Source organism: Protomyctophum bolini (genome assembly GCF_963924005.1).
Source record: "Protomyctophum bolini genome assembly, chromosome: 14".
In the NCBI taxonomy this organism is placed as follows: Eukaryota; Metazoa; Chordata; class Actinopteri; order Myctophiformes; family Myctophidae; genus Protomyctophum; species Protomyctophum bolini.
Window position 1 is genome coordinate 24,232,074 of NC_137875.1, and position 111,836 is coordinate 24,343,909.

Here is a 111,836-nt window from a genome sequence, read left to right on the forward strand (position 1 = left end):
TTGGGTGGGATATGGGCTAAGATTAGTGCTTTTGTAACACTTGCTATACATCCCATGTGTATAGACACGTTCAGAAACAGGTCCCCTGGTCGCAGCTAACATATTTCCTGTAGGCGGAGACGACATATCTGCAGAAGGTCTTCTACTACATTGAATGGTAGAGTGACTGATGTTAGTCTGCTCAAACGTTACTCTTTTACCTGCTTTTTACTAACACTAACTTTACAAAGATGCCCAGAACATCAGGATGAACCTGTGTAGTTTATAGCAGAGGCAACATTCAACTTTCGAGAGAAACGGAATGTCAAAAAATACACCACAGTGGCTGAGACCAGAGCCATAGAGTAATGGTTGAGACGAAGCAGTGAAAGGTCCTGAAAGATACATAACATCAGTCTTACCCAATACCCAATCTTTCTGTTGTATGAACACAAGGCTGCTGTACTTTATACCTCATACTAATCATTTAAAGTATGAGATATAAAGTACAGCAGCCTTGTCTTCGTCTCAACCATTACTCTATAGCCAAATTCAAATACCCAAAATCTCGGCCACTCGCTCACTCACACTCGGTCACTCCAGCAAATTATGGTGAAATTAAATTGGTGACCTGCCAAAATATGTGACAATCTTGTGAACTTCACACAACTTACATGGTCTTTAAGTTTAAATACATCTAAATACAGTTATCTGCTAATGAACAAACTGCAACAATTTACATTAGGACACTAACATTATGTGATTTACACGATTGTCACATATTTCAGCAGGTCACCAATACAGTACACTTATATTAAGTATGTTTGTTTGTGTGGAGAAAACAATGTTGCACATTAAGCAAATCATCTGGGGACCCCCCTCCAAAGTCCCTTAATTGTCCCCCTGACCCACAGGTTGAGAATCTCTGGTCTAATAGCAAAAGAAAAAGCGGCGATATCAATTCCAATGTTCATTTACTCCATGCCTCTCAAGCCTGATGTATGCTTCCGTGTGCAACATGTCACACAGCCTTCAGTCTACCATTGTTGATGCCTCTGGAAATGGAAATGCTTTGGTCGTGTCTCGCGACAACCCCCCCCCCCCCCCCCCCTCCCCCTGCTACAATAACCTTAATAGTAGCAAAAATACATAATGATTATATTCTGGTTTCAGTATTTATTTATGATGTTACCCCCCCCCCCCCCAGGGGGTCACGACCCACGGGTTGAGAACCCCTGCCCTATGGCCCCAGAAAGCCAGTGAGTAACGCCGTGTTTGGATAGCGGCTGGCCAGTAGACACGCCTTTAAAACACAAACAGTATTGCTCTGTCCTCCAAAGGCATGCTTTGTGTGACACGTTGCGTTCCAGTGCATGCACAAGATACTGCAGGCAGAGACACTGCATGCACAGCTTCTATAGTCCATGCTATACTAGGTGGAAAGGCACGTCTATTTGTATAGCACATTTCAGCAAGGCAATTCAAAGTGCTTTACATTTAGAGCTATATCTTGCGCCACCCCTTAACCCTTATCCCAAAAATATTGCAATTTTTTACTATTTAAAAAAACCTTTTAAAATGTTTCAAATAGCCGATCTACAAGCTCACAACGTCTCGATGTAGATCGGTTAGTTGAACTATTTACTTGCGCAAGCAGAGCGTGCAAGTAATGTTATTAGTCAGGTGCTACGATGCATATGTCCCTTAGCAGCATATGATATGACGTCATATGCTGGTATGGGACATACGGAAGCAGACCGGGCAGGTATGTTTTCCGTCATGCTACGAAGCGTATGTCCCATCATGTGATGAAGATATGTACCAATGCCAGGGTATAATTGGTTTAATATGTGCATTGGTGACGTAATGATGATATGTTTCAGTGTCGGGTGGATTAAAGGGACATATGCATCAAACCACCCGAGTAACCACAGTATACCACTAATCAACTCAGAAATTACATATACGTATATATATGGACCTGACATGTCTCTGTACTTGGATTACTTTCTTCTGTCTCAAGCTAATGTTCTGTGAGGTCATAGTGACCGTGACCTTTGAAAAATGACACGTTATGAAATTCCCTTAATCACGTTCACACAAGGTTGAAAATGGACTGACAGACAATTCGAAAACATAATGCCTCCGGGCTGGCCATGGCTGTCCCTCGGGGAGGCATAAACAAATCAGTGTATGATTGGCATGGTCAATAGTGAAAGGCTGTTTTTGTCAGTGTCATGCAGTCTCTCATGAGACCATGAGACACATTTGGTATAAACACAAAGATGAGCACCAGTAAGGTTTGATAGAGGAGGAAGCCCTGGGTTCCTCTGGCAGGATGTACAGAGGAAAGCCTTGACCTACTGTACATATTGTACAGTATTGACCTGTGCTTTTGTTTTAAATGTAAGAAGTTTAAAACAATTAAGAGGGTTGCGCACATCCGCCCCTAGCGACTTTTTTGCGTCCCTAGCGACTTTTAGGCGCCCCTAGCAACGAAAATATGTAGCCAGCCCAGAAAAACATTTGTCATTTATGTGCACTTAGTTTGTATCATCTCTTCATTTGATAACACATCGTTTAAACTCATTGTAATATAAAAAAAAACATACCTCAATTCAACTAATGTTTAGAACGCTATTTTGTTCCGATCCATACAGGAATTAGAAGGTTAATACTTTATGCATCCGAGTGTGTATTTTATTTTTACTAGCAGACTATAAACTGAGCTGCCAGTGCTTCCTCCTTTCTTGCTCTGTCGAGCTCGAGGGGCGCGTTCGGAAATACCGCACCGGAGCGCACTCGCCTAGGCAGAGCAAGAAAGGAGGAAGCACTGGTACAGACAGTCTGTGCAGTGTGCACATATAATAACCGAGCCGAGGAAGCCACTGAGCCTGCTGTGACCTGTGAGCCAGACCAGACGCGCCGACCACTTTTAGTTTTGCCAATTTAGCGGAGTTGAGGCTGAGAAAAAAAAAATGATTTTATCTCTGGCGCATATCTGGCGCCTGTCAACACGATTTGTCCCCAATTCACCAGGGGAAAAAAGCTAGATTTCTCGCCAGAAGCTTTTCACTAATTCAGTCGCTAGGGGGGTCTGGAAAGAAGCTAAATATGACGACAAATCCGCTAAGTTGGCAACACTGGATCAGAGGCAGGAACGTAGCCGGCACAAGCCAACCCCGCAGCGGGAGGCGGTACAATAAACGGTAAATAAACAAGAAGAATCAAAGCAACCAAATCGGTCAAACAAAGATTAAAAATACTTAACGGCTTCCGCGACACAAGAGAATTCGCAGCGGTATGTATAGGTACTTATAGTTGACACATTCTGAATAACTCAATCGAAAATTTTGGAAATAACTCTTCCTACTTCCGGGCCTCTTCCAACTTCCTTCACAGGTGTGACTGATGATACTAATTAAGGCTCTGTTCTGGTCAAACAGAGTCAGGCCAGGGTGATGCTTTTGTGCATGTTGGGCAGCAAACCCCCTTCCTCCTGCATGCCCAGTTTACCTTTGAGAATACACATGGCCAGTTCACATGGGTGTTATTTTTATTTAATTATAATCTCCAGTCTACCTTTGAGAATACATGTTGTTCTGATGTTGTGAAGCTGCGCCAGACCTAACAGTGTCTATATTCCTTTATCGCCAGTGAATAAATGGCTGCTGCTGAACTTGTTGAAGACGTGGGTGAATTGTGTCATACACACAACACAGGCAAGGTTCACACCGCTATATTGGCTCACTGGAAACACTCTTCTACACCAGCTGTGGGTCGCAAAGTGTCCTTGATGAGTGGGTTTCAAATACAGGTGAGTAACTCTTACGGGTCCCTTTGTACACTCAGAGTTAAGTTTGAGAACCACATACATACACTAAATGGAACAGAGCCTTGATTAGTATTACATCATCAGTGAAGGAAGTTGGAAAAGAGTCAAGACCCGGAAGTAGGAATAAGAGTCTCCGTTATTTCCAAAATGGTGTATATGCATAGAGCCTCACAGCTGTCATATCATACTACGTATCCTAGCCTTAATTCGTCCTACTCCTCCCACCCAACACTCCCTGCTGACAGGTGCCGCCCAGGAACAAATTAGCCATTGGGGCCGTGGCCCAGGGGCCCTTGTGGGGGTTAATCCGTCCCTGGTGCCGCCCCAGCCCGTATACATACCAATTATCACCTATCAAAGATAGCTGGACGTTATGTGCTGTGAGTGTGAGCTTGTATCTGCCATTTTTGAATAACCAATTTAAGTAAAACGTTTATTGCATAAATAGCTGCTATATGCTTGCTATTTGTTAAATGGTTAATCCTTTTAACCATGCTCCCGTTGTTAAAAAGGTGAAGATTATTGTAGTCCCTTCAACCAGCTCATGACGAAACTAGACCTGTGCGCGTCGGCCACCGGCTTACTTGGGAACGATGAAGGTTGGGAACCTAGTATGCAATACCCGTTGTCATAGCACCCGATTTAACCGTCTGTGTCCCTTTTGTGCCCATTTATGGAGATCTCTGTATCCGTCTGTGTGCCTGTGTCTGAACTCTGAAGAGTGCCAACTGACTGAAAAGTGGATTGGTTAAGTAATCAAATGGCCATGGCAATCAATTGGCTGAGGCAGAGGCTGGGAATTCTACAGGTGAGCACTGCACTCTGTGTGGTGGTGTGGAACGCGTGTGTCAAATTTGAGCAAAGCATGTCCACAACACACTGATCTGACCAGTAGCCACATGTCTTATTACTTGGCCCTTGCATTTTATTAAGGCATATGGGTTCTAGAGAATGGATAAAATAGCTGCGCTATAGCTGGTGAAAAATAATGTTTATATTTGAAAATGAATGAATGAATTTCAATTCATTTTATGGTTACAGTATAACTTTAAAAAAATCGTATCGTAATGTATACAGTCGGACGGCAGCAGGCCTAGCTATTCTCGTTTTCAATCACTTATTGCACTTATTGCCCACTTGAGGGGGATCCAGGTGGTCACCAGCTACATGATGGAGAGTTGGTAACCTAATGGACTCTTAGATCTTTACCTCTTACGGGTCCATTTAGTTTCATTTTACGCTCTCAAAGAGTTAAAATATCGTTAAACATCGGCATTATTAAATTTACAAGAAGTCTGCACATTTAGAGAATATTAGAAGAATTGTTATTTTGATCAACGTTTTGTTATCTCCTACTTCATCAATGGAATTGTGGAAAAAAATCATATCCAACTATATCAAAATATTGAAAATATATGACAGGCTAATTGTCATCAAATGGTGGTATGTGACTCAAATTCAGAATACATAATGGGGCTTGATATGACAAAGGTTGAAAACCACTGCCTTATTGGCATGGTCACTGAGATAGTGCTGTATTCATGTAATAATAAATAGGCTGCACAAAAATACATGCAAAACTATAATGGTTGAAGAGAAACACTGCAATGTTTTTCCCCAATATTTCTTTCCAGTACATTTTCTTTTAGTTTCTATATTATGCACATTTATGCTATATTCCAAATATAATTTCTCAGTTAATTTGAAAAGCTACAGTATACTGTAAATTCTTCATGATGAAGCACAACAGGGGAATGTTTCCTTGACAATGACACCTCTTACACCATGGTGTAAAAGAAAATATAAAGGAAAAGCAACACTTTAGCACAAATGCTTTTATTGTAAAAATACATTGTATTAAATAGTTTTCCAAATTAATATAATTAATATAGTGAAATAGGGCATAATGCGATTGTGGGGAAAGGTGCATTTCTCAATTAACATGACTCGAACCACTTTTAAAAATATTGTACAGTATGTGTTGGTAACAACAGGTCTGACATACGTGTCAATAATAATGATAATGTGTCATAAATTCAGTATTCAAGTGCCTGAGTTCGACCATTGCGCTTTTCTGGAAACAAACATATTTCTGATAGAGGGTTAAAACATGAGAACTGGACACCAAGCTATACTAATGTATGTCCAAAAGGCACCCTATTTGCATAATGACTCTAGTACGTATATAAAGAACGAATTGATACCTCACATTAATATCAGATTCTTGCATCATGCATTTTACTGCACTACATTAATTAGCATTTCTCTAAACTGTATGATATGAATTACTGGATAAAGATAATGTTATCAGTAAATAGTATTGCTGCAGTGCTATGGGCTTAGTCTTATTTCATGTATTTTAAATGTAATTATTTTAAATTAGTTTTATGCAATAAATACACTGTCACATGATGAGAAATGGCTTGATAATTGATTAATTCATTGAACAGTCCTCACAAAACTCCCATCTTAGTTCTAAACCAGCATTTCTTCAGCTAGTGTAGAGACTCACCTCAAGTCAGTCTGTGGTCCCTAGCTCTACACGTCACAAGACTGACTGGACCCCAAAACAAAACTAAACATTGCTAGTGTTGAGGATGAGGATTTCACTGTGTAACTACATAGATGTGAGCATAAATAATATATGAACCAGGTCAGGCAAGATGGACACATCTTGATACAATATGCAGACTAAGTTTGCATATTAAAAGAATATGATTAAGCACTTATATGTTATTCTCATCAATTTTTTTGTAGCTCAAAACATGGTCCCATAGCATGATGGGACCTGTAGTTTTACCAGCTCACTGAAGCTTAGATCTTTGGACTTTCTGTGCAGATTTTGAGTGAATCTTCTACTAGGGCCAAAGGTCATGTAGCATGTGATTAACCATACAACATTATTCCTGCCCCTATATCAAAGCACATTTTGATTAAAATACCATGACTGGTAATGTGTGCAAAATAACGCAGTCTGTAGATATACCGAATGAAGCTACGTATGGCTCTCTTTTTTGGCCCAAGTGAAATATTCTAGAGGCTATTCTAAGTCATGTCTTGTATAATAAGATACATTTCACTCCTAGCAGCATTACAGTATAGCTATTCTACAATAAGAAGAATTTGGCAAGGTTTTTCATCTGTCAATCCACCCTCAGTTTCCTTTGTTCATTGTTTTCCACCGCTGATTTACCATTTGCATGTCCATTTACTGACGCAAAAGAGCCATTCTGATGCTTCTTAAGAGACGTGCTGTGTTTCTTGTAGGTCTGTGGTGGGGGAGAGGAGAGGGACGTTGATGCTTTTTATGTGGTTTCTTTTCGATATTCGATTATCGAAACGAAAGGAGAAAAGAAGAAACACAAATTGAAATGTTAACAAATGTTTGCCAACTCACCTGAATGTAGAAGTTAGAGAAAAGGATAATGAGTGTGACCATGTAACCTATTTGGAAATACAGCCAGCCCCTGGGGAAACTACACACTGGCCATATTACTGCACACAGTGTCTGTGACATAGTTAGGAAGAACTGAATCTGTGGGAGAGAGAGAGAGAGAGCGAGAGAGAGAAAAAATGCATGGTTAAGTACGATTGATCAGTGCCTAAAATATGGAAGGTATAAATATTGCTTTTCTCCAGGTTTGCTGTGGCTAAAAGGTACTGTATAAAAGGATGGTGCAGGAAAATAGCTAGTCCAAGAGCACTTGAATATTAAAACAGCAAAACCAACACACAGGACAAAGACGTCTTTCATCCGTTACAATACTTTGTTTATCATGTATGGAATCATCCACACTGCACTTGCTCAACAAAGATACAATTTAATAATAGGTAATGTTTTGGTCAAGGACCATTACCTTAAGACATACACCTTGACCGAAATGTTGCATATTAAATTGAGCAAATGCAGAATATGTCATGTCATTGGTTCCTTGGATTATACACATTTGTATACTCCCAGAGTTACAGGTGGATAAATGAACACTCAAGATTGTACGAATCTGTCACAAAGGTGAACAAGAGACTTTTGATGACCCATTTTCATAAGTGTAAGATAATGAACCTAAACGGTCACAAGAGAAGCCACCCATAGTGTATAGTGTTTAATAGATAACTATAGAATAGGATCTGGACAGAGACAGCACAAAGAAAGGTAAAATATCTAAACTTGGAAAGTTGGTTCATGCTAAACTCTGAACAAAGACAGCACAGAGAAATACAGCAATCTACAGTTAGGAAGATAGGAAGTTTCATCGAGGCTCTCGCCTTACTTAGCAACTAGCTATCTCTAGGTATTGCCTTGAGAAGTGTGTCCTGGAGTCTCGTCTCCAAGTAGGGTATCTGAGTTATTCTCTACCGGTCTTATTTGAATTGTGTGGAAGTCATGACACTCTTAACCACCAAATTCTCTAGTTCACACAGGTTGTGCAATGTTGAAGGAGTAACTCACCAGCTGTAGCTGTGTGATGTACCTCTTCCACCAGAGGTATGGCCTTATGGCTGGGATGGCTGACAGGCCATAGTAGGAATACATGACCACATGTATGAAGCTGTTCAGGCAGGCACCAAAGTACGCTGTTGAAGTGAATAATACCAGTCAATGAAAATTAGCATTTTTTTTTAAGCAATGGAGAAGATAAAACAAAGTGTGTGTGTGTGTGTGTGTGTGTGTGTGTGTGTGTGTGTGTGTGTGTGTGTGTCAGTATATGCCCCTGATTGGCTAACCCGATCACTCGGCTTAAATGATTGGCCGAGCTTTGCATAACATTTGTGCCGCATAGCAGTATAAATGGAACAACTTACATTGTTCCTGACATTTATGCCCCAAATATGCAGATGTACTGTATATGGACTGGTCAATGTATTAACCACAGCAATGCCAGGCAGACTGATAACACATGCCGTGCTCATATGCCCTAATATGGATATGCTCAATGTCAAGCAAATCGGTACATCACATGGATGTGGTAGGCAAAAACCGACACAGACAGAAGGTTTCCTCTGTAAATAAGAATATATATTATACTGTGGTGTCTCCATCAACAATGGACACTTTGCACAGTAGACACTTAAATGAAATTCCTGTTATTACCCAAAGCTGTGATTACCCGTCAAAATGTCTGCCGTGAAAAGGGTCTATTAACTGAAATGCACACAAAAAGGCTGATAGTGTCTCTTTAAAGTAAATAGTTATATATCTGACCTCAGGAACATTGTGTAGTGACAGTGTACATATAGTTATATATCTGACCTCAGGAACATTGTGTAGTGTACATAGCAATTGTCAGTGTGTCCTAAAAGAAAGTTCACTTGAACCACATGAACCTCAGCATCCCTGTACATTTGGCGAAAATAGTCCACAAGCTCACAATGCATCACAATGTGGCGCGTTATGAGCTTGTAGATCAGCTATTTTAAGATATATAGTGTAGAGGGAAAAACATTAGGGGGGCATATCCGTGGGGAATCTGGTCAAATTATAGGGTTTAATAGAATTTGATATCAGCTTTCAATGTACGACAGGTCACAGCAGGCTTGTTAACTAACATTGCCATAGATAGTTAACTAACATTGCCATTGTCTAGATTACCAAACATTGTCGTGAATTCTGCGATGACTTCCTGCATGTCACCAATGTTTAGACAGTACTGACTTTTCCGTCAGAGCGGTCAGGCCATACACCTTGAGCTCAGTCAAAGGTTTCTGTTTTTGTCCGACATCAGTGCATGTTGTCCACCGATCGACCATCAGTACTCTGATATCATCAATATGATGTCATAGTCTGGCCTGGGCTCCATATTTGGGCATGGCTAGCAGGGAACTCCATATATGGGCATAAAAGAGACAACGGGCTGTGTTGTTGGCATAGAGTTATAAAGGATAGAGGGCGGACATCCCGATTCCCCGTCCCCTACTATTAATTTTGTTTGGAAGTTGCTCTGTAGTGTTCTGAAGCACCCGGAAGAACTACTACTACTATTACTTCCGCATTTTTCCAATCAATATTTGGTGTCCAGAATGCGGAAGTGCTCAATGTTAAACCCCAGCTGCACGGACAAACCCCAGTTTCCTCGTGCTAAATCCGCGGGCCCGCCTGCAGCTCCAGCTGCAGAGCACTTAAACGTTGGCCAGCCCTTTTGGGGGCTTGGTTAAACCCGAGCTGCAAGTCTGCCTGCATTCTTAGCTCTGACCAGTAGGGCTCAGCGCTGCAACGCTGGCCAGCCTTTCTGGGGCCTTGGTTGTTGGACAACGGTTTCTGTTTGTGCCTGACATCAGTGGCTGTTGTCTGCCGACCACCTGTGACGTCCGCACGGTCCACCAACCGACGCAACGCACTCTCTAGGCATGTGCAAGCCCCATCACATGCGCAAATCTGCGTTGTTAGGCAACAGTTTATGTTTCTATCTGACATCAGTGCATCTGCCCGCCAACCCAGTAGGCAATTTAACAATGACAATTGCATGTATCTACATCCTTAGGTCCTATAAAATCACTTTCAGCACTTTTTTGGGGGATGACATTACAGATTGTAAGATGGGTTATTGTTTTGGCTTTGTTGTATGACAAATTATATAGGGCTAAAGTGGTTAAGGCCCAATGACTTGTACTGTTAGTGGATCTAAATTATTTAGCTTACCGTGAGGCTAAATGGCACATGTGGATGTGGTTGAGTGATTTTAGTTACTGGAGGGTAAAGTAATGTTAAAGCACTCACAATGGCCACAGGGTACCCAGTTCATAACAAACCACCAGATGTTCAGCATGGTAGCATGGTGGTAGATGTGTAGAAACGTGATCTGGTGATTATTCTTTCGTAGTATGAAGAAAAATGTGTCCATGAACTCAATGAGTTTGGAGAAGTAATACCACCATAGAACATTGACAATCTAAAAGGGAAAAGCAGAACATTACAAATCAACATTTTGGAAAATGAATCAATGATAAACACTAAAGAACAAAAAGTGTATTGCTTGACACAATACAAAAAATGTGGGGAGAAAATCAGATGTCATAGCAGCAACAGCAGTGAGAATGAAACATGGGAGAGGTAGAGTAAGTGTAACAGTCAAGAACCGTGTGTGTGTGTGTGTGTGTGTGTGTGTGTGTGTGTGTGTGTGTTGTGTGTGTGTGTGCGCGTGTGCGCGTGCATGTGTGTGCGCGTGCGTGCGTGAAAAGACGAGTGAAAAGACGAGAAGAGCTGAATGGAGTTGAATGAGAAGTGTTGAAGTATGAGCTGGGTGATACATGATCAGCTCTGCAAGCTGATAAAACAGAATAAAAGTAGGCTAAATTCTGAGCTGCTGGGCCTCTGCATGAATGAGTGAATAAGTGGACATATTTCCTCCACGGTCTAACAGTAAATATAAATGTGCAGTGAATATATAAATGAATCACTATGAATTCACCGCCAATTAATATATGTAGAGTCTATCAGCAATGAGAGTCTGCGACTAAGTGGTTAATGAGCCCTTCTGGGAAGCCAGAGGCCCTGGGTATCCCAGGTAGAGGCCCTGGGTATCCCAGGTAGGACTCCAGACCATGACAGCAATGTGACGATGTGTGTCCCTGAGCAACTCTTAACCCTTAATTGCTCCCCGGGCCATAGAATGGCTGATCACTGCTCCTAGTAGTAGGATGGGTACATGCACACACTGATCAAACTTGTTTATCACTGCAACGCTGTGCACAATTCTACTAGATTTTCATTGTGATGACAATGCAGCACTTCTACAAGGATTTCAAGGTGCAGCAGACTCGCATAAATGAGACACAGATTTGAAAAGGGCTGATGAGAAAGAAGCTGTACTAGTACAAAAAATAACAACCACGCAGGTCATTTACAGAAGGAAGTGTTGTAATATGACATTAAGAAAGTAAAAGGAATGGAAAAATTGTCAAATTCTGTCATTCATTTGGTGTTTTAAAGATAAAACATGTCTTGTCTTGCCCTGTTATCTGCTTCTGGGTCACTGTGTGTATCCTGACAGTAGAAGTTGTAATCACCGTACCAAACTGCAGCTACAAGCTGGAGAAAGGATCACAAAGATAAATGGCTATCATAATAAATGACCTCACATGACACATCCACAACTATGCACACATCAATTCAATTGCATGACAATGTGGCTATTTACATGAATTCAATAAAGTAAACGAATATGCAGACAAATATGCAGACAAATAATAACCATGAGGAACTAGAAAGGTGCAAACCTTTTCAATTGTGGTCTCTATGGGCAGATGTGAAAGCGTTTTTGGAGGTGCACTCTATAGAGGCTCGTCAACGTAATCACATCAATGTAATTTTCATCAATGTAAATTCCAATTTGGCATTGTTTGGATGTTGTGTTAATACATTTGGTATCAATCAGATAGTTCATGTGTTTTGGACATTCTTTGTGAAATAGGCACAGAACAGAAAATATTGGATGCCAATTATAGCCATTCAAAATGGAATATAAACAATTGCTATGATACATGTTTATCACATAACACCAAAGACATCACATAACTCTTTGTAGAGATATGTGTACATCTTTCCAGCCTGGTAGAGATCAAATAAAAGATACAAATAAAATATAGTAGATGGTTAGATTGATTTGACACTATAGACATCTGCACTCAGTCTCTGAATGAATGTGTTAACATAATGTATTTATCAATAAATAGTATAATGTATAGTATATTAACAGTGAATATACATGATTATATCTATCTATCTATCCAAATAATATATCAATGGATATGTCAACACGCTATTAACAGTGAGTATCTGGATCATTGGATGAATACACAGTACTCGTACACTGTGTAGAGAGTATGTACAGCCTATCAACGATTAATATAGGACAGTTATCCTTAACAGGCATCTGTCAAAGTTCTGTAGTGTACATCCTAGTGGTCCATGTGCAAGTGTGCCAGAGTCAAAGCAGTAATCAAAGTAATCCGAAAAGAACAGAACAGACAGTGCAGGTCTAAGCTCTCATATGGGGATCATTATTATTTAGTGCTGGGGAGTGATGACCAGTCACATTCATTATAACTGGTATGGCTAGTTTCTGTAAACGGAAATCAAATTGTAAGTGAAAAGCCTATAACCTTGATACCTGGACACCTGGATACCTTGACAATCCAAGGTTTTAAAATACTTTTTTTTAAATTGCAAAAACAGATGATCTACAAGCTCACAATGCGTTGCTGCGACGTGTTGTTTTTCTTGATATTCATATGATGAAGTATAAATATCGCCTAGGGCTTAAGTGGTTAAAGAGCCAGAATACTTTCATCATCAATATTAATTAACATAGAATACACTGACTTTGTGACCATCATGTATACATTATACATTGGCAAGTCTGCACACACTGCAGCAAAAGAACAGCATGCGTTATCCTGTCGTAATGTAATTTTTATCACAGCATTAGAAGATTAAAAAAGCACTGTGATCTGGAAAGTTGACAAGAAAATAATTCTTTGATTGAACTCATTGAATGGCATTGGTTATAGTCTGCCAAAAGTTCAGCCGTCGATGGCTGGGTAAATGTCAGAGTACAAGGTTTAATGAATCACGCTGCATGAGCCAAGCTAGGCGTTTGAGGGCTTACGCAATGCAGAAAGAAAGACAGGGAGCTGGATAGAGAGGATTGCACAGAGGAGATCGTTTATATTTACAGGTGCATGAAAAACCTGCAACCTCATCTAACCTTATAACCACTTTCAGTCTGGCATCCCTATTTTGGGTCATGTCATTATGTCATTACATGACACTTGAGCATGTTGATCAGTTATTTTAGCTACTCGTCGCACAATGAAGTATACACTATAGGGCTTTAAGGGGTTAATTGGCAAATAGAACATACGGTATATTGTTCTATATTGTTCTCTACGGGTGGAGCCAATGGACTATCAAATTCCTACAATAAATAAACATCATTCCATTCAAACAATTTCACTGAAACAATGATCAATTACTCTAAGAGTAGAGTTTCATCACTGGATAGAGAACAATAAACAAGGTATTTTCATTTTTTTTTACTTCCTAAAGCGGGGTTTTTTGAGAAAACAAAAGAGGGCTGTGCTGATGTCTGTGAGAAAGTATGAGGGATCTGATTGTTGAAACAATGATCCCGTCACAGTCCAGCTGTGTCCCTCTCTAGCTCCCAAATAGCATTGTGTCTTATGCGTCTTTCAGTGCATGACGCCAGTAGCCACTGATAAGAATTAAATGTGTCACTCAATACAGAACAAAAACACATGCAGCAATGACTGCAACTTCCCATGTATATTTCCAGTGAATATGCAGCCATACAGGGACCTTTCTAATTATGTACTTCTGCAGTGTAGCATTGCAGTCCTAAACCAGAAGGACCCTTCACATGTAGCGTCCTTGGTCCCTGCTCTGGACACATCATAATAGGTGAATACAGTCAAAACAGCAGAGCTTGTAGATCTTCTATTTTTGTTGAAGAGAGTTGGTGTAGACTAGAGTGAAAGTTAAGGGAGTCAAGTACAGACCCACTCAACAACGCTTGGTGTTTTCATTAGGATGGCAGACAATTTTAAAGCAGCACACCTAGTGACCGCACGGTCCGCACCTTTGTACACCACGAATGATGGTACATCTATTAGGACAATTTGGTAGTGAATGTTGAAAACCAGGACATTTTAAGGTCTATTCATAGTCTGGATTTTCGGTGGTGAGGTGACCACCGCTCCGGTGGTGAGCTGACCACCGGAGCTGAAATAAAGTTGCGCGGTGGTGAGTAAAAACAGAGAGAAGGGCTGGAGCGCTGGCGGTGGTTTGCTCTTCACCGCGGCTCGTGACGTCATGTTGTAGTTCGGTGGTCACCCCACCACCGAAAATCCAGACTATGTATGAGCCTTTAGTGTTTTATTGATATTTGTCAGTTCTCAGGAGATAACGCTTTAAACATGGACAATCCCAGACAAGCCGGGACATAATATGGTCACCATATACTGTGCCTACCTCATAGAACATGTAGAAGGACAAGAGTGTGAGGCCCACGTTGTAGACCACCATGAGACCTCTGCAGGAGACTGGTTGTCTGTTTCTCATATACTTGGGCCCCATCCATACGATCAGAAGGTACATTACTGTCAGTGCAAAGGTTGGGGGATAGTTGTCTAGAAGGAGCCATCCCTTCACCCGTGTATCTGAAACAAGTGGAAACGGAAAAAAAACATTGGCTCTCGCTATATATTTACTGTTCTCTTGTGAAGGCACAAAGTTGAGAACAGGCACACAAGTACAACATACTGATGAATGTAGACAGAATTGGAAGTGAATAGTGAAACATATCAGTAAGTACCAGACCATGTTTGTTTAACATCTAGAAAGGTTACGTTAGCAATGGAAATCCTAGCAGCTTTCCTGTGCCAGACCATTCTCCATGTGAAGATGGACATTCTGATGCAGCCTTTCTTTCAATCGCACACAATAATTGATATAACGCAACATAATTTATGCTTTGTGAGGCTGAATATCCAAAGAGGGGCTGAATCAAAGATCGGAAGGCTAACAATCTTTCTAAACCACCTCCAAAGTTCTATCTTTTTTTCGTTAAACTAGTAAATTGTTGCAAATAACTGAAATGTTTCTATACTGTTGTTGTTATTAAGTATAATGCACCTGAGATAGATTCCTCATAGGCCTATGTGCACACAGACATGGCAATAGTTATAATTCTTATTCTGAATTATGAGACTTGCAAAGGCCTTACCTCTTGGACCCATCCATGATTCAATATAGGTGTTTAATTTGTAGTTAAAAGTCTCCATTTATCACCTAAAAGACAACAAATAAGGAATGGTGATGTGTGTCTATTCCAAAATGTGGATTATGTGACATAGATCATAAATAATGAGTATAATAATAAAATTATGATTTCTTAAAGCTTATTGATCCCTAATCAAGCCCCTCCATAGGGCAGTCAAAAGGAAAAGGACAAATAAGTCATAGCAGAGTTTCAAATTGCTTGAACTACCATCGCAAACAACACAACAACCTTACGTCAACACAATCCTGAGTCACTGGCACTATTCCACTGTACAGCCTCAGGTATTACAAGTATTTATTTGCATGTCAGAGATCTTTATTTCTCGCAACGTACTTCAGGCTGAATTAATTATATTCTATAAAATTACCCAAAGGCACAGTGGACCAATACACCACTTGGGGCCATATACAGCACTTCACTCTCTAGATCTGCAGTTATACTCAAATCCATTATGAAATGTAAACACATTATTTGACTTGTATATGCCGATATCTATGGTCGGCTATTCATCATGTTTATTGCATCACCTCCTTCGGTGTGTATGCACGCTGCACAGTCAAATTTCTGATCTCTCTTTTAAAACTGCTTTTATTAACTACTTTTGCCTTTTGCTCTACTTTATATCTCTCTCTGCTCTTATTTCAGTTTTTCTTTCTTCTTGTTTTACCCTGTGCTAATATCCACACATATTAAGACACATTTTGAACATTAGCAGACAGTCAATGATCTTGATTCTGACTTTGATACTGTATCTTGTTTAGACTGTAGACTAGAGAGTACTTTGTTTTTGTCCAAGCCAGGTTCAATGCATGTTTCTCTTAATGCATATCTTGATACAGGTCTATGACACTGAGGTTATGGCCCTGGAAGTCAGAAATGTGATAGATAATGTCTTGAACGATCACATTTTGCTTAAACAGCAAGAAAACATAAAAATATGATTGACACAATAATTGGATTGGCACATCAGAGACTATGTATATGGAATGTATATGTACCTATTAATTCGTCTTATTCTGATCAATAAAATTGATTATAGATAACTAATCTAAATACTATGCTAAGAGTACCATCTTCAGAGTAGCACTTGAACATACAGTGCTGACAAGTTTGTGACAGTAAGGTTGATGTGATTAATGCTTTACGCTATGGTGGAAACAATCGTGTAGGCCTAAGCATGGATTTAACCATTATGGTTTATGCTTCAAATTGCCTTTTTACTAATAGCTGTGTCAGCCATTGGCCATTAGTCTACACAGGAGGAAGTGAAGTGAGGCTTATTCTGATCATGTCACATGAACATCAATGGCTCGGTTATAACTGAAGCATGATGCTCAAACATCATAATCTGGGAGGCTGGGAGCCCTCATTAGTAGCAAGCCTATACAATGAGCCACAATCCAATAGCATGTTAACAGTGTAATTTCTGTTTAGCTGCACAGTGCATGTCCTGGAGCCAAAATGTGCTTAGCGAGAAATAGAAGCCTGCATCTCTCCAAAAGTGCAATGCATCAACTGTAGTTTGCGCTCTGCACAGAATGCAAGGGAAATAACAGGACTGCAATCTGCAATGGAGATAGATAAGTCATGTGACTTTATATCCTGATAAATTAGGTACAATATATATCTGTGCTGCCTGTGCATTGTATTTAATAAAATAGAATCAATAAATCACTGGCTACTCTGTAGTTTCTCATGAGTATCACTATCACATAAAATAGAATAGACTAACAATAACTTTATTGGCATTTGAATATGTTTTAATGTGTAATCAGTTAACCTGGTAGCAATAGGTATAGGTCCCTATCCATATACCTATACTGTAGCCTGCAAGATTCATCAGTCAGAAGACATTCAATAATTAATTCTGGAGAAACTTCGACCACAATCTCGAACTGCACCCAGTGAGAATACCATTAATAAAGTTATGGGGTAAGAAGAAAAAACTAGTTTGGGTGCAAAAGAGTCAAGACCGATCAGTAGAATATTATAAAGTAAATAAATAATAGGCTACTGCAATGGTACTGAAGATGGACGTGAGAAGATAACGTTGTATTGTCGCTTGACTTCGCATCTATCAGACTATGGTAGGCTACCTATATACTACGGTAGAGGTCAACGATTCACTAGGCAGCATCACTCCAACTATTTGCTTTGACGACGCTGCACAAAAAGCATAAACCCTTACGTCTATTTAGTAAAGGCGATCATTCATCCACAAAAAAAAATCCAATTCAATTAAAATCTTGGAATCCCAGCGCAGACTGAAAACGGTAACCTACCTTTGTGAGAATGACTGTGTAACCTTGGCTGGCCGGTCTCTCTCTGCACAATGTGCAGCCTTGTCGCTCAGTGGAAAATGTAGTACAGTAGTGGGAGGAACACGTCCCCTGGCCAGTTGCCTCTGGAAGCGCGTTAAACTCCGAAGTGACACACTGTGTTGCAACTGCAGATGAGACCAGCCCAGAATAGATGAGGACGATGCTTCCACCCAGCAAATATAGACCTATAGTTGTGAAATTTGAAGTATCTGTGATTGTGCGGACTGTCTGACATAGCCTACATTGTGTGTGTGTGTGTGTGTGTGTGTGTGTGTGTGTGTGTGCGCGTGCGCGTGCGTGTGTGCCACTGTGTGACTGTGTGAAATGACTTTATGATCATGTCAAGTAGGATACTTAAGCTTTTATGACATCAACACGTTTAGCCCCTGGCATGAGATAATTGATCCCCATGCATGCGATTTATCCGTGCAAAATATTTGGCGGCCGCCCAACGCAAAATATAACTAGCGGCGGCCGCCCGTAACCGCAACAACGTAGACCTATGTGTCAGAGTTTTTAAATAATTAATTTCAAACTTTTTTCCCTTAAAAATGACAACTACCCCTTAATCTGATCCGTTTAATTATGCTGTATTTAATCGGGGATCATATATAGCCTACATTTTATTTATATTCCTAAAATGCAACTTTTTATGAGGTAAGGGGATTGCAACTGATAATGACTCTCTTCACGAGTGACAAACTGACAAGTGACTGAAGTGAGGTAGGCCTAAGCCGCCTAATGCTTTGAACGATTGAACTAGACTCTAGTTCAATTAGGTCACTCTAGTTACTAGAGTAGCCTACCAGTAAGACGCGCAAACGCGGGAAGCGAACGCAGCTGAGACCCTGCAGATCATGGCTGTCTGTCTGTCTGTCTGCAGATCATGGCTGTCTGTCTGTCTGTCTGTCTGTCTGTGTGTCTGTCCCGCTGTTACTGTATGTGGACCTGGCCCCTTTTGTGCCCATATATGGAGCTGAGTGGACCTGGCCCCTTTTGTGCCCATATATGGAGCTGAGTGATTGCTGATGCAACACACTCCATATTTGGATAGCGGGACAGACACACAGACAGACAGACAGACAGACAGACACACACACACACACACACACACACACACACACACACACAGACAGACATGATCAGCTAGGTATCATAGTAAGTGCTCACAGCATTCGCAACTAGACAGTCAGCATGCAGTTCAGTAAAAATGTAGTTTTACTACCATCTAGTGGTGGCTTACGAAATAGCTATTTCAGATGCGCAGTGCTCCAAATCCAAGTAAAAGTAGTCTACTTCAAAATGTATATAGGTGTATGTAATGTGGACTCGTGGAGGTCTAAAGGAAATGTATCTGATGATTCATTAAACGTTCTCAGTACTTTGTTTTCAGATAGAGAATGTCCAAGAATAATAATGTGCCTTAATAGGCCTAAAAAAATAAGTTCAGTTATAACAGTTATTCTTGAATGCATTTTAACCACTTAAACCCCATATTGTTTGAGTCCATTGGGCTCTATGCTAGTGTATTTATTTTGTTAAATTAAATATTGGATCATGCTGGGAAGTGGGTAAATTCTCACAGTAGTGTGAAAGTGAAGTCACTATACTGAACTGGCTGACAGTATTGGATCACTTCTCTCATTCCACAATCCACACCCATTCAAATAATGAAAGTCTGCTGACTATGTGTAATATGTATTTATTGTATGTATAATTGTTTAGTGTATATTATAGACAATTCATTGGTGTTGCAATTAGGCCTATGTCAATATAATTAGGAAATTCCTCCCAATTCAACCAAAAATGTGTCTTGGAATAATAAGAATATATCTATTTTACTGATAAGATGATGGCTTGCCTTAGTTCACCCATTCTGGAATTTAAACCCTTTCAATTTGGGGTCCCATTTTGGTCATAAAACTAAATGTATACCACTTGAACCAGGTTGTTTTTGCTACTTGATTTACAAGAAGTAATCTTGTAAATCAAGTAGCAAAAACAACCAATGTGAGATTGTTGCGAATGCAGTGAGCACTTACTATGAGACCTAGCAGATCATGTCTGTGTGTGTGTCTGTCTGTCTGTCTGTCTGTCTGTCTGTCCCGCTATCCAAATATGGAGTGTGTTGCATCAGCAATCACTCAGCTCCATATATGGGCACAAAAGGGGCCAGGTCCACTCAGCTCCATATATGGGCACAAAAGGGGCCAGTGATTTGTTTGTTGTGGACCTGGCCCCTTTTGTGCCCATATATGGAGCTGAGTGCGTTCGCTTCCCGCGTTCGCGCGTCTTACTCGTAATCTACCTATATGCCCAGAGTTGTCTAGCCAGGAGGATTCATGTGGTTGTAACCATTATAATTTCATGACAATATTGTTACAGAAAATAGAGCTAGCCTGATTCAATGCTGTACATATTTATTTGAAGTAGTATAACAGTTCAAAACAAGTGATCACCACCATCTCCACTTCAATGAGATACTACTTTAATCTTCCTATTACAGTGTGTCAGCACAGCAAAGCAAACAATTATTTTTAACCACTAGAACCCTAGTGTCCCTATTCTGAGGCAATGTCCAGTAGCCAATAGTAGATCTACAAGCTTGTAGATCAGCTATTTTCTGCAAAGATATTTAATGTAGAGGATAAACAGGTGGGGCCTGGCATAGCCCCATGGGCCTTTCCAGACAACTATCCTGCATATAGGGTTTAAGTGGTTAATTTGCAAAGGAATTTCTACCAAGTGCTGGGAAAGCGCATAACCAGCAACAGAAATTCTCGTTAATGTTTAATGAGTGGAAGCACATTATTTACAGAACACAAGATTAAAAGCAAACTATTGTACAACCCTGCTACATCAAAGCCCAATGTATACTTCATCATGCGTTGCGTTTTTCTTTCTTTTTACTTTAAAATTAAGATATTTATGGTGATTTATTCATACGTCGTATGAATGATAAAGTTCGGGGGCGGCTGTGACTCAGGAGGTAGAGTGGCCATTTGGAAACCGGAAGATTTCTGGTTCATCCCCGGCCTTGAGCAAGACACTGAATCCCTAACTGCTCCCAATGCTGGTGGCACCTTGCATGGTTGCCACTGATGTGTGAATGTACTGCACGTTGAAATGCAGAGCATTTACGTATAAATTAGGCTGCATTCTCACACAGATAAGGCTTAAGTTTACCATAAACAGAAGAGAAATATGTACACATCTGAACGCTATGACACATCTTTCACCCTATTAAAATATTTTTGTTACCATAAAAATCTGATACAATATATACAACTTTGATTCAAGATGCACACCTAGCGTCCTGTAATATCTTAAACTGACACCTGTTTGGACCACTTTTACATCCCGCCACATCATTTGGTCATTCTTAGCATGCTTGTGTTTATGTGCGACAACACAATTCTCATTTGAATCGGTTGACAGGGTCTCCAATCAGTTCAGGGCATCTCTCTTCTCCCTTTGCAATCCTGTCACACCTCCTCAGAAAGTCATAGTTGATCTTGTCAGTTATAACACTGTCCTGCTTATACTGGGGATGCTCTGCAACAAATGCTCTCATCCACTTAGCCATGGTCATCAGTTGCCCTATTTGAAACGAGGAGAGAAAGAAGGTAAATGTAATGGACAATGGTACAGAAATATTAAAATGGATGGCTGAAGTGTCTGTCAACATACCGGAGGCACGTTTCTTGATGAGTTTCAGGTAATTCAGAATGGTGCACCTGGTATCAACATCCACTTCCATGTTTTCCAGGTAGCAGTTGAGGATTGGGATAAGCCCTTGAAATACTCCCTCCTAGTGGTAGAAAGTATGATTTGTTTGTTTAAACTGTCTATACTTACCCCCAGTGGGCCATACTTGGTCGTCCCCTCATTTTTCCCCTCTAAACCATAATTCTTCTTAGAAAATAGCCGATCTACAAGCTCACAATGAGTTGCCTTGTGAACTTGTAAATTGTCTGTTTTCACAGAATGTTTGCATATTTTGGCTGAACATTTGCCTCGAAATGCCCAAAATAGGGACGCTCTGTTTCATGTGGTAAAGAAATGCCAAAAAAATATTATAAATTATAAAAAAAAGAACAATTAAGAGCCATAATCACCTTTCCGTTGATGATTGTATCTATACTCATCAGTGTGTACTCCTCATTATCACCATCATTCTCCAGGCCGTTCTGGGCCGATGACGCGCCATCAAGGCCTGGGTTGCAGCAGCCTGTACGTTATCAAGGAAAATTAATCAGCTGATCACACCATGATATGGTATTTGAAGTTGTATTTACGCCTATATATATATATATATATATATATATATATATATATATATATATATATATATACATACATACATACATACATACATACATACATACATACACACACACACACACACACACACACATATATATCACCCACCTTTGAAGATGTCTTTCCTGAAGTAGAACATGCCCTCCTGCACAGCGTTTCTTTTCTGGGCAACCTTCATGTTTTCGTCAACCTAATGTAACAATGTATCTGCATATCAGACTATTGTTGGAAAAGTTGCTACAAAGACAATACTGCATAATCAATGCAATGCTTGTTTACACCTTAATATAGGATAACTGTATAGATATGTGCTAGAAAGGTGGGGATGCTTTCACCTTTGACAAGGGAATCAGGAAGTCCAGTTTGTAGGACAAGATCACTCTGGTTAGCAGGACGACAAACACCACATATGCAGCATTTTCAAAATCAGTTAGTTGAACCTGGGGGAAAAAAAGAAAGAATGAAAAATTGCCCGGACAGGCATGCATATATATATATCCCACACACGATGGCTGATTCTTCGCTTGCGAAGATCATATACGGTATACAGTATATATACACATTGCTTGACAATAAGGATTACATCTAAATATACACCCAAAGCCAATTTAAAGTTGTTTAGTAATCTTTTGCAGTTTTTGATTACCTCCATAGGGCGGAACTCAACTCTCCAGCCAATATCTGAATTTGGAGGTGGCGGTTTGAACCTCATCGTCTGCCAGTTGGTCGACTGTAGATTCTACAAGAAATGATAAGAGGCTGAGTCAATGTACACAAGGACAAAAGCCAGGCAAAAGCCTTCATAACTAGTGTAAGGAATTATTGAGAGTCTTACCTCAAAGTGATCAGACTCTTTTTCATCATCCAGGTTGATTTTCTCCTCAAAGAGCGAGAGGGGATCTCGGATGAAGAGGTGAGCTATGTGTTGGGCCAGTAGCTTGTCAATCCCTGTTAATGAACAGCTGAGTTGAGTATTTTATGGTTGATAATAAAGTTTAGATGAAACCTTTCACATACTTTGGTGATCATGGATGCCCATTCATGGTGTACTGTTTGTCCTTTTCGGCAGTCCATTTTGACTTTGAAATGTCGATCCAAATGTCGTACCTGCTCCTAGAAGTTGTTTGTTGATCTCCTCGTCTATTGTGAGATCAATGTCGTTGTACTTTTCACCACAGCTGGACAGGTAGCTGTCGATTGAATCATATCTTGACTTGAAGATTCGGTACTTGTTGTTTTGTAAAGGCTGCAAAATGAGAAGGGCATTATTATTAAACCCTAGCAATCCCATTCTGGGCATATCATAATAGGCGAACATTTAATGATAGCAGATCTGCTATTTTTGGTGAAAAAACCCACACCAGGTTTGTTTTGTGGCAAGGAGTTGCGAGTAGTTGCAAGGAATAACAGCTGGTGTGGTTTGGGCCTTAGGGACACCGTTGAACAAAGTATTATTAACCCATTAAAACCGAGAAAGTATCCATATATATGTTTTTCAGAAAACTCTTAGGATTTAGAACAGTGGTTCTCAAAAATATCTGAGTACACTTCAATTGGTCCAGAGACTACCTCCATGTGGTCCCGGGAACGGTTTGGTGATCCGCTCCCGGGAACGGTACGCAGCATTCACACTATCACATCTGCCAAGTGGTGCGCACCCAGGACCATAGTGTGAATCTGCCCTGAGAATTACTGATTTGGAAGGCACTTGTAGAAGCGACCTCAGGTCTTAATGGGATAAGTGGTTATGAGAGCAGGGGGAAGTGTAGGTGCACTGTTTGTTTATAGTTAGAGGCCAGATCCATAGATATATATAAGAAAGCATAGATGGCTCATCCACGCTGCTGGCCAATGGAGAACGACGTCGCTATGTGGTGGCCATCTTACTTCGGGGCAGCATAACATTGTGTCTATGGGGCATGTACTTTTTAAATAACCATAACATACTAAACTTTCAACTGATTTTCAAATGGTTTGGTTTGTTATAAACGTCTGCATACTTATATGCTTTTATATGACGTTCATATAAAAAAATAACATTAAGCAGATAAGCATCCTGAATCATAGCCACATTGATAACGTTTGTAACAAACCAACCCGTTTGTAAATCAGTCAAGATTTGAGCGAGTAGTATTTTTGTTTGAGCTGCCATAGAACATACTGTACTGTAGCCCCGAGGCAAGATGGCCGCTGGGTGAACTACGTCGGAAACTTTGCCTTGAGCCATCTAGCCTTTATGTACGTATATGGCCAGTTAACCTCACCTTCAGCCCCCTCTCTTCCTGTGTCCTGTCATCCACTGAGGCAGAAATAACTCCCCAGCGACAATCAATGTCTGACACATAACCTCTGTAGAAGGGAGAGGCAGCACTCAAAGCCATCTGTTAAAAACAGAATAGAGTATATTGTTTCAAAAGGAAAAGTCAAAGTTTCAAAACCAAGTTATTCTGAGCACATTTCATTTCAAGTGCGATGTGTCAATTTCATTACTGGTACCACAGCGTGGTACTGCGTTTTACGAGCATGACACCACTGGTAGTGATATTTGAATTAAGTGAAATCACTGAATATACTTTTAAACACACTAAAAACAACATTTTTGGTGAACTATACCTTTAAGATGAATATTTCACAATACATTTTTACACAGCAGGTTTCAGTGAAGTCCACAAACCTTTCACCCAAATTCTTGTCGTGTTTTACTGCTTTTAAGGTGTGTTTTTAGGTTGTCTATTGTTTTTATAATTCTTATGTTTTTTATGAAGTGGAGCATACCAGCATAACATTTTCCACATGCATGTACCTGAACAGTGCAAGTGACAAATATATATATCTGATTCAAAAAGTGTTAAACATAACATAAAATTCATAAAGATGACACCTTTAACTACTACTTACCACTATGGGGCAGAATGTTGCTAGTTGGTCATAAAGGTACCTTGCTTCTTCAATGCTGCAAGCTTGGAATGTCACCTGAAAACGGATGACATTCAGGATGTTTGCAAATAGGACTAGCATTCTTGCCTATAGAACTGGTTCTCAAAGTGGAGTCTATGTAATACATTTGCGGGTCCTTGACATGAAACTGTTGGAGAACCGATGATCCTAACCCGTCAGGCCGTCACAAAATGTATAGTGATGGCGTTTGGTTTTTAATACCTGAAGGCAGCAGTTGCCCATTCCAAAGCCCATAGCATCCATGTAGATGTGGTCTGGGAGCGCTGCCCTGGCTGCCTCCCCGTCATCTTCAGGAAACTTCTCAACAAATGGTGATGGGGTGTTCCTGTCCTTAAATACTGAAACATTGCAAAAATAATATCAATATAGAATTACGTTCATTCATCAAACCTAATGCATTTAGCTGTTAACACTGTCTACATCAACAGTGATGAGAGCTAACAGGGCATTATGTAAAATCATGCAACTAATGTTACAATACCATGTGCATGACACTGGCCATTACATTAGGAGAGTTCATTTTGGGACAATAATATTGAATCAAGAGGCGTAGAGGCCACACTCTAGCTACATGGAAAATAACCACCTTATTTGCAAAAACTTGACAACATTTCAACCTTCTAGGGATCTTCAGGTCAATTTTGACCTCAATGTTAAGGTCCCTGCACACGTTTTCAGATTTCTAGCTGCGTTTTTCCGTCGGTTTTCCGAAAAACGTGCCCAGTGTGCAACCACCTTTAGCGTTATTGGCCCAGCACCCATTTGATGTGCGTATATTAATTTATTTTAAAGTGAAAATGGTTTGGAATTGTCTTGGTTCTCATGTAACTTACTTGGCACGTTGATCACCACTTTCTCACCTCTTCTGTGACGTATATTTCTGGTAAGGTTACTGGAGAAAACAAATCATGTCAGTGCACGATACACATACGACATACATACCTACACCTATTAATATAAAAAATCTGAAGTGTTAGCTAAGAAATGTACAGGTGTATAATGTCACTAAAAACTAGTGAAATCCTCCAGATTCAAATTATTTCACCAGTCACTGTATAATAACATTTACTATGTTGCAAACAGTATAACTTTTGTCTCAAATGGAATTGTTAGTTTTTAATTTGGTGCAATTATTGAACAACCAAGTAGGTTAACAAAGTAGGTTAACTAGACACTAGGCATTCTATAAGCTCTGTAAATGAGGGCAAAGTTCTCTGAAAAGGCCTGCATGACGGACTACTGTAGACATGCAAAAACAACAGATTGTTCATGAATGGCTCATGATGACACAGACGTTTAAATTAACACATTTTTCACATACAGTAGTTTCACATAAAAACCTTGTCTTGAACAGCAAGATTAACAGTTCTTGCAACATTCTTGCAGCGTTCTTGTAGCAACTTAACCCATTAAGACCTGAGGCAGATTCTTGCAGTCTATGGGCAGATTCTACAAATGTAGTAGTTATCACACTTTCAAGATTAAAAAAGAATATATATATATATATAAAAATATATATAATTTTTTTAATAGCCAACGGAAAAATCTAAAATGACACTGATGCTTTAACGATTTTAATGGCTTAATAAAGCTTTATTCATTCAACTTGATTAAGACAAGAGAAACAAACCATTAATCAACTACATTTTCCAGTTTAGCCCGATGAGTTTAAGCTTTCCATGGCTGCATCCTGTTATGAACTCTTGTATTTTTCCATTGAGTTGTACCGTTGCTAGGGCCAATGGGATTTTGACAGATGACAATGAGGTTACCTAGAACAGCAAGTAAAAGCCTACCTGAATCTTGGGTGTTTGTTTATGGCTTCATCCGGGAAAAACAACGATTTGGACACACCCCTTTCAACTGGAGTTGGCCGGCATTCTGGCTTTGTGAAACCTGGGCAGCCCAGCCTGTTTTGAAAGAAATATTGTGCCATTTTGAATTTTCACTTTTGATATATGTGGGGCATCAGGAAGCTCACGCTGTGCCTGTGATACATATTGCGATACAAGAGTCACAATGTGATACACCAAATTCTAATATACAGTATGTTCGTGATACGGTGCTCGTGACGCCACAAGATCAAGTAAAATAAATCTTCCAAATATGGGCTTTGAGAGTGGTAGGGAGAAACTATAGTTTCAGTGCTGTGCATCTACCTTGGAAATGAGGTGATGGTGCAAAGTGTTTCATTGTCACTCAGTTCCGACGAAGCCTCTTGTCGTCTCTTTCCCATGTTATCTTCTACAGTGTTGAACTCCGACATGGTCCCTCCATATGGCTGTCCAGGGGTCCCTTCGATCATGTAGCTGCCATATTCCGGCCTCCAGAGGGTAGGATGGCTGCGATACAAACACACACACACACACACACACACAATGTTTAGAGGTCGATAAAAGATCAGGCTATGAAGAAAAGGCCCAAGTACAAATCCTCAGTGTTCATTTATCCGTTTGAAACTCTGAGAGTGTAAACACTTGTACATTTGTACACCCTCACAGTTAAATTAAGACTCTGGATTTACAGTGTATCAGGGCGTGGTATCACTTTGACCATTCAGATTAAGTAAACACACAGCCTCAATGTTTTGTATGCCTTTATCTTATGCCATTATAGCCACAGGCCAAAAATGAGTGGAAGGCATTTGTGCACTGGGGCATGCTCTTCAGTATGTGCGACAGAGAGGCAGTAATGTGGAATGCATGGGCTCTTCTATTCCCACTGACACTGGTATTTCCCCCGGGTTAAGTTGGCTCCACAGATTTGGTCCAACGTCATTTGCAGCTAGTAAGCATAACACTCATGGGTTTGTACAAACACATTCAGACAGTGGAAGAAAATCCTGTTAGATTAGAATTAGACACTTTTGTGCAAAAAAGAAAGTCTTTATAGCTTCTGCACAGGTTACATATTTGGTATTTATTTTCTCTAACCTCTTATTTATTATTTGTATATCACCATCTCCACAAGTATTCTATGTCATTCTGATCCATACATTTACTAACAAATTGTCCTCAAGTATTCTAAAACAAAACAAGTATTTTCTCCTCTCATATTAGTACTACTCACAAACAAACCTACACGCATATTGTAATGCCTTGGAAAATGTGGTCCACTCCTAATGCCATTGCTTTTGCAAATGTTCTGTATTACAATGTATTTTATTATATGCATTATACTACTATTGATTTACTAAAACAATGTTGTTTTTTGTTTTGGTTGGGTTTTTTTAAAGTTGTATTCAGCATTTCCCAGAGGGAGCTGGATGCACAGGGAACAGAGCTACACTGCTGGGATGTTTGCGTTCAGGCAGGTAGACATGTGACAATGTGTTTACCGCTTTTGCGTTTATGCACTGAGTGGGTTGTGCTTTACTCCACTTATAGCATACATATTATTTTTCAGCATCTAGCATCTCACATATGTGGCGTACTTAAATTCATATTTAATATTACATTTAATTCTTTAATGATCATTTGCACTGTCAATATCTACTTTAGTGATAATTCACACAGTCGATCTTTATGCAATCCACCTGAAAGGTCACCCAGTGTATAATTGTACTTAGCCACAGGTTAAGTACAAGTGTACAGTACGCATCTAACTACTAAGGGGGTAGGGATCGATAAGCCCAGGACGTGTAGGGACGTCTTAGGGTCTTTTTTTATTATATAAAAACGGATAGCTAAAATCTATTTTTGACAGGGGTTGCTAGACAACGCCTTGTGCAGCGCTCAGCATCATGCTTCGCACATGCACACAGCCGTTCACTTCCTTGTTTACGGCAAGGAAGCTTTGAGAAAGAAAGGAAATGGTCACGTGACTGAGCTGCGCCATGACATTTTCATGGACACTTTCATAGGAGCCAAACTCACACCGGAAGTTAAATGAATACATGGCAGTGAATGGAGCCGGCTGGACCAGCTCCAGCTCATAACAAATATTATATCTGAACAATTGAGACTTTTGTCATATAATCGGTTCAGGAATATAAATGAAGACATATCACAGGTTGTTTTCTAATCACTTGCTTTTTGATGTGCATAGTATATAATTTTATCAGAGGATATAAACAGCAGCAGGTATAGTTTCTGGCTCCGAGGTATCGCGTGATTTGGCTGCCAGACAGGAAACGGTGGGAAGTCTCGCGATACTTGGTACGTTCTCTTTAGATACCATACCTCTATAAAAGATGACAGTGTACACATCGAAAAGCAACACAGCAGACAATAATGTCTTCTGTTGTTTTCCAGAAGCGATTACTTTACAAAAGGTCTCAGTCATTCAGAAATAGTGTTTGTTCATGAGCTGGTCACTGAGCTCTCATCACTCCAGTGCATTCTGCCGGCTTCCGGGTGTCCTTTCCTTAAAAACTGTCGGGGCAACTGTCTTTTCTCTCTAAATCTACGTCGCTGTCCATGGTTTTGATCAGAACGGCAATGTTCTGTCCTCATTTCTGACTTAACCATCTCGTTTGGAATATAAACGCTTCTAGAGAGAGAGAGATCAGATGTGACAGCGCAAGATATTAATGGAAAATTATACCTCCCGGTTTGGGGGGGGGGGGGGGGGGGAAGGGAAGGCGGGGCTTTTCAGAGTAAAATCTGCCTCATCTGCTGGGCGCTCTAGTGACTTTATTTTGAAAAATTCCGGCACACTAGAAGTGTTAATATATGAATCAGTGAACTTAGATTTGTTGTATGAAAGTATCTTACTTGGGGTTTGCATTTTCCCCTTTATCTTGAAGCGTGTCCAAAACCTCTCCTCCATTCAGAACGAGATGAACTTTTTCATTCTTTTCGTCCATTTCAATCAGCATGTACTCCACCTTGAATAAAATACACCATAAAGCGTTACCATATCATTCACCAAAACTACTGTACAGACCTATTCCTATTAACACGCTGTAACATTTTAAGTATGACAATATTCCACAAAGAGAAACGACATCATTTGTTGAACCAATATGCTGCCAATAAATATTATATGACCATATTGTCAAGATGAAAATGTGATGCCAGCACATCAAATCCAATTCAATTAGTTTTCCTTGACTTTGACTCTTGGTAGCCTGTAATCCCCGGTCTGAAAGGGGGATTAATTCTATAACAACAACATTCCACGTTGTTTGAAATCAAAGCACTGTGTTGAGGCTGAAGCACACAAAGGCCTATATTTTACTCTCTAGCCTCTGTGGAAATGTACCGCCAAATATTTATAGACACCAGCATTTATGTGTTTACTATTAACTATTCAAACATTTAAAATACAAACTTCAATCTAACTATTTAACAATTTAACTGTCCAAATACTCCAGAAAGTTAGTTAGTTGTGCTTAATAAAATCAATACACTAATTAATATTGATTTAGTGATCAAATTAACTGGATGTAGTAATTAGGAGAATAAAAACTTTGTCTCAAGTCTCGAGGCATATCTATAAGACCTACCTGTTTTTAATAATTTTGAAAAGGGTTATTAACTTATTATTGCAACTTGGTGACTGGTGTACGCTCAGAATAACCAGAGGCTGTGTTTATTAATATTATACAGAGCGAACAGGACCTTTATTTATACAGACTAGAACACAGACAAGCTATGCAAATGAACGTTTTTTTAAATGCAATGTAAATACATTCACCAACACCACACACACATCCCCACACGATGGGTGAGTGTGAGCGACAGATCGTGTTGCATGATGAGTTACAAAAGGCAGCAACACGTACAGTAAGCACTAAGCAAGCAGCTGCAGGCAGCGTTCACAAAATGACAAAACTTCAACTATCATACAGTTTAAGCTTCTCCTTACCTCATCGCCCCATTTTAAAACGTCTTTCTGGCGTTCCTTGACTTTGTTGTAGATGTTGAGAAACTGAATGATGCCATGCTTCCTCACATGGTCAGCATACTTCTTGGTTTCTTCCCAGTTCAGCGGTGAGCCTTGAGACAGCAAGCCCATTGCACAAACGTGCCGTCAACTGACGCGTGGTGGTGGTGTGTCTGTCTGTTACTGGCAGGCTACAGCAGCACCTGGTTGTGTGTACTGTAGCTAGGTAGCAAGGTATAGTTTATCGTCCTCAAAACACAGCTAGCGTTCAATCTCGACCCAATAAGGGAAGAACGTATCCGATGTGATTGTGTTGAGCGCCTGTTTGCTGTCTTTAGATGACCGTCCAGGTTCCGAGCGAAGGCCCCTTGCTCATCACTTGCTAATATCTAGTTAGCTAACGTGATATAATACAACTAAATGAGTCCAGGGGAGGTGTTTGCAGTCCCCCTACAACTAAGGCTTTCTCGTTTAAAAAACTAAAACTACAAATTAAACAAACGCGGCAACCATGAACTGATATTCCAGATAATGGAATGGCGGAGAGAGAATGAAGAAGTGAGTTGATGTTTAGGTTCTGGTCCAGTTCAGTTCAGTCCCGTGTTGTAGTTGACCTGTGTGTGAAACCAGCAGCGAGTGAGTGACTGAACTCTCCACAGCTCCTACCTACCTAGTACTGCCAATAAACAGGCAGGCTTTCCGCAGTACCCGTGGAAAGCCTGGTTCCTATTCCTAATCAAACGGCGTAATCCGCTCTAGAGCTAGCCCTACTGTATCCGGTCGTTTGCCCGCACACATAACACATAACCAGAGCCCAGACCGGATCAGCAAAGCCACTGATCCGAATGGATCTCTGGGTTGACTGCTGCCAAACGCACGCGACGTCACGTCGTCAGGCGGAGTCACGTCATTGCTATGACTCAGCATTCTTTGTGACCCGTGCTCCTCCTTGAAAGCTGTCAAGTGTGGAAGTTATACACACAAGCAAAATCCTGTCTATCCGAGATAATGCACACAATGGAGCCAAATGGATCATTTGTGCACTCGGAGAGTTAAAACACGTTGAATTTGTACTGTGTACAGACTAGAGATACAGATTGTCGTCATGACTCATGTCACGATCGTGATGTCAATCAATATGATTTTGACAAAAGGAATTTCAGAGTAAGGATGACACTGCAAAACTCTACCGGCGGGTGGCTGGGCACTGGGTGGCTGGGTACTGGGCACAGTTGGAATGGCTACCAAGTACCAACTGTTCTCAAAGTGGGGTCCGGCGTCCGGGAACTCAGGGGTCCTTGGGGGGCTTCCAGGGGTCCCCATAAAAAATAGGCTATATATTTAGGCTATAGGCCTATAGAGATGATCAATAGATGATCACGATTTCACCTGGCTGATATACATTTTGGGGTCCTTGACAATTGACTCCGTTGCCTTCACAATACATTACATGCGCAAACACACAAACACACACGCACATTATTATTAACTATGGTGATTTCGGGTGTGCCAGTACAGTACAGTACAGTACAGTACAGTACAGTACAGTACAGTACAGTACAGTACAGTACAGTACAGTAGAGGGTGTACAGTAAGTAGAGGGACCCCCACACGGTAACTCTGTCATTTCTCAACCGTTTCGGACCCGGAGCGTCTCGCCGGAATCGGGCCGGCACCCTGGATGCGTTCCTGTGGGTCTGGTCCTTCCGAACTTGGAATAATGACAATAATAATAAGAACATGATGTTTATAATAATAATAATAATAATAATAATAATAATAATTATTATTATTATTATTATTATTATTATTACTTGCGCAAGCAGAGTGTGCAAGTAATGTTTTTTGTCCGGTGCTCCGATGTGTATGTCCCGTGGAAGCATATGACGTAATGAATTTGTGCTTGATATGGCATTGGTGTCAGATTACATACATACTGTATACATAGGGGCATTACCTTTAATCCACCCGACACTGAAACATATCATTATTACGTCACCATCGAGAGCCAGTTATACCCTGGCATTGGTACATATCTTCATCACGTCATATGCTGCTACGGGACTATACGCATCAAACGACCCAAGTAACCACAGTATACCGCTAATCAACTGACAATAACAAATTACATATACATATATACATAGAGGCATTTCCTTTAATCCACCCGACACTGATACTTGGGTCGTTTGATGCGTATAGTCCCGTAGCAGCATATGACGTGATGAAGATATGTACCAATGCCAGCCTTGCCAGGGTATAACTGGCTCTCGATGGTGACGTAATAATGATATGTTTCAGTGTCGGGTGGATTAAAGGTAATGCCCCTATGTATATGTATGTAATCTGACACCAATGCCTACTTGTGTGCAACACGTAAGTAGGCACTCGACAGTGGAGTTCTTTTTTTTTATTTTTATCCCACGATTTTGTAACCCATTTTTCAGGGCGATGTTTGATGTGTATGCGCCGTGCCAGCGTATGACGTAATGACTACTTGTGCTTGATATGGCAGTGGTGTCAGATTACATACATGTATACATAGGGGCATTACCTTTAATCCTCCCGACACTAAAACATATCGTCAGTACGTCACCATCGAAAACCAATTACACCCCGGCATTGGGTCCTTTAATCCACATCTTTATTACGTCATCATTGAGAGGTATAGTTATAGTTATACCCTGACGTCATATGCTGCTCCGATACATACGCATCAAACGGGCATACGCAAATTAACCACAGTATACCGCTAATCAACTTACAAATTACATATACACGATATACATAGAGGCATTTAATCCACCCGGCACTGATCGACATATACGTCACCACCATCGAAAGCCGTCTCTTACCATACTTAACAATACTAATACTATATAATACTAATATTTAAAACGTTCTTCCACAGAGATTTGACAGTTTGTAGCGGTCGACAGTACTTGCACGCTCTGCTTGCGCTCATGGCCTACTTGTGTGCAACAAGCAAGGCACTCGACAGAGTGCAGTTCTAGTTATTATTATTTTGACAGTCAGTCAGTGAACCCAATGGTTGAAAATGTCTTAATGTATTAAATGCAATTGACATTGAAGGGAAAACTTACGTGATCGTTATCATATCGTCACCATTAAAATAATTGCCTAAGTCATTTTTTCAAGGTTTTCAGGAAACACAAAAACTGTGCCAAATGTAGAATATATTTATATATTTATTAATTATTTCAATTCCAAAAAATATGAATAAATATGACTATTGACATACAAATAAAGGTGTATGTCAATCATGTAACATGTAAGGATAAAATGACTTAGGCCAATATCTGAACATGCCATTTTAACTTAGGCAATTATAAACGTTATTTAGGCCAAATTACTTCTGCAGTAAGTGACTTGGGCAAAATGTTTTATTCCAATTAGTTTTAATATATGGTTTAGGCCCGGTCAGCCACAGAGTGTTTAAAATAATATCAGAGCACAAAGACATTTGACACTGAAGGGGAGTGAATTTGGAGTGAATGGGAGTGAATTCGGAGTGAATGGGACAGAATGGGAGGTACTGTTACTATGGGACTGAATGGGAGTGCATGGGACTGAATGGGAGTGAATGGGAGGTACTGTTACTATGGGACTGATACTATGGGACTGAATGGGAGTGACAGTAACAGTACCTCCCATTCACTCCCATTCAGTCCCATTCACTCCCATAGTATCAGTCCCATAGTAACAGTACCTCCCATTCATTCCCATTCAGTCCCATGCACTCCCATAGTATCAGTCCCATAGTAACAGTACCTCCCATTCACTCCCATTCAGTCCCATGCACTCCCATAGTATCAGTCCCATAGTAACAGTACCTCCCTTTCACTCCCATTCAATCCCATTCACTCCCATTCTATCAGTCCCATAGTAACAGTACCTCCCATTCAGTCCCATTCACTCCCATTTTGAAAGGTGTGTCACATTTTATTATGACTTAGGCAAAATAATATGGCCTAAGTCTCCCTCTTGACATAGTGCCATTAGTTTAATAAGGTGACGATATGTAAAACGAGCAAATCGGCTAACCAATCACATGTTGGTGGGAGCTCTTGGCCAATAAGGGACCACCATATGTACCTTATAGGCAGCAATGTCAAATGTCCGCTAACATAAATTGATGTACGACGACAAGGTGTGATTTGAAGAAGATAAGAATAGGACAACTTATAAGTAAAATAAGAATAAAACCAATAAAAACATTATAAAGTTAAGTTAAAAACACATCAGCTATAGGGAATGCTATTCTGAACAGGTGAGTTTTCAGTGCGCTTTTGAGGTGGGGAGTGAGGGCATCTCGGATGTGATAGCATTTTATGTAGACATAGCACTATAGTGTTTTTCTACTGTTAGACAGATGCTAGGTTCTTAGCTTCCTTATGATACTTGATGACTATTTGATGTATTGCCATGCATGTGTTGTTCTTGCTTACTGTAAATCGCTCTGGATTAAGAGTGTCTGCTAAATTGTAAACTGTATTCCTTTCTTTAATTGGAGAATTGTTTTCCTTTTTCACTAACAATCGGCTTACTGATTTTTTTTTTTGTTAGGGGAGAGATTAGGGTTATGAATGATGTCACAAAAATGGTGTATTTTTCAATGGGCACTTTCACTCAAAGGCTTTCAGATTTCAGGAAGAAGCCAAGAATACCCAGGGGAGACATATTTGAAAATTCTAACCACACCTGGGGGTCTATTATAGAGTAATGTCAACTTCATAGACACATGTATACAAAACAGAAAAAGTTGGCACCCCATCTTTTAAACTTGAATACATTTTCTACAAGGAGCTGAGTTACAGTGTGCGAACTTCCCTTCCTTTCCTCCAGTTCAACAGAGGCAGATTTGTTGAGGTGGGTTTTGTTCTCTCTCCGAGACACTGACCCTAGTCATTATAGTGGCAAGTTAACCACGAAAACATATATGCTTGCTAGAGGAAAGGCCATGGAAATCAGTAGGGTTCATCCTACAGTACATCATGTATATCGTTACTTAGCCTGAGGGTGGCGCTACAGGCAAGGACAAAGTCTTCTTACCTAAGTGTTCCTCATAATTTGTTTGGCCATTTGGCTTCCTTCTGGTACAGCCAGATCAACCTCTCAAAGCTCAATGCTCTAACGATGTTAGTGTAGTGTAGGCCTACTTTAGGCCGTAGATCCATCCAGCCCCCATTAGCCTTGCAGTGGCCAGAACAGTGAACAGTGTGATTTGGTATGTTTACAAAAATGCTGTAGGTCTACTCCCCTCCAACTGTATACCCTATTTTCAACAGTTTTTATTGTATTTTGACACCTGCTCTGGCAATGTAAACGTATGTTTTCTCATGCCAATAAAGCTCAATTGAATTGCATTGAAAATTGAATTGAATTGCATTGAATTGAATTGAATTGAATTGAATTGAATTGAATTGAATTGAATTGAATTGAATTGAATTGAATTGAATTGAATTGAATTGAATTTAATTTAATTTAATTTAATTTAATTGAATTTAATTGAATTTGGCCAATAAACCAGGCTAAGCCCCCATACCACAGACCCATCCAATAAAAGATTAGATACCACAATGACCAAAACCAAGTGCCACTTCAATGTTTTGTTCAGTGTGTTGCAGTGGGGCTCACACTGCTCCTCACTGACTATACCACTACACTACCATTATTTATAGAAGGAAAAATAACAATTTGGATGAAATTGAAAGTAACGAATTGATTGGTACCTGATTGGTTGCACACTGGTTGAAGGAAGCTCTTAGCTCTGGGCACCTTCGGCTTCGTCATCATCCATACAGAACATATAAATACACACACCTGCTACTATAGGCCCATAGCACTTGCCCTAGCCCCTTAGATAGCACTTTATGTAGACTTAGATTTTAAACAGACTTATAGCATGTTACGTAGGCAGCACTAGAATTGCATTTTATGTAGTCATAGCACTTTATAGTACACATATAATATAGTATGTATAATTTACATATATAGTTTCATGATATAGATACTATGTGATGTATGCCATGCTTTTTGTTATTGCTTAATGTAAATCGCTCTGGATTAAGAGTCTGCTAAATGCCTAAATTGTAAACCTGTTTTTGCCACCAACAAGTGCAATATGGAATGTGCAATCATTCATATTTATTTGCCCATGTCCATATATATTTATTTACCCTTCTGTACGCCTATTGTCGGCCTATAGGTTTATAGATTTATATCCTTTACAGTTCCAATGCACCAACCTCACCAAGACAAATTACTTGTGCCTGCAAACATACCCAGTGAACTGAAATCTGATTCATTCATGCAAAACGATTCCGCTTTACATAGCCTACATTAGAACCAAAAACAGCTGACTACTCATTCAAGGCCAGTGAGTAGGCAGAGTAACTCATATCTGAAACTGTTGTCCAAAGAAACCACTAGAGGTGGCGATGAAGCTATTGTTTTTCTACAACATGGTTTGACAGAATGGGCACTGACTTTAAGCTGATAAAGGGAACTCAGTGTGTGAGTTAGGATATGTATTCCAAGGTGCTTTTTTAAATGGTTTTGGATAAATAATTATAGATTTATGGCATACACAAGTTTTTATTTTAAAAACAGACAAATACATTTAAAACACATGAGCTATCTAACCACTCTGGGGAAAGCTCAGGCTGATTGCTTTTATCCCAAATTCACATTCTCTTTTCTTTCTTAATTTATTTATTTTTTACAAAACAATGCCTGCCTTAACAGAAAACAAAGTCACATTTAAATGAATCCAGTCCTCAATGTTACAACATTTCCCCCAAATAACTTATTTTTTTTTAAACTGATGTTATGACAATCACGCAACACCTTCTGAATTCAAGCTTATTATACATGAGATGGCTGTGGGAATTGTAGCTCTACTATGTGTGTTAAAAAGAAGAACCTGCTCCTGGTAGGTGAGGTAATTTCAGTCTGACATTCTTTATTCCACCTCCATTGCCATTCCTTTTTTATTGTATTGTTAATGTTTCTATCTGAAACATGTGAATACTGTAGTGCTTTCAAGTACTTGGAAAAACCATACCTACTGCATCCACTATGACAACCACTTTAACAAATTATTCTGTAGTTGTCACCACCTTCACAGACCTGGATAATCAACATCTTAAGTCTTCATTTGCATGGATTTTGAATGTTTATCTTACAATAGTGGAGTATCTTACAAATATTGTGTATACTAAACATGGAGCTTGTAAAAATATCAAAACTGGATTGGCCCCAAAGGAGATGACAATAAAATTGGGTTGACACTATGCAGGGCCTATCGTCTCAGCAATAGACTGACATTCAAGACATATTCAACACAATACCGCTGTTCCCTTCATTATACTGTATCCACTGATATGAAACATCAAAGTGTCTGCATTTATGCCACTATTACAAATATTTACTTGTGTTAAGAAATGCATATCAATTTGATTAAACAATTTGACAGTTTTGGTGCATTTAATAAATAAATTGGTGCACTTTTCTGTTCATCTGAGAACATGGGCCTAAATGGTGAACAAGACATTCAGCCCTCAAAAGGAGACTAATGTCGTTTTTATAACCCATATTTACTGCAGCAGTACACAATGCTTATATGCTAACTGGTGCAGAGGAAACTGAACTGGCTCTAGACTCTCTAGCTATTTTCCGTGTCGGCATTGTAACAATACAGCATGAAATGCCGACAGTAGCTTCAGGCAATTCGTCATCCTCAGTCCATTCATTGAGATCGGGGTTGTAAACCTGAATGCATTTTTTGTACTTCTTCTCAATCTCATTCCAGCCTCCAAGGAGATAGATCTTGCTGTCCAAAAGGGCGACACCTGCAGTGCTTACTCCAGTGAGAAGTGGAGCACTGTAGCTCCACTGGCCGTTGTGAGGATTGAAACATTCAACTGCTAAGACGTCTACCCTCTCCCCACGACCTCCCAGCTGGCTCCCACCAAACACATAGGCACGGTCTCCCACAGTGGCAGCGCAGTGCCAGCCTCTTGGGGTGCTCAAGCTATTCTTATCCTGCCAGGTATCAGTGGAGGGATCATAGCTGCACACAGCCCTGGTGTAAGCGTTGTTGATGTAGCCACCTGTTACAAGAATCTTGCCGTCGATGACAGTGCTGCCGTGACAGCAGCGTGCCACCTCCATGGGAGCCTTCATCTGCCACTGGTTAGAAGAGGGTACGTAGCACTCCACTGAGGCTTGACATCCATCACCGTTACGACCTCCCACAGCAAACAAGAGGCCATTGAAGATGTTGAGACTGAAGTGGGTGCGTTTTTGGATCATGTTGTTCAGATGAATCCAAGCGTTGAACCGGGGATCATACCTAAATAACAAAGCATGTCATGTTATTTACAGTAATTATTATTATAATAATAATAATAATGAACTATCTGGTGTGGAATTGAATGTAAATAATTGATCCTTACCTGCAGAAGTTGCTAACAGCATGTTTAGCCTGATTCCTTGCGTCATTCTGGTCTTCGCCTCCTGCCACATACAGGAATCCATCCAACACTGCTACACACTGGTTGAAAGTCTTCGCTGGCATTTCAGTTAGCTTATTCCATACATTATCAGCATCTCTGTATAGAACTTCTTTGCTAAGAGACTTCTCTGTCAAGGCAGGACGTCCACCTACGGTGAGCATGACACGTTGCCCTCCACGTACCTTTGTTCTGCGTGACTGCAGGATATTCTGCTGGTATGGCAACAGATGGTAATTCATCGCATCAACTAAGAGGCGGTGGCACTCGGGGTCTTGCATCATTCTAGGCACATTCTGGACATGATTCACCAGGTCTTGAGCAGAGATGGTGCCGAAGCGGATGTGGGTCAGGAGATCTGCTGCATACTTCAACCGCTTCTCGTCAAAGTCCAACCACTTCATGGCGATCTGGAAGGCTGTGACCTCAGAGGGCAGGTGCAAGGAATCATCTGAAAGGAAATCACTGATCTGCTCATAGGTGAGCTTCAGGAACTGCTCCATCTCAGAAAACTCAATGAAGTTCTCTCGCATGAACTTCTGAGCAGCCCGCTTGGTTTCTTTGAGGTCATAGGTGTCAGCAATGTTGCCCACATACATGCAGTTTTCCACACTGAGTTCCTGCATGAGGAAGTCGCTGCACATCTTCACCAGGGTGTTTATCTGCAGCAACATGGCCGCTGCAATCGTGCTGCCGATGCTATACAGTGACAGGGTTAGCTTCCCAGAATATGCATATGTAATTGCTGTGGCAAGGCCTACAGGTGAGAGGTCATTAAGCTCAATCTTCTGAAGGGTAGACTCCTTCTTCAGGATATTCTGAATGTACTCACTGCAGGAGGCCATCACAACTTTGTGGACATCAAAAGACTTTGACTTGGTAGAAACTATTAGATCACACAAGAAGCTGTCATGCCTCATGTTGCTCAAACCCTCTAGGAGATTAGGCGCATATGCAGCATCTGTAACTTCTGTTGAGATGCAACTGAAGCCATTTCCTCCTTCCAGCAGGGTGTTCAGCCCATTGATCTTATTGACTGGGCTGTCCTCAACCATGATGGTCATTTCATTTATATCTCCCTTATTCTTTTTGGTCGTTTTGTTCTTTTTGGGAGCCATTTTGGGAGCCATGGCGGATGCTGTAGAACACGGCCCAGACCTTCTGAAAATGAAAAGAAATAAAATTGAAACACATCACAAGTTGGAAAACACAATTATAAATTATATGAATGAATCTGTAAAAAGAAAAGCACATTTAATTTAATGACAACCATGTACCTTACTATATATACACAGAAGAGTGTATAGCATAAATTACATCATGATTCATTCATTCATTCATTAGGACAACCCAGAATTGTGCAACCTATATTGTAGGTGGGGAGATAGCAGTGAAGAGAGTGAAACAATTATTTCTCATACATTCTCCCACTCCCATTAGATTAACATTTAGCCGGCAAAATAATAATGAAATTAAACTGTTCCTCATTTTGCTGGAACCCCCTCGATTACCCTTAGGATCCCTGAACCCTACTAAATCTTGTGGTATTCGTTTTTTTGATAAATAGTCTGACTACAATTGGCAGACATTTCAAATTGTGTCTATGCCATGTTAAAACCAGGGACTGCGTCAACATTCCTCTCTCCTTGCATCTGTCACTATTTATCAGTAGCATGTCCAGGAATAGCAGCACTGGATGGCTCTCCTATGACGTTCCTTTTATAGACTTTCAGAAATGAACTGAGGCCATCATGTCCTATGATTGTTTATAGTTTAGCAGGGTGGTTGTTCTATTCAAGTGAAACATCAGCACAATTAAAGTTAAAAACGTTTTCAATCAATAAATCAATTAAACAAACAAACAAACATTAAACACAATTAACAACTGAGGTAGTGAGTGTGATAGGCTATTCTATACCCAAACCTTTTGCACTATAGAGACTCTAACCTAGACCTAGCCCTAGGTCCTTAGCTTATATAAAAAAGACCAAAAAAAAGGATAAGCTACACATGTATGTCGTCTGATATTAAAGCAATGAACAGGTTTGGCCTATTGCTCAAATAAAGTCGAAATTTCTATAGGCCTACTATAAAACTGAGCACCAACAAGAAAATTATGAAAAACCTTGGCATATCCATGGGGTTATAGGGCAACTTACCTAAAATGTCAAGTTAAGGCCGGTAGAGAAAGCACTTGTGCCTCCAGGTAGTGAGCAGGAGAGAGAGACCAGCAGACACAGTGGGCAAAAGAGACGCGCATTTAACTCCTCCTCTCAACGAGTGCGTGTTAAAGTTCTTGCGCAATACGTGCAACAAAGGACGGACCCCATGTGCCCCCCACACCCCTATAGGCTACAAGTTACAATAATAAGGTGTTGCCAAGTCGTATTGATGCCAACATATGTTATTATGTCAGTAATACTAATGTCACTCATCGACCTGAGGCTATGAGGCCTTAGATGCATGACGTGTGTCATTACAAAATGCCATGTAGGCATAGCTACATTTCATGTCAGCAATGGCATTGCCGCATTAAGCTGTTTTGCTTTGCAGTATGCCTAGCTAAAATGAGAAGAGATAATAATAATAATAATAATAATAATAATAATAATAATAATAATAATAATAATAATAATAAACATAAACAATGACTACTCTGGTCCAGTCTGGATCTCTTTTTTTGTCAATGAATGAACTAAGTAGGGCCTACAAGTTACAACCTTAGAGTATATATACTCTAAGGTTACAACCCGCACGGTGCGCTCCCTCTACCCCCGCTCGCACGCACGCACGCACACACACACACACACACACACACACACACACAACACACACACACACACACACACGACACCCATAGGGTTCGCACTTCGCAGCTACGCCGCAGCCTGAGGTCTGACGTAGCTCTATAGCCTAGGCTACTACATGACATGACAGCTGTCTATCATGTTGTTTCAGGCCATGGCCGGCTGTTGCTGTTGGTTCCTCCTCCCATTATTATAATGATCATCATCAATGTCTGTGGGTTTCCGGGTGTGGGTGGTTGCACGTGAATGATCGTGATGGCCACTTCTGATGTGGTGAAGAGAGTGATGCGGTTGAAATTTCAACTCAGAGACTCGGCAGAATCAAAGACGGTACCCACTTTTAATTTTCACGTTTTGCACGCTGTGCACAACACACGTGGAAGTTGCACCGTCTAATTAAACATTCTCTTCACTGTTGATCCAACTGCAAAATGACCGAATCTCCTTTGCAGAGAATCGTGTTACCCATTGTAGCATAGCCTACATTGCATTTACTAACTCACCTGCACTGCATTTATTATGACAACTCTTTGTATTTCTTCAAAGCAGTACACTCCTATGTCTTAGACCTACATATTATTTATGCATATTAAAAATGTTATCAAATTGTGGAATTATGCCTAATTTGCTTTCACATTGCCTTTGAATTAATTAATTAAAGGTGCTATAGGTGCTGCCTGTGATGTTACATAACATAACATTATCAGACCTAAATGTAGGCCTACCCTTCAAACCTTATCCCAAAAATGAATGGCTATCGCAGGCTTTGTAGCAATTTGTAGAAATATGGGGCCTTAAATCGTGTGTGTGTGTGTGTGTGTGTGTGTGTGTGTGTGTGAATGCCCTTTACCCTCTTTAGAAAATGGAAAATTCATTTAAAAATGTGTGGTGTTTTTTCTTCTTTACTATTCATCAGTTTAAATTTCAGTTGTTTATCCTGTATCCTGTATGAATTCTCTCTCCTAATTGGATGAAATTGCCATCCTGACCTGAACATTTATTTTCACTAAAGAGAGTGCTAGGGTCTAGGGAGACCTTACTGGACAAACATTATAGCAATGATTACACTCGGAATTTCACATTTATTTGAACAAAATACATCACTCAGAGCATCTTTTAACGGAACATTAGTTTAGTGAAATATATTATAGAGATGAAAATATATAAATTAGTTAATTTCCCACAAATATAAGGAATTTTAGTTTTTCTTGTTGAGTTATGCCTTCATAGTTGCCTCACACCTATAATAATTAGAAAACGACTGTAGGCTGGTAAGAGTGTAATTTGACACAACACTTGTCATGGGGGGCAGGGTTTATGGGTGGGTGGTGCTTTCTCGCTAAAATTGGCAACACTTCCAGTTGTTCATCTGATGGCTGCTGTCCATCAACAGGATGTGCCATGCTGCAAGCTTACTACAGGGTATTTTGTGGGGGAAATTGATGCATTGACAAATAGTGCCTGCATGGGGTTTTGGAATATATTTCTTCAAGGCCAGTGCACATAACCTGCTCATCCAGTTAACATTGATAATAACGGGCCAACATTAGTATGTATAACCGTGGCTATTTATAGTTCATAGTAAAAGAGGAGCCTCAGTGGGTGCGGTTATGTTTCCATACATAGCACGTACTCTGAATGCACAGTCAGCAACTGTGACTCTAGTCTAGTGATCCAAAACAAGGACTGCCATATTTGGCATTTAACTACTTAAACCTCATATATTTCGTTGACTGGGATCCCCAGGGTTCTATGCTGGGTTTCCTACACCAGATCTCATATAAAATAGCACATCTACAAGCTCACAATGTGCTGCATTTGGACGTGTTGTGTGCTTGTAGATCGTCTATTTTCAACAAATGTTTGTCCCAGAATAGGCACACATGGGTTCATGTGGTTAAGGAGTAGCCAGTTCCAGTTATTTTGTAGCATGTTTCCTCTCTTTCTCTCTGTGTGTGCTCGCCCTTGAAGGTTCCCCTCTGATAACCTTGCTCGGGGACTGTTACTATTACACGTTCAAGCAGTGTCATGATTCACATACAGTAGCTGTGTGCTTGTAGGTTTTAAAATAGCAAGTGTGAAATGCGTAGAAGGAAGGCACTGGAGCAAACTTGGTCAATTAAAGCGTTTTTTATTTACAGGGTGCAGTCAAATAAAGCTATTAAAACATTTACTTCTGTCCTCCCAGATTCTAAAAACTTTGCAAAAACTGAAGGACCTGGATATGACATTAGAAGTCCTCATTGTAAGACTTTTAGACTTTTTAAAGAACACATTTACCAATGTATACATATGGATTTGTTCTTTAATGCCCACAGTCCAAAGTGTTATTTGATTGTGTTGATGGTAGACTAATCATGTGTCAACACATTTTCTTTAGGAAACTGGAATTGGAAAAACTGTTAACTCTTTTCGCAAACATAAGCAAGCTGGTGAATTGGCCAAGTCACTAGTTGCTTATTGGAAGAAATTGGTCCCGAAGGATTCCACAAGGTGCAGTACTTTACATGTTTTATTTTGTTTTCAATATTTAATATTAACGTTTTATGAGTTTTTGGGGGAAGGTTGTAATTTCTTTTTCATCTTTTAATCTTACATTGGTGTAGCCATACAGCAGAAGGGGAAAGCACACTGAGTTCAGATTTGAAAGCCAAAACACGTGATCAAAATTGTCAGGAGAATGGAAAACTCCCAAACGATGGCGTCTCCAACTGCAATGCAAACAGCCGAGATGGATCAAACAAGGTCATGATGATGACAGATGGTATTACAGATAGAGATACACCCTTAGAAGGAGAAGAGGAAGACGTGCTGGATGAAGATTTGAACAAGAAAACACAAGACGAGAAACGGAACGATACAGTTAAATCACAGAAAATAAATCACTGGAATAAGAATGTTGGCAATGGTCACATTGTGCCCAGAAACAAAAATGATGACGGGATTAAATCACGGGAAAATTCTAAAGGAAATTCTGACGCTGGAAAAATTGGAGCAAAAAGAGATTCAAAGCATAATTTGCAACATAGTAAATGTTCTACGTTAAAAGTGGAGGCTGAAGAATCCTCATCGAAGACTTGGTCTAAATGTATCAGTTCTGAAGATGATGGAGCTTCAGAAATGCCAAATGGTTCACAAGTATGTCATGGAAAAAACAGACATCCAGCGGAGGAAAATCAGGTCTTTCTTAAAAACAAATGCAAGTCTAAAAATGAAGAGAATCCAAACGCCAAAGCCAAAAAGCCTAAAATAAGGCATAAAGCCAAAATGAATGAAAATGACTTAGATGTGCCATCCAAGGAACTATCCGTGTCTTTTGAGTCTTTCTTGAGTTATGACTTGAATCCACGTAAAAAGGATCAGCATAGAAGTAGAAATCCACAAAAGAAATTCAAGCCTGTGAAAAAAGTTGAATCGTCAAAAGAACTTGACGATTCATCAGTCAAGTTACCCACAATGTCTGAAAATGACTTCACCTCTAAAAAGGTATTTTGACTACTACTGTATGAAAAATTAAGAGGTCTTGTACAAAATTGTATTTGATATAATTATAATGTGGTATGTCTTCAGCTCCATTTCAATAAGACCAAGGGATTTGAAATGGACTTGCTTCCATTGCCTGCACATCTGCCTGAATTATTTGATAAGCCCTCTACTGTTGTTGACTACGTTCAGAGGAAACGTGAGTATTTCAAAATGCACCTGTATATGTATACTAATGCAAGTATCATACTTGACATTGGATGACTTTGTTCTTGATATACAGTAGTTTGTCTATCTACAGAGAAGATCCAAGAGGAGGCAGAGGAGGCCACTGAGGACGCCTCAACCTCAATTGGTCAAAGGCTGAACAAGAGGATGCAGGTCTATTCTGGTGCTAAATCTAACTTTCTCCCAACCATGATGAGCTTGTACCAACAGTGTGTCCGCTCACTGCAGAACAACATCGAGAGTGAGTTAAAACCAAGGTACCATCTCAAATTCCTTGATATGCATTTTGTTGTCAAGTCTACTTTAAGACCAGTGTTTTTTTCACAGTGCTTTATGAAACTGGTGGGGTTCCATTTGAAATCATGGAGCCTGTGTTGGAGAGATGTACACCAAATCAGCTGCTACGTATTGAAGAATGCAACCCAGTAAGAATCAGATTTTTATTTGGAAGCTGCAGTACAGTGTAGTGTACGGGCCAACACTCTTCCAAGAAACCTTTGGAGACCCATTGCCTTTGTGTTCAACATTGTTTGTTTTAAGGTCTACATTGGAGAGACTGATCATTTATGGGAGAAACACTGTCAAAGAGAATTCCGTGACTCAAACCTTCTGGAGTATGAGTCATGGAAGGAGATGTACATCAGGCTATCGGATGAGAGGGAGAGGAAATTCAAGAGGTTGACAAAAAGCATCGCCTCATCACATTCTACCAAACCAAAAGGTGTGTATTGATGGAATGGTTCCTCCTGCTGCCTTTTACTTGTTGTATCAACAATGCTCTTAAACCAAATATTGATTGATTGAATATACTTTATTAGTCAAATGTAAATAGCATGGAACTACAGTAAAGCTTTTGGGCTGAAAGGATAACAAAAAAAGGTCCTGGGGGTTTATTTCCATTGTGGTCCTATGTATTCAATTAATCAACAAATCACATCGATTAGTATCAATGGCATCTATAATGACTTTGCCAAAGTTGTTACATAGACGGCGAGCGACGCATACATTTAATTGGCTGTCGCCTAGTCGCCCAAAAGATACATTATTTTCGGGTGACGTTCCTCCGGCCACTTTTCGACCATCCGCCTGCTATCGCCAGTAGTTACCGGGTCCCATTGACAAATAATGCACTTCCGGAAAATTCGTCTGACTGTCGCCAGCTGGATTGCCCTGTGAAACTTTACAGATTGGTGACAATTGCTTGCCACTTAGCTGTATCGTGTTAATGGAATAGTTTGACACACAGCTGTTGGAGTGAAACTAGCATTAGGACTCGGGTGTGCTTGTTTGAATAAACTCATGAAGTTGTGATAGATGTGACCTACCATATGGCCTTTGAAAAAGGTGAAGATGGTTTGTTCCATTAATGCTGTCTAGCTCTAGCATTAAGTGAAGGTCAGTTAAAAAGTAAATACAAATTTATTTGAGGGAGTTAAAGGGTAAGACCACTTTTGTAGAGGTTTGGGTTGTGTAGTTACCTTGCCATGATGTAACTCCAAATGTGGACAAGAAATCCCAAATAATTGCTCCAGTTATTAGAAATTGATAATTCAAAATATGCTCCTCATTGACTTGCATTGTACGATGAAACGGCTCTCAAAGTCACTCTTTTAGTACGTAAACAAACAAAGTCGATTCAGACAATAAATATAGACTAGATGATAATGTTCCTGTGGGCCTGGAACTTCCGGGGACGTCACCCCATACGGAGTTGCACCACTTACTTCACACGGGTGTGATTTTTGATTTCTTGTCCACATCATGGCAAGGTAACTACACAACCCAAACATCTACAAAGGTGGTCTTACCTTTTCCAAAAGCCTAAAATTACAGAAAACCCATTATGAAAGACTTGAGTGGTTCATGGTGGGGGAAAAATGAATAGTTCAACCATTCATTTAATGGGATGAATGGCATGAATGATCATTGTTGCCTACCTTTGACCTAAAGATCCAGGAACTAAAACGGAACTACAGTAGCAGTATTGGTTTTTGTTTACTTTAGACCATTTGGCTCCCCCCCCAGCCACCCTCCCCTGCTGGACTATACTGCCTGGTGTGCCTGCCACTCATACACCCTCTATCAGCCACTACACACCTCCAGGAATGTCTTGAGATGCTATGAATTGATGCCAACTGTTGTGAGAATGTGATAAGATAATTGTATCAGTGATCGGTTCTGACCAAAATCTGAAGTCGGATGCATCAGTTCAGCATGCTGATAATCTTTATTGCATTCTAGGGGTGTCCGGGTTGGGTGGCACAGGCTGGGGGTAAAGTTCCTGCACACACTGCAGACACTGGGGAAAAAGCTAAAATATTCATGAATTTGAATTTTTTTTTCCAGTAATTTATTGAAGAAATCAAACAAATTAAATTCCATAAATTAGAAAGCAAATGCTTAAAAAGTAGTGAAAATAGCCGATTTACAAGCTCGCAACGTGGCGTGAAGCAACGCGTTGTGAGCTTGCAGATCGGCTATTTTCACTAGTTTGGGTCCCGGGCAAACGTCTAACTTGGGAACCACTGATCTATATTGTAGCCTGTTATGGGTCTTGAGAAAGGTGCTTGTGACCAAAATGAACCTTGTGTTTTTAGTGTGGATGAAGCCCTTTTATTGGTCTTAACGGTTTCAGTAGTTTGTATTAGATTAAATGAGATGAGACATAAATACTGGTCATCCCTCGGCAGATCTGACCATCTGGTACAAAGCCACTTTAACTTTATTCATATTTATGTAGAAAAATAAACGTGAGAAACCCAGATTGACTTAAGTGACTGCGATCGTGTGAGCTAAATCTTTGTATGGCCGGAAGTATGGATGCAGATCTAGAACAGTTAGTTCTTGTTTGATATTCTATTCGTTAGTCCTTGTGAAAGTCCACATACATTGACAATTTCCTGGATTTTGTTTCTAGGACGACAGGTGAAGATGGCATTTATTCACACTGTTGCCAAGCCACCAAGAGATGTACGACTTCAGCAGGAGATTCATAGATCTAAGAGTGAATCACTAAATCCTAAAGTCAAGTCCAGGTGGCATTTTCTGTCTGTGTTGTTGATACATAATTTTGTTAATTTTAAATGCAATGTACTTTTATAATACAAATTAATAATAATTTGTTTACATTTTTGGTGATCTCTTGATAAAGAACTAATGCTAAAGTTATAGCAGCCATGGTGTAACATTGTTAATGTACATCTGAGCTGTTGTTTTTCTTCTAAAGGGAGTCGTTTGAGAGTAGCTTAGCAAGACATAACCTGTCAGAGATTGATGTGATAGTGCTGGGTGAAATGCCTAGTGTGAGAGTTTAGCTGAGCACTGGGACCAGAGCAAAGTGCTAGATGAACTAGTTTAATTCCAGTTATCTACTCTGTCCTATGTTGATTGTTGTCCCGTGAAGTACTATTTGTAGCCATGCATAGATGGATTACACACACATCACTGGCGTATAGTGTCAATACAACAAACCTTTTGAAAAGAGCAATCTGTATTTTCTCACAGGGTTAGACTTTTGAACAATAATACTCAAGTAGACATATTACCCTTAACCTTTTTATAGTATGGCATGATTAATGCCAGTATGTGCTTTAATGTGTGGTCATTTTGATTTGTTTATGCTTATGCCTCTGTTTTGTTTTTTTCAAGAATTTCTAGTGACAGTGTTCCAAAGAATGTTATGAACACTACAAAAGCGACAATTGAAAGAAGTTATGATGAACAATACAAGAATGAACAATACAAGAGTGGCACCTCCAGTTCAGGAACCAGCAATGCACAAGACCCTCGCAAAAAAACAAGTGAGTTGAAAAATGTTATTTTACTCTTTCGAAATACATTTGTATGGCCTTATGATTCACATGGGCTAATGGCAAACAGTTAGTTGCACAACAACATTGTATTTCAACTCTACTTGCTAAACTCTTTGAATTCAACATATAGGCCTACATTATTTCAAATTGGACTGTTTTCATCAAGCTTATTATTTTTGTTCATTACAAATAGAATTTGAGGCTTGAAGCACAATGCTGAAAGTTAAAAGCAAATTGTTTTTAAGAAATAAAAGCTATAATTCTCAATATTGCAATTTAACTCTGTTGGGTCACTCGGATTGCTTAAAGTTGTATTTTTTTTTCCATAAAGGAGTTGCACCGATGATGGCAAAGTCCTTAAAGGCCTTCAAGAAGCACCTGGGACGTAGATAAATCCACCCTTCCAATGACGACAAACCATTTAATAGAGCATTTGTGTTCATCTTTTTTCTTTCAATTGATTACAATAGTTATTAAATGAGCAGCAGCCTATAAAAGTAATTTTGTGTTTGGTTCTTCATGTTTCAGCTTATCAACATGAGTGAGTGTTGTTGGTCATTCAATAGGGTTTGGCTCTCTCTAGTGGACAAAGAAACAAAAGATAAAATGAGTACAAAAAAATATTAGTTTAGGTTTATGTAAATGTCTGTATATAATTTCAATTAATATTGGTAAACTTTTAGAAGTGATTTAACTTCTTCCACTGTGACATCCTATATTTTGACTTTTTACTGTGTGTGTGTGTGTGTGTGTGTGTGTGTGTGTGTGTGTGGGGGGGTGTGTGAATTATCTGTGTGCTTTCGAAACTCACTGCATGGCATTCCTGTCATATCTTGACACTCTTGTCCCAAAATATGCTTGTGGCATATCTTCTCATCTAATTATCTTGTATAATTATATGACAAATAGGAAGTGACTTAAGGCCCCAGGTTTGTAGTTGCCTACAGGTTCACCTGTGTGGTAAAACCATAGTTTTTGCCCCACTGCTGGCTTTGTTTAATTCAATTGTTTGAAGTGAGTGTTTCAGTTGCAAACTTACTGAGCTTGTGGCAGGAGAGCTGAAATTCCTAGTGATGCTTTGACTGTAGGCTACTGCAGTACTGCTATTTGAAAGCTGCAGAAGCAGCCTTCACATTCACAAAAGCTGCTCAAGAGATTTATTTATCATGTATTTATAGCCAAATTGTACACAATATATCAACTTAAGCTGATAATGCATTTTAACATTTCACATTGCAACCAAACCATAGTAAATCGAATGTGGGAACATATTAAGACCAGGGTTTGAACGATTATTTGATTTTAGTGCAGATATTATAGCATACATTAACCAAACTTAACAAAACATAAACAAAAAATGGATGCACAGAAACAAAAGGTCCGGAACAAATTAAAGTTGCAGACTTACTGTTTTTTGCAATCAGGATATCAAGGATACAAGTGAATAACACAACCCACCTGAAAATGTATTTTGTGTTCATTCAAGAACTGGAGGGACAACGGCTCCCAGAATATTTACATTGTAAAAATAACTGATGTATGTTATTTTTGGCAATGGTGGAAACTAGCAAGTAACTACATTTTATTGTAGTGGTACCTTTACCTGAGTATTTATATTTTGGGATATTTTATACTTATTCTGGTAAAAAAAAAAATATTTTAATTCAACAAAGGGGTGAAAGTGTTGTGGTACCAGCAAAAGAAAAATAAATAAACTTCCACCACGTCCACTACTAGATGGATGAATGTAATAGAGATGTAAAAGGATTTACAATGTATGAACGACACCGTCGTACGCCAGAGTGTACATTCGTTGGTTTTTCCATCATGGGCGGGGCCAAGAAAGGAGGGAGGAGCCACGTGGAATGATGACGTACGATTGGAATGAGGGAGTGAATGTTCCGGGTCACAAACTGGAGTGGAGAGGAAATTAACTCTGGAGGAGGAAAAAAAACACACACCGAAATGCTACCCTCTTCCAAAGCGACATGTAGCTGAGCGTTTTCGACCAAGAAAAGGACTCAACAGGTGTTTCCACAAGAAAGGAAGAAAAGCGGTCCAGTTTTGACGACGTGGCAAACAAAACAGGTGCCTGTTTGTTAGGGGAGAAAAAGAAAAAAAACCGAACCAAAGTGAAGAGAAGAACACGGCGAGGTTATTATCCCATGTTCGACCTGCTCCTGGCTGCTTTACGGAGCTTTATTTACGCTCAGTCGAGGAGAGGAAGGGAGACGAGGCTGTGTTTTCAATGCTAACTTGTTTTTGAGTTTATGATCGAGTCCTGCTTGACACGGTTTTTTTTAATTGTAGTTTAGTAGTTATCCCCTCAGGTACTGTCTGATAGCAATCTGTTGCATGATCTCTCCCACCCACACACGGACATTGAGGTTGCGTCCCAGACACTGACAGTCAGACGGAGCTGGGTGTTTTTTTTCTGCACATCACCACCATCACCATCCCGGGATGTTTCAGTGTATCCCCCTGTGGCGCTGCAGCCGTCACGTTGAGGTGATCGATAAACGCCACTGCTCTCTGCTCTATGTCCCCGATGAGATCTATCGATACTACCGCAGTTTGGAGGAGCTGCTACTGGACGCGAACCAGCTCCGCGACCTGCCCAAGGTAAGAGGAGAGAACTGAACAGCAGCAGCACCCCAGGGCTTTCACTTCCTATTGACATATCAACAAGTCTTGTAATTGTTGACGTTTGTGAAACGTTTTGTTGTGTGCCACAGTTAAGTACTTCAGCAGTACAGCAGTGCTGATCTGCATCCCGTGAGAAGTGAGAACCTGGTGGTGGGAACTGTGGTGGGGACAATAATTACGCAAGATCAGCAAACCACTCACCCCTGTCAGTGTGTGGCACAAACAGTTATGGCTGGGAATTGTTCCTTTTTTGACACCTGCCATTCCTGATTATTTGGGCTAATTCAATTGCATTAAAGTTTCACAATTTGTGTTGTAATACAAAAAGAAAAGGAAATTAAGCACTTCAGGTTAGGTTAGTTGGCATTCATTGTCATTCATTTCAAAGCCTTTGTTTTGAAATGTTGAAAGTCCACTCTACAAACCCCAACCTGTTTTACCAGGTTACTCTGTTTACCTCTGAAAATTCCATGGATCTCATAGCCCTGATATTTAGCCTACTATTGGTGAAGTTACATTCCTCGGGACACAAGTCACATTGAACAAGAAAAGAACCTCTGATTTACCACTAAGATTTGACCTAATTTCCATGAGGTCAAGTAAAGATTGCAGGAGGATTAAGATGATTTTGGGGTAAACGGCCATCTTAATTTGACCCAAGCCCCCCATATACAGTTAAATAGAATATTGCTTACAGACTTGGCATGCTGTTCATTAAGACAAGGAGAGCCCAATCAATAATACTATGGAGATGCAACACTGATGAATTACTGTGAATTACTCACTTTTTGTCCAATATATTTTGCAACCATTATTTATTAGTGCAGCGGCTATAGCTGCAGTCACTTATTAATGAAATCATCTCCTTGGGCAGAGAAAAAAAATCATCAAGCGTCCCTTAACCACAGTCAATGGCAAAAAATAACAATAAAAAATAGCAGGTGTACAAGCTCACAATGCACCGTAGAAGATTGGCAATTTCATAATACAACGTATCAACTGTGCTGGGTTTAAGTGGTTCACTGTTAACGCCACCAATTCAGAAGTCAACATGGCATCAGGCGTTAGAAGTTAGTATTATTTTTGGATTCTGTCAATGGGATACAGTAGTGACTTTCCCAATTCCCTGATAAAGACAGGATCACATGACATGAATAACCTTTTGTAGAGTGGTGGCTTGTCATATGTTCTGAGCAAATGGAATCAGTCAGAGAACATGAGAAACTATCAACGTCATGATCCAAGTCATCGGTTCAAAGAAGCACGAACCAATTGGATTAGGGTTGGCACTTGGCAGGATAGCCTATTTTGTACATTTGCTAGGCTTTTAGTCTACTTGCCCATAGAGCCCAATTGTGAACCCGGGTATTTTGAGTACCCTAAGGTTTTATGTTAGAAATAAAGTATGGGTCCCGACTCCCCAGCATGTAGAAACTGTCAGACTCTTGGATAAAAACGGCCATAGCCACATACAGCTCAAATGTGCTGACCTCATCACATTTGTGATGACGGCTATGGCCGTTTTTACTAGACCAACAAATGTTTTTTGATCAAAACTAATGCTTGGAATGGATTCATAATCAAGAATACCCCCTAGTTTGACATGTCACATGCTACCTTTTTGGCCTTATATAGGTTGTTAATGAGTAGTTAATGGAAAATTGCTCAACATATGCAAGTTAGCATCCGGCAGTTTATAAATGCTGGGGACCCATACTTAACATTTTAACATAAAACCTTAGGGTACTCAAAATGGCAAGTGGCCTTATACCTGTGTAATACCTTTCTTTTCTTGTCATTCTTATTGAAATGAATGACCCCTTAGTATTTAAGAACTTGTCCTACAGCTTTTACAGAAATTACACACCCTTGGAGATATGAGAATATTTGATTACTAGATATGACCAGAAACTTCATTTTTATTGGGATTATCACACAAATTGCACTGCGACATAGCAAATTCCTACACCCATTACAGAAATATTCTTAGTATGAAGACTAGAGAGCGGGGACTCTTGCATTGCCAACAACAGACATCACTGTCTATTGTGTGCCTTGGCATGTGACTAATGCCATCTCTGCGTACTGAGTGAACCCAAGAAACGTTCAGTTGGATAAACCTTCGGAGCACGCCAGCCCAGCGCTCATTGTGTAGGCCTCATCACATTTGCCTCCAAGGTGGCTAGATGTGCAAACATGTTTGTCCCTGCCTGAAGTCATTATTATATTGACAGTGAGTGTAACAAGGTTGACGCCCAGCAACGTCACACAAATTCGTCCGCTTAATTGCTTCATGTACTTCATATCTTTTTAAGTCAGAAGAATACAACTACCGGTATTTGAGAGTTGAACAATTAGGTTAGCAGAGTAAATACCTTCAAAAGTGTATTTGAGGAAACTTGAACCACAAGTTTGGCTCTGTGGGAATGTGTACTGGCCAGTGCTAGTTTCTCTTGACACAGTTATTTTTTGTATGGGGAGGCTCATCAAATTAGCAAACAATAACCCATTTGTCTATCTAAAGATTCTCTTTATCAATCTGTCCTTGGTTTACAAGCACTGCCATGCATATAACCTTGTTTTCAAAGAATAGGTGCTTGCTAGTTTTCTTCGTTATGTTGATATATGAACATATATCTGAAGAGGCATAAAAGACTAAGGCCCTCATTTATCAACTCGGCGTACGCCAAAATATGGGTGCACGCCGGAATTACCGCAATTTCCGGCATTTACCATTTCCGCAAAACCTTGAAATTGAACGTGTGCCAGGACAAAAATCACGTCTGGTTGGGAGCTGTCGTAGGCTTTGTCCTGTTTTTCTGTCGTACACAAGCGGAGCAGCATTGTCTGAACTGCTGACATGCTGTCACAGGCATCTAAACATATGTATTCACTCCTAAAATACTAAAATAAACTAATAATACATGTGAAAAAAATATATTTTGTAATGGCATGTCATATGAAATTGGTTGGATATTTCCAAGTGTGCAAGCAATTAAAATTGCACAATTAAAAACAATGTTGCAAGTTAAGATGCTTAAGCCATTTAAACAGTGTTTTGCATGAGCGCATACATGCGAGGATTTGCGCTGCCCGAGGCGGGCAGCCAGGCAAGCGGGGAAACATTTTTATTCGCTTTCTTTCGTCATGTAACTATGGTTTCCAAGGTCGTACTGCAGTTGTTCATGCCGCAAAAACGAGGACGAGGCTTGATTTCATAGGGCGTGCCAGATAGATTTCAGCCGTCACATTTATTAACGTCGAAACGAAATTAATGATCAGCTGTTTGCGATCACTTTATAAATGCTGTGGCGACGTGGGTGTACTACAAAACTTACACTCGAATTTGGGGCAGATTTTACACTCGATTGATAAATGAGGCCCTATCTTTATATTGCAATGTGTACCGTCTTAAACCATTAAGCTTCCATCCAATCAAGAGTAAACAGTAAAGACCTAAGTTTGTAGACAGACTTAGTAGTAGTATTTGAGAGGGTTTTCCTTAAGTCAGCCACTTTCAATGTTGTGTGCCAGTCAGTCAGACGTGGACGATAGCTTGGGGTGTGGCAGTGAATGACAGCAACAGGAAGAACAGGTTTGCTGCAACATTGGGAAGGGAAATAGACAGACACACAGTGTAGGAAGGAACCCTTAGTTAGATTGCTTCACCTCTGTGATTTTATTGTCTCCACCAGGCCGAAGGCATGGGGAGAGAGTATGTTTTGCACTCCGTCCATCCGTGTGTGTGTGTGTGTGTGTGTGTGTGTGTGTGTGTGTGTGTGTGTCCGTCTGTGGACAGCTAATCTCTGGCACCGTTGGCTTGATAGCAGCCATACCATACTCTGCACACACACTCCTTAAATGCCACAGTTGAACCTCTGCCCCACGGTTTTCACATTGGCCTCTTATAGCGCCACCAGGAGGCCGCTTTTTGCAAAAAAAAATAATTGGACAGTACACCTACAGATCTTGTTCAAACATCACACAAATTGGTACACAGTCTCTCTAGAGCCATTCAACGAAACAGGTCTTTCAGATTTTTCAGACTCCATCCTGATTGGCTAAGATTGGCTTCCAAAGTTAGCAGGAGTTCTCAGTTTCAAACAAAATGCTGCAAATCATGAACACATCGTGTGATTTCCATGAAATTGTGTACGCACATTTCTCCACTAGGCCGAGGAAGAAATGCCACTTTTTCAAATCAGCCTCATGGTGGTGCTATAACTGGTCGATTAGTGTTTTTACCTCTAACTGCACAGATCTCTGTACAACTTTGTATGCACACACTCTAGAGATCATGGACAAATCTTTGCCTTGAATTTTTCACCTCTGCTCTTTATAGCGTGACCAGGAGGCTGACATATATAAAACACATTTTCTAATTACTCCTTCAGATTTTATCCAATTTCTTGTATCAGTGGACCCACAACACGTCATTGAAAGCAATGTTCCCATGGCTGTGTTTTGCAAAATAGTAAATGTAATTAGATTCAGATTCAGAATGCCTTTATCTGCATCCTGTCACTGGGCTCTCTGTGTACCAAAGAAGTGGCAAACTAGTATCTGAGCGACAACCATTCTGAGACATTTAAACTGAAGTGGACAGAATTTTCAGACGACTCACATTTGATCCTTTCTATTATTATCTTTCATGCTTCTGTTTTGACTCTTGAAATTAACATATTTCACAGCTGGAATGAATTTAAATCCTGCATCTGTTGATGATGTAATCCAGAAATGAATCCTGGAGCTGTTCCCTTACTATGGATGATATTCGTACTCGCATTGGCTGTCACTTGGGTGAATTAGCAGGAATATAGGACTGGGTTTGGTTCCATAATTGTTAGGGTCGATTCATACTCCTATTTTACCGCTGTTTCGGCGCTGTAATGCCGAAATGATTTCGGCTCGTCAGAAATTTTCAGTAGCACCGAAGAGCCGACTTTAGGACGGTACCCCCCCCCCGAACCTCAAATGACGTCAAATTGTAGGCTCTACAGCGCCAAACCGACTTTTTTTCAGCTCTAAAATAGGAGTATGAATCGGCCCTTAGTGCCACAGCACAAATTGAGCTCATTGGATGTAAAGTTTAAAAGAAACAAGAATGTCCTATTTATTGTTAGTGGGATAGGTTTTCTCTCTGGTTGATGATTAGAGCTTTAGTAATTTAACCGCACCTAAGCCCTAGTTTGTAAATCTGTTGGCTATTTGCAATTTGTGAAACTTTTTTATTCTAAATACTGACTGGACTAAAGATCACATAAATAATGTGGGGATACATTCTACAGGTGTTCAATGGTACATTATATAATATTGAACTAAGGTCCCCATATTTGTGTATTATAGTGCCTTAATTTAGATTAAAGTGGTCATTTAAAGAAAGAAAATATGTAATTTCTGGTCAAATACAAATTCCTTGACATGCTATTTTACCAAAAAGTTGGCTAAGACAGCAGCTTTAGCAGTTAATTTGCGCTGGTAATAAACATTTACAGTCTCACTGCAGTAGCAATAGTGCTTCCATTTTGAATGTTTTACTCAATACTATTCACACCATTTTATCTTTCAGCCATTCTTCCAGCTGATAAAACTAAGAAAACTGGGCCTGAGTGACAATGAGATCCAGAGGCTCCCACCAGAAATAGCCAACTTCATGCAGCTGGTAGAACTGGATTGCTCTCGAAATGGTAAGAAGAACCATAGCACAAAACATTAATTATCTTATTTAGTATCAGTTATAAAGTTTTTTTTATGTTGCAAAATTGTAGACCACATTTTTGTTATGAAGTAATTATATTTGTTATACACTGTGTATTTATACCATATATTAATTAATGTTAGAGTAAACATCCCAGTGGGGGTGGAAATCTATACTTTCCTGGCTTATGTATATTTCCCACCAGCGCAGTAAATTGTAGGTAAATGGTCAATTCTAGATCTCCCGGTAAATGTGGATAGAAACATCAATTTCTTCTAAATTAATAATAATAAAACTTTATTTGTATAGCACCTTTCATGACATGAAATGCAGCTCAAAGTGCTTTACAGAAAAATGGAGAATAAAAGAAAAGCAAGGCAACAACATTAAAAAACAAGCAGTAATGCAATACAGTGAGGACATGAATAACAAAAATAAAAGATCAATTAAAAGCAATGTTGTAGAAGTGGGTCTTGAGCTGAGCTTTAAAAATGTCTACAGAGGCTGCCTGACGAAGGTACAGTGGGAGCTTGTTCCATGCTGACGGCCCGTAGAAGCAAAAAGCTGCTTCCCCGTATTTTCTAGTTGCCATTTTTTTTGGCAAAGCGAGCAGGCCAGCAGTGGAAGACCTTAGGGGGCGGTTTGGGACATATTTAGGCAGGCAGTCATGTAGGTAGGAAGGTGCGAGAGCTTTATAGACAAGTAAAAGAATTTTAAAATCAATCCTAAAAACAACCGGAAGCCAGTGCAGTGATGCCAAAACTGGAGTAATATGTTCTCTCATCTTAGTTCTAGTTAAAACTCTGGCTGCTGCATTTTGGACAAGTTGTAATCTGTCGGTAATGTTGGTTAAGCTTTGCTATTAAGTATGTTTGGGTTCATGTGAAGGTGGCTTTTTTTCTATCGATCGTTATTTTTCCTGGCATTCCTAAGCCAATAATTTGATGACCAGCAGTGGTTCCCTATGGAGCATAGGGAGGTGGTCATCAAAGTGTTGGTTTAGGAATGCGACAAAAACAAGAAAATATTGAATTAAAGTCTCCATGGGGTGAGTAATCGATAGGGAAAAAAAAGTCATTTTGGGTTAGGCACTATTAAAGTTCACCGTAGAACTGTGCAGACCGATTTCAACATTTCAAATAAATGATAATTCAGTCAATTCTGTTTGGCTTGGCCATATTAACAATTTATTAGCCTTTGACAAAGTATTTCATCAATTAAAATACAACCCTTTTCTGCCTTTGTCGGAATTCTCCGTCATGTAATGTACTTTATTGATATTAAACTGTTTTGCTGAAACAACTTTTAACACTGGCCCGGTTGCTAGGCAACACCTTGCACACCCCAGCACCAGGAAACGTGCACGCGCATCCCATAGGGTCCCATTAAAAGTATGATCTTTTTCGAGCGTGAGAAACCGGATGTCTGCGAGCAAGGAAACCGGATGTGAAAACGTTATAATCTGCCCAATTCTGACTGGCGCAGCTAACTACCCTCTATGGCCACACGGTGGCAGTTAACTTCTTAATTATGCAGTTCATTTATTTTTTGTAGAAATTATGTTCAATTATATCTAATTCAATTACAAACATCCGTTGAATGTTATAATCCAAGTAGAACAACTAGACAGTCTATAACGCCTCCTTGAATTATAGCCCACAGGCCCAAATGCAATATATCGTTGCTTTCGGGTGGATGTCCAAAACCGTCCAAAAACATTTTAAAATAGTGAAAATGTAGCATGGCTATACTTTATGAGAAAAACATACATATGCTTCTGTGTTTTATTATTATGTATCTTCCTTCAAATGTTTGGTAAAACTATTGTAAGAAGTAATCAAATGTTATTGGACCAATTAAGGCTCTGTCTTAAAATGCATATACCGTAATTATGCATTTTAAGACGGAGCCTGAAATATTAGAATATAATCTATTTCATTTATCCTTTCAGATATAATGGAAATTCCAGAGAGTATCTCATACTGCAAAGCCCTCCAAGTAGCAGACTTCAGTGGTAACCCATTAACAAGGTACTGTAGTTGATATAATCGTTTAAATAAGTTTACATGTTTATCTTGTTTGTCCTCTTGAGTATCAGTCCAGTCATCTTCCTTGTTCTCTTCAGTAAAGTAGAACACACTTCACAGTGGTGTGTTCTTCCGTAATATGCTATATAGAATGCCGTGTCATTTTTGGAAAAAAGCTAACCATTTCATCTATTGACCACACGCGAGTGTGCATGTTGACTGAGTAGGGAATGATTATCGTATATGCCCTCACAACGCGTTGGGATGGGTTGTGAGCTTGTACATTGGCTGTTTTTGAATAGATAAACTATGAAACAGACCTTGGTGTGTGTGTGTGTGTGTGTGTTTTGTTAAACTAGTTCTTACTATGCAGTATGCAAAGGGTTCAACTAAGTATTAATTCCCTCTACTGTACTATTTTGTGGCAAAACAAGTTTGGACTAAACCTGCTGTAGCTTCCCCCAAAAGCATGAGTGATTGGGCGGACAGGAACAAATGTTCTTATTGGTTCAAGTTTTGACATGACAACTTTACAAGTGTGTTGAAACTGACTCTTGTAACTTCATTCACAGACAGCATAGTAGCAGCTTCCTTTCATAGAACTGGATGCTACTGCCCAAACATCAGAGAATAATTACACAATAAGCAGAAAAATAGAAAGCTTTACTTTAATGCTTCTAAAAAATACTGTGTGTGCGTATGCGCGTGCGTGGTAAATTGTCTGCTAGTTAATCAATCATGGATGGCGAAAAACCAGAATTACCTTTGTCTCAGTTTGGGTCTCTACGGCACGCTCTTGATATACACTATTGTGTGATAGAATACACACATACTGTTCTATTTTCTTACTGTGATAGGGTAATTTTCAACTGTAGAGGGGTAATTTTCCACTGTTTTATTGGGCCTTTAAACCACTGTAGTACCTTTTCCTTATTGTTGAGTAAAGGGAAATGCCAGTAGGCATTGTTTCTTAGTCATGAATGAATTTGACAACCTCAGCTTGATTGTCATTTAACTTAAGGAAAAGTTGACAATTAAGTATAGTAGGTCAACGTAGCTTATTGTCGGTATTGGCTGAGAACGAGGGTGCGCTAGACAGTAGACCTCCTGGGATTGCTGAGGTGGTGGCTCCTGGTACTTAGCGCATGATTTATCGTCACGTCAAGCCATGCGTTGAGTAAGTGATGCCTGAACCGTGCGGTCCAAAGGACTGAGCTACCCAGACATCTATCTGACAAAATATATTTTTTATAGCTTATGAAAATCTTATTACCAGTTTCAGTTAACTGTCATACACCCCAGATATAGCATAATTATTTACAGCTGCTATCTTATCCACTGAGGGAGGCCACTAGGATTCAAATGTCAGTAATGGCTGAGTGTCAAAGCAATGGAAATCTGTTGCGTATCCTTCTAGAAAGCTATCCTTCTAGAAACAAAAACGGTTATATAATACAATATATTAGATTTGACATAAATGCTACTATATACATTATACCATTCTGATGTAATTTGTTGGTCTGTATCTTCTCTAGGTTACCTGAGAGCTTTCCAGAGCTGCGGAACTTAACATGCCTTTCCATCAATGATATTTCATTGCAAGTCCTTCCAGAGAACATTGGAAAGTAAGTGTTTCATATTATGTGATTTGGCGGTCAGGAACTACTTTCTTATTGGTTCAAGTTTTGAATTGACTATGGTACTTTACAGATATAAAAAGATACAGAGCCTGAAAATCCTGAATACAAGATTTGTATTCAGGATTTCAACTGTATCTGTTATCTTGTAAATCAATTCGACATAGAGTAGCGCAAACGTCGATCACTCTCTGCTGATTTCTGATTGTCTGCACCTTTGTTAATTGACTCACACACGCACCACCCTGGGCAAGACCTACGCTGTAAAGACTATCATTTGTTTGGGCGGAAGTTGCGGTTTTAGCGGAAGTATTGCCTAAGAAAATGACGTTGATGCTTTACAAATCAGTTTACATTCTCCGCGAATAAAACAAGTGTTGTGATTGGTCGGGAAAATATCGTTCCGGAGGATACATCCGCCGATAGCTTCTCTGCCTTACGTTGTGACCAGGCTTTTCTTTTCGCAGATAAGTAAGCCTGGAACCGAGGCTACACACGCACACCCGTACACACACTCTCTCTCTCTGTTGCTCTAATTAATTAGTCTGATGTCGCGCAGCTGCGTCTAGATTCTCCCAGCGGACCCCAGGCTACAGAAACATTAGCTAGGGTCCTTCCTGACCTAATGGGCCACATGGCTTGGGAAGGCTACCTACTTACATGTTGCATAACCCTAATTCTATAATAGGTGGTGATTTTGTATCATTGTTGTGATTTTCTTTCTTGCATAGGCCTGTCATGTTCAATAGCAACTACAATGGGTGGCAACAATTTTAGAATATATTTAATTTGAAAATGGCAGACTGTAGGAAGATTGATACAAGTCTGCCGTTGTTGCCGTAACATTAGTATGCCTTTCTTTGAGTGTTTAGGCTTATTTTGTAATAATCCTACTATTGTTTTGTATCATGTTATGTATTGAAAATGGGAAACAGGAATAGACATCATAGGTCAAACCTGGTGTACCATCAGTCTGCTTGCGTCTTTATTGTCTTTATATTAATTTCCTCTGTAATTTCCTCCAGCTTATCATATGGGTACACTTCATGTGTAAAAGACTGTCCCTCTTCCCCTTGAACAGAAAACATACCTACTATATTATTCTATATAATGTATTGTCTTCATTCATCCAGGAATATGCAATACATTTGTCATATAAAGTTACGGCAGTGATCCACTGTAGTGCTCTGTTTATATTTATCTCCATTAGTTTTATGTTTTTGATACTTTCTGTAGGTTTTGCGTAGATTGGTCCAAGTGGAAAATAGCATATTAGCCAGTCTAGACAGCACAAATTTGCTGCAATAAAGTTATCTACGCATAATCATATAGCAACTCATTTAGTGGCAAAGCTCTGAATGCTTGTAGTTGAAACTTGAAAGTCGGATTTTAAGGGGAATTTTCCATTTCAAGGGAAACACATAATGCCATTGGAAAGGGCTAATATTTGATTTACTCACAACTCCTGAGTACGCACGCAAGCTCAACAGGTTGAATTGTTCATGAGCCATTTTGGCTCAACTCACTAATAGATAAGCCTTTTTAAGTGTCTGGCTTGTTAGAAATTCCACCAGTGCATTTTAATAGATCATTGAGGTAGCCTGGATGGCATGTTTTGACCAGTGGATCACATGCAACAGCTTCAACCAGAGTGAAGCTGAGCAGAGCTTGGTCTGGACTTGCCATGTTGCCATAAATTAGGGATTATTGCTTAACATCACATGTGTTAATGCACAGATGCTTAGTGGGTGTCTGTCTGGTGGAATGAGTCAAGATGGAATGTTTCTTGTCTTTTTTTCTCTCCCTCGGCCATAATTAAGTCAGGATAATAGACTTTTTTTTTAGTTCCTTAATGTTGTTACATTTCATGAATTCACATTGTTACTCTGGAATACATAGTTTATTTATGCCTTATATACAGTAGACTTGTGTTTTCTTTAATTTTGTCAAAAAGAACACGACTAACGAACCCTAGGTTCCTTGTTCTAGGGACAACAACTTTGGGTGTAAATAGCAGCTCAACAAGCTTGCAACTTGTAGACTACACAAAACCCTGTAGATCATCTATTTTTGGCTAAGAGATTTGGTGTTGTTGGGAAAAGGGACAGGACCTACTATAGAGCCCTAAGTGGTTAGCAAACCCTGTGCTCCTTATGGCATTTGAACCATGTGCTCCCTATGGCATTTGAGTAATTTACCTCCCTTTTACATTACGTCTTCACTCTTCATGGGGTTTCCTCTGAAATGCCCTGTATTCTCTGCCGCATAGTACATAGTACACACTCCTTCTTTGTCTTGGTACTGTGTGTTATCTGTTACGTAACGCAATGAGTTAAGACCTGCTGTCTGCCAAGGAGCGACCGTAATGAAAACCATAACACAGTAGATGGTGTGAGATTTCATGTGAATAGGACTCATGCTTATAGGGTTGAATGGTACTTGTACTTCGGCTCCATGAAGGTTGAAAAAGCATGGGTTTTTGTATGGTAGACCTGAAACATTTGGTTTCTGTTAAATTCAACTAGTGTGTGAACCAGGGAGATTCTGTCTGTCTTTTTAATCTCTGGCACAGTGACCCAGGATTGTGCTAAAAACGACAACAAAGGGAAAAAAAACTAATATGAAACTAAAAATATTCCAGTGTTGTTGTGATGTAACCATTAAGGGTTAGTCTGTCATTCAGTACAAACTGTATTTACTGTAGGTTGCGTTAAAGAATAGTTTAGTTATTTTAGGTTTTTGACAAATAGCTTTGTATTGTGTAAGTGTAGTGCTAATTTAAACTCATTGACTGCCAAGGACCTATTTATTGTCTCCACCAGGCCGAAGGCATGGGGAGAGAGTATGTTTTGCACTCCGTCCGTGTGTCTGTCCGTCCATCCATCTGTGAACAGCTAATCTCCGGCACCGTTAACATTAAATTCTCTTTATTGTCAATGGCATTTCATGTTTGTGTTGGGTACAAGATGACGTACATTTCCCCTTCATTGTCAATGGCGTTTTTAAAACAAACATTGAACTAAAAACAAACATTAAACCTGTATATAGGAGGGTCCCTCAAAAATAAATAAAAACATTTGAGCCCCTAGGCTCAGGGCAAAGGAATAAAGGAAAAGGAAAGTGTGAGGGCTACATGTGAATCCTACAGTCATTAAACCACTCCCTTAAGACATCAAGACTGTATGACTTATTGAATGCTGATAGACTTAATGAATTTCAATAAAGAACACAGAGTTCTTTATGAAGTCAATAAACCTTGTCCCATGTGAGCACAGTGGGCCATTTCATTGTAAAATCCCCCATTAATCGACTAGGTGTTGTTCAATGTTGACACACATACATGACCCTGCACTTTGAACTAAACAGCCTGTGCAGCTGATTGCTGTGAAGACATGGTTGTTCTGAGTGGGCTGGAGCTGTGCAGCCAGATTGTGTGAGAGAAATAAGCAGCCAGGTCTATGAAACCATACCCGTGTTGTGAGCAACCCAAAACTACCAATATCTACAAGCAACTTCACAGAAAAACAAGCTTATAATAAGCAAAGCGATATGGCAACACTGGTTCTGTTCTGGACAGCTCCTTAGTTGTTTATGCTACATTGGATTTTACTACCATGATAAGACTGACACACCTCAAAACCACTTCCTGTTCCCTGATGTCTGGTCCTTGGGGAACAAAATATGTTTATTTTTCTTCTTTATAGCCTTGTTCGACTGTCATGTACAATGAAATAAGTGATATGTATCTGTGTCTAGACGGAATGAAATTCTTTGGTGTTTCAGATAGACATTGAAATAAACATGTAATCATCTTTTTTCTTGCCTTTCATTACAGCCTCTCCAATTTGGTATCACTAGAACTCAGAGAGAATTTGCTGACGTACTTACCAGAGTGAGTATTCTACCCAGTATGCTTAAAGCCTATTCATACTTTTTTACAATTTTACGGTGACCACCGAAAACTACAACATGACGTCACGCCGCGATGATAAGCGACTCACCGCTCACCTGAACACATCTCTGTTTTTACTAACTACTGTTTCGGTGGTCACTTTATCACCTAAAAATGGTGTATGAATAGGCCTTCACTGTACAGTACAGGACTACTGTACCTAGAGATCCATTATGGCCACCCTCCAGAGCAGTGTGAGAGCGATCTCAGCTTCTAAAGCTGAGATTTTCCTGTGCTTCTACATGGCATTTTGACCTGTAAGCATATCGTTGTCACGTTATGTCTTAAATCTGTATTTATTATGTTGTCTTGCTTGTTTAAAATAGTAAAAAATTATGCTGTCAAATGTGTATATAACAAGTATCTATCATTTTTAACTGTTTGTTTAATTTGTCCACCCTCTGCTATCCACAGGTCACTATCGCAACTACAAAGACTTGAAGAACTTGATCTAGGCAATAATGAACTGTATAATTTGGTAAGATAGTTTTGGATTTTCTTTGTGATACATAAATATAAAGAGCACCACTCAGGTTTTTCTTGATCTTGTGCAATTAAACTGGCATTCCATTTGCTTGTAATCATTCTAATGGCACAGTGCAGCAGTAGTTGTATCAGGCTGGTCGTCGTAACTCTCGGCACGGGAGGGTTGAGTAACTTGATGACAGAAATTCAAGTCAGACTGCTAAGGAATGCCCAAATGTGTTAAATTCTTATGCACACGCACACATAAACAGAGATAAACTAGCTCTGACGAAATCGGTGCAATACAAATGGATAGTATTGCTGAATACGTAGCACTAGTTGGTTATCTGTCATTTGTTTTTGTTTTTTGTAACACTTTCTCTCTGGCTTTTTTTTGTGTGTTTCTTTTTTTTCTTTTTTAACAATTCCTGTGTTTTTCCACCCACACAGCCAGAAACAATAGGCCATCTTGTCAGCTTAAAGGACTTGTGGTTGGATGGAAACCAGTTGGCTGAAATACCTGCAGTAAGATAACAATGGAATTTATTTTTTTATTGCTTACATGCTTTGTATTCAAGATAATAACTGTTGCATTTAGCGCCTCTTAAGTGCACCAGTGCATATAGGTAGCTAAATATTTTCTTTTATAAAATGTGTCATATTTTAAGGTTATTCAGTTTTTTTTGTAAACGGCTTATTGAGTAGTAAAGACTAGTCACAATATGAGTGATTACTGTTCTCTTAGAAACTGATTTTTATGTTTAAAAAAAGAAGAAAGTGAAGATAAAATGTAGTAATAAAACAAGTAAATTGCATGTTTATAATTTAGATTTGATAGTGAACTGATTGAATTGACTAAATACCATAGTAGTGGTTCCCAAATGACTGCATGAGGCCAGATATATCTCATTGTGATCAATTAGTTGGATCATCAGGATGAACTTTGCTTAATCATTTTGGTTGTTGATCAATAAAGATAGTAGGTTAGTAAAGATAAAAGGTTATTGCTTACTACAATCTTCTCTCCCTCCCCCCAGGCGATGGGCACTATGAAAAGCCTTTTGTGTCTAGATGTTTCTGAAAACAAACTGGAGCATCTACCTGAGGATTTAGGAGGCCTTATTTCACTCACGGACCTGCTGGTATCCCAGAACCTCATTGAAGTTCTACCAGAAAGCATTGGTCAGCATGTTTTCCTGTGAAGCACCTTACTGACATAGTGTGCCATTTTAAGAAGTCATGTTTGATATTTAATTTAAAGCCAAATACTTGTCTTCAACCTGACCCAAAAATGAACATTTGTTATAATCTACTCGCCATCATGCCAGTTGAAACACCAATTAATTTCCTTTGTCCACATAACATAAGTGACATTTCCTGTACTACATAACCTACGCTCTAAATGTAAATAATGTAACCGTGTTTAAGTTCCAAAAAGGGCAAAAATGAAACTAACATTACTCAATACTTTGAGTTGAAACTGGAAAGGGCCTGGTCACCTTTGACTTGAGTTGTTTAGACTTAGTCTGTTTTGAAGTTGTGCTGACAAACTATGCTGTAAAAAGTGATAATTTAACCATTAACATTCTAGTTGTACACTCTTATTTGACTGCCCCTAACCCTACGTTTTATATGAACAAACAAACAAAAACTGTTTCAGCTGCCATGAGGATGAGTAGATAATGACAGAACATTAATTATTGGGTGAATTATTCCTTTAGGGTGCGGTCACACCAAACTTAAATTCTGCCTATACGGCAAATTCTGCCATTGGTTTTCAATGGGAACAGAGCATTTTTGTGTGGAAATCCTCATAGCAACAAACCGCTCCGTTCCCAACTTCCCATTTAAAAGCATAGGCAGAATTAAAGTTAACATCCTTAATGTTTGTTTTATATTTTTAATATGGAGAAACCTACTTGCTGAATTGGAGCAACAGATTGTTAGATTTATACAGATGTGTGAATGTTTTGGTGGCAGTCGTGTCATGCCATTACCTAATTCTAAATTCTGTTTGGATGTTGTTAATTCTGTGCAGGAAAACTTGTCCAACTTTCAATATTGAAAGCGGATCAGAATAGACTCACCCAGCTTCCAGAGAGCATTGGTAACTGCCAGAGTCTCACTGAACTGGTGCTCACAGAGAATCAGCTCCAGGTATGTTGGTTTCAATGCTGCTATTTGTCTTTTTAAAATGTGAAAGAAATGCTTCTCTCTGTGCAAAGCTGACTTTGTTTGTTACAATACCAAGGGAACACTCCGCTGTGTCCATTATATTAAACCCATTCCAAACAAAATCTACACATCCCAGCAGCAAGTTGACAATTAGTAACATAATAGGCTGCTTTTCCATGGGTGTTTCAGTCACTCGCTAAAAAAGTCTAATAAAAGAAAACCCTCCTGGGTTCTACTAACAATCAGCAACTCAAACAGATTGAACATCTTACTATAAATGTGCCACGTCTCTGTCTGCGTGTTTGTGTGTGTACGGACGGTTGTAATGCACATAACTCGAGAACCGTTTGCCCCACCGACTTCAAATTCAATTCAAATGGACTTCGCCGTCCACACCCCCGTAGGGAGTGCAGTGCCCAGTATCGAGTCGGTCGGACCCACGGTTCTCCAGAACCACCACAAAAGGCTCTGGTCAGGCTCTGCCAGTGGGCCTAATCAGCCTAAATCCCCTCACCTGTGCAATTTCCAGCCTCTGCCTTCATCCAATTGATGAAATGAAAGGAAATAGAGACAGCCAACAAACACGTGTGAGCATTCAAAAGCAACAGTTATTTTTTCATTGGCTTGGTATGAAAGGCACTTTATATACTTAGTAGTGTATAATGTCTAATATAACTTGTACTATATATAATAGCTGTTTTATGTTGTGTTTTAGTGAAAGGACAAGCTTTGTCTTTTACAATAACAGTGTGATGTCTGTTGGAACACATGCCCCTTTGGATCGTGTTGGTTCTCGAGAACCACTCATCTCATTGACTTCACATTCTAGACTAGAGTGTGAAGGACATATTGCTGAGGAACCAAGGAAGTGCAGTATAGACTCTAGACGTCTATACTGCACTTCCTTGGTTCCTCTGATGGGCACTCGCTTGGTGTAGGGTTAAGGTGCCCACCACCGTGTAGTCTAGGGGTTCGAATCCAATTGTCTATAAACACAATTGGCCGGTCTCGAGATAGGCAAAGTACAGATACACACACACACAGATACTCAGAGATTTGTATAATTCCTAGATGGATTACTATATAACCAATCTGAGAACCCATCGTCAAAAAATAAAGGAAAAACAGTGCCCTCTTTTCCTTTGAATTTGACTCAGTAACAGTCTGTATAACTACTGTATAACTGACCTAGAGCATGCTATAGACACTAAAACGCAGTCAGTTCTACCTGTGCAGTGAATGTCAATAGAAACTGATTAGGTGTGACACATGCGGAACTTCCATAACCCCGGGTAAACCAAATGGCACCGTGGCATCCCGGTGAATCTGTATGCTGGAATATTGAGGGTGAGCGACAAAATAGCAGCCAGGAGAATGAGACTTGCAGGACACTGCCAAAGACACCAGGCGCTGCCAGTCAGCAAACTGGTGCTGTGGGAACCAACACATGGGCACCGGTCACGAGGACGTCCCATACTAACATATGTGGATGTACTCAAGAAAGATGCAGGAGCGCAAAGCACCAACGAGCTGGCCGGATATATGGAGAACCGGGATGATTGGAAGTGACGATGAAAGGCTCGTCTGAGGACGACCTAGAGAGAGATCCCCGTTAAGCATTTGCCTTTCAATCTCAGTGCCTCGGGATCCTATCCTTCTCATCGCAGTATTCATTTATCTTCTAATACGCGCAGCATATTATTTTAATTGGATTAAGATTAGGTTTAGGCATAATTTTAAGACTTTTTTTCAGCCCAAATGGTGAGAAAATACTACAGCAGTAGTTAGGAAAATGTTACAATGATGGAGGTGTGTGTGTGAGTCTCTGGTGGGATTGAGCAGCTAGAGGACCTGCTGACTGAGCCGTGCCGAACGTTGCGAAGGCCGCTAGAGCCGAAACGGTGCCATTCAATTTATGTACTGATGGGGACAGAATCGTAAATTACCCCCCAGGCAATGCCAGTGCAGAGCAATATTTCCCACCATGGAGGAAAGCCAGGCAATGCAGTGTCCTCCTGGAATGTGACGCATGACATGGGGCGAAGCAGTTCCGCGTGCGTCACAGAAGGGGGTGTACACATTGGTTATTGAGATGAGGGAGGAAAAGCCTGGTCGCGTCAGTTTCAGTCCCAAACCTTCCACCCCCACCTTCCAATTTAAAATGTTTGCTCTGTAAACATTGTGAGTGCCTGTGCTGTATTAAAATAACAATGTACTTTAATTGTCTACACAGACTGTTGACAGTGTTTTAGTTGTACTGTTTAGTGATTTTTTTACGTTGTGATGTTTATTGAATTATTTTTGATTTACTTGTTTGTTTGTTACAGAGTTTGCCTAGAAGTGTTGGAAAATTGAAGCGGCTCTCCAACTTTAACTGTGATAGAAATCAACTATCATCGTTACCTAAAGAGGTAGGATTTGCATATCATAACTTATAATTATAAGCATATATCACTAAAGAGCTAGTAACAATGGACAATGGGTACAAGTATTCGCACAGACATCCACTTCTTTCGGATGCAGGTGCTTTGGACGTTGAATACTGAAGCAAATATGAACAAAATATTTTCATGAACAAAGATCCTGTACATTGCTCTTGCTCAGCAGCCTCTGCTTTTTATATCAAGAGTGGCTTGATGCTTTTAGCATAACCTTTGACTGTACTACCTGTACTGTTAACAATCTTGTTAATAAAGTATTCAATCAATTTATCAAGCACAAGACACAAAAATAAGTGCTTTATCTCTTCATATGTCCCAACACTGCTGTGCCAATAACCTCCATAAAGCAAGCAACCTCAAGTGTTTTATTGCATTTATGCAACAGCATTGAACTTGAACTTCAATCTTTATTTTTGATATAGGTTAGTAGTGTTCCATTGCACTAAATATTGTTGCTTTCAGCCCTCTGCAATCTAGGAGAAAGGAGGGACACCCGCACACCGCTACTTGCCAGGTTCAAGAGCATTTATTTTAAAGAGCAGAGAGCGCAACGTTTTGGTCTTGCGACCTTCCTCAGGCTTCGCAAGACCAAAACGTTGCTCTCTCTGCTCTTTAAAATAAATGCTCTTGAACCTGTAAATTGGCGGTGTGCGGGTGTCCCTCCTTTCTCCTACGTTGTATGCCTCGTCACCATCGCACCTGCTCCAAATTGTCTACCGCGTGTGCGGAAGTCTTATCTCCATAAACCCTCTGCAATCTGAAATAGTTCCCCTTTGTGCAACCTTGCTATAGGCAAATTAACCCCAACTAGACTGTTACACATGGTATCACGAAGTGACACTTTTACCGGGTGTGTGAAAGTCTTCTCTCCATAAGCCCTCTGCAATCTGAAATAGTTCCCCTTTGTGCATCGTTGCTATAGGCAACTTAACCCCAGCTGGAATGTTACATGTTATCACGAAGTGACACTTTTACCAGTGATTGACCCATTGGTGTACTGTACGGTATTATCGTTATTTGCATGGCTCCGAGTGCCTCTTGGCCAATCACAATGTGCCATTTGAAGTCGCTGTTTTATAAATATCAGTGAAAGTTCTGAAGCCTTCAAACATGGTCATCTAGTACAAGTTAAATGGATATTTCACTTTCAAACATGTTTGGGGTCATTCTAACGTCTATTCCGGCTTTTGTGAACACCCCAGACAGTTTTTAAGTTGATTGATTCAGTATTTAGATATTTAATAATCCGTGTTTTGGGGGGGAAAATAAATAGTCAAAATCACATTAGAAGGACAATATCAGTCACCACTCACCAGAACCAATTAATATAACATCGTTGAAATGGAGTTGAAGTTACAATGGGTTTGTATAAGAAGGGGTGTGTCTGTTAAAATGAATATCAAATATCTAAATACTGAATCAAACAACGTAAACTGTCTGAGGTTTTCACAAAAGCCCAAGTAGACGTTAAAATGACCCCAAACATGTTTGAAAGTGAAATATCCCTTTAAGTTAGAGACTATGAAACTTTCTTTTGCCTTGTTGAACAAACTTGCCATGCCTTAACTGTAGATTAATCATATATAGTTTTAACTTTCACCCTGATGGGATGCTTTAATGCTTTATTAAGCTGTTTGCTAAATGAATATTGAAATGGAGTGAATTTCATGTACATGTTTGAGGCATAATAGAAAGTCTTGTTTGTTTTTCTCTCTCGTTCTATTTGCATTATCGTCTCGAGTTCTCTGGCCTGTTCAGCTCTGGCTGATTGTTCCTATTTAATTTGTATGGGACATTCTTCTATGACCTCTTGTCTGTTAAAGTGAAGGCGAGCCTGGGTTAAAGCTTAATCTGAAAGGCCTTTTTAGAGGTTATACAATGCCCCTGTGTCTCAATGATGCAAAGACTGCAGTGTAATAACAGTCCAACGCACTTGGCCTAGATAATGAATTGGTGGTGGTGTCACTGTCTCTCCAACCATGAAAATCGCATGACATTTCTAACAATCACAGTGATAGCCAGACCCATGTATTGAACATGTTTGCTGTGTACTGTTTAGCAACTTGACCCACTGGCTTTATTTTGATGGATTCTATTGATTAGCTACTACTAACAATGAAGTCCTGCTCTTGTCCTAGGCTGTGTAATATCTGTGCAGATATCACATAATAACATGCAATCAGATACAAGAGAGATAATCCTGGATTATGTATAAAGTGATTTTTATTTTATTTTGAGGTGGCAGTCAAGCTCTTTGTCTACTAGTGTCTACTGTACATGATTCATTCTGTTGTTTTGGTTGCTGTTTGTCTAAAGTACCCCTCACAGGGTCGGGTAACTCAGGTTGAACGTACTGTAGCTTAATTATTTCTGTAAATACACAAGCTTGGCCAGCTCTGTTTAGCATGATGAAACCACAACGGTATGGATACTCTGCTCAGGTCAGACGTCAGAGCCCAGCAGATGAATAGATTGGTCTGCTGCACGTCATTCTGTCTATGCTAACTACTGGGCCTAATTGTACCTAATTTTAGTTTGATGTCCCGTTTCCTATTGACATTCAGTTGGTCAGCCATTAAGGTCAGTAATGGTAGGGTAAAGTGCCTACATGCTCAGAATAGACTGTGATACTGCGTTCACACTAGCCGCGACAAAATCTACAAAACGACAAAGCCTGCTCAGCTAGACGGTTGAGCAAAACTTCACAGTGACTCTGAGACAATCGCTGATATCATTAAGCCTGGGTCTCGTGTGTGGGAGCTATGAGTGAGAAAGATATAATGGAAACGGGATCGTCCACATTCTGTGCAGGGAATTATTATGGTATACCCTCTGAAAAATCCTAGGCTACAGCACTGATTTACACTTCACTGCATCCTGGGAGCACTGTAGGAAGTTTAAACCAACTGAAATTATTTTGTAGCTCATCAAGCAGGTGTTGGGCTTTAGTTTGCTAGTGTGATAAGAATTATTTTGGGCTTCTTATGTCCCAGTATTTTTGAAGCCTCTTTAGTTTAGAAATAAACTTTTGTGATGTTTTCTGTCTAACTTTTGTTAGGTTACGGGCACACATAACTTTGTGTCTGCCTTTGTGGCTGTCTTTTTGCAATGTGTTTTCACGGAAAGCTGTGCAATGACAACAAAGCTTTTCGTTCTCGTTGAAAACCATTGCAAAAAGACGGCCACATAGGCAAAGTTAGGGGTGTGTCCGTACCCTCAAAGTGAATGACCCAAAATATATTGATGGATCTGTTGCACAGCCAAAGCCTCTCTACAACAAGCTACTACAAGCTGTATTCATCAACCAAAATGGGACATTGTATTCCCCAGTTGTGATAAAGAATAAATAATTTGTTATATTATTTTTTCCAAAACGCCACACAAAACTAGCAAACCTTTTGAGTCATGACAAAAATACACTTTAACGGATACACTTGTGTTCTCTTTGACTTTATGAAATAATTATGAATGTGTTCCTCCTTGTTTACTGTGTATGTTCCCTAGATTGGAGGTTGCAGTAGTCTTAATGTCTTCTGTGTACGAGAAAATAGGCTGACAAGGATTCCTTCAGAGCTGTCAGGAGCCACAGAGCTGCATGTCTTTGATGTTTCTGGAAACAGGTAAATTGATCTCTGTTGTTTGATAGGTAAATTTGCAATAGCATGTAGAATTCTACTGCACTGGTGTTGAAAAACAATGTGCAAAATTAATGTAGAATGATGGTATTGTTTGAATGAACTCCACAAGCAGAGTATTACAATTACTGTTGATAACGATTACTGGAGAAATATATGATACATATTGGGGATGGCTGCAAATAAATGTGTTCACATGCAATGCTCCATGGTTAAATGGTGAAACATAGTGTGAATTCATATTCATGTAGAGGTGCTCCGATCGATCGGCCACCGATCGGTGATCAGCCGATATTCACTCCAAATGACTTGATCGTTGATCTGCAAATTACCCGATCTGTAGAAGCCAATCTTTTATACTATCGGTAATCGCCTAATCGGTATCGGCCAATCGTGAGGAAAAACTATCTGTGATCTCGCAAAAAAACCTGATCGGAGCGCCTCTAATATTCATACAAATGAATTGCTTAATTGACATAAGAGCATTACAAGACTGCAGTGCCAGTACTATTGACAAAGATTACAGGATAAATGTCTGTATTTGATGCATTTGGGCATTTTTTTAATAGAAGGTCCACGGTTAAATGCGGTGAAACGTAGTGTGATATTTATATTAATTTATGAAATATGTCATAACAACATGAGCAGAGGCATTCACTTTTCACATTATAAATTACACTTTTCAAGTTATATTTGGTGTCTGAAGCAAACTGTGAGAAAATAGTATTTGATCAGCACATAAATACTTTTTAATGGGTTTTTTTGTGGCTTTCGCCTTTTATTTTATATTTTTTTATGGAGGGACAGACAGTAGGCTGACAGGAAATGGGGAGAGAGATGGGGGGGAAGACATGCATGGGAGTCGAACACTGCCAGACTGAATCACCAGCCAAGGTGCCTGGACCACTGAGCCATGGCCCAGGCACATAAATACTTTATATATATATATATATATTTGGGCCTTTATTTGATGGTGTACAGTAAGCTGACAGGAAATGGGGGGAGAGAGATGGGAGTGACTGAGATAGGGCTTAGCAGCCTAGGTGCCTGGACCGCTAGGCCGGCCGGGGCCTTAATACAAACTTTTAATATTATTCTCAGTGAGGTAGTCCTGTAATTTCCTGACAGTGTAGGGAGGCTTGCTTTGTCGTTACGTAGTCACCCTGTCCTGTTTTCTTCCCCGTGTTTTGGTTCATTGCACATTTGTCATTGCCCTTGGTTGGATAATGTCTGGCTACAACAAATGCCAGAGTGTTAATCATGTTGATGATGCTGAGAATATATTCATAATTCAAATTCTATCATGCAACATCAGATCTTAATTAATGGATATGTTAACACTATAGTATTTTCTGCCTGCCTGTCGCTAAATAAAATTTGGATCATCTTAAAATGAGTTGCGAGCCCCTGCTTTCATTTTATGTTAACACTATAAACATAACACAAATGTCACAGCATTTCTTTAAGAAAAACTTGGTTCATACAATATTTGCTCTTTGTATCCAGGCTTGTCAACTTACCGATGTCCCTGACCACATTACGTCTTAAGGCCCTGTGGTTGTCAGAGAATCAGTCGCAGCCTCTCCTCACCTTCCAGACAGATGTGGATCCTGAGTCCGGAGAGAAGGTGCTCACTTGTGTACTGCTGCCCCAGCAGCCCTGCGAATCTGACCACAAAGGTATGGATATTATCATATATACAGTATGTATAAATATATACCTGTCCTACCTAAATTGCACAGCTGTCATGGTTAAATATCATACTATGATGTTATTTATAGCCATAAATGAGAGCTGTTGTGGACCAAGCTGTCCACAACAGGGTTCAGGATTCAAGATTTGATCCGTTACATCTCATATAATATAAATGTGCACAAGAGATTCTTTGGTTTTGATTCCACAATATTGTAGCAACAATATAATTTTTTAAATGTATAATAACAAGAAAAGTATTTAGGGTAAATCTGTCCAGTAATTATGGCACACTCTGATGTGATTTTGAAGGTGCTGTGTGCCTACTTCTAAATATTACAGATATAATACACGGCTTCACTGCCCCCCTGATATTCCCACTAGGCTGAGGAAGCAATGCCACTTGACTTTTTTCAAATGAGCCTCATGGTGGCGCTATAACATGCCAAGTCACATCTTTACATGCACCAATCTGCATAAAACTTTGTATGCACAAAACATTGTGTGCAAAACATCTGGGCCACCAGGAGGCCCATTTATGTGCAACTTTATTTTATTTTATATTAATCCTTCAGATTTTATCCAAATATCAATCCTGGTGGAGACCTGGGCACTTCTTCTAGTTACTTATGAATACGTGATCATTGTATTGCTTTTACTACATAATGTTCATTCCGGAGTGAAAATACTTAATCCCAAAGCTTTTGACATTCATTCATCGTAATATTGTGCATGGGCCCTGGCACGTTCCATGAGCATTACATTCAAAGTGCCCTGTGGTTCTGATCACATTATCACATGATGTGCTCGGAGAAGCACAGCTTGTGCTGTGCCCTCTGATCCTTCCCTCGATTCCATGTCCATTACAAGATCCTGCAGGGATCACGGTGCCTTTAACAGGCTAGTACCTCCCCTGTGCCTTGAGACCCTGGTCCTTGGCTATGTTTTTTTTTCCAGAAACACAATTATTTGACAACAAAAGGGGATTAGCAGGCTGCTGCCATTAAAAGCTCGCCCAGTGGGTGAAGAGACGCTGGCTGAGCTGAGTGCAATCTCTGCCAGTGCCTCATTTGCTTGTTCTATTGTCTTTTTTGTGTCGTTATCCTCAACCTGAACTCTGTTGATGGGTTTGATTCGTTTCTAAACGATTACACATCTCCCTCTTATGATGCTCGACGATGCAATTGAGTTTCCCTCAAAAAGAAATACCATAATACAGTAGGATTATTTATATATACAGTAATGTGATTATTTCTTTTTAAGATATGAATTTTTATGACCTGTACTTAAATTAAATGAGGATCTAAGAAGAAGCTGGAGCGTGTGTGTGTGTGTGTGTGTGTGGGGGGGGGGGGGGGGGGGGGGGGGGCGGCTTGTGTGAGTGAGAGAGAGTGGGGCTGGGGGGTTGTCTTGCTGTAAGCCAGTGACTAAGCTGGGATTTGAAACTGTGATCTGGCAGTTTCAAGCTCTCCTTTATGAGCACTGTCATGGGACCGCCTTCATATCTGGATTTGGCCGATTGCAGAGAACCACTCATAACTAAATATGTTGAATTTACCCACGACAAAATATGCGCTATCGTGCCCCTAAAACATTCTACATTCTGGAGTGTATTTATGTATGCATTATTCAAATAAGAACTGACCTCATAGCCTCACACATTTATTCACATGACATATTTAAATGCTGTTCCAGGTTCTGCTAATCTTGCCCGCTCTGGAGCCCTGGAGAGCCTGGTTAACGACATGATGGACGACACATGGGACAATCACGCCGTGAACAGGATCAGTGCCATTCACTTCCTGGAGGAAGACGATGAGGATGATGACGAAAAGGTTAGACCAGGGGTAGTGTCACGAGGCCAGACTGCCTCACATAATTTTCAAATGCTTCCACCCATATAGTCTGGAGCACGGAAGCTCTTGAGTCTGATCGTGAGTAAAATATAAAGCGGATGTGATGCCTGCTCCCCACTTCCGTTTCGTCTTTTCAGTCACGTAGATTTATCTTAATATAATTAATTAATAATACCAAATCATCGAAGCATATATAAACTCGGCAACAAATGTTCGGAAACTTAACTTTGGTCCATTATTTCTCTCTAATGAAGCAAGGGTCAATACCAACCGCTTACCATTTTGGCAAATTTCTTGGAGGCGCTACCCACACGTTTAGCTTTATTGCTCATTCCATGCCCAATCCTTACAAGCTGTACCTTGTGACTAATCAACCATTAAAATACAATACCAATTGGAATTATTAAAGTGGAGAAATAATGGACCAAAGTTACGTTTCCGTACTTGTGTTGCTGAGTTTAGCTTGCTGCTTAGTAGAAATTAAGATTAAATATAAGGATATTTATAAAAATAATAAATATATAATATTTTCGTGAACGGAAGGTGTAGGTCCACATTATATAGCTTTCAGAGATTGTGGAATAGTTGTCTGGCTCCGCAAGACTAGACCAGGGGTGTTTGATGGGTTAATGTGGCCTTTGAAAATACAAGCCAATATTCACATGGAAGGCTGCAGGCTGTCAGCAGCACCTTGTGAAAAACAAGGTGTGGAGAGAAGAGACTGTTTTGCATTTTGCAGTCCTAAAACCCGGAAGTGACTTAGCATTCAATGAGCCCTGTGTTCCACATTTTGTTATGACATAAATTACAAGTGTTAACATTTTAAATGTTTATGAAGTGCTTCTTCAGTATCTCCACAGTGAACAGAAAATTAATTTTCAAATGGATGCCAATTATTTTCAGTCAGGAGAGAGAACCCCACAAAGTTTATCAGCTTACATTTTAGTGTTCCTGTTCCAGTTCCAATTGTGTCTGCTAATTTGGTTTTCATTACCTCCAATGTCACTTACCTATCCTATACTATCTTGTATGAGTTCTCTCTCCTGATTGTATAACATTTGTAAAACAAATCCCGACCTGAAAATGTATTTTCTGAGTTGGGGTGACCCCTCTCCTCCTGAACAAACGTGTCTGGACTGATTATTATCAGAATGTAGTGTTATTTAACACTTATTTTGATGTATAAATATCACTTACAGCGCCTTTAATATCATAAGCCTTTGTTTGCTACAGAGATTATTTTCTTCCTTTATCCAACCCATATGTTGTGGGAACTCATGGCAGGGGAAAAAACAGAAGAAAAAATCCAATGCAATAGTGCCGCTGAGTATGTGTGACAGTAGTGCTGTGATCTGGACATGTGTAATAGGAGATGTAGTCATTAGGTCATTTTTAAGCCTGGGAATTGTAGTCAATTCCCTTTATTATTTTCTAACTTTTTTTTTGATAAATTAGTAACTTTTCACCATCAGTTGATGCTTCATATCCAGATGAGTAAAATTGCCTACATCATTTTTTTATGTTAAAAATGGGATTTGGAATGTGGAAAATAACTCTTGACACAAGGGGTTAACGGAAGTGACGTCAGACTTTGGTGGGCGCTTAAGTGGTTAATCAATTTATTTATTTAATTTAACGTTTTCACATTGATATATAAACATAAAAAAAGAAATGATCGCCATAAAAAGATGGTTGCAGCCCTACTGTATAATCTACTACTAAAATTAAAATCACATCAGTATTGATTTTGACAGCAATTTAGGTTTAGTCAGTCTTTTGAATACAATTTAATTTAGTTTTAGTCATATACTAGGCATCTGGAATGTTTAAGTCTAGTTTTCGTTGACTAATTTAAAGTTTTTAGTCAACTAAATCTACAGTTGATTTGGTTGACAAATGTATTTTGGCGGGCCTTGATGTAGTAATGCCTGATTGTACATGTTGCATGATGAAAATAGCCAATCTACAAGTTGTGAGCTTGTAGATCTGCTATTTTCAGAGTGCAACACCCTAGCGCAACCTAACATAAAATGCTTTGTCTTGGTTCTACTGGATCTCTTCTACACACCCTCACGAACATTTAGTCTAGTTTTTATTTGTTACATTTAGTCTTAGTTTTTATTCATCATAGATTTGTTTTAATTTAGTTTTCATTAAACCACATTTATAAATGTCACCACAGGGAACGCTGATGCGACGGGCCACACCTCACCACGCCGAGCTGAAGAACATGAAGAAGGCGGTGGAGAACCTCCGCAATGACCTGAACGCCGCCAAAGCCCTGGACTCCAACAAAAACGAGGTCAATAATGCTACAAACCCAGTGACCACGTCTGTGTGAACCGTGTGACGTCGTCTGACCTTCGAAATGTTCTTACCTCCTGTCTCTCACCATGTTCCTCCTGCACAGCCCCTTCAGTCCTTTATTTGACCTCCTGTCTCTCACCATGTTCCTCCTGCACAGCCCCTTCAGTCCTTTATTTGACCTCCAGGTAATGTTCTTACCTCCTGTCTCTCACCATGTTCCTCCTGCACAGCCCCTTCAGTCCTTTATTTGACCTCCTGTCTCTCACCATGTTCCTCCTGCACAGCCACTTCAGTCCTTTATTTGACCTCCTGTCTCTCACCATGTTCCTCCTGCACAGCCCCTTCAGTCCTTTATTTGACCTCCACCCCCCCCCCCCGCCCCATTGTGGCCTTCCCTCCTCTGCACCCATGGGACACCAGCACCTTTTCTCCAGGCCTTCATCGTCAGTCATCATCAGTCCCATGATCGCTCTACCAGGGCCATGTGTGCCTTCCTCATTTTAAATCGGTTGTTCGCAAACTTGGACTATTAAAGCACTCGCCCCAGTTGGGTATGTATAGGGCCACGGACCCCCATAACTCTGAGTGTGTACAAATGGAACCAAATGGATCCGTCAATGTGGTTCCATTTGTACACACCTACAGAGTTACAGACCTGTAATGGTCCAATTGGTTACTATCAATAATTTAAGTGGGGGAATCCCCCTGGAACCTCCTCAAGGACTCCTGGGGATCCCCAGACCCCACTTTAACAACCACGGTTTTAAATTATTTTTCAAAAGCAATAATCTGCACAGATTCTTTCCGTTTTAATATGATATTTTAAAGATTTTAAGAGGCCTCTTTCTTAAAAACATAAATTAGGTAGTTGCACTATAAGTCTTTATAATGTTAAAAAGTGTATTATATATATTTGTTCTATATCTATTTTTTAAAACACTGGGCAACTGTTTCTTTTTACATTTTGGGGATACACAAAACCAGGACTTCTTGGACCTACTGATTAAGCATTATTGTAAAGTCATGTGTGAATATTGATACTTTTATACTTTTTGGCAGCTGAGATGTAAATAAAATGTATAGCAAATTTCTTAATCGGTTGCAGATTTTTAAAAGTGTTCTTTGAACTTGGTACGTTATGTTTTTCCCTTTTACAGTTTTAAGAGTAAATCAATGAACAAAGTGGAGTTTCTAACGTCTTATTATGACCACATAATTGTCATTGGGCAAGTACTAGTAGACAGTCTAAATCTTCATTCAGTCCATATTCAACACCTCTGGTTTAACATTAGTGTTAACATGTGTGATATGCACTGGGTTTATCAACAAATTATGGATTCAGTGACTAATGCATAACACCTGCTGTACCTTTTATGGCATTGAGTGGAAGTGACAAGGCTGCCTTACTTTTATCTGCTGTGCTTTACTGCTTTTCAATGTTTATGCAATAGATGCCAAAACAGCCCAAAAAAAGGTTTATTTTTAACCACTTAAAACCCACATACTTTGTTGGCCGCGGTCCCCCATGGGACTCCTTTTTTCCCCTCCACCAAATCTCTTCAGTGAAAATTGGCGATCCACAAGCTCACAACGTGCCATGTTGCGACGCTTTGTGAGCTTGTAGATTGTACCTATTTACGACATGCCCAGAATAGGTACGTCATGTTCCACTTTCAACCGGGCGTTCCTATTTTGGTCACGTCATATTTTACAATTTTTTGGTTTTGAAAAAAATAGGCCACAATTGTCTTGGGAGCTTGTCTGTTTTTGCTATTCATACAATACAGTATATATTTAGGGATTATTAAAACACTACTGTAAAGAATCACCAATGGATTAATTGGCTCGTTTCTAGTGAGCTCCATATCTAGTAGGGGTGTCTTAATTAAAAGCTTATCCTTTAATTGGTACGTCAGCAAAATTGTTATTTGGTTTTTAATTTGATTGCAATAAGTTAACCAGAAAGTGGTTCTTTTTTGATTTCTTATTTACTTTTCATGATCAAGCTGCACAAAATACAGATCTCATATAGGCATGGACAATGAGCCTAGAGATTTGGATGACTTAACCACTGATCCAATAAAATGGGTGAAAAACTAAATGATGTTTGATTATTCGTTCAACTTTGTTAGTCAGACTTTTCCAATTCTTAACCACCTAAACCAAATTCATTTATAGGAGTTCCTTAGGCTATACTAGGCTCACTTCTTTTCTATCTCTCTATCTCTTATCTGAACCTAGCGAATCTACAAGCACACAATCGGACACATTGAACAGTGACTTGTTCATTGTTGATCTTGTAGATCTGCTATTTTCCCTGAAGGTTCTCCTTCAGAATAGGAACACTAGGTGTTGAGTGAGTTTATTTTATCTGTCCTACATTTTATTTTTGATCTACATATATATATATATATAATATAATTATAATTAGTCAAAGCAACTTCAGCCTGAACCTGGCTTTCCATGAATACATTTATGAGAATCATGCCAATCCATTTCCTCACCCCATCATCTCTTGTTTTGTCTGTCCAACTATGCTGATGTGTATACAGTATTATGTACCGGTACTGTATGTCCAACTGAACCATGGTACTATGAAAACCCAGTGTTTTTTGGTTTTGCAAACATTTCAATTAGATTTATCTCTTTGAATGGTCGCTAAAGGAGCCATGCAGTTCAGTTTATAGCTACATAATATATTTATGTATACATATTTGTCAAGAATTTCTATGAATACTCTTGCCTTAAATCAATACAATATAGGCTATTGAAACACAGGTTCAATTATTGTATTTTGTGCATATGTGTATAGGTTTTTAGTGTTCAAGGCTGTTTAATACATTTCAGGTAATGAATTTACTTATCTGCAGACTGATGTTTCCGGAGCAGTATAGGACTTTATCCACCTCTACCTATTTGAACAGGAAGCTATCCGACACTTAAAATGCCTTCCCTCTCCCTGCTGTTTCCTTCCAATATATTGGAAGGTAAACTGATAAGATTAGTGATCCAGAGATGTTACGAGACCCCTAAACTGTTGTGCTTAGCCTTATGTCTTGTTTCCCTTATCTCTATCCAAATCCTGAAAAGGCAGAATTGCTAACCCACTTCCTGCCATCAGTGTTTAAACAGGGATTTTGTCCAAGGTTACCAGCTCATTGGCCTTCTGGTTAAAGTATCCGCCCTGAGACTGGAGGGTCAGGGTTCGATCCCCAGCTGAGTCATGCCAAAGGCTATAAATAAAGGTAACCGTTGCCTCCCTGCTTAGAGTGATCAGCATCCAAGGTTGGCCATCTATGGGCCACATGGTTCAGGAACCATTCGTTACCATGGCAACTATAGATATTTTTTTCTTAGCACTTATTTTATCGATCTCCTTGATAAATTGCATTGTTTTGAGAGGCCTCCAATGTCTGTCTTTTGGAATTACTAGACCAGTGCCTGGCTGTAGAGCACCGAGTCGATGGAAGTTGGAGATCCATTTTGTGGCGGTTCTGGACAACTGTGGGTCCGACGGACTCGACACCAGGCACTGCACTCCCTGTGGGGGTGTGGAACGCGTGAAGTCGGTGGGGCGAACGGTTCTCAAGTTACGTGCATCCAAGTCTATGGACTTTTAATGTTTGTTTATGTTTACACCAGTAAACTTCACATGACGTCATGTGAATCAATAAATATAAATACATCTTGCGCCTCACTTCACCCAAGTGTGATTTTTATTTTATTTATTATTATTATTATATACTTAATAATACTTAATAATTTACTATTTTATACTTAACAAAACGATATTCAAATTAACTTATAAGGAACATAATATTATGAAGGCATAGGCCTACAGTAGCACTGAAATATGTGATGCTACTGGATGTCATTGGAACAAGTTTTATTATTTTATATCCGCGTATTGATTATTGCTAAACCTTCAGCAATGAGTGATCTGTTCTGACTGTCTCCAGGAGTGTAGGAAAGCTATTGCAGCGTCCCGCAGCTGGCCCACCTCTGGACCACGCTGGGTGGCCAACAAACTGCACTTGCGTGCAGGGGGGAGACCTCAGGAACGGTCCAGGGACAGCGGAGGAACACACAGTCACTGCTCCACTCCAGAGAAGGACGCAAAACAAATTGAGCAACCTGAGGAGGTGAGTGTCTGATTCAGTCCATGCATGCTTTAGTTTATACAGTAGCCTACTATAGGGCTGCAACAGTTTATTGAACTAATCAATTATACATTTTATATAAAATAATCAATTCAGGGGGAAAGATTAAATTATTATTGGTATAGTAGTAGCAGCTCTACAGATCTTATAGCTGTTGTGATCTTGTAGATTATTTTAGCTTTTTCTGCATGACACTGTATATTAGGGTTTAAGACTTAGATGATTTAGTTGATTTTTCAAATAAATGTGTAAACAGTGTTTTCTACTTACTTTTTGTCAATATAGAGATTTAGTATTTTTTTTGTTAGGTGCTCTTTCTCCAGATACAGTACTGTACATTAGGGGAAGTCCTTAAGGCTATGGACCAAAGCTAACTGTACATTAACTATTCGAACCCCATAGCATTCATATTTTGGGAGAAAAATAACAGATCAACAAGATCAAAATGTGACCTGTTGTGAGCTTGTAGATCGGCTATTTTTGGCAAAGAGATTTGGTACAGAGCTAAATCAGGTCCAGTTTACTAAGTCTAGAAGGTTTAAGTGGTTAATTTACATCAGATTGCTTTGAGTTCAGCCTCTTCTAAAAAAGATACCTGGCCATGTCTGTAAGCCAGATTCTGGAAAAGACAGTCTCAGATCTACTCACAGCTACTGACAGCTGTGAAATGAAATAAAAGCTAGGTATTTAACTAAAACTAGAAGAAGAGAACACTATTACACTCCCATTTTAACCTTCCTTCACTAGTTCACTCGCTGTTTTAGGGTTGATTTTAAGATTTTTCTGATTACTTTTAAGGCATGTCATCGTGGCCTGGCCCTTAATTAAAGTGTTTGAATGATTGGCCCCTTATGAGCCTGTGCACAAACAGGAACCTGCTGCTTGTCCCTGAGTGGAGGATGAAGACAAAGGGTGACTGTGTGTCCTTGTTGCTGTCGGGCTCCTCCACTCTGGAACTCCTTTATAAATCACTGTCTCCTTTTAACCCTAGCCTGTAGTCCCCAAACGGTTTAGAGGACCCCTCTTTTTTCTCTTTTTGTGTTTTAGACTAGACCCGCTCTGACAAGCATTGGAATTTCAGGCATTAGTTAGACTCGATTCAACAGATAAACTTTTATGAGCGTAATATTTCACAATGTCTCTTTCTTATGTAATATTTGACAATTTGGCCACACACACACACACACACACACACACACACACACACACACACACACACACTAGGCTAGACTCCATCCTTACATCCCGGTCTCGCATTATATCAATTGTGAAATAAATGTGTCTGATCTTCTTCTCTCCAGGACAGCGTGGGACAGTTTTCAGAGACTGATGTGATGCATTGCCGATTTCGATTTCGTCCTCAGAGGGACATCCGACGAGACAAAACGCTGCTGCAACACAATGCCCTCAATGCAGGCTCCAGTAGTACTAGTCACCATGGAGACTCTGTTCAAAACAGCAAGATCTCCTCCGCCATGGGGGAACTGAGCGCGTCTGGGGCAGCAGCAGGGAAGTTCCCTCCCAAAGAATCATTGAGCTGCTCCCAACTGCCATTAAGAGTAACTTTATGTTATTATTGTATTATATTGATTGTGGGCATTTCAAATTGCTGACTTTTTTTAAAGGTGATATTTGTTAAACATTTTCTTTTCAGTTACAGATCAAAGTGTCTGGCCAAAGGGGGGGCTTGGGAATCAGCATTGCAGGGGGGAAAGGTTCTTTACCTTACAAAGAACATGATGAGGTAAGTGCTAATTATATTTGCTAGGGTTTTTTTTTCTGTGTTTTACATAGGCTACAGAAAAAAGGGTGTTAAACACATTTGTGTCACACATATTGATGTGTCCATGTCCTTCCAGGGTGTCTTCATCTCCCGAGTGACAAAAGGAGGCCCCTCAGAAAAGGCAGGGGTCCATGTTGGAGACAGAGTGCTGGAGGTTGGTCAGGAATAATTTAGTGATGTTTTTAATCTCCCTTACTGCGACAATTAAATTATATTTATGAATAATATGAATCACATTCACAATCACATACTGATAACCTTGAACAGATGGAATGTGTGAATGAACGTATCTGGCCTTTACTGGGCACTGCAGTTCCTCTTCTGACCATAGGAGGGCACTGTAAGACAAGGATAATGCAGTACTTGTCTTCAGTCAGAACCAAATGCTTGCAGTTATTTTAATGAGAGTCAGAAAAAGAATAGAAGGCAATAAAATCTATCTTTGGTTGGTGGTGGCTAGGAATGAAACATAATTTAAGCAAAGATATCTCTGGCACCTTGATAAATCTATTCGAGTGACCAGACTGTAAATAGACATGGCTATACTCAGAGAATCCGTGGTGGTGTGTGTGTCACTTGCTTCGGTTACCCACCCCTTGACCTCTTCTACTTCCTCAGTCCTAAAAGTGTCGTTTAACCATGAAACCATCCGTCCAGGTCGATGGCCTCAACATGCAGGGGGCGACGCACCAGGAGGCAGTCGGTGCCCTCAGGAATGCTCGGAGTTGCATTAAGATGAAAGTGCTTCGAGAGAGGAGGCTGCTCCGCGACAGCCCTGTTGCAGAGGTGGACAAAGTAGGCCTACTCAACCCTAGCAGTACTTGAGTTCAAGTATAGTAAGGGTCGATTCATACTCCTATTTTAGAGCCGAATAAAAGTCGGTTCGGCGCTGTAGAGCCTACAATTTGACGTCATTTGAGGTTCGGGGGGCGGGTACCGTCCTAAAGTCGGCTCTTCGGTGCTACTGAAATTTTCTGACGAGCCGAAATCATTTCGGCACTACAGCGCCGAAACAGGATAGTATGAATCGGCCCATAGGCTACAATACTGAGTAATATTACTCCATCTCCACTGCAAGTGAAAGTTGCTCAGTCAAATTGGGACCTCACCTAAGTTAATGCACGTTTTCAAAAGTATGTGCTTTTAAAAGGACTTAGGCTAAGTGCATTAGCCTACTGCACTGACATTTTCCCCCAAAAAGCCAAAAGATTGTGGAAATAGCCGAATCTACAAGCTCACAACGCACATTTTAATAGGGCTTAAAGGTCAAAAGTACAATATTTGTCTTTGAACTGTAGAAGTGGAGCGAAAGTCATAGATTAACATAACAAATACTCAAGTAAAATTCAGATACTCAAAAATGTGTATGTAAGTATACACGATAGTACTCAAGTAAAATGTACTTACTGTATACGTTACTGCCCTGTTGTACAGGAGATGGAGGTCCCACAGCAGGGTGGACAGCCATGCAACCAGGAGGCTGGAAGCCTGAGATCCAAGCTGTCTGCAGCGGAGAGCGCTGTGGACTATTTGCACAAGAAGATAGAGGCCGTTGTCTGCAACAAGAAGATAGAGGCAGTCGTCTGCAATGGCAACGGAATTGTGAGTGGCACAGAGAAATATGACATAGGTCTAACATGGGTTTTAGTGATGCACTGATGTCATACAATTTCTTGAGTGAAATTAAATTAACTCATAAAGACCCGAGGCCGTCATCTAAATCAGTTTTTTGGGGGAAAAACATTTTAAAAATTAACGTATGTTTCTATTTCTATGTCAGTCTTTTTCCATGTCATGGACCCCCAGAATTATATTACCACCCCCATCTCAAAATATTTTGTCCCAGGGACCCCCAGAAGCAAACATTTTAGTTAAATATGTTATATAAAATATAATATAATACTGTATAATATATATACAGTACTGTAGCCCCGCTATGAGCTTGTAGATCTGCTATTTTTGAATAGCCAAAGTGACTAAAATGACTTTGACACAGATGTCTTAGGCTATTCAGTGTGTTTGTGTGTGCAATCACTTTTTTATTGTCTGTTTATTCTCTACTCACTTGTTTATGTCTTTCAGTCTGATTTGGAGGGTGGCCCTAATTGGACCTTACTTGAACGAGGGCCACGAGACTCAATGAAAATCCGTTCACATCAAGTGGGGAAACACACCATGGCGGTGAGCAGGGCTCTCAACTGGCACGACTTATTTTCGTCAAATTATAGGCCGCTATACTTGAAGCAATTAATTTATTCGCTATTTTGAAGTATTTTATCTCTGGCATGAATCTCACTCCTTAAAACCATAATCCACAATCACACATGCTTATCAAAGCAATCAATCTGCAGAGATTGCTTGTTTTCACAAGCATGTGTGATGTGGATTAAATGAGAAATACACTTATGTGTGTGTGTCCCTGAACTTCTTTGAGGCCATTGAGGCGCTGGCTATAATTATTTTCTTATTGTGAACCTCGGTGAGCCGTGCACCCGGCAAACTGCATTATACAGACTGAGTGTGTTTGTTTTTTGTTTTCTGCAAATCATCATGTCGCAACCTGCCTGACTTTTTGATTTCCTTCCAAATGTTGCTCCATTCCCTGGCAATCACCTGACAGATTCCACGGATCATCCTCACTCATCCGTCAATCTCAGATGACGAGGCGGAGACCGAAGCTCAGTGTCCTGTGGCCGAGGGAGACGCACTGGAGGGCTTTGACATACAAGACAACCGTATGGTGTCTGATTGTTTCAATACTGCTTTCTACCCACTTTGACCTCAGGACTGACAGACAGGTTCAAGGTTAAACCTTGAATAACTGAAACAATTCAACCAGTGAACCTTGAACCTCTGACCAGCTCTCCATTATTCCTACACATTCAAATCTTCAGTGTTAAAGGACAACTTTGTTACAACAAGGGTTCATTTATTAGTTTGTAATGATAATAATTAAAAGATGAGTGTCGTGAAAAATGTCATGTATTGATTTAACTGAGGGCCGGGGACATTTGACACAATAATGGAATTTGGGGCATGGAGATCAGGGAAGAACCTCTGCCCCAAATGTTTCACATCGGCCTGTTATAGTGTTGTAGAGGCAGATTTTTGCTAAACACATTTTTTATATATTACTCCTACAGATTTTGTCCAAACATCACACAAACCAAAGTTGTCCTTCAATTTTCCTTCAATGGTACAAATGGCCATAAGGGTCCATTATGGTTCAATTTGTACATAAATTGATACGTTAACACTGAGAATTTTTATTGTGTACTGAAACATTTCGAAGTGAAATAGCTATTAATGATTAATAAGATTTTGCACAAATTTCCGGAATATATGTTTTTTATTTTATTATTACTGTCGCCATGACAGCTATTCCTTTTAAGAGCTCATTTGTTGTTTTATCTATTTATTTACTTGTTTATTTAGCCAGGCTAATTGAATTGCTGCTAACTGTACACGCACAGTGAAGTCCTGAGTGTTATTTTAACCCTTCAGGTTTAATTAACATTCAGGATTTTTCTTAATAATGTGTTATGGATGAAAGAATGAACCACGTGCTTACCGGAAGCTTTATTTATTTTTTTAGCTTAATTCTTTTAGACAAACAAGACAAACAAGCAAACATCGAAAAACATGGACACACAGCAAAGTCCAATAAAACCAAAAGACCATTCGACCACATCTCCACGTTTTATATGTTTATAATATAAATGCTGTATGACTGATGCTAGCTACCTCTCCTATGAACCACTGTGCCACTGTAAGTACTGTAAGTAATGGTTGTGGAACGTGTGGTTGATAATGTCTCTGCCCATGACATCGTTAAGCCCTCATACTTTTTTTTATAGCGTGTGCTAAGATAAAATGCCACATGCCTGAAGTTACTGCATGTCAGCAGTGAGAGTGCTTCAGAGCGGTATGACAGAGTGAGAGTGCTTCAGAGTGGGATGACAGAATGAGAGTGCTATGAAGTGTGGTGACAGAGTGAACTCTGTTGGATAACAGCACATGCAGGTGTGTCTGAGCTATAGGTTTGATTTCTGTTTTAGAGTAAGGTTTTAAAACTATATTACAAATGAGATACTATCAAAATGGATGCAATATCTTATACTAATCCTGCTGCAGAGAAAAACAATGTCCTTTCAGCTTTAACTACCTGCCTTGTATAATTTTGTGGCACTATTACACATTCTGACAGTATTCGTTTCTTACATTAATAGAGATTTCTCAATAAATTTGAGTAAATACACCTTTTTATATTCTCTCTTTTGTACTTGAGATATAAGCAATGTTCTGCATTGGAAAAGTATGGGGGGTCCCCGGAAGTTCCAGACCCACAGTGTGCCGGCCCGGTTCCGGCGAGCCGTCATGTGTCCTAAACGGTCGAGAAATGACAGAGTTATCGTGTGAGGGTCCCCAGGGGGTCCCTCTACTGTACTGTCACTGTACTGTCACACCCGAAATCATATTCTGTGTGTGTGTGTGTGTGTGTGTGTGTGTGTGTGTGTGTGTGTGTGTGTGTGTGTGTGTGTGTGTGTGTGTGTGTGTGTGTGTGTGTGTCTGTGTCTGTGTCTGTGTCTGTGTCTGTGTCTGTGCCTGTGGCTGTGTCTGTGGCTGTGGCTGTGGCTGTGGCTGTGGCTGTGGCTGTGCAACAGAGACACTAGGTGGTGAAAACCAACCAAACGCTATTTTCGTGCTCGGACACAACCAGGGACACATAGGGGTGGTTGCATCACTCAAAAACCATCCAGCTCGGGCTTCGGCTGAGGTTTCGGCTGAAGTACTTTTTAATACTTTTCGTTGTTTCAGTATTCTTTTAACCAACAAACTGATGTAAAGCGTGTTCAATAGCACTAATGTAGGAAGAAAAAGAAGAATGGAGTTAGCTGGTTTCTGCCTGACAATGACGATATATTATAGATGGTGCATGTGCATGGATGATTGATTTCATTTGCAGTAGGCCTACTGTATCTGTCACACTGCTGATTTGATCATTAATTTAATTAACTCATTTGATTCTTCTTATTATGATGATTATGGGGCGGTGGTGCCTCACAGGTAGAGTGGCCGGTAGAGTGGTCGGATATGGGAATCGTGAGGTTTCCAGTTTCCAGTTCCAGCTAAGTTAATGGACATCTTTGTAAGCATCATGACAGCTGTCATCTGAGAGAGTGAGGATTGTGATGCATGCTTGGCTCTATAGGTCCACCATTGCTACTGGTGAGGTTTAGCAATGACACACTATACGTTTCAATATCAACACATTACACATTCTATTCTACAGTGAGGATCTGACTCAGACCATTCTGGTTTGCAGTCGACATGCAAGCATGTCCCAATGGGCAAGACTAGACTGAGAGTCAGTTACCGTACAGGGTCAGAGTCATAGTCAAATAAATGTAACTAGAATTTCGCCTGAATATATGTGTGTAGGCTGCAACAATGATTTCATAAAGTGTAGTTTAGTTTTGAACAGGCAACTAATGTAGTGATAGATTAATTGAATGGGCCTGAATAGATAGATAGATAGATTTCTTTATTTTTGTGTCATGCACCAAAGGCGCCCAGCCCACATGGGCTTACAGGACACACCATATCATTCGGATGGCAGTGTAGAGTAGGCACGACATTGAGGGGTAGAAACCATCCCGGTCGCGTGGTTGATCTAACGTCTGTGTCACTGTGAAGGACTGGCCCCATGAAGTGAACGTAGTTGGCGTAGTAGACGCCAACATGACGATTTTGACGTAGGCTGTTGAGGTTGAGCAAGAATAGCGTGTTTCAGAAAAGTAATATTTAAACAGTAAATAAGACATTTTTGGCGAATGCAATGTAGTCTATATGTTTTGTGGGAGTGTGCAGGTTTTATTTTGCATAGAGAGATGTGTGGTGGAAGTGTGGTTTGGTCGGAGATAGAGCACGAATGAACGGCCATGTGCTCATGTACCCCCTGTCTATTAGGTCAGAAAAGTAATATTTAAACAGTAAATAAGACATTTTTGGCGAATGCAATGTAGTCTATATGTTTTGTGGGAGTGTGCAGGTTTTATTTTGCATAGAGAGATGTGTGGTGGAAGTGTGGTTTGGTCGGAGATAGAGCACGAATGAACGGCCATGTGCTCATGTACCCCCTGTCTATTAGGGTAGCAGGATGAGGTACAGTACACAAAACTGACTGGTCATGAAACTGGGACTGGTGAGAATTTATCCTATACACAGTAAAATTGTGGTAATTTAACAGTATGGTTACATACAGATGTAATCAAATTGACCTGGAAGGGCCCATTTGGTTACATTTGTATAATCAGAGTACTCCTAGAGTATGTTAAGACAAAATAAATACTGATCCTATCTTTTGTGATTTTAGATTTCCTAACGATTTGGCTCTCTAAATACTGTATCACAGTAAGTGAATTGTTTTTCTTTAAATGATACGTAGCTTGCGGAGTTAGTTCAGTCAGATATACTCAAGGGGTTTCTTGCTGTGCTCAAGGGCGCATACATATGATCAAGGGGTTAATATGCTGCATTACTATGTGGGCGTATTCAGTGTGTGCAAGACCCACATGTCATTCGCTGATGTGGCAGTCAGCTGATCAATTGGGCGGGGTATTTAAGCTCACCTAGACTGCTTGCTTCTTCCTGCCTTCCTTCTGCATATGGTTCCTGGTTGTTATGTGATGTTTGTGACCAGCACCACCGGTGGGCTCTGTTATTTCTATTCCCCATAGGGTGTTGTTATTGTATATCTATCTCCTGTGTTTAATTCTGCCGAGCAGGGAGAAAAATGTAGCATAGCCGATTCAGCCGAACGTCAAGATAAAATATCATATGCAGACTTGTTCTTATTCTATAATAGATATTGGTTAAATATATGTGTGAGTTATCTGACTGAACTAGCCTAATTGTTTTATAAATTGGTCTGTTTTCTGATTATTGAGGGGTGCTAGACCCTCCTATATACTGTACTATATCTCTTCTTGTATATCTGTACGGTGGTGGTCTGTGTACATCGTATTCGTATGTGTATAACATACATACTGTATATGCTGATAAGTGAGGACTCTTTATCAAGGTTTATTACGTTTTAGTATAGTATCTTGCATTTTTTTGCATGAGATGACTGCTGCTGTCATGGCTTGACAGGGGGAGGGCAAAAGCTTGATGAAAATAGACAAGAACAGCTGTGACAGGAATGAAGAATGTGGTATACTTAAAGGATTACCACCAACTCCAGAGGTCTGCTTTCTCTTGTCGATAGGAATGGAGGTTATATACCGGGCTAACAGCAAATTAACTTGAATGATATTTCAATGCATGCTGAAGCCTGATTAATACTTTGGCTGTATGGTACAGCACATTATGTACAGTACAGTAGATGTAGAGTCGACCTACCTTTAGTGAAATGTTGGTTATTTCATGGCTATGCAGTAGTTTGTTCAGAGATTGGCAAGTTTAAAACTTGATATGGTCCAAACTGCATTATAGTCAACCATCATACAATGTCATGATGCCTGACTGTTCATGCAGACACAAGTTGGACACTGACATCCATCAGATGAACAAAATGTTCAAATGAGGGGGAAAAAATGAAAAGGAAACTATGCACTGAATCCTTTCCCAGGGGAATGAAGCCCTGTTGTTATCAGTGCCCAGAAGCCTGGCTGCTGTGTGTAAGCTATTTGTGTCCATTATGCGTCTATAAAAGGAAGTCGGCTACGGCTATAGCTATGCACACAACAACGGCAATGCATGTTGAACTTCACTGGAGGGATTGAAAAGCAGAGTGTTTTCAGCACCTGGCCTCATTGATAACATCAAAGGACTTTGGATATAGGGCTACACAGTACTTGAACAAAACGGTCATGGAGGGCTTCAATGCAGGGCTGGGCAAGGTAAGAGCCTTTTAAAACACAAATGCTTTTTGCTCTTGTAAATAAGAAAAACATGAAGGTGTTGGTAGGTGCTGGGACAAGGGTGACATGAAATCCCTGAATGTATGTCCCATATTTGTGTCTAAAATGCAACTTCTGCTTTAAGTTCTGCATGAAACAGCTATTTAATCTCAAACCCGTTATTAATTTACATTTCATAGGTCTTACATGGTAATGGTAATCTTCACACTAGCATTGCACATCTTCATCAATCATTTACCCGTCCCCACCACCCCTTCCATGATAAATAATGGATAGCTCAGAGGTTTGAGATTAGAAGAAACTTTATCATACACTTTCATGCTACAATGAATGTCTTAAGTTTCTACCAAGAACTGTCTATAACCAATAACCATGCAAACACCCAACTCACCCACTAACCAAATACCTAACCATATTCGGCCACCCTGTCATAAACAACACTTTTGTTTTATTTAAATATTTGAAATTCACTCTAAAACATAATAAGTAACCACATGATGCAAATCGTATGTATCATCATGATGTATTTGAAATCTAGCCTATACACATGCACGCACACTCATGCACACACACATGTGCAATTTGTGCATGCACACACATACATACACGTGCACATACAGTACATATACATATTCACACATATACACATACACAACACATACACGTACACTTTTTAATCGCTCACTACAAATGTTGTGATCAAGACTATAACTGGACTGACATGACACCACATGAGAATGCCTTCTCCAAAACGTTTCACGAGATACAGTGAAATACGACTATACTTCCAACTCAGTTTTGTGGTCGTTTTATTCCCCCAGCTTTATGAGACTCGTGACTGCATTTCACCCACTACTCAACTAGAAGAAACACATTAGGCCTACACTCAATAACCGCTCCTATAAGGGCAGCTGGCAATAGGCTCTATTTATGCATCCGCTGAGGGGAAATGATTGTCTGTAATTAAACTCTTTCCTTGGCGACACACCCAACTGTTTATGTTCTATCCTCAGCAGCACACTCTGATCTGAGATCTTCTGAAACACAGCATTTCTGATATCTGATTTACTGCAACACATTAAATTGTGGTCTGTTTTCATAGAAATGTATATGGTAGGCCTATACTGGAAAGGAATAAATATGTAAAAACCGAATAACCTGTCCTTGAAATGTGGTTATAGGCCCACATCACATGTTGGTGACAGTATAGTACAGGCAGAAGAAGTTGTGGTTGATGACATGAAATCTAGAGCTGCTGGAGAGATATATTATTATTTATTTTGTAATATAAGATTATGTCATTAAAACCTCTGTGCAAAACATGAGAAAACTAACCTTACATTTCTTAAAGTTCATACAGTTTCCTCAAAGAAGTCATGCCTAATATACCATACCATCTCTTTAAAAATCATCAGGGAGGGTGGTCTGGTTCAGGAAATGGATACTGGTGTTTGTACACCGGCATGCCACAATAAATAACTGAGTAAGATCACGCCTGTGATATACAACATGCAGGAAAACACAGAAGCTCTCAGCAGTTTGAAATCTGATCTGAGTACGGCATGACCTCCACAACTCTCACAGCAATTAAACAGTCACAGGAGCTGTCATGCAAGCGGGAAGTGTCTGCTTCAACATTTCGCATTATTTACTTTCTCTGTTGTGACTACAGAGGAAATGCATACAGAGATTATATAAGTACACATAGGAAAGGTTATGACACCTGATTTGTGTGCTTTATTTTGTACTTTGAGTGTTAGGTAGGCTATTTCTTTTATATAGGGTCTGACTCTGTATGTCAAGTCTTCTTCAATACAAGACGATGCCATCATCTACCTGCTAAACAGAGCCTATAGGGGTGGATGCATATTGTGTGCAACACCATAAGTGAAGTTTATTTTACTTCTCCTCACCAGCATACTGCAGTACATCAAACTGCAGGGCTGCCTCTCAGATGTGCTGGTTAGCAGCACAGGTTCCCCCACTTTGAGAACTGTGGCCCTAAGGTACCACTCTGTCACCCTTCCTGTTCACCATCTGCACCTCCGTGGCTCCGCCTTCCATTTCAACTTGGAAACATGTCGCCTTCAGAAGTTATCAGATGACACTGCCATTGTCAAATGCATCACGAATGACAGCATGGATAAACACAATTCCCTTCGTGAAGTAGAGTGACAAACAACAATTACTATTGGCTCAACATATAGGCAAGAGTCGCAAGACGAAGGAGCTAGTACTGCCCCGAGCAACAAGAGACCTTCAGCTCCCATCACCATCCACGGGGAGTCAGGGAAGTTCGTGGATACCTACAGCTTCCTAGGTATACGCATAAAGAACAAGGTGAACAGAGCCGACAACACAGAAGCCCTCTACAGGAAGGGAATAAGGGAAAGCATTTATTTTCTGAGGAGGCTTGCAGGTCCTCCAACGTGTGCAACAGGTTGCTGCAGATGTTCAGCCAGTCTGAAGTGGCCATTGTCCTCTTCTGGGGGGACAATGAGAGTGTGGCTCATGCAGTGACATAAGAAAGTTTGTCTAGATTTTTCCAACTCTACTACCTCAGTACAAACTACAATAAGGCGATGAGTGGATTGGTTATGTGTAAATGTTTTGAAATGCATCTGCTAACATGCTCTGCTGTATGCTAGTGGAGCTAACCGAAAAGGGCAGACCTACAACAAGCTTTGAGTTAGTACAGATTTTCCTGTGATTCGGATCCTCTGGTTACGGTTCTGGATTGATGGCGAGCTGACCTGGATTCTGACCCCCTCCTCATATAGTGTGGTATGAAATCCTCATTGTCTTCCAGAAAGACACAAACAAACTCAACCTGTGGCTGACAGTTGTCCTGTGGAACTCACTTTAAAGGGGCCCCCATTTTGTATTTTCTTTAAATGTCATATAGTCCTATTCACTTACACATTGAGGAAATGTTTGACCAGTTGTTATATGGTTTGATCCAGTAGGCTCTTTCTTTCTTTCTTTCTTATTAGGTATTTCAAAAGGTCTTAAAAATGCTTACATTGTCACTTATCTGGGGTTCCCCCCAAATTTATATGGGGACCCCCTGGGGGTCCTGACCCACAAGTTGAGAACCACTGCTATAAGTGAGCTGTGAGTCACTGATATTTCACAGATATTTAAACCAGGTATTTCTGGTGAATGAAAAAAAGATTCAGTCCTGTAAATTAATTATAGAAATTTTAATTTAAGATTATTTATTTGCATGTGTAAAGTAATAAATATAGATATACTGTCATCCACAGCTATAATTAGCCATAGTTGTATACTCTTGTTATAAGAGCAGTGGGAGGGAACATAACATGCCCACTCACAGGAACATAGCTCAGATAACTTACTGAAAATCCTAGGTTGATTACCTTTAGCACACTACCGCTTTCTTCAGAATTAAATCAGAACATTGGCAAGCAGGGAGTAGGTTTCATCACAAGTAAGTAGGCCTATATTATAATTGATTACAGTTTTGAGTTATTGGCCACAAGGAACATCATCTCTTCTATTTATCTCTGTTATAGTGGACCTTTCCTGGCTTGCATGCCAACTAGAATGCTTGATGGGGCTGCTGATATAATGTCAGCGGGGCATGTGTTTGTACATGTGAACCATATGGGTACTGCTGCTGCTGCTGCATGTGCTCTGGTGACACGAAGCACACCCCCAAGAGAGACATCATGATCCATGCCTGCTGCTGCTGCTTGGCATTACGTTCAGAGGGTGGCTGAGGGTTACCTCAGGTTTTCTCTGGTTACTCAGTTCAGTTGTTACTTAACATTTTGCTTTGCGTTCTCCTTGTCAGATCGTACCAGCTCCCAAGGAGACAGCAGCAAAGGACACCATGTCAGACGGTGGGATTTTCAAGGCAAAGATGGTCTATATCAATTCAGAACCAGACGGACCAAGGAATGGTGTAAACGTGCTCCAAGGGAAGACGTTTCACGTAAGTGAAAGAGCATGGGCTGTTATTGTGACATATGCCTTGTATAATGCTGTTGTTCATAAAACATGAACAAGAGCTCAGACCTAAATCTAAAACACAACTGTGGCACAGCTGTCAAGGCTGAAACCCTGACTGCCTTTCAAGAGGTGTTAATTTAATTACCGTAGATGGGTAGTATAATAATTCAATCAGTTAATCAAATTACGTGATGATGAATATCTACAGTGTGTAGGCTATGAATGATGAAGATTTATTTTTGTAATTACAAATGAAAAAGAATAGAAGAATAATGACAAAGTGAGACCTGATGAAGAGCCTAGGCTCGAAACATTGTCATTCAAATGTATCTTAACACCGGACCTGTGATGTGCATATTCTTCTCGCTCCATGGGGGAAATAAATAATCTATTTCCATTCTGGATTTCAGTGATATAAATTTCTTATCGATATATCTACTTTAAAGAACCCTATTGAACTATCCATTTTTATTAGCATATGAATTTCCTTTTAAGGTTTGTTGAACGTTATAACGTTTTAATGTAGAGAGACTCTCCGGAGTGTCATCTTTTATCATCTGCTGAAAAGATTTTTTTTATGTAACTTTCATCTTTGTTTTCTCATAGCTGAAGCATCCCATGGATCACGTGCGTCTCCCTCAAATCACTCCCTCATTCAGTGTTCAGGCTGAAAATACACGCAACCGTTTAGCTGATGGGACGGCTTCCATGGAAACAGCTGTTGATAAACACAGGGGCATTTCCCCACAGCCGTGTCACCACATATCTCTGGGTACTGAGGTTAGCTCCGATTGCTTTGTAAATAGAGCATCGGCATCAGAGGACAGGGCGAGCCCCACAGACTCCACAGACCTGTTTCCCACCCCGGCCTCTTCCAGAGAGTCCATCCTGTCTGAGGGCTGGGACAAGGAGAAAAGCTGGTCCGCCATGCAGCTGTCCAACGGTGACGACTCCTTCAGCCGCACCGTGTCGCCCTGCTCCTCCATCCGCTCGGGTATATTCTCCCCCGCCGTGGTCAGGGTGAGGAGACACGCTCTGGCACCAGGCTCTAGTCTGCTTCACATGGCCCAGTCTGAGTTCTCATCTTGTGAAAGCCTATCCATGTGCCCCCAGTCGCCACCCTCCCGGCACCGGCTTCCACTCACCCGCCTCTCCCTTCTCACAGCCATTCTGAGGAAAGGCCGCCTGCCTGTCCTGTCGTCTGCTCTGCAGAGGCCTTACTCTCCCTGCTGGCCTATTAACCCTGTGACCCTGTCCTCCTGCAACGCCTGCTCAGCAGCCTCCAGCGTGTCCTCCATTCCCTTTGAAGTGTCTTCCACACCCCAGTCATCAGCCTCTATAGGTAGACCTGTTCACAACCATTACCACGGGGAGCCCTATAGATGTCAGACAGCCCCACCCTCTGTCCAGCCAAAGGACCACTACAGTGGCAATCCTCCTCCACCGATAAGGTGCTCAGAAAGAGTGTATTTAAATAATAGAGCCAAATGGGACTTAGCTTCATCTCCTCCCATGATTACACAAAACCTGACTCAATCATTGAACAAGAATGATGCACGGCCCCAAGTTCTTCCCTTCGCACCCCAAGGATCTCCGACTACAGAACTCAAATCTCGTTCTCCTGGTCCTGTAAAACATAAAGAAATCTCTGAATCTAAAGCTTACAAGCAACTTCCACAATCATCGGCCCTAACGTCTAAATCAGATTCTCCTGAGCTTGAGTTCAGCAATAATGTCATTAATCTCCGGGGCCATGCAGCCTACAATAAACAACACTTCTCCCGTTCAAAACCGAACTCGCCGGCACCTAAACATTACAAGCAAGAAATCTCTATAAGTAGTGAGCAGAGTTCCCAGCCATACGCATCTCTCCCTGAACTTGGTTACCTTTCTCTACAGCAACGCCCTCTGCCCTCTGGTACATCTGAAAGCAAGGCTTCTACGTTGTACAGTTCAAGTGACAGGATATCACAATTTCCTAAAGCTCACTGCCTCTCACCTTCCCGCTACACGCCCATTGTTTTTCACGGATGGCCGTCACCTGTCAACTCTCGTTGTTCTACCCCAGACTGCTTCACCCTGTCCCCCTCGCCTGCTCCCTCAGCACGTGACCTCCTCACTCCATCTCCCTCTCTCTCCGTTCGCTCCACACCTTCTCCAAGGCCATGGGGTGGAATATCAGACTGCACTGACAGGGAGGGTAAAAAAAGAAAGGTAGACACTCTGCTTGAGATCTGCATGACATCTGCTTATTTAAAGTGAGGCATGAGTTATTGTGCAATATGCTGTCTGATGTGCTTTGACCAACACTCCACAGGTGCTAAAGTATGATTCCTCTAAACTTTAACCACTAAAGATTAATAAAGAAATTGCAGATCTACAAGATCACGTGTCATACTGTCATACAGCCTGCTATCACTGAAACAGCTTTATTTTTTGTATCTGCTCTTATTAGACTTGCATGCTGATGAATCTTATACACTTAACCAATGGCAATGAAAAACATCTTGTTACTGCATGCGGCTGCCTCATTTCCACATTTCCACAGCAAGAGAAATCTGGCTGAAGTTACAGATCAGATGAGAAACCCATCACACTACTATTATAGTGCTATGTCCTGTATAGTGCGTGTCCGTCTGTTGCATAACATACAGCCCCTCCGTTTAAAATCTAGAAAACGTCCATAATAATGGCTGCATGTGTGAAAGACACTACCGATGCCACACATAGCTTCAATAGTTATAGCAATCAGCTTGCTGAAATCTGCTATATTAGATAGTAAGTAGCATGATTATGTGGTTGCCATCAGCTTAAAGGCAGACAGTAGATTGGAGCAGACAGGGTCTGTCTGTCTGTCTGTCTCGCCTGTCTGTTGATAATCTCCCAAACCGCTGCAATGTGGATTTATACGTTATAGCTATGTCATACATAGACAGATGTCGTAGACGTAGATGACAGGCTGGCGGGGCTGGCCACATGAAGTCTGAGATCCACATTGAAGAAATGCAGATTTTTGAGGGGCGCTAGTACCTCCTATCTTCCGGTTTTGTGTAAACACAAACATTGTCTTTTTTTTACTCTAGCCACACAAGATTAAGTCAAGCTACAAATCTCTTGCTGCCATTCCCACAAATACAATTCTGTTGGACCAGCAGGTGAGTGAAGCTTTTTTTTCCCTTTTCCCTCCACATTATAATCCCACACTTAAGTTATTGCTATTGCTTATAGATCAATATGTGAGCCCTTCTTAACTTTTTACTCCTGAGCAAAGACTTGGATCTGTCATCTAAAAATCATCATCTCACCTCTCGCAGGCAATTGACGACCAGGTGGATAGAAATGAACATCCAACAGAGACGCTAGACAGTTGTGTCACAGACACCCATTTTGAGGTAACTGTTGACACAGAACAAGACTTCACAGAACACTTCTCACCTGTTACCAATAAAGTGGCCATATATAACTATCTCTTTCTATAGATGTGCTCACCTGCCCAGCTCCGACAGCAGTCAGAGGAGCTTTATGCGGCCATCGATGAGATATTAGAAGATTCCATTCCAATAGTGAGTTCAGTCATCCATAGCATCGTTGTAACATTAGGCTACAACATAGTTGCACTTTATATTATGAAACCGTTTTAGATTAGATTAGATTAGATTAGATTCAATTTATTGTCACTGCACATAGTATACAAATACTTTGACAATGAAATGAAGAGTGGCGTCTAGCCAGTAATGTATACAGAGTAATTTAAATTTTTTAAATGTTGTTTTAATTTTTAACAAGTGCCATACTTCCCGAGAGCCTCAACGCCTCAAGGAATGGGTTCACAAAGGGTCTCTACAGGTATGTAGGTACTAGTAAGTAGGTTTACAGCCTGAAGCAGGCAGCTTGCAGTTGATTTAATAAGCATGATGCAAGGGGTATTATAACAAATACCCCTTTTCTTTTTTTGCAGCAAAATACGTTGATGCCAAGATTAGGACGTGAAACTAAATATGTGAGTGAAATTCTAATGTTATTTATTTCAAATACTTTGGTGGATTTTAATTTGAGGGCTCCTTGACATGAAAAGGTGCAAAAGTGTATACAGTATAAAACAGCTCTAAATATTAATATATAAGTGTTTTGAATGTGTTTTTAAAAATCACATTATAAGGAGTCTTCTTCTTCTTTTTCCAGTCTTGAGAGATTTGCCATTGTTCATTGATTTTAGCGTCTTAATAATACAAAGGGCATTTCCATCTAGTGGGTGTGTGATACTCAAATACAATAGCAAAGAAATTGTCATACAATTGATCATATTGTGTCCGACCCCTTAGGCATCATTATGCAGCTTTAACTCATCGACTTCAGCTGAGGGAAAATTGCTGGATACTAATAAGGTAAACATCTAATCTAATTAATAGTTTTATAAACAGCATGCTTTACTAAAGCCATACTTTGTACTGCATTGTTTTCACTTTGACGCTTTCTCCAGAAATAACTGTTAGTAAGACAATAAATAAAAACCTCAATGAATACTCTAATCATTGCATTTCTCTCCAGACAAAACCTGGGGTTATTCGTCCCTTGAACGCGATTCCCAGACCAACAGTAGAAGATGAAGAATGTCATCCCAACCCCTTCAGACAATATGTTGCAGAGTCAACTGTAACTGACCAGAAAATGGTAGGTCTGCCACAGAGTTGGATATTGGATGGATCCCAAAGAAACACATCTGTGTTTAGGGTCAGTATGCTTTTGCATGTTAGTGGTAATACACGATATAGTGTCATAATTGCCACATAATGTTGTTGATGTTTTATGCTTACAAATAATCAGTGGATGTTGTCTGCATATCAGTTACCTAATCAAACCACATTAGCCATAGCATCCCTATTGTGGGCATGTCATAATAGGTGAACATTCCACAAGAACATTAAAAATAGCAGATCTATACACAATGCCACTGGCACACATTGTGAGCTTGTAGAGCAGGCCCTGAAATTGTATTAGTGTACAGGTTTCCGCTTTCTAAAATCCTGAAATGGAATGTCAAATGTTTATAAAATAAGGGGTATAATTAGAGACCCATTTACTTAAAATCCATTTGGTATTGTTGACATGTAATGCCATTAAATAATCTTGTAAGCAGATGTCTGTATAACTGTGTACTTCATTCACAAGTTCACAACCACAATTTGGTTGGTAGGGTGGGTGTGGGTAATATTATACGCTTGTACGTGATATTATCACCCTACAACACCCACCCTACAATCCCTTCCATTCACTATACCGTTCAATGGGAGAGAAGTAGATTAGCTTTCCATCGCACACATACTGTAGCATATCCATCCAAACATATTTATTACATGTACATTTCAAATAAGGTGCATGAGTGTAGCAGCTGGTATCGGTTCCTAGACATTAGTACAAGAAGAGTATCAGTGCAATATGGTTGACCCCACTTGGCAGGCTTTTGGCATTTGGTAGTTTTCTTTCAGTGAGCCAAGTCACGGACTTACTCTTTCAGTGAGTAATTCAAATGACAATCTGCCAAGACAACATAGTGATGCTTTGGATGCCGCTGCATCCGTTGGCTACTCCCCTTCAGTTGCATGTGACCGCGCCCTTAAGCAGTCACACCTGGCATGAGTCCAATTAATTAGACCAATCTAGGTGTGACTACACACACCCAAGATAAATCTTATCAACCATCCTTGTGCACGCACGCACACACACACCTGCACGCACCAGAGAGAAAGCGCCTCTGTCATGACTCATGACAGGTAGGTTACCTTATCTTAGTCCTAACATCTTATTCCCAGTGCTTCCAAGTGACATACATTACAGTGCTTGCCACGGCTTTAACCGTAATGCATAAAGCCACATGGAAACAAGATGGAAAAACAACCTGTCATGACAAAGGCTCTCCTCTGCACGTGTGTAGGGCGGGGAGCCGATATATCCTGTGTGCCTCGGTGCACAACAGGTGTGTCGTCACACCCAGCTTAGTTTGACTATACATGACTGCTTAAATCAGCCACCACCGTAAGTGATGACTTCTCTCAAAGAAAAATGTGCGTAATACGATCCCACTTTATGGTGATGGTATCCAATTTGGTGAAATGTCTGAGCTATCTACAGTAGGCCTACTAAAATAACCTGATGTTCATATGTCCTCCATGCCTTTTTGTCTTTTGTTCTGTTCTTGGACTTCATGCAGCCATCCCACCCTATTGTGACAATCCATGAGAATGAAGCACTGATTTCCAATAAGGTAATATAATGCATATTATGCATGTACATTATATCTACATATTATCCTGTGCTGTTTATAGTATTTTATGTTCTGAAAAGAAAGTGTAGCTCACTTAAAAGGCATACATTTCCCACAAGCTGCAGAGAACTGAAAACTCATGTAGGCTACCTGAGAAGGCTATTGTTTCCCAGTCATTTACAGTTGAGTTATGATATTGTCAGTGCAGAGTTCTTAATTTGTATTGATGAAAAGACAGACAACAACAAAAGACAATACGAAAAAAGAAAAGGGAGAAAAACAAAAAACAAGGCTGCATTATTCATATTACAAGATGCAATCATTGAAATCCTCATACATTATCGCTAGGCTGAAAGAAGAGATCCCACTTTTCCCACTTTTTATAGAACGTATCCTCTTGTAGTCTAAGTATGAATGTTAGATTTTCCATAACGTACAGTTCCTCAGTAATGTCCATCCAATGTTCTTTCGTTGATGGGTCCTGTTGGTATCAGCGTTGTGTGATCGCTTTCGATTCTGAAGGTTTGTTTAACATACATACAGGATGTACTGTACATTATCACCTGTATGTTTGCACACTGATGACAGGATTGTGACTTAATACTGACCTACATTCTCATGAGACATTAAGGATCAGGATTATACTTAATGTCTGAATTATAGGCTTTGAGTTTTGCATCTAATTTGAAAACCAACTACAGTTTATGAGTGATGTAGCCTAACATACTGTAGGCAGTTATAGCAGCTTTAGGCATTCACTGCTGATTGCTGAACGAAAACAGGTTAATTCAAGGCCAGGGTGGATACAACAGATATAGGGATCTGTGGCTGGTAGCTACTAAAGATGGTGGATGTTAATGCTATGCAGGGATGTGCAGATAATGTTACAGAGGCAGGGGCTGAAATTCCCTGAAAGGGCCCTTTTTGGCAAAGAATTGCGAAAATAGCAGATCTACTGTACATGCTCACTCTTGTAGATCAGCTATTTTCAGGGTGAAACTTGGGGTTAAACTCACCTTAAGAAGAATAACAAAGCTGCTGTCCAATTCAACCAACACACTGTTGTGTGAGAAACAATGAGGCAATTCCATATAAGTATTCAAAATAAATCAATTTCTCTCATCAATTGATGTTGAGAAGTTGAGATTCTCTGTTAGTGTTCGTTGGGTATTCCATTTATAACTTGTTCTTTCAGCTGGAAAGCGTGCTTCCTGATGAGACAGATGAAGATTCAAATGAAAATCATGAAGGCCACACTTCAAGCAAAGAGAAGAAGCAGGAAAAAGCAAACACTTTCTCAATGTCTGCCTTGCTCATTACCGAGTCTGAAGACCATGGCACACTATGAAACATGGATCCATCCTGGCAAGGTACTTGCAACCTGTTTGAACCACTAGATGTAAGTTGTTGAGGGACTCTTTTGACATGTAGAATTGTGGAAATGAAAATTGTCATTGTGTAAACACTGAGGACTTTTTTTTCCTTTTGCGTATTTAAGTATCTTATACGATATTACAGGACATTTCATTTCATAGTTATAATAAAAAAGGTTATGACAAGTAACTCGTGATTGGACTCGGAGTCAAACTAATGTATAGTATAGAGTCATTCTTGAATGTGGCCATGATTGCATGAGTGCATGATTTCTATCAGCAATAATGGAGTTTCATGTAATGATAAAGATGGATGGTGTATGTATAAACATGCTGTCATACATTATAACATTTCTCTGGTGTCTTAGAATGGCTTGAAAGTCGGTGCTCTAGTTAAATAATAGCCAAATCAAGTATTTTGACCACTGACTCTTATGGATATACTGCCATATTCGATCATACTAAATTAACAGCAGTCAGTGTTTAATTACTGAAAGAGACAAATGATACTTTGACCATGTTGCTTTATTGTAATTTCCTCCAAATATGACAATTATTTTTTTAATTGATGCAAAAGAAAGCGAAAAACATTTTAGCCAAAAGTATTATTTACTTACTGCTAAACTCGCATAATGAGCATACCTTTATTGGTTGGTAATTTTACATTATTTTTATACAAAAAGAATACACTGTATCTATAGGGTGTTTTTTTATGGTTCATAACTATTTGATTAAATGCTGTGGCATATAACATTACAATACTGACTTATTGACTAAGTTTATATGTTTCAACTACTGTTTGGAAATCTTGTAACAATGTATATGAAACTCATGTGTATTGCATAAATATGTATTTATTATTATTCTGTTTCCAATGTATTACCTTCATTTAAGTCATGTTGCTGAGGGTCTTAAACCCAAATACTTACAGTAGTAGACTGGGATCCCCCAGGCGTCTATTATTGGTTTGATCCTTTTTTCCCTCTACCCAAATCTCTTTACCAAAAGAGCTCATTTTCAAGTATTGCGTTACGGTTGTGACACATTGTAAGCTTGTAGATCGGATTTTTTTTTGCCAAATAATCATCCCATGCACAGCAGAATAGTGCTGAGATGCTACAGTTCATGTGGTTAAATAACACTACTGTATGCCACACAGTTTTTACATAGTTTTTACATAGTGGAGACTGTTACATCCTGGTGAGTCCACACGTGAACTGGGGTATAGTGCACCAGTTCCTTTCCTACCAATAAATGTCCAAAAGAAACCTTTCTTAGTTTCTTTTTCTCTTTTCTTCTCTTTGTTCCTCTTGGTCTATATGATGTTAATAATAGATACCTGGAAACGGGTTGCATATTCTGATTGGTTGTCATGCCACTGTCAAGGACCCCCAAATTAATATGTGCAGGCATAATGTGAGTCATTCTCAGCTGGTAGATTGGCTATTTTCAAATAGCTGATGTACAGTATAGTACTAGTAGTGCTGCACAATTCATCGAAAAAAGATTTCTCAGAAAAGAGATTCTCATTTCTAAATTTGAGCAGGAATCGTGCAGCACTAGTTGGCTGTCAATTCTGTTTAGTTACTCTTATGTTTTTGCCAGGTTTAAGTCAAGCTTTTTGTCTATTTAAACTTTAAATGGCTTTACATTTTAAAGCCCCAGTAGTTGGCTCCAGGTGCCACATTTTGAATGTAGAAATGTTCAGCAACTATACGTACAGACTAAAGAGAATGCATCTTTTCATGGAAGAAATGAGAATCATGTCAATTCTTGTGGAGGAAAATCTAATCACATTTGAGCAACAATCGTGCAGCACTAATATATGGTTAAAGTGGTAAATTAGATTTTGATGCCATATCAACTAAGTTTGCTGCGGGGACCCCCTGGAACCCCTGAGGCCTGGGGGACATATTGTTTTCCGCTCTGTTAATAAATTGTTTCATGGGGGACCGCATGTAATTCAGACATTAGTCCGACATGCATCCGCATGTCGAATTAGCGTCTGCTCCCGTGCTTGCGGTTATGGTTAGGTTAGAAGATGAGGTGGGTTGTTGCACCTTGACCATTGCAGGTGCACAGATATGCCCACATTATGGACTGGACATGCCCAACGTCAGTGCAAATTGCTGTCCAAAGATTTGTTTCACTCTACAGCCTGTTAGTCTGGTTGCACTTCAATGTGTAAATACAATCCTTGATTATTATGTTATATCGCTTCCACCCATTGCCCTGTTCAATTAATATTTCCTCACAACATGTATACATAAATACATACATACACAGATAATACCAATATATTTGGTCTACATTTTGTGTGAGTATAGATTTCTACTGTCATAACAGATCCCTCCCCTTTGCATAACCACGCCTTTATTCATTCAATGATTAATCCTTATGCATCACATAATTTCCCCCATCTATGACAGATCTGGAATGATGGAATATCACTTCATTTCCTTTTGTGACACTGCCACGTGTGAATACATGTATTTCCGGTCCTTGTATGAGTATTGAAAGAAATTAAAACATGGGTGATAACAAGGGAATATATATATATTATATTGATTAAAATATGGTTGAATATTTAACCCTGAAATGTAGTGTACGTATGTTTTGTTTTGTGTAGTTAAACCATAAACCATGGTCATTCATTTTCTGTTGACAAGGTTCATCATAGGGAGAGCTGTGGGGGAAAGCATGTTAGCAATAGTTCCAGGAAGTGAGGTACCAGGAACATCTATTCACACTTTTCCTGGGCTGTGTGTGCTCCAGTTCCTGTTGATTTCATTGGATATCATTGGTCATCTGATCAGTTTAATTGGATTTCATTGGATCAAATCAACAGGAACTGGAGCACACACAGCCCAGGAAAAGTGTGAATAAAAAGTGAGGCAGCCAGTGGTTATCAAACCATTTTAGGTATCAAAATTTGTGTTTGGTGGTGGTTGTTTGTCAAAGAGACTCTTTTAAGGCCAATACTAAACCAGAACCAGAACTTGTTAAACCACTGAGAAGTTTGACTAAAGAACTTTCTGAAGGGGTCGAACATTTCTGATAGTTTAAGCTCTGAACCAATTCAGAGCTTTTGGGACAATGGAACCTGCTGTATGCCTCCTGACTTGAAGGTATAGGTGAGGAATATATACTTTCCGCTTTTTGAGCAATGCGTTTGTTGACCTGTTGATCGTGGATTATTAGATTTTTGAAAAAGAATAGATCTAACATTTGGTTCGATTACTTTTGGGATTACCTTTTTTGTTATACTTTACTCATTGGAGACATTTAAAGAACTTTGCATTGCGGGACTAAAATCAGTGCGTAGGTCGTAAAATCAAAAAGATATTTTCCCCTGGATTCCTTGGGTCATAACGCGAATCGTTCGGCCGTAATTTGCTTCCGAAGTTAGTGGGAGGGGTCTAACATGCCACAAAACACGAACCAAACGTCCAATCCACCATCCAAAAGCTAAATTAGTGGGAGGGCCCTATGTATGCGATTGCGGCAACCACACTTTTCTATTTTTGTTGGTTCCAGTTTAAGTCAAATAAAGATATTGCAATCTAATTTCAAAAGCATCAGTTTATGCAGGTAGGCCTATAGGACCTTTATTTCTTTCTTTAATATAATTCTAGAATGATGGAATCCTGTCCTCTTTACATGCTCTCAATTAAATATCAGAGAAGATCTACAGAAGTAATGAGACACAGAGCAAGTTCAGTCAGGAAACTCAGTGCAGGTCTGAGCTCCACACTTCTATTCTCAATGTCAACCAATCTCACTTCATTGATAGAGCACACTATTTAAATGGCGATTGGGGAACATGCTACCTGCTACCTTCAACTAACCTGTATTGTCTTGTCAACCAATGTCTGTCAGCGTCTTTGACAAGAGGTCCCGCCTTCATAAATGAAGAATGTGTGTTACGATGTCTGCACGTTTGTGTGATTGTTTGTATAGCAGACTACACAGCGGCCTAAGCCCCAGACAGAGAGAAATATGGAGAGAAGTAGGGCATGCCTCCTGGTGATTTATGCCCTACAAAGCACCCTGTTGTATTTGAACTTATTTTGCAGGGAATTTGTAATGTATTATTGTGTGCAGAGAAAGCTGAAATCTTGCCATGTACTTGGCACAGTCGTCCACTCACATTGGTCAGCCATGAGTCAAGCCTGTGTAACTAATCATGATGACATCATAGCACGGGGCTTGGATTTCACTCAATGTGACTTGTCACTGCAGCTCCAGGGTAAGAAACTCCCCGTGATTGTCAGAGTACATACCTAGTTGGCCTACATGGTCACATTCATAGTACGACTGAACAATGCTGCAGATATCTGGTCCCCTTTTGCTCTATTGAATTAGAACATTATGGAATGACCTGAGGCTAATTGTCTCAGAGGAACTGGATGCCTATGTATACATGTTACATGCAACCAAGCTGTAGGGTGGTTGGTTTCTGACTTAAGCAGTCACCCCTGGCCTGAGCTAGGTGTGACTGCACACACGTTGAGCATTGAGCAGATCGAGGCACACAATCTGCCATCTCCACACTCAACAGAGAGAGAGAGAGAGAGCCTCTGTCTGGACAGCTTTTCTCTGCTCTTGTTTTGTTCTTTCTTTAACTCCTTTTGGCCGAGTGGCCAAAAGGTCAACTACTTTGACATTATAGCCTACCTATAGTTGGTAGTACCTACGTGGCCTACCAAGCAGCTCAATTTATGATCCTGTTGATGTTGTGCTGGAAATGGACTGGAACTTTGAATGGAATCCCTGTTCGTCAGCTGTCGCCAAGCTACTACTGAACCAGACACGCGATAGTCAAGATCAAGAATAACGTTTGTCATAATGCTAGGATGAAAATGTCTTCCTATGAAGTTGTTGACATGACATGTTGTCAACTCGTAGATCTGCTATTTCTAATTTTATTTTGAAAGCTTTTGCCTAAAATCACATGCCCAACTATAGGGAGGGATGGCAGGTTGAGAGTTGCCTTCAAAGGAAGCAAATGCCTTCAGTTCCCTGTTCTCCAACATATCAGAATCGGTAATGACCTTGAGGATATTGGACCACCTCTACTGTAATGCTTTTTCTTTCAGTATCACTCCCACATGTTCATTGTAACAACCAAAATGTTAACCAAGTTACCTACAGTAGATGCAATTGTAGGCTACTTGGTTTCATGTCTTTTTGTATACTTTTAGTCCATTGAGATTGAAGTTACTTATGATGTTACTGTATGGACTATAATCAGCTGAGCCACACGAGGAAGTGAAGGCAAAGATTAGGGGGTGATACATTATGCAACAGTTCTCTGAGCCAAAATGAAACTGCTGTCTTGTATTACGATCCAGTGTCCTATTGGCTACCGAGTTGTCACGACACTGGCATTGACCAACAATTTACAGAATCTCATAGGTCACAAAATAACATGTAACACTGCACTGAGATATTTACGTATCTAAACGGAAAATAATGAAGTGCTATTTGTGCTGTACAATGAGCAAGGGGACACTGAATAACTCCAGCAAGACAAGGAAGATGGATGCATAGAGGCAAAGATGAATCCACAAGGTAAAGAAGAGTGCCAAGTTACTCTCTGTTTAAAAGTGTTTTTGTAAGGGAGACAGAGCATGCATGTTGGGGAGGGCACATTCACAGGGCCTTTTCAGGGGACCAGACATTTCTTTGGGCAGCTGAAAATATTCTATCCTTTGAAGCCGCTAAATTTGGGGTTGCTTTCTATGCACTTTATTTGTTATGAAAGTTGTGGCAACAATCTTGGACTTTATTAGTTGTGTGTGAAAGAGGCTGTGTGCACAATTGCGCATTACAGAGAGAGGATTTGTTTTCAGAGGTGGAAATGGGCTTCCAGAGGTATATTACTTCTTTGCTGCAATAACATTCACTACTAGTC

The 111,836-nt window shown here is 40.0% G+C and overlaps 6 protein-coding genes across 9 annotated transcripts; 3 read left to right on the forward strand and 3 right to left on the reverse strand.

Moving 5' to 3' along the window:
• Window positions 1-5,704: 5,704 nt before the first annotated feature.
• Window positions 5,705-18,015, reverse strand: elovl5 (ELOVL fatty acid elongase 5). Of its 2 annotated transcripts, none has more exons than XM_080781736.1 (8): window positions 17,895-18,015; window positions 15,556-15,620; window positions 14,841-14,989; window positions 11,763-11,840; window positions 10,530-10,701; window positions 8,265-8,389; window positions 7,212-7,349; window positions 5,705-7,083 (listed from the first exon to the last, which is right to left on the reverse strand). In XM_080781736.1, exons 2-8 carry the CDS (start codon window positions 15,611-15,613, stop codon window positions 6,958-6,960), a joined length of 846 nt encoding a protein of 281 aa, XP_080637862.1. In that variant the 5' UTR covers window positions 15,614-15,620; window positions 17,895-18,015; the 3' UTR covers window positions 5,705-6,957. The 2 variants fall into 2 exon arrangements, with proteins under 2 accessions (XP_080637862.1, XP_080637861.1); XM_080781735.1 differs by having other exon boundaries at window positions 14,802-14,989.
• Window positions 18,016-20,336: 2,321 nt separating this feature from the next.
• gclc (glutamate-cysteine ligase, catalytic subunit) lies at window positions 20,337-31,757 on the reverse strand. Its single transcript, XM_080781726.1, has 16 exons — window positions 31,026-31,757; window positions 29,930-30,042; window positions 27,374-27,556; window positions 27,011-27,124; window positions 26,048-26,106; window positions 25,416-25,552; window positions 25,155-25,229; window positions 24,521-24,637; window positions 23,364-23,502; window positions 23,092-23,204; window positions 22,903-22,995; window positions 22,592-22,696; window positions 22,365-22,446; window positions 22,052-22,164; window positions 21,624-21,744; window positions 20,337-21,533 (listed from the first exon to the last, which is right to left on the reverse strand). Exons 1-16 carry the CDS (start codon window positions 31,173-31,175, stop codon window positions 21,352-21,354), a joined length of 1,896 nt encoding a protein of 631 aa, XP_080637852.1. The 5' UTR covers window positions 31,176-31,757; the 3' UTR covers window positions 20,337-21,351.
• Window positions 31,758-37,286: 5,529 nt separating this feature from the next.
• Window positions 37,287-41,824, reverse strand: klhl31 (kelch-like family member 31). Its single transcript, XM_080781362.1, has 3 exons — window positions 41,740-41,824; window positions 39,524-40,741; window positions 37,287-39,420 (listed from the first exon to the last, which is right to left on the reverse strand). The coding sequence occupies exons 2-3, from the start codon at window positions 40,708-40,710 to the stop codon at window positions 38,685-38,687; spliced, it is 1,923 nt and encodes a 640-aa protein (XP_080637488.1). The 5' UTR covers window positions 40,711-40,741; window positions 41,740-41,824; the 3' UTR covers window positions 37,287-38,684.
• Window positions 41,825-42,610: 786 nt separating this feature from the next.
• Window positions 42,611-50,325, forward strand: eloal (elongin A, like). Its single transcript, XM_080782925.1, has 11 exons — window positions 42,611-42,717; window positions 44,576-44,632; window positions 44,768-44,880; window positions 44,994-45,873; window positions 45,958-46,069; window positions 46,172-46,339; window positions 46,426-46,523; window positions 46,639-46,819; window positions 49,016-49,133; window positions 49,747-49,898; window positions 50,242-50,325. The coding sequence occupies exons 1-11, from the start codon at window positions 42,634-42,636 to the stop codon at window positions 50,301-50,303; spliced, it is 2,025 nt and encodes a 674-aa protein (XP_080639051.1). The 5' UTR covers window positions 42,611-42,633; the 3' UTR covers window positions 50,304-50,325.
• A 1,501-nt stretch (window positions 50,326-51,826) lies between these two features.
• On the forward strand, window positions 51,827-80,806 carry lrrc1 (leucine rich repeat containing 1). The gene is made up of 14 exons (XM_080781831.1): window positions 51,827-52,532; window positions 58,126-58,243; window positions 60,206-60,284; window positions 61,817-61,906; window positions 65,754-65,810; window positions 66,285-66,348; window positions 66,786-66,860; window positions 67,373-67,517; window positions 68,374-68,492; window positions 70,838-70,921; window positions 74,456-74,571; window positions 76,093-76,265; window positions 77,974-78,113; window positions 80,317-80,806. The coding sequence occupies exons 1-14, from the start codon at window positions 52,374-52,376 to the stop codon at window positions 80,473-80,475; spliced, it is 1,578 nt and encodes a 525-aa protein (XP_080637957.1). The 5' UTR covers window positions 51,827-52,373; the 3' UTR covers window positions 80,476-80,806.
• Window positions 80,807-94,054: 13,248 nt separating this feature from the next.
• Window positions 94,055-106,678, forward strand: mlip (muscular LMNA-interacting protein). Of its 3 annotated transcripts, none has more exons than XM_080782435.1 (12): window positions 94,055-94,288; window positions 98,127-98,267; window positions 98,891-100,498; window positions 101,368-101,439; window positions 101,599-101,676; window positions 101,764-101,847; window positions 102,071-102,130; window positions 102,243-102,284; window positions 102,607-102,669; window positions 102,833-103,015; window positions 104,493-104,546; window positions 105,742-106,678. In XM_080782435.1, the coding sequence occupies exons 1-12, from the start codon at window positions 94,259-94,261 to the stop codon at window positions 105,892-105,894; spliced, it is 2,568 nt and encodes an 855-aa protein (XP_080638561.1). In that variant the 5' UTR covers window positions 94,055-94,258; the 3' UTR covers window positions 105,895-106,678. The 3 variants fall into 3 exon arrangements, with proteins under 3 accessions (XP_080638561.1, XP_080638562.1, XP_080638563.1); XM_080782436.1 differs by having other exon boundaries at window positions 102,833-102,955; XM_080782437.1 differs by having other exon boundaries at window positions 94,056-94,288; window positions 98,891-99,304.
• Window positions 106,679-111,836: the final 5,158 nt, after the last annotated feature.

Excerpts from the sequence above, each read along its gene's own strand:
- lrrc1 (XM_080781831.1), top strand. The coding sequence starts at position 52,374 with ATGTTTCAGTGTATCCCCCTGTGGCGCTGCAGCCGTCACGTTGAGGTG. Across the intron at positions 68,493-70,837 it reads TCACAGAGAATCAGCTCCAG|AGTTTGCCTAGAAGTGTTGG; the intron begins GTATGTTGGTTT and ends TGTTTGTTACAG. Across the intron at positions 78,114-80,316 it reads ATGAGGATGATGACGAAAAG|GGAACGCTGATGCGACGGGC; the intron begins GTTAGACCAGGG and ends ATGTCACCACAG.
- gclc (XM_080781726.1), bottom strand. The coding sequence starts at position 31,175 with ATGGGCTTGCTGTCTCAAGGCTCACCGCTGAACTGGGAAGAAACCAAG. Across the intron at positions 30,043-31,025 it reads TTTTAAAATGGGGCGATGAG|GTGGAGTACATGCTGATTGA; the intron begins GTAAGGAGAAGC and ends ATTTTATTCAAG. Across the intron at positions 22,996-23,091 it reads AAGAGTCTGATCACTTTGAG|AATCTACAGTCGACCAACTG; the intron begins GTAAGACTCTCA and ends CATTTCTTGTAG.
- elovl5 (XM_080781735.1), bottom strand. The coding sequence starts at position 15,613 with ATGGAGACTTTTAACTACAAATTAAACACCTATATTGAATCATGGATG. Across the intron at positions 14,990-15,555 it reads ATCATGGATGGGTCCAAGAG|ATACACGGGTGAAGGGATGG; the intron begins GTAAGGCCTTTG and ends CACTTGTTTCAG. Across the intron at positions 11,841-14,801 it reads CCTTCTACATGTTCTATGAG|CTTGTAGCTGCAGTTTGGTA; the intron begins GTAGGCACAGTA and ends TCCTTTCTCCAG.
- eloal (XM_080782925.1), top strand. The coding sequence starts at position 42,634 with ATGATCGTGATGGCCACTTCTGATGTGGTGAAGAGAGTGATGCGGTTG. Across the intron at positions 46,070-46,171 it reads TGACTACGTTCAGAGGAAAC|AGAAGATCCAAGAGGAGGCA; the intron begins GTGAGTATTTCA and ends GTCTATCTACAG. Across the intron at positions 46,340-46,425 it reads ACTGCAGAACAACATCGAGA|TGCTTTATGAAACTGGTGGG; the intron begins GTGAGTTAAAAC and ends TTTTTTTCACAG.
- mlip (XM_080782435.1), top strand. The coding sequence starts at position 94,259 with ATGGAGGGCTTCAATGCAGGGCTGGGCAAG. Across the intron at positions 102,670-102,832 it reads AATTGCTGGATACTAATAAG|ACAAAACCTGGGGTTATTCG; the intron begins GTAAACATCTAA and ends ATTTCTCTCCAG. Across the intron at positions 104,547-105,741 it reads AAGCACTGATTTCCAATAAG|CTGGAAAGCGTGCTTCCTGA; the intron begins GTAATATAATGC and ends TTGTTCTTTCAG.
- klhl31 (XM_080781362.1), bottom strand. The coding sequence starts at position 40,710 with ATGGCTCCCAAAATGGCTCCCAAAAAGAACAAAACGACCAAAAAGAAT. Across the intron at positions 39,421-39,523 it reads GCTGTTAGCAACTTCTGCAG|GTATGATCCCCGGTTCAACG; the intron begins GTAAGGATCAAT and ends TTTGTTATTTAG.